The 122,846-nt window shown below is 44.4% G+C and overlaps 4 protein-coding genes across 26 annotated transcripts; all 4 read right to left on the bottom strand.

The window, feature by feature from the left end:
* Positions 1 to 1,211: 1,211 nt before the first annotated feature.
* Positions 1,212 to 79,621, bottom strand: PRRC2C (proline rich coiled-coil 2C). 15 transcript variants are annotated; one of them, XM_064515677.1, is made up of 34 exons: positions 79,428 to 79,621; positions 60,168 to 60,335; positions 58,600 to 58,777; positions 55,107 to 55,216; positions 51,862 to 51,996; positions 49,555 to 49,805; positions 48,966 to 49,045; positions 47,785 to 47,918; positions 47,617 to 47,704; positions 47,188 to 47,329; positions 46,117 to 46,191; positions 44,659 to 45,301; positions 43,632 to 43,801; positions 42,761 to 43,007; positions 41,468 to 41,681; positions 38,260 to 40,623; positions 36,855 to 37,060; positions 36,073 to 36,227; positions 35,274 to 35,613; positions 34,685 to 34,770; positions 33,645 to 33,833; positions 30,580 to 30,831; positions 25,115 to 25,204; positions 23,288 to 23,389; positions 18,868 to 19,081; positions 17,712 to 17,915; positions 16,893 to 17,014; positions 16,154 to 16,290; positions 13,571 to 13,805; positions 12,982 to 13,104; positions 11,340 to 11,558; positions 9,463 to 9,566; positions 6,571 to 6,697; positions 1,212 to 3,102 (listed from the first exon to the last, which is right to left on the bottom strand). In XM_064515677.1, the coding sequence occupies exons 2-34, from the start codon at positions 60,280 to 60,282 to the stop codon at positions 2,842 to 2,844; spliced, it is 8,112 nt and encodes a 2,703-aa protein (XP_064371747.1). In that variant the 5' UTR covers positions 60,283 to 60,335; positions 79,428 to 79,621; the 3' UTR covers positions 1,212 to 2,841. The 15 variants fall into 15 exon arrangements, with proteins under 15 accessions (XP_064371747.1, XP_064371749.1, XP_064371748.1 ...); XM_064515679.1 differs by having other exon boundaries at positions 16,893 to 17,005; XM_064515678.1 differs by having other exon boundaries at positions 43,632 to 43,798.
* An 897-nt stretch (positions 79,622 to 80,518) lies between these two features.
* Positions 80,519 to 91,188, bottom strand: LOC112997361 (dimethylaniline monooxygenase [N-oxide-forming] 4-like). 8 transcript variants are annotated; one of them, XM_064515693.1, is made up of 9 exons: positions 90,348 to 91,188; positions 88,166 to 88,606; positions 87,590 to 87,778; positions 87,028 to 87,190; positions 86,168 to 86,313; positions 84,775 to 84,974; positions 83,648 to 83,997; positions 83,377 to 83,449; positions 80,519 to 81,487 (listed from the first exon to the last, which is right to left on the bottom strand). In XM_064515693.1, exons 2-9 carry the CDS (start codon positions 88,295 to 88,297, stop codon positions 81,100 to 81,102), a joined length of 1,641 nt encoding a protein of 546 aa, XP_064371763.1. In that variant the 5' UTR covers positions 88,298 to 88,606; positions 90,348 to 91,188; the 3' UTR covers positions 80,519 to 81,099. The 8 variants fall into 8 exon arrangements, with proteins under 8 accessions (XP_064371763.1, XP_025979128.1, XP_025979129.1 ...); XM_026123343.2 differs by having other exon boundaries at positions 88,166 to 88,369; XM_026123344.2 differs by having other exon boundaries at positions 88,166 to 88,303.
* Positions 91,189 to 91,309: 121 nt separating this feature from the next.
* LOC112997363 (flavin containing dimethylaniline monoxygenase 1) lies at positions 91,310 to 98,748 on the bottom strand. Of its 2 annotated transcripts, XM_026123348.2 has the most exons (9): positions 98,518 to 98,748; positions 97,252 to 97,390; positions 96,963 to 97,151; positions 96,733 to 96,895; positions 96,039 to 96,181; positions 95,469 to 95,668; positions 94,534 to 94,889; positions 93,615 to 93,687; positions 91,310 to 92,446 (listed from the first exon to the last, which is right to left on the bottom strand). In XM_026123348.2, exons 1-9 carry the CDS (start codon positions 98,535 to 98,537, stop codon positions 92,104 to 92,106), a joined length of 1,626 nt encoding a protein of 541 aa, XP_025979133.1. In that variant the 5' UTR covers positions 98,538 to 98,748; the 3' UTR covers positions 91,310 to 92,103. The 2 variants fall into 2 exon arrangements, with proteins under 2 accessions (XP_025979133.1, XP_064371768.1); XM_064515698.1 differs by lacking the exon at positions 97,252 to 97,390 and having other exon boundaries at positions 98,518 to 98,614.
* Positions 98,749 to 110,093: 11,345 nt separating this feature from the next.
* On the bottom strand, positions 110,094 to 120,176 carry LOC112997420 (flavin-containing monooxygenase 3-like). The gene is made up of 9 exons (XM_026123432.2): positions 120,000 to 120,176; positions 119,674 to 119,811; positions 117,743 to 117,931; positions 116,672 to 116,834; positions 115,323 to 115,465; positions 114,937 to 115,136; positions 113,894 to 114,252; positions 113,134 to 113,206; positions 110,094 to 111,692 (listed from the first exon to the last, which is right to left on the bottom strand). The coding sequence occupies exons 2-9, from the start codon at positions 119,803 to 119,805 to the stop codon at positions 111,347 to 111,349; spliced, it is 1,605 nt and encodes a 534-aa protein (XP_025979217.2). The 5' UTR covers positions 119,806 to 119,811; positions 120,000 to 120,176; the 3' UTR covers positions 110,094 to 111,346.
* Between the last annotated feature and the right edge of the window lie 2,670 nt (positions 120,177 to 122,846).

Below are 122,846 nucleotides of genomic sequence, written 5' to 3'. Positions count from 1 at the left end.
TTGCCAAATTCATAGTTACAATCCTACTAGAACCCCGCTAAAAGAACCAACATCAGCAAGACAACTCCAGCTCCTCCAGTGTCCCCAAATCACCACTCCCAGTCCAGCCAAAGCACTGGCAAATCTTTGCTTCGCCACTGCCATACAGCTGTCTGCAACGCATCTGAAGAAAGGCAAATCTGCATCACTACCACCAGCAGTAGTAGAATTATCCCAACATAAGTTTCCTTCTTTCATTTATTTGCATTCTTTGGAAATATGCCACCCAGCAACTATTCTCAGGGCAGGATTTACTTCTCAGCATTTAGAGACCAAAAAGAGAAAAAAGTTTCAGGTCCTTGCTATGAATCAAGAGTACCCTCTGGTGGCCAGCTGAAGAGCACAAACCTTTAACCCGTCATGCCTTCCCCCTTCTTCCACTTCATGATCACCCATCTCACATATGTCCCTGCGCAGAGAGCTATGTGGAAACAAGGATGCCCTCACCTGGGCAAGTGAGACTGCTAGGATGTTCAACCCTTCGTTATGCCCAGTGATTAAGGGTGTTCCAGAAAAAAAGCCAGTATTTGTGTGATTTGAATTTTTTTTTTTTTTATTGTTGCAAGTGCTTGTTACTTGGCCAGTTTGTTTAATTTTGACCCTGCACCAGTGAAGCGGGAATGGAGCATCTGAAGGGTCTTGAGCACAAAGGGCTGCACCAGGCAGAAGGATGCTTCCCCGGGAGTGCGTGTCACGGCTCACTCCTGCTTCTCCCGGCAGGGGAGTGGCCACCTCTTGCTTTTAGCAGCCCCTTGCTGGGTGGGTGCCTGAACAGCCAGCATTTGCACTCACACGCAGGCTAAAATCAGGGTAACCAGCTTGGTTCATCCAGGTCTCCTCTGACGAGCTGATCTTCTCCAGGAAACAAAACGCAACTCTAACACCAAGCAGGATGCCAACGTGCCAGAAAAACGACACTGTCTTGCAATGCAACTGGCCGGCTCCTTCCAGAGCTAGATGCAAGCCATGTCCCATGGGACCTTCACTGGAGAATGAGATCAAGAGCAGTAAGTGCAAGGAAAAACAAATAAAAATAAGCTGCTTCACAAACTGTTTTTCTTTACAAGTTTGTTTTCTCAAGTTGTAATACACACTTTTCACTTGGCACATGATATTTGGGTGATCTGCTTGCATCCTGTAGCATTTAGCTAATCATGAGATTACCAGGATACTTTATTTAGAGAATACTTTATTAGTTTCTGTAATCAAACCCATGTAAATAAGACCTTACATATTTAATACAGTGCGTTACCCCTGTACAAATGGAAAAAAATTAAGTTTAACATTTCTAGACCAATATGGCTGTTAATTTCTGTACAATGCCAACTCACACTACAAGTGGGATACTTTTTTCCAAAGTTGACATCACAGCTAAAGTTTCCAAAAATTCAAATTATATATATATTTATATAAAAAGATAACCAATAGCAATTCACTAGGCATCAATAGCAGCAACAGCCTTTCCAGCTTCTGCAGTCATTTGAACAAAATTATACACATTAGACTTTCAACTCACTCTTCCTTCCAAAAATGTAAAAAAAAAAAAAAAAAAGAAAAAAAAAAGAAAAAAAGAAAAAAAAGAAAAAATCCCAGAAAAAACAGCAAATTCTGCTACTGATGTGGTACCTGGTGCTTTTTATTAGCTTTTCAATCATTGTCTGGAAAAAACCCTCTAGAATAACATTATTAAAAACAGCTCCAGTATAGCACAGTCACTACTACATATCATAAGCAGGTACAGGATATCTTACATTCACAGAAGTATCATACAGTACTGTCCTACAGCTATAATACTAGAGGATACAATTAAAAAGGCATTATTTGACTTGATTCTACTTTCCAGCACACTGTGGGCCAGGAGGTGGTGCGACGCAGCTCTGATATAAAGAATGCACCTTTTAGATAAAATTCTCTTTAATCTGATAAGGTTTCTTTTATTCTAGTGGCACAGTTCTAAGTGCTCATTGCTCTATACAGGCATAAGCTGGAAACCGTTTAAAGATCACTCGCTTCATATAAAGATAGCTGGACAGAGGTGAACAGAACAAATTTGACTATTGATGCGTTTAACCTTTCAACTCCAGAGGTGAAAAACTGAGGGGGGAGTGGATGTAAAAAACACAGGTGGCCAAATAGCATTTTCATATTGTGATCTAAGTACAGTATATTATCATCCAAGAAGCAGCAGCCACAAGCACTGCCTTCAGAGGGAAATTCAACAACATCAAGGTTACTCTGTGTTATATAAGGTTAGATGTCATGTGGTAGAGGCAATTTTGCCAACTATATGAATTCCCCTGTTTATTACAAGACAGCAGCTTCTTAAGTCACTAAAAACTTAACACACATCACCTGGCCCAGCACTGTCTTCAGATCTACATATTCTCATACACATGGGTTTATAAAAAGATAAATAGCAGCTGAAGAACAGAGCCTGAATAAAGAGAATTCATCTTGTCAGCCAGGAACATGCCTCCCCACCCACCACCTTCCCCACTGTGCTATTTCTCAATTTTCAATTTGGGTAGCGTACAGGTGTGTAAGCCAATACGTGCACACATGTGCACACACACTACCAAAAGCAGCTCCCATGCTGTTAGAAACAAGCCCAAAGAGCCTAGAAGCTCAGCTGGATATGCAACAGTTTACATCCATAACTGCCGACAGCTTCTACGCCCCTGCACGCTGTTCAGAGCCCTGCAGGGAGAGAAGACTCTTGTCTTGTCCTTTGGGCTACAGGTTCACACTGCTGTCATCTCACCCGCCCTCCCCTCTTCCCCCACCTCCAAAGAAACACCGCCTCTAAGATTTTGTTTCTTCTGTTTTGATTGCCTGAGGTTTGATTGGTCCAGTTCTAACAGGTTTTGTTGCTGCAGCAGGTGCAGGGGCAGGTTTTTCCTCTGTTTTGTCCTGGCAGACTCCCGAGGAGTCAGCAATTGCCTCCGAGGGTTTGCTCCCGTTCTCATCCACTTTTTGCGCTTTGCCTCCTATCGGTTTGCTCTGCTGCTGCTGCTCAGAAAAGAATCTCTGGGTGGACTGAAGTACCTCTGCTCTCTGCTTTGCCTTGAGAAAGGGAGAAAATATATTTACTGAAGAGAGGGTACAGGAATAAAAGTGACTTCACAAGAGTAATTCCTAAATGAAAGGGAAAGGGCTGACCGCAGTGACCAGACTTCCCTAGAAAAGCAGCGTGTTTCCAGTCGCTTCCCAGATGTCACCGCATCCGGGCACTCGGCTCAAAAGTAGTAGTTTAACATCATGCCTAGGCTTCCCTCGCTCTTTATAATCTTTGCTTCAGAAGAGGATCACGGATAGTTTCAAGCTGTATATAACATCTTTTTATGTAGCCTACATCCGCAAACTATTATTTGGGGGTTTAAAAATATGAACCCTGCCCCCAATAGGTTCAAACCGAGTCCACAGTAAGGGTGAGATGCGAGCAGGCTGCGCACCCCCGAGCACTGAGCCCTGACACCACCCCAGCTGCGTGAGGGCCGTGCTACAGCATGGCGGTCGTCAGCATTTCTGCTGCCACATGTTCTGGACTTCTTGAGCACAGGGGGCTGTATGAGAACAGCAAAACCTAGTCTAAGCACTCAAGCTGCTCCCTGTTGCTCTGGACACAGGTTTCAGTCTGCAATGCCAATGCAGCTGAATCTGATTCAAGGTTGTGCTACACAGCTGAAGCCTTATCTGCTCTCCATCCACAGCAGACACTATTCCAGGAAGCACAAACTACTGCCTGGCTTGCTTCAAAGCCCTCTCCTGCATCCCGTTAGTAACCTTGACTTGCGCCTGTGAAATTCAGCCCTTGCGGTAACATGTTTATATTATTATTTTCCTGGACCTTTCCTTTGTCAGCAAAGCACTGTGCAGAGCAGGCACTCCAGACCAAGCACCTGGCTTTCCTGCCCAGATTCAGCCAAAACAGTAAGAGTTGCTTTAAGAGTCCAATCTCCTGCAATCAGCACTCTCAGGCCCAGTGCTGGCAAATGCCTTTTTTAAATTAAAAAGGATGTTATGCGTACAAACTAAGCCTCCATGTACCTCTCCGTAAATATTTTATCCATTTTTACAAAAATGAGAAAAAACAGCAGAAGTTTGGCACAAAAGCTCTTGGCTTCACCACTGTGTAGTAGCTCCAAGTAATTCAACCAGCAACAGTAAAAAACCCACCCCCTCCCCATGAAATCTGATGTGCAGGACTGCAAAAACAGTCCGAATTTACTGTAGTCACATGGACACCTGAAATCCTTTGTGTGGATTTCAGTCAATCCCTGAGGTTAAGGCTAACAAGCTGGATGATTTGATTACAAGTAACAAGGATGACAGAGTAACTTACATTCTTCTGAACAACATTTGCAGGGAGATTCAGAAAACCAGGACTGCATGTTTTTATTTACTATGCCTGGCTAGGTTCAACTGATAATACAGACTCAAGTTGACACTATGCACCACCTGTTAGGGGCTACAGCTAGCATAAATGGACCACTTATCTAGAATTTAAGGGGGTAACCAATTCTGCTGTAACCATTCATGTTTATCACCATGAAAAACATACTCTTACATCACAACACATGCTTTATGGAAGAAGACAGTAGATGAAGGAGCTCCTTAGTACAATCTCATTCATACAAGCAGCTTATTCTGCAGAAAACAGGCAGATGAGCTGTGCAATGTGTCCCCACACAGACGCCCCATATTGCAGCCGCTGCCTTGGTAAGAAGAACTTGCCTCATCCTGAAGGGTCCCAAAGTGCTTTAACGAGTTACATGACTGACATCAACTACCGAAACGCAGCCACCTCTTCTGTGGATTATAGCATGTTACAGCAATCTAACAGAGGAGTACCACAGGCATTTCAAACTACTGCGAAGTGAACGGTCAGAGTAACAGAGGAGGGAGGCTGGCTCGAACATGTGCGTTTGTACTGCTGCTCAGAGTTGGGGGAAGGAGGTGTGAAATGACAGCTAACACTCAGGTTCATATGCTCCATCTCTCATCAAAGATTCAGGCTCTTGAAACCTAGTTGTCAAGACCGCCTTCAACAGCAGTGACTGCTTCACAACCATTGACCATAAGATCACTTAAAGGAGGCTCCCTACCAATTCTTTAGTCCCAAGTTCTTATTAAGAAATAGGGCTTAGAGGAGATCCGTGTTCAGCTGTTAAAGGCCCAGCTACAGGTTTTGGGTGCAGAGGCATTTTAAGACATGATTCGTAGACACATTCTTGCCCTACAAGCTGTTGAGACTGAACTGGTGTTAACAGCACAGCTGTTCAAATACTAACCTTCATGCCTTGTTCAGCCTTCATCGCAGCCTGGGCCTGATTGCCTCTGACTCCAGATACTGATCCACAAGGACCCCTGGCCACATGCAGTAAACGGGGGTGGCTCATAAGGCCTGTGGTCATCTGAGGCGGCATCTGACTATGCAGTACTATTGGCAGCCTCTGAACAGGCGCTGGGAAGGTGTTAGTATATGGGGCTCTTACCAATGAAGGGATCAGGTTAGGCTGAGAGAGGATCTGAGTGGGGGAAAAACAACAAAAAGAGACATTTAGCAATAAGAAAACTGCCAACTTGATTGCATGTTGGCATTATCTTAAAGTGGGGAAAAATGGCCTGCTCTGCTATCAAACTGATGTCAAGAAAATAGTCTTTTATGTTTTGGGAGAGGCCATGCTTGAACTCCAGGAAAAAAAAAACAAAAAACAAAAAACAAAAAACAGCCCTATAGTGCTGCTGTGCCTAAAAGTAGTACTGAAAACTTCAAAGCAACTAGTAAGGGAAGAGACCCATGCAATGTAGTGGAGGAGTCACCAGTGTTAGGTAGGTTAGATTAGGTAGCTTTGGCTAGCTGCAATCCAAAAAAACCCACCTCGTAGTCCTGCAGTCACTCTAAATCTTAAATCCCACATTTTTATATAGAGGCTACATTTCCCTAACAGCCTGACTACAGTCACCCTGGAATGCTAGAAGCAGTCAAATCCTTTGCAGTCAGCCCTGGAGCAGCAGGCTGGGCTGTACAACCTTGAGAGATCCCTTCCAAGCTAAACTACTCCATGAAGACTTAGAGCTGCATCTCAGGCAAACAACTACAAATCTGCTTCATGTCTAAACATTTAAAAAATGCACTGGGACCCTTCTGAGATACTAAACTTCTCCCCCTCCCCAACCAAATGACTTATTTATGCAGGAATGAGGTGTGTTACAGCTGTGTGGGGAAACCAGCAGAACTGTCTGTTCTACATCATTCATAACTAGTGTTAAATTACTCTTTCTGGGGCACAGAACTGTCAAAATTAAACACCACAAAATATGTGCTACTAGTTAGCTGGATAAGAGCTCTTTTTCTTTTCTTTTCTTTTTTTTTCCTTATTCTTGATGTCAGTAGTCTCACACATCATTTTCTTCAAGGACTGCATTTTTTATCTCCCCATAATCAAATGATCAGAACCACAGATAAGTTGCAAAATCACCAGGTTATAAAGGAAAAGATTTGTTTGTAGGAAGCCACCAGTTGCCTACCTGGGGTGCAAACTGGGCAGGAAACGGTTGTGTCATTCTCACTGCAGCAGCTGCTGACTGAAACTGCTTCTGGTAGACAATGCTGTTCATTTTATTGGACTGATTGTTAGGACTTGTAGAACTGGCCCTAAAGAAGAAAACCCATCAGTTAGAATCAACACACTGCTCTCATTTGAAGGATGTTTCTGCCTTTAGCTACAACTTAACTAGAAATTCAACACTGAGCTAAAAATCCTGTTTAGAGAGGAACCAACATCAGAGATTCTTCTGGATCTATTGTTGGCATCAAAGGCAAACAAACCCAGGACTTGGTAATACAAAGAGAAAAAATATCAGAAATATTTATGATATGGAAAGATTAGAGGGTAAAGTCTGCACAGAAAAGATGTTTCTGAAAAGCATTCATAACACGAACACTGATCTTAAGTGTGTTCCCCCTCCCATCCCTGGCATTTGCTGTTAGGTCCTGCTCCTTTACATGGTTTGAAGCATCGTGTCAAGCTCTGAGCTTGTCACAACAGGCGCATGCAGCAGAAGCTGCAATGTGCAGCTTCTTCCACGTACCTGTTCTCTAGTGTTCCAAAATACATTTGAGCAGCTTTCCAGCATCCACAGAAAACTCCCCCCTCCCCATTTTATTTAGCTAAGAATACGTCCCTCCATTATAAGTTTTGAGATGTGTTGAATCATTATGAAATAAACGAAGTCTGAAAGATGATTTGTGGGGAGGGCACGAAACAGCCCTCACAGAAAAAGGAAACTAAACAGTTTTCTCCTTTGAGAAATGGAGTTTGATTTGCCTTAGTTCTTATGCAGTAAGCGCGCGATACACTTACTTAGCATAAAACTACCGAAGTGGCAAGCAACCGAACGAAACTCAGTTTGTTTATGCAAGCTACTACTATTTTAATACACATCCCTAGAAAGCTCAGCAAAGCTGGAGATGCACACACTTTCCTTTCCTTTCCCTCTGGAAGTTTTGCCTGCATCAAGACTTCCAAAGGCTTGCCCTGCCTGTTTCAGACCTGCAGAATGTACCATAGGAAACCAGGCAATTTTACAAAGATACAGGCCATAAATGTATGCTATAAGCAGCTTATTTAATGTAAAGCAATTTCTTACAGAAAAAAACACCAAAAGCCGCAGTTGGCACTTGTAACTCTGCCTCCCTGTCCAAGGCCAGAAAAGCAAATTTTACAAAAAAGCAATGTAACAGATATCCTAATTTAAGATGTAGTGAAATTAAGTAATATAAGCTGCAATATTAAGTTGCAAGGACAGAGGCCATGCAAGGATTCAAGCAGGCAAGGATTCAGGTAATAAAAGACAGCAGCTCCTTTCCACTTGCTAAACTTAAGCTATTAAAGGTATGTAATTTATGCAAGTTTTGGCTCAACATCTCTACAAACCATTGCATGCAAAGTATTCTGGGATGTCCAAGAAAGGTGTTGTGTTTTTTTTGTTTTTTAACTCCAAATAATTTAATATTAAAAACACAGTAGGACTAGCTAGCCCTCTATCAGAGCTAGACCAAATGTTTCAGCCTTAAATATATTCGCTGACCTAGGCTCCAGGACTAGTGGCATTAGGCAACAAAAAGAAAATGCCAGGAACCAAAATAAATGGATTTCCAATACACAAACCATATCCATACGAAGATGTAAACCAGTTCATAAAGGAGACCAAAGTTGCCCCCACCAGTGCGCTGAGGTTAACGACAGCAAAGCAAAACAATGCATGCAGAAAAAGTCTCTATTATAATAAAGTTCTAGAAAATGCATAGCATAGATGCAGGTAGGCCCACCCTGACCGAAAATGGGTCTCAGCTCTAACTGCAACTTTTAGAGGCAGTGAAAACTGCAGAGCTTTCTAGGTCTACTTCCACATTTGCCACTTTAAGGTCTTCAAAGGTTGATGCCTCTGTTTCTGAGAACACTTGCTTCTTCTTTCAGGTGCACTCTGACTAAATTAGGAGGACATTTAGAAAAGCTCCATTATCTCAAAGGCCCCCAAGATTTACAAGAGCCATCGTCCTCCTCAGCAGTAATGGCAGAGCAAAGCCAATCACTGTCATCTTCACCTCCTGGATGCCAAAAGAACCCAAAATCTTAAAGTCTGCTTTTTCATGTAAGTTTTGTATAACATACAGCAAGTCCTTTCCTCTTGCTACTGTTTAAGTCTGTTTTGATGAATCCTCGTTAGTTTAACATTTCTTCCATGGAAGTATTCAATCAGCCAGCAACAAAATCTCAGCGAATCCTTTAACTTTTCAGGCTCTTCTAATACGCACTGACAGTTAGTAACTCCCAGTTTTTATTTCCTTCAGCCCACTATTTGACCCACAAGCACCCCAGTGGGCACATCATGAAACATATTGTGCTTAACAGCAAAATTGTCTTACTGATTAACCAAGTAAACCTGCAAACAGCTTACTCATTTCACTTTTCAGAAGCTTGTAGATCATGCACTGAATATTAGTTCTCCAGAGTTGTTGCCACAACTACTGCGCTCTGATGTGTAAAGCTTTGAGTGCTTTTAGTTTGAGTACTGACAGTTAAGATTACCTCCATGGAAAACAGTCTACAGTTTCACCTCTAAACATGTATTTCCTGCCACTTTTTGTTTTCCTCGTACAATCCCAGGTCATTTTTAGGAGAACTTTCAATTCCATTTAATTCCAAGATCACCATTTTATTTCAGAGCTATAAGCTTTTGGCCAAGTGTAGCAGAACCGATGACCTACTGGAACACTGCTTTTGAGCTAAGCTTAAGGTATTTACATTAGCTGCCCCTCACCTCATACCTTTCAGAATAATTGGCTGATCGTGCCTGATCAGTTACAACATTTTCAAGATCTGATTTCAAGGAATTTTGAGCTTAAAAGACTCTTACCGGAAGGGACTGGAAGTTGGAGTAGTACTTCTACCAGTAACTGGTGGTGTTCCAGGTTTAACATCAATGCCACTTCCAAAGGCCTTCAGGTCCATTTCTGATATCTGAAAAACACAGCAATTGACATGTTATTTCTATTAGAATGAAGAAAAGTTACATTTACTAGGTAACCTGTACTGTTAGCTTACCTCAGATTTTTCTCAAGGAATAAAGGTCACTTAAAGCAAGTGGAGGTGAAAGTTAGATTGCAAAACAGCTGCTTATAATTAGGACAATGCAGCAGCATGCACACCTGCATACAATTTTCCTGTACTCTGGCACTTGCTTCCAGTTATAGTACTGGATTTCTAACTTGAATCCCCTTTTATTATTCAGGAGGATCATGACTCATTCCAAGTTTTTGGCCCTAAACAAAGTGTCTTAGGGTAACATTTCCAATTAGACAGTTCTAATTAAACAAAAGCGCATAGCAAAAATGGAGCTTTCACTCAATCTCCAGGCTCTAAACGGAGCAATGAATCTTTCATGTTCTCTTTCAGGTACAGTCAACAGAGTTGAGTTATAGAGTTGACAAAAAACACATGGAACAGCATAAATTAGGTCACCGGGACAATATCTTTCTATACACAGCCATGAAGAAAAAGAGCAACAATAGATCAGTTAAAAGTGAGTTGCTGTTTTAAATTGACCATCCTTAGCAAAAACATGATAGAATCCTTAAACACAGGGAAGCAAAACCACCCTCAAGGGAAAAAACCCACCATCAGGACTCATCTTCCTCATTTCTTTTTGAGGTGACTGATCAAAAAGGCCATTTGCCAATGACAACGGCAGCAAGAAACACACTGCTGACTGGAAGATGGGCTCATAAAAGTTGTAAGGGTGAAAACCCTTTAGCCAGATCTTTCTAAACTAGCAGACTACACCAGGCAAAAATCACTGTATACTTTGTTTGGCAGGTGACAGGATGAAATTGTTGCTAAGTCTGTCTCCACTAAGCTTACCAATAAGCTTCAATCTAGATTTCTGGCTGCCATTACTGTCCAAGACATCAAATTAGCTCTCTAGAGATTTTTCATCATACCTGTAAGCCGTTGGGAGAGTAGGGTCATATTATGCTCAAGAGCCTCCTAAAATTTTGGCCACAAGCTGTAAGGACTTCAGGTGCAGCTCCAGAGCTAACTACTTCCTGCTCCAGGGAAAGACCTTGCCATGCTTGATAGAAAGCGTAACTGTGCTCATGACCAGTATTACTGGCACTGCTTTTCTGAAGGTATGCCGCAAGTATGCCATACCGAATGCTATCCTAAAACACCAAGTTCCCGTAAATCTGTGATTCCATTTAAGATGAGAGATCTTGCAATTGGAAGCCAGCTTCACACATCCCCTCACTAGCAATTACCACAGCAGCTCTGGATAGTAAAGGAGAGGATTCCTTCACAGCTACTCTGACATAAGACCAGAAACAGTGACAAACATGTACACAACCAGAATCAGAAATCCGCCCTGACAGTCTAATGCTGTTTGTCTGCTGCTCTACCAATGGCTCCTGTACTATTTTCTGCATGGCTTCCTATGTGAAATACCCTACTAATTCTGGTCTACCAAGTCATTATCAAACTAAACATGCCCTACAGTGCAAAGGGACTAGTAGCAAGTTATCCATAAACTAAACTCAGCTAAACCTTCACAAAGTGTACAAACCTAATTACTGAGGGACTAATCTTCACTGGCTCTTCTACCTTCCCCTCCCTTTAAGGTCAAGGCAGGTTTTTAGATGCAGGAGTCAGCATGGCTTGCTGTACTGCCACTATAAAACAACATAGAGCCAATGCTTCACATGAACTTTTGTGCTATAGATTTATGCATATTGTTACCTTCCCAGTTGCTGCAATCATGCTGTGTTGAGTTCCTGCTGGGATTAATCCTCTAAAAGGCTGGGTTACTTGTGCAGGTCTACTTAGATTTTGAGCCTGCGCTTGTGGTGGTGTGTGCTGTAGTGGTGGTTGTAAAGACTGGGGTAGGGCAATAAGTGGCTGGGCTGTAGATCCAAAGTTGGGCAAAGACAGTTGTGATCCTGGTAAAGGTACAGTCACCTGAAAAAAAAAAAAAGTACAGAATCACCAGCAACATATAGACAAGGGTGATTATTTAACTGTCTCTACTAGCTCTATGATAACAGCTATATTTAGGGTAAATGGCTGAATGACTTCATACATTTGCCCACAGAGATGCAAGCAAATGATAACTGAACTCACTGTTCAGTAAGTCTTTATAATCAGTTCTAATAGTATTTGGTCTTTGCTTTTCAGAAAAAAAATTATATACTAGCTAACCACAACATCATCCAACATGACTTCAAGTTGGAAGAAGTAAATTTAATTCAATTCAGGAAATAAAAAGAAAGTAAGGTAGCCTTTTAAAAAGAAAAACTTCAAATAATTGCGGTCATCATAACAGCACTGCTTGGGATGAAAATTAGGTTTTACTTTTCAGGAGTGCCAACAGCCAGCAATTCTAGACTTAAACAGAACTGGTGGGCTCTCCCTCGTTTGCATTAACAGGCAATGCTGTGGGCTGAAAACACCGCAGAATGTCAGTGATAAAGATGTGAAAATACCATAGCAGTGACCTGATCTGCACGAGTTCTTGCATTTCCTAGTCTGACCATCAATCCAAAACCTTCAAAATTATATTCTGAGGGTGACTAGATGATGTGATATTCTCCAGATACGAAAGACTAAACTAAGGCTCTGCTCTTAATCATAAAGGTATAGTGACAGCCAAACTTCAACACATTAAACTAGCCCTTCTACAGGGCCTGAAAACTTTTACGCTCAATTTTCAACATGAAACTCAGTTTTTAGACTCCCTTTCAGATTTGTCTTGACCACTTTTCATGTCTATGAAGTAGTCTATTACAATAAAATAGCCCATTTCAAACATTTAACAAGCTACTTAAACAAAAAAACCCCAAACCAACCAACCAAAAAACCCCATGAAATGTGAACCAGAAGATGGAAGCCACTACAAAGCATGCTGCAACTATGCCAGAATGCTTGCACGTAGCAAACTGGGTTCTTTTTGATCTCACAGACACATTTGGCAGCTCTGAGGTTCCATCTCAACAGGACTTGGTGTTTACAACTAGACTGCATTAAGCATCTGGAGTTTGCCTGGCTCCCTCCCCACTATCACTAACTGATACCTGCTCCCATAAAGGCAGTGTATTGCCTGATCCAATCAGCAACATTACCATGTCAACTAAATCTTCACCTATCACTAGAAAGTGAATTATTTAAGAAAAATTTGCCAGACAGCAATTGGCATGAACTTGTAGACCATTCAATTTTTCAGTAACTCAGTTTTTCAGTGCTGCCGCAGTAGCCTTCTTTGCAATCAATTTTCGATTCTTGCATTTTAAAGAATTCAAGATCGTCTCAACTCCCTAAACCAAACTATAAAAAACATCAACAACAATAACATGCTTTTAAGAAGAATACAATTTAGGAAATTTACCATGCCATAGTTTACCTGCTGGAGAGCACTGGGAGACTGTGCAGTGTTGTAGAAATTGCTCTGGCCAGGCTGTTGAACTTGCCCAGAATATAGATTTGAAGCCTGGGTAAGTGTAGCTCTGGCCTAGGAAGTGAGAAAGACACCATTACATTAGGAATAAGAACAGTTCTGAGACAGCATGGCACACTACTCTGTATTTCAATCAGTACAGTAAAAAAAAAAAAAAAAAAAAAAAAAAAAAAAAAAAAAAGTAGCACAGAAATCTGAACACCTGAAGATTTCAGCTCTTATTTGCAAGTGGTAGAACATTCCTTTATTACCTAAGGTAAGAGAAATCAAACTAGCAATAAATGCACAAGGATTCCTCTAAAATAGATGGGAGAACAATCTTCAATCCAGAGATTATTCCTATGCATCTGTATGCAATTAAAAGAACATTCTGTCTGAAGTATCTTAAGTTCCCTGCCACCTTGACTATCATGTAATATTACAGAGGTGGACTTATCTTAAGCTAAACAATACTTGATTAATTATTGCATTATCTGTATAAAACCATTGCAGAAGTTTTGTATTTCAGAATATCTCCTACCTGGAGAATGTGTGTATCGATAAGCTGAGAGCCTCCCAGTCCTGAAGCCTGACTAAGTTGATGTTCATATAAGATAGGAATAGGTTGCGTATTAGAAGTCTGTTGAAACGCTAGGCTTGACTGTGCCTTAGCCAGCTCCTGGTGTTGCACAGCTGGGAAGTTGTGTAAGGCCGTACCAGACAGAACTACTGGCGATGGCTGAGACAAACCACTTTGCATAAAAGCTTGCTGGGATCTGCAAGAGATTAATGCATATGTATAAAAGTGCACACAGAGTCCAACAACGAGCCACCAAAAATCATGAATGCAGTTATGTTCTTTAAACAGAACAAGAACTCTTGCCTCTATTGGCCAGATTTTCATGTGAAAAGGCTGGATTTTTCCATTTACTCTGCATGCAGCAAAATAACAGGTGCTACTAAAGCCTATGAGAATAATGACTAAGCTTTTTATTTAAATAATAAAGTACACAAAGCTATTTAGATGTGCTTGTTAAGTAATTTTCACACAGCTCTAACTGAATTATAACATATGGAGGCTTCCAGTTAGTTTTTACGCTACAAGGTAAGGTAGTGTGGAAGTTTCGCATGTGTAGTCCCACTTAATCATGGAGTAAACTGCTTTGTTCTCTTAACTTCAAAGATTCCCATATTCTGAATCGTAATACTTGCAGGTTAAATTACCGGATGCTAAAATTTGTAGTTTTAGAATTAACGTCTTGGCTTCAAAATCAGATCACTAATAGACACCAAAGCCTCCGGTTTTAACTAGATATTCAACTGCCATATCAGCAGCATGGGGAAGTTACAGTTTGTTTAAAGAATAAACATCAAAACCAGTACAGCAAAGTACTTGAAAGGAGGTTGTTTTAGTCCACCAGGAAATATTTATCCAAACATTTGCATTAAGAGTCAGTTGAATGGCCACCTTCTGATTGGAGAATCAAAGCAGAGTTTTAAAATATCTGAGCTGAAAAGCTTTGAGAGGGCAAAGCAGAGCATTTCTGATGTAAACACATTTTTTCCTCAAATACTTGGCTGACACGTACAAGTGTAACTCTGGCTCTGTTAATCTGCTCTGCACAGAGGCCACGTGTTCGTCTGAAGGAACACTTCGCCTAACTCCATTCTGTACCTTCTTAAATTACCTTTCTAAAGGTACAGTTTTGTACTTTCTTTAATTAAATTCTTAAAAGTTAAACTGTAATGTAACTTTTCCAGAATGTATGCAGAGGGCTGTCTTTAATGTAGAAAATGAACTCATAAGTAATGTTTTCACGTTTTTTTTTTTTTTTTAATTTAATTTAAACCAGTAACCTCTACATCTCAAAGCTTATCCTCCTCTGCATCTTTTAAAATGCAGGAAAGGTATTCATACTCTTAAAGAGCACAAGCACAACCCAAATAATACTGGGTTTGCTCATTATCAGATCAGCCAGAAGCATTTATTTAATCTGGACCACATGCCTGTGATTATATACCTGTAACTAGCCAACTGTTTGCAACAGAATTTGCCAGCTATGGTATAAGGGGCAACGTATGCTCCAGTATAAAGTCAGCCAAGCACAAAGTTAACCCAAACATATCTAAACGTCAGTCAATCAGCCAAATATTACTGTAGCACCAGACAGAAAACATTATGGCTACATAATGCGCACGGATTGGATGAACTGTAAAGCTGGATATGCAGAACACTCCACTTCATCTGGAGAAGCTTATTCATCCAAGAGGCACTCAGCAGAGCACTCAGGACAGAGGAGAACTGACTTATGGGTTAAGGGATTCAGGGAACTCATACGGCCAATTAAACCTTCGCTGCTAAGGCCACCTTGTGTGGCTTCAGCCTTCTACATTGCAACAGCAAGTTTTCCTACAGCACACACAAGAGCCTGTAATTACATTTGCAAAGAAACTTTCACAGCTCAGTGAAGCAAACAACTGTTTCTCAGCATTGGTACCATTGTGAATGAATTTTGATAGGAACTGTAAGGAAATACTGGAAAAAACTTACAATGGAAACCTCTCTGGCCATCAGTGGAATTTGAGAGAGAATGCTCTTGCTGTTATCTTTTCTAACAAACAAAAAGCATTTATTTAAAATGTGCCACGCTATCCCCTATTCATCTGAAACAGAGTTTTCTCCACATCTTACCTATGCAGTTCAAGCTAAGATTTTAAAATGTTAGGAGACTCCACTGCTGGTTTGAATAGAAAATAATGAACATAAAATACTAAATTATGGGAGACAGACGGCTCCTCCCATTTTCTTAGTATAGTAGATTGATGTTATTTTCAGCTTTTAAAGGCCAGTTTCTTAAAGGTATAAATACTGCATTCACCTACCCTCAATAACTTTTCGGGCTGTAATTTTACAACTACAACTGTGTATACAGACTAGCCAGACAATCAGCATACAGAGAGATCTCAGCCAGCTCCTTTCTAAACACACAAATAGATGAGAGAAACATCTCAGGAAAGACAGGAAGATGAGGTTGCTATTGGATACAGAACACAAGCTGGTAGGGAAGCAGGTTCTGTAAATTCTGCCACTTAAAAAGCAAACAAATCCACATATGTTACTTACCTATATGGTTGTAAGGAGGAGCTGAACAACTCTTGGGCTTGTGAAACAGCTGGTGCTGCTCCTAAACTCAGCTGAGCCTGATGCTGTCCTTGCAGAGGTGCATAAATGGGGATGGGTATCTGCTGAACTGAAGCAGGCTGTATAAAAAAGAAAACATTAATTATCCAAGGACTTAGAACAAAAGCCATAACTATTCAAATTTATTAAAGAAAAAGTTATATGCACCAAATGTGCGCCAGGTTTTGTTGTACATGTAACAAAAACCACAAACAAGGTCAAATCCCAAGGCTACACGGACAGCTGATACTGCTCCTGTTCAGAAAGTTACTTACTAGTTGTGTATTTTTACACTTCCTCTGCAATTAAACAGCAGAAACTAGATTAACCATTTAGATTTGTGTACAAAACAACTGCACAAGATTGCATACAACTTCACGTATTTGTACTACAAAAATTGAATAAGCCTTCAGCAACATGGCCATATATATACACCTTACGTGAATATGTCCTTCCACACAAAGTGTATTTGTGAGGGAAAGCTCTTTCTCTTAACTTTATGACATGCTTTTGTTCACAGGAACAGCAGACAAACACTGCCCAGGTGTATCAATGAAATAGCAAGGATGGGCACAACTTCATTTTTGCAGTCCTTAGCCCCACCCTCCCCTGACCCCATCAGCTCATCAGTAGAGCTTTAAAGACAATATGGTAGAAGGGGAAAAAAGAAATCTCTAAATACCTGAGAAAGCCCTGGTTGAAAGCCTTGCTGTTGTGCCAAAGAAGGTGGTGCCAAGCGTGCATGCTGGGTGTTGAACAGATGACTTGTATCCATATAAAATGCTGGAATTTGAGCTGCAGTACCTCAGAAAGAGCAATTCAGTTAGTACCTGACATCACCCTGCTAGACAGGTTTTCATCAAGAGTTAGAGATAAAGCCACTGCTGGTACTTCTCAGTGTGACTGCTACCAGGTAGACCAGGAAATGAAACCAAGAACTGAAGAGCAAGGTGCCTAAGCAGCCTTGGTGTCTTTTCCAATTCATTTCCAGAATCCCTTAATCTTGCATACCATTTTCAGTCTCATTCAGTTCTTAGATGTTTGAGGGGATGAAGCAACAGATTCATGCCAAAACAGGGGTTTAGGTGAAGGAAAGGGAAGAACATGCTATATCATCGTGTAATTTAAACAAATTTATGGAGGGCTTTCTTTAAATAAAAATGCCATGATTATAAACTATTGCAGCTCTTTGAGAAATAAGCCAAGACAAAAGTCATTCTTTGTCTTAAGTAGGAATTTAAAGTTCCGTATCCAAAAGATAGTATAGCAAGAAAAACTTATTTTGTTTCAATAAACAGCTGACAGTATAGCACTATCTTCACACTTACTGACAGAACCTCACATATGTAGAGTAAGACCCAACTAGTGAATATCTGTCTACAAAACGCTCTCCAATACTCTGCCTTTGCTGCAGATAAAACCAGAACAGAATTCAGTTTTCCAACTTCAGAACTCCAAGGAAAGTACAGAGACATGGCTTCTCAGCCACAAATACTATTACCTGCTGCAGACTGAGATACATAGACCTGGGGACTTTGCTGTTGCTGGGCAATGAGGGATGGCATGCAGCTCAGCTGGGAAAAGTGACCAGCAGAAGCAAGGCTGCTCGTCTGCAACTGCTGTGGTTTCACTTTACATATATTGGGTGGGTCTGAGGTGCTTGTAGTCTTAGTACTCAGTGAAGAGGTTGTGTACGTTCCAGCTCCTAAAAGGAAAACAGCAAGCCATATATCATAATGCAGCTGAAGATACTCTAAAGCTTGATCTTCTGGCGGCCAAAGTTTTGAGACAGCTATGCAAGCACATTCATCGCTGGCAAAGGATACTGAATCCTATTGCAGCTGTTCCCATTACTGTAAGATGGACAGGGAGGAGAACTCTGTTAAGTTCAGTACAGCAAGTGCTGCAACTCTAACATTTCTGAAGTACAGGAGTATAAAAAAATACAGAGTTAGACACTTTGGTTAGTTATCCAACAAATCACCACACTGCATGGTGGTTGTGCCTCTCATGGGTCAACCTGGCCATACCAAAGAAAGGCCTTTGTCAAGCACTTCAGCTGGGATTTGGTCACACATTCTAACACTCCAAGGCGTGAAGAGGTAATGAGATGTAACATCTTTTGTTTGCTGCAAAGAACCATGGTGGAAACCAGCACTGCTTGTGAGGAGCACCTGGACATTTGCTCTGCACGGTATCAGCTGTTGAAGTTCTGACTCCCAAAGCTAGAGTGCAAATGAAAATAAGACCACAGCTAACTGGATGAAGTAACAGAAATTTGAAGCCATATGCTGGAAGTGAGTAGCTGTCAGAGCTACCAGCTTCTCCAAAGGTTACTTGCCTTCAATCAGCCAAATGAGGTGAAACCAATGAGGCAGGCAACAGGAGAAAGCTACCTCCTCTTTCAAGTCTGCACAAGTAGCATAGGCAGAAAGATGTCTTCTCACTATCCCTTTCAGCTGACTGTCAAATAAACAGGGGAAGTATCTCCTTGCTAAGTAAGAGGATTTGGGAAGCCATTGTTCCGATCTGACATTTTACACTTGCACAAAATGTGTGTTAGCTTTGAATTAAACATACTTCCAAAAGGCATCTGACCTCATGAAAAACTTAACCAAGGAACAATAGGAAACTAAGACAATCTTGACATCCAGTACCTGATAGTGAAGTTGTTGGTGTAACTGAGGCCACAGGAATAGGAGGCATTGACGCACTAGAGAAAGAGCTGTAAGTACCACTGCTTGGCCCAGTGCCGCTGCTGCTACTGCTGCTGCTGTTGCCACTAGCAATGGGAGAGGCTGCTGAGGTCACTGGTGAACTCTTCTCCCCCATGTTTGGGGAATTCTCCCACGCTTTGCGGGCAGACTCCATCTATTCAAAAGAAAACACATTTCCTTATCTATTAGGAAGTTTCAACTAGTCAAACAGTCTTCCTATTTTAACAATTCTTTTTAGTTGAAAAGGCAATTCAGGCTTCATGCGAGCCTCTTTAGTCACCAAAATCGTGCAACTCTTCATGCAAAAAAGCATACAGCCTGATGTTGGAGCTTCTTATCTATTCCAACTGCACACGTGCATCGTTCATCATCTTAACATTCAATACTCAAAAGAGAATTTGCTCACACTAACTTGGCTGAGTTTTGTTTTGACATGGAGAGCAAAAGGCATGGGGCAAAAGAAAGGTAAAAAACCCTCTAAATATTTCCATGAAGTCCTTTACTGCAAAGTCATTAAGCCATTTAAATGAAGTAACACCTTACTTTCTTGGTAAATCATTGTTTTTGAGTGACCAGAGAAAGTATCTAAAGCACACTTCAGTAAGCACCAGAGAAGGTCAAGTTCAATTTCCAAAGCAATTGCCATTCAAGAAGCGATCATGAGCTGACATGGCTTGTGCATACTGCTTTATATTAATGCTAAAGACACTCCATGCTCCTCTAGCTCTATAACGAGTTTAAATCTTGCACAGCAAGAAAAACTTCAATCAAAAGATTTTTATATACAGTTCTCTGTTCCACCAACAGAGGGAAAAATTACTGTTTTACTGCAGCCAGTATCAATCTGATTACTGCTATAATAGACTTGTAATGCCAGACCTTTGAATTGAGACACTGTCGAGGGGCTACTGAAAAGGAAATACTAATTTTCAAACTACACTCTTCAATTTAAGTGCTCAAACACAGTATGTGGACTTCCCTACAATCCTCAGCGATCCCCGTTTCCAATGGAAGTATTTTGCTAGTGGAGTTGGATGCTGTAAGGTGAAATCTTTCCTCTGGCAGATGTAAACTTCTCAAGGCCAGGCACTACCTTTAACAGTATTTGCAGATAGGCAAGTACATTTTCACTTACAAATTTGAGCTAGTTGCCAGGATGAAGACTGCCCTAACTGGGACTTGTAGTCTCTGTAAGGCACACTTTAAAACACTGTTTTATGCAAGTTGAGCACAGTCTGGACAGACCAAAGCAGGTTATTTGTTCTTGATGCTTCAGAATTGAAAAAAAGCAAAGCATATACAAAAAAGGGGGCAACAGACAAATCAATAAATGTTTCTGCTTCAGTGGAGAGTAGCTAAAGCTCTGTACTCCTCAAGAGAATAAAGGGGAAGGGGAAAGGTGTAACTTAGTTACAGATTTAATCAGTTTGAGATAAAACATTGAGCTATTTCCCTTTTCGAGACCACCCTTCCTAGCAATCATACACTCACGCTCAGTTTCCCCTCCACAACATTTTGCTCTGAATTGGTTCTAATTCTTGTAGATAGGGCAAACTTCAAGATTTATTATCAATCTGCTGGAAAGGAATGTGCTTAAGGTGGACTACAGCTAAGACCACAAGCTCCTTTCTGAACACCACGGGCTTCTGATGAGACATGTAACAATTTTGCACTGCTCTGGGTTTAAAAGAAAGTGAAGTACCTGTGAATGTTTGAATGGAGACGGTACAGAAGCTGCTAACATATTCACCGGGTTTCGTGATGTCCTGGAGAAGCTAGAGTCTACATACTGAATTTTGTCTTTCAAACCTAAATACTACCAAGATTCTAGGTCATCCCATATCTGTACAATTTGCTATGAAAGGCATGTAACAGAGTCCTGAGCTTTCTAATAGCTTTGCTTTTAGAGAGCTCCTTAAACATCTCTGATTTCTTAAACCTGAAAAAAGGATACAGGAGACTGCTAATCTAGGAGCATCCATGCAGCACCTCCTACATGCCAGAGAACTTGAGAACTTCTTACTCCTTGCTAAGTAAAGCTAGGGAAGATGGTGTGATTTTGCTGCTCTTCTAGTTATGGGAAGAGAAGAGCATAGGCTGGAGATTCTTCAAGGCTTCTCTTCACTGCTGACCCACTGGGGCCTTCAGGCTGCATTAATGGTCCAGTTCTTATTATGCAAAAGTTAACTGGAGACCAATACCCATGTCAGCATCCTCAAGCAAGCCAAAGTTTAATCAAGTGATCAGAAAAAAAGTCAGAAGGTGTCAGAATCCTTTCCAAATTATTCAGGTGTCTACACAGGAATTTTAGATTGAACTTTGGAACACAGAAATGGGCCAGGCAGGTCAGTTTAAGACTGATTTTGACTTCGTTGCCCAACTCCTTAGCTAGCAATAGCCTAGCCAGCTAAGTCCTTAGAGGACATCAGCCTTAGTAAAGGGCTCTTTAGAGAAGTCACTGCACGGAAAACATATGTCTCAACAAGCCTTCCAAGCTGACCACCTTACACACTGGCAAAATGATGATGAGTAGTGAAAGCAGTTGTAGCCTATAACTTGGCTGATAATCCTTCTGAGTCTTTTCACAGACAGCTTTCTGTGACAGGGGATGGAGAGAAGGAAATGGGAGGGTTATTCCCTTCTGGAGGCACAGCCTGGAAATTTTATTCTAAGAGAGGGAAAGTAATGCTTTGCTTGTTGCTGCTCCAGAAGTACCTTTTAAAAGCAAGGATTATATTGAGCAGGATGAGAGAAAGAGCAGCTCTCCTCTGTTTGGGCCAGAAGGCCTGTTGTGATAGCCTCAGTGTGCGCTTCAAAACAAGCACGCTGCCTTATATTTGCCAAAAGGAGGCAGAGTTCCAATGGCTGGAGTAGAGAACACGATCGAGATAAAGCTGTTTCCAAACACCCTTCTCTTCAGATTGTGATCAGAATACTTCGAGGTAGCCTCAAAACATGGATCTTTGACATACTTTGTTAGCACATATCCAAGATCTATCATCCGCTGAGAAACTAATCAAATCTCTGACACCAAAACCGCAGAACAAGAAACTGCAGGATGAAATACACAAACGAACACCGCAGTCTGCTCTGTAACTCAGCAGTGTCACATTCTTTGGAGTATCATGCTGTAGTAATATTCCTACCTGTATTATGTGTTAATCGGATATCCAGCTATTAAACAAAGACTGCTATTTCAGAAAAATGCTTTCAGACGCCAGAAAGTCAGACTATGGATAAACATGTTACACAAGAAGGCAACAGAGAACCAGTTATTTTGTTAAATTACTTGTCCCTCTCCAGCCCTCTCCCCATTCTGCTGGCCCAAACGTCTACTGTTTTAGAGTGGTGTTACATTCTTTCAGGGGAAAAAAAGTGTTAACAAAAGAAAAGCAAAGGTTCAACAAGAGATCATTAATAACTACAGTCCACAGAGAACACGAGCAAGCAACTGTCAAACTGTGCCAGTGAGACAAAAGTCTCACTGGGATTGACAAGTAAGTTTCTCCAAAGTCTGTTAGTTGTGCATTCAAACCCTGATTTCAACCCCCCACCACCCTGCCCCTTTAGTGAAACCGAGTTCAAACATCATTCCTCCCTAAAACTAGAAGCAGCAGCAATGTTTCTACTAATTCAGTCACCTACAGTCACAATCACAAAGCAGATCTAGGACACTGAAATAGACCAAAACCTTCTAAAGATACAGTAGCCAAGAGACCAACTCCGTGTTAGTGAGTTATACAACGCACACAATCCAAACACCCATCAACCTGGGTAAATGCCATTCAAAATAGTCTATGCGCTTGCTCTACGCTGAAGACCAGGAAACAGAACACTTACAACGCAAAGCCCAAAGCCAATAAAACTACCCCTCAAACACCAACACACCACCTATCCTTCACTGTCTAAAACTTTAGCCATCCAACTAAAAATCACATATCACTGCATCAAAACCACACAGCTAAGAAATTCAAGCCTGGTTTACTAAGCAGATCTTACAGCCTTTAATATCAAAATAAGCAACTTTATGCCACACACTCGGAAACAAACAAAAAACCAGTCAAACTCTGATGGTTTGTCATGAACACTATGGTATGATGTTACAATGCTAGGATTCTTTTTCAGGGTAGTGGGAGCCAAGATCGGTTGATGCCAAGTGTTAATGCAAAATGGGGTTAGAGATTTATAATTTAAATGCATCCTCTGATACAATCTTTTATTTCAGCCATCCGTTTATATGCAAAAGCAGTTCAGCAGAGGAAACCAAGGAAGGCTCTAAAAAAGGTTTCACCAGCAAGTTCTCCATTAACTTTTTCCCCTGCATGCAAGAAAACGACCCTTAGAGGGATGTGGTACATACCTTGAGGGTGAGGTCGACGGTAGCGGGAGAAACTGGAGTTAGGCTGGAGCTCTGTTGTAGAGTCTCCCTCCTAGGGAGGGGAAGGGTGTGGGGCAGGGGCACCTGAAAGGCAGGCAACACACATCACATTCTAACTATGTCTACTACAAAAGCCCCAGAAAAGCAAAGCTCAAGCGGTATTAAATGAGCTACAGTTTCTTCAAGGCTTGAGCATTTGGCAGGGAGATTTTGATAAAATAAGATGAAAATTTGGTAGATGGGGAAAGGCCATTCAGCAGCTGCTGAGATGCTTCTAAATCCTCTTTAAAAGAGGGTGAAGACTAATGTTCCAATGTCTTCTGTACAAGCAAATACCATTTTCTACTTTGGGATTTACTTTAAAATACCATTTTAGCTTATTGATGTATAAAAATTCTTCTCAAGCCAAGTTTGGTCCCTTTCGTACCAATACAGTACATGGGGTTTGGTGACTTCTCGAGCTCCGAGATGCAGTTTCTGAAAAGAGGAAGCCATAATCCTTCAAAGTCACAGGACCATGAAACCAAAATGAATTTGCCAACTGACAACTGAAGTAAGTGATTTTCTCCTTCAGTTAAGATGAAAAATGCCAAACTTAGGAGAACAAACTTGACAAAATGCTACGGCTATCTTTGCCCAAGAAAACCCTAGTGATGGATCTCCTGGAAATTCTAGTGAAACGTACCAGAGGACCCTGCAGCGGCCAGCCTGCTACTTCTGACCATTTCTTTCTCCCTTCAAGTGCAAAGTTAATGGAGTTCCACAGGATGAGATAAAGCTAATCCAAAAGATACAGATACCAAAGCCTCGAAGCAGGTGACAGCACAGATCCTTTGTAGTTAGGAGCCCCTATCCTGTGCTTCAAATCCAACTCCAGCATGCCACAAGGGAGCATACGTTAAGATCATTAACACCAAGGAATTCAGTCTTCCAGACTTAACCACAACAGCACAAAACACAACCCCATCAGAAAATCCAGCTGAACAATAGGGTCCACCAACATTGCTCCAAAACTGCATTGAAGAATGCTACAATAAGCTGAAATGTATTTCTTACATTGAATTCACAAGACTTTTATAAAAGTTTGAGACCCTACTGTATGATTCTTTTCTCCCCTGCCAACAAGCCACTGAGCTTTGAAAGCTAATTATATTAGCTCTCACTACTCGAGCAACAAAAATCACAAGATCCAAGTTCCCAACCTGATATCCCAGCAAGCTCAATACAGACTTGCCTCTGCTACCAGTCGCAACCCAGCTGGTCCTCTCAGTCACAACACACACACGCACACAGAGCCAGGATCATTCTCTGTGGGGCCTGCAAACATCCAGTCTTGAACACAGCTGAACTGACATCTTGCTGTCTGCTTTCAAAAAACACTGAGCTGCTCCCTTTACATGCAATTGCTGATTTCAGGGTACAGTTCAGAACTGCTTTCTTTTTAAAAGCCTTTCTTCAAACTCACTTACAGACCTTTGCCATTGGTACCACGTTCAAATCCCAATTGCTGCTGAGACCACATTCTCTTACTCTATTTTTGCTCTACCAGTGCCCCTAGAAACATTTTTTCCACCACTTCTGCTCCTTAGCTCATCATGGCTTTTTAAAGACAAAATATCTGAAGAGTTCAGGAACAAACACTAACTGAACCAACTGTCCTTCAGAGCAAGATTACTGGATAATGCACAGCTAATTAACATAAAGGAAACCCTACTGACTTGTTTGCTGAAGGCAGTATTTTGTGGTCTAAAGAAGCGTGAAAATATTTTCTTGTCTTCAAAGTCAAGATGATCACTGCAATAGACTTACGTTCGTCACCAAAGTCTCCTCCATTTTTGTACTGCTAGTAGCCACTGTGTTAGGATGAGAAGAAGGTGTAGTGTAGTCTGTTACAGACTCCTGTGAAGAAAAATAATTCCATTAAAATATCTCCCTTATCTAAATTAGATTTCAGATGTCTTGGGTGGAAGTCAGCCTTTTTACAGGAGTTCACCAAGCAACAGAAGGTCAGAATTTCATTCCAAAGCTTTTTTCCTCAGAGGCCATGTCCAGCAATCCTTGCTGCTGAATAGCTACTGAGACGAGAAGACCTTGATACTAGTTTGCTTCACGGCTTCACGACATACACCTGGAAGGTGTTTTATTTAAAATACATTATATTCAAAATACAGTCTTTAAAGCAAGAACACAGAGTGATGTAATGCCTGGGCACTAGACACTGAATTGTGGTGGCGTAAGCAATTACCATTTGTCACCCAAGATGCTCTAGCCACCTGTAGGCAGTTTTAGCCTACTTTGTTTAAAAAGCAAAACACATTAGCTGAAAGCTTTTTATAGTTTCAAATAAACTCAGAAATTTCTTGGGTAAGCCTCTGACAAGTAAGGCCTTTCAGATTAAAAAAAGAACAGAGAGATGGAAACCATCTGACCAAATGATTTTCTTTTGTTTATCCTCCTCCTCTGAAAGTCACAAGACTCTTTCTCTGGATGGTAGAGTCGGCCTCCAGATTTCTGCACTGGGCAGTGATTTCACAGAAGGAAAAGGATGAAATTTCCAGTCTGCTCAGAGGCTTTCCTTGAAGCTTATTTCTGTCACAGTTAAGTGGACCTTAATGTTTTCAATGAACAAGGTCTAGTTTCATTGACTTAGCTGTAGCCAGTGAAAACTGCACCTGTAGGTATAAACTGTGTGAAGAAAGTTCACCTAACTGATGGCACTGTCAGCTCTCTGGGGAATGACCTACAACAAACAGAAAAAAAAAGGCACTGGTACTGCTCTGAAGCTGTTCTGCTCTTTTCAAGTTCTTGTCACTGGATTCATACTTCTGAGCATACTCCAGAGGTGTAGTTAGGCATTATCGGAACCTGACAAAACCTGTTAGATAAATGGTGCGACTCCAAGGTGCATTCATTAGCATGCACTGCATAAGTTTTACATGTTTTAAGTTCTTTGAAGCATGAAACAGGGCCAAACACCAAGAAGGAACTGAAGGATAAGCCTAGTAGCAGAACTGTTGATAAGTGCCTGTATTTGACAACACACAACCTGCTTTGTGCCTTCAGAAGCATTCTGTTATGCTTGGTTAGCTGCAGCTAACCAATATGATAAGCTATGGAAAAGTACACTCAACTTATTCCTCAAGCCTATGATGTCTCCTAAAACAGTAATTAAAACCTCAAGATACTAACTGGCACATAAAGAACATTTCTAAAAGGATGACCTTATGTTGGTAAAAGACCAGAATAATGAACTGAACTATAATGAGGGGAAAGCAGCAGTGGGTAGGGAAGGACACCATGCATACTGATTTTTATATCCATGAGGGAAATGGTGGAAAAATTGTTTCTCCAATTAGTCTTTTCCTTCCCTCCTTGTTAAACCAGTGAGATAAGAGATAAACGTCTCCCACCATCCAAACTACCAAACTGCAAGTTGCACATTTGTATTTGAATAGTTAAGTTTGATTTGGGCAGAACCAGGCAAGCACACAAGGTTGCTCTAATCATAGGGTCCTTCTAATGAGGTAATTAACTGGCTTCTTGGTTTTCTAAGAAGCCCAACTACATAAAACAGAGGAAACTTTTAATATAACATTATCAAAACCCCTTCAAGGTTTGGATTCAAGTCTTACGAGGTCTCAGCGCTGAAGCTCCTTACAAAAATTACATTAAGACTATGGATATTTTCATTGCTTTCTACATGTCCCTACGTTTCCATCTTCCTCACTTTGGAAACAGCACAAAACTGCTTCTTTTGCAAGAGAATGAAAAAACAACCACATGAATTCTGGTGCCCTTAGAAGTACCTGCAATGCTGAACAGCTTTACAAGGAAGACTTACGTTCTGAACATGCTGATAGGATAGTCCTTTCACCATAGGAACACGCCATAAACTGTAGGTTGCTTAACCATCACCCTTCAATTACTGATACATAAAGTCTAGAATTCTCCTTTAGATAGAGCTTATTGTCATAAGCTTTCATAGTTCAATTAAAATGTTTCTCCGGTAAAACTATTTTACTGAAGAAACCAACTAAGGCCTTTATTATGAACTAGTAACAATAACAACAGCAAGAGAAAAAGTTGTGCATGCTTTTCCAAAGTTGTTTGAAAGTGATTTATACTTGCAGAAAAAAATAGGCAAACTTCTCACAGCTACCTAATTTGCCCAGAAAGAAGAGATAGCATAACGTGAAGCAACTTTACGAACAAAAGGATAAGGCAGACCTTACAGGTGACACTGCTATAAGGGAACAGGGGACTATAAATGATTCTTTCAATGAATGCTTGATTTGTTCCTGGTTTACAAAAACCATCCAAACCAGAGAGCTTGTCAGATGCTGAACCATCTCAGAAAATCAATTCTCAGTTACAACTTGTGTTCTCTGGGACAGCGTCTCTGAAAGACGCAGCTTCTATCAACTACATACGCATATATTTCATTGCAACGTCCACTGCCAGGTATTGATCATACCTGTGATTTGCAAGCTTCAAGATTTTATTTGGAAATGGTGAGGTAGGTTGAATAAAAAGGCTAAAAAAAAAGAATCTTACCTGATTCAGAGACTTGCACAACAAATTGCTTCTACTCCAAAAATACCACAAAACCTAAGAGAAATAACTGCAACTGCTTCAGAGGACCCTCTTTATATTCATGATTTAAACAACCCATCAGTATAAAGTCATTTTAGTTAATACAGTTTAAGGTAAAACTGTCTTGCATAATTAAATGCATGTGCTCTTATTAAAGGGGTTTTGTTTTGGGATGGATGGGGGACTCTTACACAGCTTCTGAAGGATGCCAGTAGGCTTAGCTGTTAAAAACGTTTAAGTCACCAAATATACTAAATCATGACGACTCCAAAATTTTTATTCAGAAGTAGGAAGAGTCTGTTCCTAGAAGCTGAGCAGTAGTTTCCAAGAGGGATGTTAAAGAGAGTGTCCGAAGAGAAATCGTTTAGGTTTCCTAAAACTTTAACACTACCTGACATTCAAACAACAGATTAAGGATGTATGATATTGTCACTTCTTCCCTCATTAATGAGCAAAGAAAACACTACACTACAAGTACAAGAAAAAGTGTCTGCAAAACAAATCAGTATAGGAACTCCAGGACTAGAACAGTATTTGAAGTTATTTTAAAGGCCACTTTACAGTGGCAAGACTGCCCTTTTTTCTGCAACATCTAGATGAAATGTCTCTTTCCTGAAAAACCTGCAGGTTGCTGTTCAACTTCCACAAAATTAAAAATAAACCACCCCTTTTCTAGAAAATTTACTGATGCCTGGGGAACTACTCATAACAAAGGAATTCAAAAACAAAATGGGAACTGTTGAGGTAAGAATTTTAGAACTCTTATTAAATGCTTCTATTAGCACCCACTTAACGTAATAAGGAGATTGTTGGGAATTTTCATTTCCAGCACAAACTAGAAAGCTTCCTTTCACTCTGGTCTCCTTTCCAGAATGAAGTAGCTTGATGCTTCCATACTGCAATACTTCAAAGAATCTTCACAGCCCATTTTTAATTAAGAAACCAGAAAGGTGTAAAAAGACCACAAAACCCAGACTGCTCTTTTGAAGATACCCCATATTTTTGTACTATGATAGAGAGGAAATGATCCTGATTTACTTAGTAGAGCTACTCACGAGGGCCTTAGCCCAGAGTAATCAACCAAGATACATTTCCTATTCTGTAGGTGTCTTAGAAAAAGTTGGAGTCCCCTTCGCCATACCTCAAGCAGGCCACTGTTAATGGCTGTGGTCATAGGAGCTTGGAAAATGGCAAGAAAGCACATAGCATATATACAAATGGCCCTCCTCACCAAGTTAATTGAGTAAGTTACTGTTTATGGGTCTGTACCTCGCATTGTGCATACAATAAGTGCACTTAATCCTGTTCTGATATCAATATAGACCATTCACACCTACTTAGATTGAAACTGTCAAGAAGGACGCAAAATCCGAGTTTCCACATGTATTTGCCTCTCAAATCTAAATAATGAATTTTGCAGCTAGCTGGTAGGACACAAACATCCCTCTTAACAGTTCTTGCCCTGGAATGAAATTTCAGGACATAACATCTTCTGTTTGCAGAACATCTTTGCAAACACTGCTAAGACTTTTTTTTTTTTTTTTGGAACTGTGAGAGAAAACTAAACTGTGAGTCATCTGCATTTCACATTATTCAACTATTAATACGGCTGCTTTGCAGAGCAATAGTTTTCCTAAATGGAGTCAGAAGACTTCTGCTCAAGACTACAAAATGGTAGACTGAGATAGCACACAACATACTTGAGTCTAAACTCGTAAAACTGCTCTGCAAGTGCACAAGAAGCCTTTTGCCATCACCAACGCAGGTAACTAGTAGCTACTCAAACTATGGTTTCTTTACAGTTGAGTGATAACAAAACCTGTGTCCGAGTTCTTGCTCAAGCAGCACAGCTACCAGCAGTAAGGGCTGTTTTATATTCCACGTGCCAATCCTCACACAGGTCATTAGACAGAGGAGTAGATGTTTTTCAGCCTTTCTGTGCTATCAGTGCAACACAGCTAAGAATGGATTTGGAGAACGATGAAAATTGATGAACCTAACAGCAAGTCACAACCTACCTATTAAGCACAGTTATACCTACAGAGAAGCCAGGGGAGTTCCACACAGGCAACGACGACGAGTCCTGAACATCCTGATGGAGTTCTGCAAAGGAATATCCTGACAAGCCCTCAGAAGCTGACATATTAACCCCTTAGAGAGACCAAAAGAGCCTTATCCAATGCTTTAGCACATTACCAGTTTAGAGATTTCTTTTATTCCCCCACAGAGCAGCACTTAACTCACAGCTTCGGGTCATCCACCCACTCAAATCATCCTCTGGCACATTACAAGACTGCAGTTCCCTGCTGAAAGTCAAGCGTTTCTCTTGCACATTGCAAACACGTTCAAGACCCGAGTTTACAGAATCTGCCTATATCAGGCTCCAGTACCACTCTTCACAGGCAAGTTAAAGCTCTGGACAGTTCTCACATTCGAAAGACAACAGAATAGTTTAAAACCTTCCAAGTTGAGTTCTGCGCAGAGGTATGATGCACTGCATGTCTCCATGTCACTTCCGGAAAACTGCTGAGTTCAAGCAGTGTCCATACATTTCAACTCAGTGGGTTCTGCTGTCCAGATGACTACCACCAACAGGCAACCAAATGTCAATTCAGTGACCATTAGATCATTGTAATCATATTTAAATACAGTGGTCAGTACTTTTTCCATGTTTTTCTTACCTTTGTGTTTGTTCCGAACTCTGGAGCAGACACAGATATCATCGTTCCTATTTCCGTACTAAGTTCACTTGCTGCTTTGGTCTCCTTTGCAGTGACAGGTTCTGGACTTCTGACAGAGGTGGGAGATGGCTTCTCCTGTCCCTCCGGCTCTCCCTGTTGGGCATCCTTCACCTTCCTGTTCTTTAAAGAACGCTCTTTCCCAATAGGACCAGGTTTATACTCTTTGTTTTCTACTGGACTCAAGTCTGGAAGCTAAGTTAGTGTTAACTTGTCAGTTAGGTCTTCCCCCCCATGTCCTATCCCATAAGAATTATTCTAACATGCTTAGAATAACTTTGTTTAAATTTAGCAAAGCTTTCCTAATAGGTAAGCATTTTCTTTTTCAACATACAGTTCATTTGAGACTAAGTTAGCAACAAGAACGTGAAATGCATCCACTCTGAACATTAGTAATCTAAAGTACTGCGTTTTCAAGCAGTATGTGTTATATGTGAAGTGGCAGAGTTCAACTAAAATCACATCTAGTTAAAATCTACAGAAGAAAACCATTTTGACTCTCCTCACAAGAAAGCATGAAAAAAGTCAACAAGCCACAAGACTTCCTGTACATAGAGGTTACTTTAATTTTCAGAGAATCCGATTTTACAGGGCCCTAGAAAACAGAAGACTGCCTTCATTTGAACATATCTGGACATATGGATGTTGGCAGCATTTTTACCTAGGGATTGAGCACTAACGATATATCCAGAAAAAAAACCAAAGTATGCAAGTGTTGCCTTATTTTTCAGAAACAATGGCTGGAATAGCTGCTGTAATTTAGTAGCTTCTGTTTGTGCAGCTGAACTAAAGCAGAGTGAAAGGCCTCAAGTAACCTGAATGCCGTACTGTTTAAGCTATCATATACTTTCCACCTGAGACCATTCAGCCCGTTTAACCACAGAGCAGCACAAAAATTCATTAAAGGCAGTCCTCACAGTCCTATTGCTTAAGCTTCATTCGTGGAAAGACGGAAGCCGTGCAGAAAGCTGCTGGTGGTGTCTCCACACACACAGACCAGCTATCTCAGGAGCAGATGAAGACCCTTTACCACACATGTCACTGGGCTTGGGGAAGGTGGAGTTTCCTAACAGTTTTTGCTTTACCCTCAGGAGGCTAATGCAAACTGCAGAATGCTTTCAGAGGGGAGGAAGAAAGCAATTGTAAAAGTGGATACCTAAGCTCTGCAATGCCATGATCAGGATCATCACAAACCACCCCCCAACCCACTTTGCCCCAAGTATTTCCCCCCCCCCCACCAGTTTACAGAAAGGGAAATCCCTCCAGACACCTTAGAGACACACTTGAAAAGGTAAACTGCTGTTTCATATACGGTTCTCTTACATTGCCCAAATCAGTTCAACAGTACCAACCTCCAGTCCTGAACATAAATTCATATTTAAGCTTCATAGCAAACTATCACCATGAAAGAGGTGGGGAGAAGGAACTGTGTTGTCATCAAGACAGCTAAAGGATTACAGCCCTCTCATTTGTAAGAGCCCCCCAACATGTAAAGTTCCAATGAACTCCAGCTCCCAAATTCTCCCCCCCCATCTCGTTAGAATTTACCATAGTCATACATTTGTCTTTCAGCAAAATCTATACGAGCCTGGATAGCTGTAATATCGGAAACAAGCAGGAAAAAAGCAGCTTTCTAGACACTGTAAAGTAGACAACCTTATTTTGGAGTTCAGTACCTTTCAGTGATTTGATGTACACCCCTTCAGGCATGTTACTAGTATGTCTGAGAAAGTTTTTGAATCTGCTGGTTACCACACTTCAGCAGCAGGATTAACCACGAAGTATTTCCCTGCTATAAGGGTTTTATATTTTGCAATAAAACCCACCAACTACAGGATATCCAAATGAGCATCTCATGTAGCAGAAGTTAAATTCACTCTGCATGTGACTACACTTTCAAATTTCCACTTTTTTGGAGAAGGAAAAAAAAACCACTTGGTCTTCTAAAAAGCCAAAAGAGCTTTATTTACATCACAACCACTGCCAAGTCTCAGACACCCACAGAGACTTAAACAGCTGGCTCAGTAAGTCACCAGCCAAGTTTATCTGCCATAATTTTCTCTTTCTGGGAGTAAGAAGCTGGTGTTGAGGGCTAGTGATGCAGAGAGGAATATGCATTGGAAGTGAAGATAACAGGAATGTAAGTTTTACTAATATGAAAGACCACTGCAGGCGTAATTTAAACGACACAAGGAGAAAATACTCCTCCTTTTGAGTGGTCACAATGGAAAGACAAAGAGGAGATGATTAAGTGGAGCACCTAAATCTCTAGACAGCAAGTGATGCACATTTTTAAATTGAGGTTAAGTTTGGTTACTTATTTGGTCTTCCCAGATCAGTTAGAAAAGAAAAATTATCTACACAGCTGTGCATTTGAGACTTCAAATCAGTGACTCTAACATTCCTCCCTTTCCCCTAAAGGCTTCTTTTCCTGCAGCTTGATATACCACTCAGCTTGGTAACTCAGCTACAAAACTAAGCAGGGCACCACATGGGGTTTTCTTCGTGTGTGTGTGTTTGTATTTTTCTGTTTTGTTCTTTTTTTGTTTTTTTTTTGAGATGCTAGGAGTCAAAGCTGGAGATACAGCCAGGACAGAAGTGGGAGTGCCTGCTTCAAGACAGCTCTGAAAGCCTGAGTGGAGTAAGCACAAAAACCCCACACTCTAATCACTTCCATACTAACCCAAAACAGCTTTGGCAATCCACAATCCCTTCCCTGCCTGAGTCACATCCCTTGGTCCAAACACTGAATTGGTGGACAAACTCTGCTGGGCTAGGATGCGATTTACTTATATCTACTTCCTCAAATGAATTCCCCCATCTTCCCTCCAGGAACCACTTGTTGATCATTTCAGGAAGCATACAAGCAGAACGTGATTTTTATAGGTGCAGTCCTAACTGAATGAATATCCTATTTCATTATTAAATCAATAATCTGTAATCTCTTTTTTGCCTGAACTTATTTGCTATTTAGTTTTTAAGTTTGTACCGAACATATGATCTTTTACCTTTTGTGCTTTGATGGGTCCAGCCCGAGGCTGTTTCTGTCTCTGTTCTTTCGGTTCCGGTAGTTTGTCAGCAGACTTCTCAGAAAGCACAGGGCCAACTTCATTGTCACTGCCACTGGAAGCTGGGGCTCCAAACTGAATAGTTTCTATACCAAGCTCAACTCCGCCTTCCTGCCCAGGCTTTGTTCCCTAGTTAAAAGATTAACATTTACATTTCAAAAAGACTTCTAAATCAATATATCAAATAAAATAGTGCATCAAATATGTTCAGCTTAAAAACACGTGTACTTCTAGCTCCTGTCAGCAAAAGCAACATTTGTGACCACAACAGATTTGCAAGAGGAGCAAACAATATCCGAATGTACAACCCCAAGCCCCTCAACTTCCTGCTGTTTATACAAGCTCAGGGGAAGGAAAAAAAAAGTAGTAGTGAAAAAAAAAAATACATAGACAAGATCAAGAACTGGCAGAGAAAAGGACAAGTACAATATCCAGGTGCCCAGATTCAGATTGACAGTATTCTCCTGAAGCTTCAAAATTAATGTTCAATTCAAGAGAAACAACAGGGGATAAAATAGGTTAGAGAGCATCTGTTTGCTCTTTCCATCTCCAATTTAAGCAAAAAAGTTAGTTCCTCAGAGACATCCTGTTTTCTGTGTACATTAGTGACTGGTGTGTTCTCATGCAAACTAAACAATATTTTAATTTAAAATATATTGAATAGCAGCTATCAGTAGAATCTGTGAAAGATCTTATTAACAAAGAGGACAGCTTTCCCCATTTTAGAGTCATAAAAGCATTAACTTAATGATCCAATCACTGCACTGAATTCAGAAACAATCTTAATTACTAGTACTGTTCCAGTAGGTGTCTCTGTCCAGTGCTCCTTCTGCACCGTCTCCCAGCTCCATGGAATTCTACACACTCTCTAGATTAAGCATGTGCACAGCATGAATATCTAGAGAATCTGCACCCAATCCCAGTCAGATATACTTTGAGTAAGCTTCATATACAGCTACTTGTTTTCTCCTTGCTCTTACCTCTGGAGACGTAGATGAGCCAAAAGATGTCAAAGGTTTGTTCCAAGCACTGACTGAAGGTGGCTGAGGTGGACTAATGGGTCCCACTGGCAATTAAGAAAACAGAGTTAAGAAGAATTGGATAGTTAATATGTTCAACTAAAGTTAAGGACTGACTAAAAAAATTAAATCTGAGAGATGCCTTATTTAGTAAGCCTGGGGCAACTGCGAAATCCTTAACCTATCCAGCACTTAACTATATGCTCCTTTTTTAGCTGTTTTCAAGTGAGGTGATCCATCATGTTTGGAAGCATAAACAAATCTGACAAAACAGCACAGATTTTGAAGGGAGCGATAGCTGCTTATTCATTTTGAACAAAGACTATAACAACATAAAACACTGATTAATATCTTGTATTACAAATATCTCCTTTCAGGAGTCTCCACAGGTTATGGTCCTGCATTTGGGGAGCCCTCTACTCCCTGTGTAGAAACATGACTACATTTGCAGGGGCAAATGAGACATCAGTAAAGAGAGCTGGCAATCAGCATTCTCTAAACACATTGCTAGTCCCTCCCTCCCCCACAAAATCCAAAAGATGCCACTTACATTTTTTGGAGATGTCATTTAGAACTGCTGTAGAAGGCACCTTGTTTTCCCATAATTCAGTTCCTAGACCATTGTGAGCCTGGGTGTTCTGCAGAACTTTGCCCGATACTGTGTACTCAGCACTGGCTGTCCCTCCCACAGCCTGGGTTTGAGGCTGAACAGAAGCCTGTGGCTGGCCTGGAGGAGTCTGGGTTGTACACTGAGGCTGTGCCTGTGCCTGAGCTTGTGCTTGCTGCGCAGCCGCAGCTGCTGCCTGTTGCTGTTGCTTTTTGGCAAATCTGGGTGGGAGTTTGGAATTCTGACCCCGTCCTTTTTCACTTGATCCTTTTTTGGTCCAAACCTGTGAGCAGAAGTCAATTTTACTCTTAAAGCTGATAGCTTGCACGGATGACCAACTGCACTGTATAACAGCAGAAAGCAAACTGGTTAAGCCTTCTTTAAAGAGTATTTTTCATGGTGTACTTAACCAGAAGAACAGTGATTTATTTCTCATCTGTTTTCCTCTTAGAATCAACTGATACACAACAAGCAATAGCATAAGTCTTTTTAACAGTATAAAAAACTGTATTTCAAGTTTGCCGGTCCCACCTGCCTGATAATGACCAAACAGGGGGCACAGAATCCTAAACTGTCTACAGGAAAATTAATTTAACTTACTAATTCTGAACAACTTAAAATGCCACAACTAACTAGATGTATTTAAAAGGTGAAAACACAACTGCTTGGAAGACTCTGCACCTTCACAACATCCCCAGTACTGCAAGAAGCTTTTTCCCCCATTTTAAATGCTATCTTGTACCTGCACCGTTTGTTCTTCCTTCTTTCTGCGCTCTTCATCTTGCAAACGTTTTTGTTGTTTCTTAGACACCACTTCAGTAAAACCATCATCATTCAAGTTAGATTGGGAGTCTTCAACTACTGTCACTTCAGGGTGATCATCAATAATCACAACACCTATAGAAAAAGGAAAGGTATAGATGGTTCTTCCCTACTGCTTTAACAGCTTCATATGCAGCATGAAATAAAGTACACCAAGCCAAAAACTGCTTTAGAGTAGTAGCAATTTCCCAACAACCAACTACGGATGGTGGCCCTGATTACGGCTAAGAATCTTCATGCTACGATCATTGCTGACTGGCAATTCGAAGGCTTCTGTACCAGACTCTCCAAGAAATAAGAGCTAAAATTGCTCAAAACAATACATCTTTAATGAAAGCTCTTCCTGAATATCAGCTGGAAGTTTATCAGCGATATCCACCATCTTTGCTGATGAAGGTTAAGCAAACTACCAGAGACCAAGTGGCAGAAAATGGTCTGAATGTCAGAGTTCAGAACAGATGGCAGAAGAAAATTGTCCCCATACATACATAAAAATACAGTGACATATGTCATCTTTTAGAGGGACACATGTTGTTAATCACATATGACCAAGGTAGCAATAACTGAGTAAGTGATTTCTTTGTGTTTATTTTTTGAAAATCATCTTTCTTCTTCAAAAGTTTTCAAACATCCAGCTCTACATGCAGCAAAGCTAGTAGGATTTACAAATTCTTGTTAGAATTAGACATTATCAATACATACTTGCATAGTTGTTAAGATCAAACTGGGACAAGGCATCCACTTTTTCCTTAGGCTTCTTTGGACCAGCCTTGGGCTCCTCTCTCTTTTTGCCACTGGCATCCTTGGTGCTTTTTTGTCCTGCAGCAGTAACACCTTCTTCCTGATGCAAGGAATTGGTGTTGGTAGGATCAATACCAGGCGTACTTGCTGTCTGATCTTCAAATGGCCTGTATTAGAAAAAAATTAAATGGAAAACTGATAACCAGCGACAGAGTATACCTACTCAGGAAGACTAACAGCCTAATGCATGTCACAGTATAGGGCTACAAGTGTTTACTGTGTAGCTTATAAGATATCCAGAATTTTACTTTCAGGTCCTCAATGAGCCAAAGTTTAACAGCAAAGCTATTTTGGGGACACCGATGTCCTGCTGCCAAAAAAGAAACAGAAGTGTATAATTTTAACGTCAACTCCAACTCAGTCTATGCAAAGACCAAAACCCAACAAGTATGCAGTTCAGAACTCCACTAAGCCCTTCAGCGTAAAAGAACACACAGAAGTTTACAGTACACAATGTGAGCAAATACACACATGGTACAATGCAGTTGCTCATAAGCTCACTTGCAAAAAGCTATCTGAAGCCATTGACAAAGTCTAGAGATTTGCAGAATTCTGACTTTGCTGTGGAACCTGGAAAATCCAGCTTTTGCTTAACAGTGCTTCCAAGTCACATTCAAGTGAACAGGCAAAGAAAGTATTCATATTTTTAGTTCGGAGTTTAGAGCACTGATCACAAGTTTACGTCCGGGCAAAACCCTACCTTGGAATACAGCAACCTACAGCACAAGACTGTGAAGTACAGGGTACCTCCCAACTATAAAACTGTACACTGTGGCTACAAAACAGTGGGCAAACAGTAATGTTAGATGATTACCAAGTTTCAATCAAATTCAGCATACAGAGAAACAAAAGCTTTATTCTCAGTGATGAGCATTTCTCAACATGCTTCAGTATGTTAGATGACTGATCTAAGGATACAACAAGCCAAATGCAATGCAGCAATCTGTGTATTAGACTGCAAAACTGCTTATGGTCTGCTCACATTTACATTTCAGCTTGCATACAAATCTTGAGAAATATAGCTCAACTCTGAGAAATAGCACCGTAATTTTTTTTATTAGGCTCTTTTAACAGAGTGCATACATATAAGAAAGCTATGCTTGTACCTTTATTTTCCAAGCATTTCCATATACAAACAGAAAAAATATGACATACACAGCCATAGGTGCATGTATTTCTGACTATGTCTTACTCTTTTCTACCAATTATTGCAAATCTAAAACAACTAGTAATGATTTTGAACCACAGGAGGACCACAGTATAAGTCCACAGCCATATGTGCTTCCTAAGAGAAGCTGGCACTCACCCTCTTTTTCCACTTCTGGGTGGAGGACCACTCCGCCTTTCGCTCCTAGGCCCCGAGAAGTTCCTCCCTGGTTTAGCTGGCCCATTGTTGCCACGTCGGTTTTGACGGTCTATTCCAGGCCGCTGACTAGAGAAACTTCTCTTGGCTATTTCCCTTTTTAGAGCTCCAGTGCTTTCTCCGGCTTTTACAGCCACTTGTGCTGCTGCATCTGCTGTTTTCTTCTCATCTCTCTCACGCCTCTCATTGAAGTCGCTGCTTTCTGAGGCTGTTTCCCATTCTTCATTTGCCTGGTCTGAAGAATTCTGGTTGGACAAGTCTGGTGTCTTACTCCCTGAAACATCCAGTGCAGCGTTGGACTGCTCATTAACTGCATTACTAACTGTAGCACTTGTGGATGAGCTAGTTACTGCCTCATTTATCTTTGATGCAGCCTCTCTTTCTTTTAGGCGCCTGAAGCGTGGTGGCTTATCCTGCCTTGGAGGCCGAGCAGGCCTTTGTCTTCGTGGCCTTTCTCTAGTTGGATCAAACTTCCTCTCAAATTTTTGAGGTCTTTTATCAACCGGTATAGGACCGTAATGTTCATTTCTTCTTGGAGGTTCCCCATCTTCCGGTTTAATGATCTCTGTTTGCCTAGGAGGGTTCCACTGATTGTCTCTGTAGGCTGGTCTCCTTATTGTAGATGGACGTGGAGGACGCCCACCAGGATCCCTACCACCACGTCTAAACATTCCCCCTCTGCCTCGTCTAGAAGGCTCTCCTTTAGGGAGAAATCCTGGTTTGGGCTTATTCTCATCTTCTCTTATATATGTTTTTTCTATGGATCTATTGTCTATTCTGATATTGTTTTCAGGTTTGAATGACAGGGGCTTTGGAGGCTTCTTGCCATCAGCTCTCTCTTCTCTCTTTGGGTGCTTGCCTTTGCTTAGGCTGTCTTTGTCTGACAGCAGAGTGTCACTTGCACTTTCATGGACTTCACTGTCAGAATCTGTTTCTGAACCATGCTGTCGTCGCCGTTTTGGGATTACTTCAAAATCAGAACTCTCACTACGAGTTTCGCTCTCCTCCCTTTGCCTAACAGGCCCTGAAGGCACATGGTCTGATCTAGGCTTAGTATCTCTGTAGTGTGGGTACTCTCTATTATGGCCTCTACTACCCCGGCCACGTCCTCCATAAGAACCTCTGTAGCTACGACCTCTAGAGTAATATTCCCCACGACCTCTACCCCTATATCCCTGATCTGGAAACCAGTCTCTATCCCTAGCCTCTTTCCAGTATGTTCTAGGTGGTAAGCCAGGCTCTCTTTTTACTGGTCTGGTTTCTAAACGTGGTTTCTCCATAACCTCCTTGCTAGCTACCTTCTCTATCTGCTTCTCTTCCTTCACTGTGGTAGCCGGCTGCTGAACATGGGGCTGCTGCTGGGCTGCAGGCTGAGCAGGTGGCTGCTGCGGCACTGCAGGGGGAAGCTGTGGAGCAGCGGGCTGCGGAGCTGGGAGCTGCTGCTGCACTGGAGGTGTGGGTGGCTGGACTGGAGCTTTAGCTGCCGCTTCAGTTTGACTGCTCTCTGGGCTTGCTGGTACTGAGGCAGCATCTTGGGTTATCTTCTTAGCCGGAGGAGCACTGCTGGAGGCAGATGCTTCTGGCTCAGCCTGAGGCAGTGGCACTTGAGGTGCTTCCTTTCTGTCACTTTTTTCAGACTTGCCAGGTTTTTCACTAGCTGCTTTTTCTCCTTCTTTCTCCTTCCTCTGCTCACGTTCTTCTCGTTGTTCACGCTCTTCTTTCATATCTCTAAGCACAGGTTTTTTAATAGGACCAGATCTTCTTACTGGTCTATCACTGCCTTCTTCTCTTCTGCTGTAACCAGGCCTAGGACCCCATCTTGTTTCAGACTTCGGTTTGAATGTTTTTTCAGATTTTGGTCCTTCTGATGTTCTATTACTGATCAAAGTTTCTTTTTTTGGCTTAATCTCAAGTCTCTCCACTGTGTCCTTTGTCTCAACAGACCTGTTATTTAATTTAGGAATATTTGTTGCTGTCTCATTCCTCTGGTCTTCTGATTTTAGAGAGTGACTTGAACCATGGGAAATGCTTCTCTTTAGAGAAGAGTGACTTTCCCCCACAGGCACCAATTCTTCCTGAGAGCTGCGTGCAATGATCTCACCAACTCCTTGAAAATTAACTGCCGGGCTGGGTGTGTCAGTTTGGAGAGGCTGTACATCTTCCGAAGGCCTGCTTGGGAACTTCTGTACCTCCACCTCTCCTGATTCTCTGAAAAAGTCTGTCTTTGGATGAGAGTCCAACTGGCTGTGTTCTACAGGATAAGTGGCAGGGACAGCAACTCGTTCTTGCTCCAAGTGTGCCTCAGTCCTAAGAGGAAGCAATAAAGAATGTTGGAGGAGGGAGGAGGAAAGCTTTTATTCACAAATATTCTTACTTAAAATTAATCTTTTATTCCCTTTGATATGAAGGATTTCTGTCTGTTCTATGAAATAACAGGTATCAAATTCACAGTGGCTGCTATTCACAGAGATCCATTTTATTTTACCCTGCTTATGAACTCAATGTCAAATGCACAACTAGCTTCAGGAACTTATTATTTTAAAAGCCACTTCAAATGGAGCCCCCAAGTTTGCAAGCTAATATCACAAGTATCACCTAGAGTTTAGTACAGTGAAAAGAATTTTGAGGTACTTTTAAGATGTACAAGTAGCCTTCCTGACCTTTTATTGTGCAACAAATGCCCAAAGTGAACACCTTGATTTATACCACTTGTATTTAACTCACCCCTTTTGATACTAATATACATTGGAGAGAAGTTCTCTGCTATGGGAAGAAGGGAGAGAAGATGGGAGACAGGACAACATTGTAGGAGGGTTCTATAACACTAAAAAGGACTCAAACTATTAAGGTGATCACCATCCATCAAATTATATTAAGCATCCTAAAAAAGGGGCAAATTGACCTTCTAGTCCCTCCTTTGGAGCAGACATGTCTTTTGTTTTATATACAATCAATATTAACTTGCAAAGTTTCAATTATGCTTGTAAACAACGGTGCCAAGTACATCATATCTCTCCAGCCACAAATCCTTTTAAAGCTCATTAACAAAATTTACAGTTTAAACTGTGTTTTATAACATGAATTACACAGTTAAGTGTGTAAGTATGTATAGCTCAGAAGTGACATGCAGGAGTACATAACTCAGGCTTACCTCAAATCTTCAGACTCGTCTAACACTTTGGGAGGAGAACTAGCTTGTTGAGGTTCTGCGTGGGGGTACGGGTCGGACCCCCACATCATGCGGGGCTCTGACAAGGGAACAGTGTGTTCTCTTGCCGAGCGAGCTATATGTTCGAACGAATCCGAACTAGTTGCTGATCCCTCTATCTGTTCTCTTCTCATCAGTGGTTTGGGAGGCATAATTCCTGTGACAGATTGAAGTTCAACAATTGAAACCATTTTAATATTACCAAAGAGGCCTGTATCAGGAAAGCCTAAGCCTATCAGAGGTACCAAAATACACTACTCGCTCTCCTCCCTCTTTCTTTTCTCTGCAACTCACACTGTTTGAACCAAGTATCTATTCACTGCCAGCTGACCTCAGGAAGATCAGATCATCTTCACCACTAGTACCCTATCTACCAACAAAAGGAAATGCTGTCTGCTTCCACTGTAATGGAAAAACAAGTTCTGTAGGCCTATAAAATTGTTGAGGAAGCTTCTGCTGTAAGAAGGAAGGAAAGGTGGCTTTTAGTACTCAATTAAGGACTCCAACCTTTTGCTGTTGTCATTTTTAAAGATGTCACTGTTTTCACTACCTTTGCTTGGCTTGCCATTTCTTCCTTTCATTCCTTGCAGACTCATTTACAATACCCATTCCTTTGCACTTCCCACCCCTACCTTGGCTCACTAGCTGGTTAAATATCTCCTTTACATTACATGCCAGACTGCTATTATTTTTGCACAATAGCTTTCCTAATTGCAAGTCAGACAGCTAATCCACAAATTAAAAAGCACTTCTTAGTGCTAAGAAAGGAATCCTAAAGTCACAAAATTAAGAAGACTCTTAAGGTGCTAATAGATAATAGAAAAAACATAATTTCAGGTATATTTTCATTTTTCTAAGGAATGTAATATAAATAAAGGTGGTAACATATAACAAAAGGTGAGTGGTAAATATACTACCTTACTCAGTTTAAGCTAACTCAAGTCAACTTTAAAATCTGTAATAAAGCAAGCTTTTTACTGACATTTTGCATACAGCTTTACCTGTCATTAACACATCTGCAATACAGGACAAAGCTATGATTTTACTTTTATACTCAGAGATAGACACTCATACATAACTATCATTTTCCCAGTGTTATTAAAATCTACTTGATTGCAAATAATGAAGTTACATAGGCTTGCCCCCAAAATTTGCAGTTACTATACATAGTGTGGTTAAAGACTTATATTCCAAAACCAAGAAAATTCAACAATCAAAAATATTGCTAGGTTTTACCTGGATGAATAGGAGGCATATCCATTGCAGGCCTTCCTGACATCATTCGTGGGTCCATATAAGACTGCATCATAAGCCACCGTGGATCAAAGCCCATGGAAGCTAAATGCTGAGGATGTGGTTGCATGGGTTGGTAGAGAGGTCTATGCTGGGGAGGAGGGACAGGGCCACTAGAAGGCTGTGATGGAGCAGACTGTGGAAGTACACCCTGTTGCTGTTGCTGCCACTGCTGCTGTTTCATTTGCTCCTGTATAACAGAAAGAGTATTTTGAGATTTTTTCCTACGATGCAGACTAGGGCAGAATTAAAACAACCCTTGAAAACTAGGGGTGAAGTTATCCCCATAACACTAAGTAGTCTGAAAATTAAGGACAAGCATGTATCAAGGTGAAATGGCACAGTGGGAAAATCAAATTGGATAGTTTAGAATAGTTACAGTTTTGCTGGTGTTCAGAAGAGATACAGAACAACCTATACTTTGTGCTAGTCATTAATATAGTGAAGTGTTCTTCAGAGCTTAGGAAGCGAGTGCAAATTACATCTGTATGTGCCAGGAGCCCTTTAAGGAAATCCGGTAGGAGAAACCATCAACTTCCCGATTCCACAAGTACCCACAAGTCAATGCTCTACTTCCAGTAACTGATGCAAGAACAAGCAAGTTCTCTCTTTTGCCTTCTGCTCAATTACATACTTTCCAAATGGTGAGAAACGTTTCAAGCAGAACAATTCCTGCCAATACCACAGATGTTATAGATGTTGGAAACCAACAACTTACCCTTTTTTAAACTCATAGGGTCACATTCTTCCAGAATGCAGGAGAAAACATTACATTAAGCATATTATTTCTTCTTTTAATGAACTAGTTAGTTACCTGCTGCCTCTGAAATCTTGGCGGCAATGATTTCTGGAACTGTTTAGAATAGCCTGAGGAAACAGCAGGACGAGGCTGAGACCCTGAATCTGGCTCACTTTCATGAGTCACCTGTGAACTCTCTTTCTCATTCCGACCACTATCTTGTCGGGTAAAGATTGGCTGATCTTCTGAAAAAAAGAAGTTAGATGTTGGAAGCAAGCTCTCTCAGAGTGAATCTAAAAATTACAATTTTACCTTAACCTGTAGGTCAAACTAAATGAGTATTTTTCTAAAATGAAAACAGTCTGCCTTCTCTAACCTCAGTTTTAACTTCTAAAACCAATAAAGTCAAAAAAGCCTAAGTGCAAATTAGCTCCTGATAACAGAACAACTGGTGTTCATACATCCTTCAGTATTCCTTCTAAACTCAAATAAACTGGGCAATTAACCACAGATATTGACAGAGTAATGATTATGTGAACTAGGAAGTGCTGTGAATATGAATACTACCATATTAATTCTGAACTGGCTTTTTTTTTTCTTTTTTTTTTTTTTAGTAACCCAGAATTTAGATTTACAATTGTTTTCATCCATAACATCACCTTATTAAGCATAGTCTAACAGAGCTGTCCTTTGGCACTCAAGCTCCACTACAAAAATGCATCAAGTTTAAATGTTTGCTCTTTGTGCCTGATTCTCTAGGCTGAGTTAAAGAGTAGAATAGCAGAAATAACCTATGTTGCTTTTTTGCAACACAATTGCTAGCCATCCTTTATTAAGAAAGGAGAGCCTGCTATTTTTTCTGTATTCTTCAAAATCCAACCTAAAGCATAGAATCCACATTTTTTTCCTTTAAGGCTTTGATGAATTGGCCAAATAGGTCTAGGCTTCAAAACAAAGGACAGAGTTTGTGGTGTTAATGTGCTAGGAAAACAAATGGTCTAGATGCAGCAGGCTAGCTGGGTGTGCATATTAGACTTCTAAATTACAACTGTGCTCTGTGGCTCAGCTTTAAGACAGACAACTCCTAGTTGTGCAAGCATACCTTTTTCCTCCTTGTTATTCCTGCTTTCACTTTCCTGTTTTTCTACTATGGGTGCTGCCACAGGTTCTTCAGGCTCAGGAACCTCAGGTGCTGGCTTCTCTTCTTCTTTCTCTTTCTCCTCCTCCTCCTCCTCTTCTTCCATCTCCTTTTCTTTCTCTCTCTCCCTTTCTTGTTCTTTTGCTTTCTCCATTTTTTCTTTTTCTTCTCTCTCTTTTTCTTTCTCCCTCTCCCTTTCCCTTTCTTTTTCCTTCTCCCTCTCCCTCTCTCTTTCCCTCTCCCTTTCTCGTTCTCGTTCCCTTTCCCTCTCCCTCTCTCTTTCCCTCTCCCTTTCTCGTTCTCGTTCCCTTTCCCTCTCCCTCTCTCTTTCCCTCTCCCTCTCTTTTAGAGGGTCATCCCGGGAGGGTTTTGTCATGCAGCCAAATTTCTCATTTAACCGTTTTAGCTTTTCTGCACAAGCTGCTTTTCTTTGTTCTTCCATTCTTCTTTCTTCTTCTTCTCGTCGCTTACGGGCTCGCTCAACTGCGGCTGATATCTCCGACTGCTGTCTTCTCCTCTGTTTCCAAATTTCATCTTCATCTGGTACTGGTTTAGGGGGAAAGGGACCCTGTCTTCCAGGTCCTGCCTGGCGATCGGGAGGAGGGTGCTGCAATATTAAAACCAACAAGTCTAGTAGAGTACCTATTATACCAGTCAGCTGAAATACTACATTTTTAACTATTTGCCAAAACTTACACTTGGATCTTTACACATCAAGGTTTGGAAGACATAAAACAAGCCCCCACCTTCCTGCTCCAGTTCTGACTCATGAAACCTGAGCTCAGGGAGGAGGTAAAGATTCAGGTGGGCTCATGCCACACCTCCTCCCCCATCACTGCTAAGGCAAAGTGACTGTGCAAAGACGACACCGAACATCTTTTAGGTTTGGTTACAGTCCACTTCATCACAGAGACTCAGGGGAGAGCTTAGACAGGAGTCCCCACGAAGGAGCCAGAGAAATTCAAGGTAGCTTAGGATACCGCAGAGATGCTAATAAGGACTGCTGAAAATTGATAACAGGCTACCACCTCCAGATTTCACTAAAGACATGATCTCCGCCAATCCACTTTGCCTCTTCTCACATCTTCAATTCAGCTGCGTTCAGTCAGTATCCCCCTTCCACGCCTACCCTGCATCCCTGTCTGTTCTTTCTAGTCCCCAAACAGAGCTGGATAACCTAAAGCCCCTGAGGTTCCCATGCATTTCATATGTAACTTACAAGACAGGGCTGCTTTGTGCAGTAAGCAGCGTGGCTGTGTTTGGGGTCCAACTCTTACTGACCCCAGGTACTTATCATTTTACTCACTGCAGAAAGGGCTTACCTTTATGTGAAGTGCATTTACTTCTCCTAGTCTAATTCCCTCTGTGACAGCATTAAAGCTCTTAACACAAGGAAATAAAGACAGCTCTAATTTTTCTTACCGGTGGTAGAATAGATTTTGGATGAAGAGCAGGACCACCTCTTTCATGTATAGAAGGCTGTGCCGGACCCCGATCCTATTGGATTGAATACAGTACTAGAGTAAACAAGCTTGTAGTGACAGCCAGGCTGGCAAATTTCAGATTTACTGTTTTCTGCTGCATTAAGATACCACATCTAGCAAACTACCCTCCATCTGATATAAATGCATATACAAAAGAAGGCAAGAACATCTCTATATCCTGCACTGAGAGCTAAACAATTACTTTAGAAGTGTCACACATCCAAATATCAGTTTATGCTACTGCACTGTTTTTCTCAAATTCAGTGTAGCATCAAATCCTGGAAAGGCTATATGGTCTTCATAGAGAGAGAAAGGGAAGTAGAACACATTCAGGATCCCCCACCTTCACTATTACTAGTATCAAGGGAAAACTGTTTCCATGAAATTTTCAGGCAAAGCCAACAACAGCTTTTCCTGGGAGGAAGAGGAGAACCAAGAGGGCTCAGGCAGGCATAAGCTTAGCCAGTTGCCAATCTTCCTCTACTGCGGGATAATCCAAAAACAAAATGGCTGAACTGATGAATTCTGCATGGTCTCTGTAAACGAGTTCTGCTGAGAAGTTAGAAGCAAGTTGGCTAAGTTGTGCTGAAGAATGTGAGTCACGATATAAAGTGAGGAAAGATGTGTAGGCCAACAGGGCATGTTTACCCAGTGCCACTATAAAACATGGCAGACACCAGCACAGCTTCATTCACTGTTACACGGTACAGGCGCACAAAAGTATCAAGTTAAAGTTTGTCAGTTGAGCCACAGCAACTGACATAAGAGTTCTCATCCCCTCACAACTGTGGATTGGAAAGCACTAGATAAAGACATGCTATTTTTATTTTGTGACTAGAAGGAGCTAAGCAGCACCCGATCAGTTACCACAGCTCAGATAAGCAGTAGCTACTAATACATTCGCTCATGTTCATAACCTTAATAAATCTGACAGTTTGGAAAGATACCCGAGTCAGGCCTCTTCTGACAAGGTTTTTGCCAGAGGAGTTGAAGAGAAGAAAACACAAACCTGATCAAGCTGAGAGCTTTTGCCATAGGATGCTTTGGTTGCTGCTGTGGAAACCTGGGTGGCAGACTTGGTACTTGTCTGCTCTTCTGCTTCCTTCTGGCCATCAGGGCTTTGAGAGTCTTTTGATGGTGTCTGTTCATCACTGTGCGCAAATAAATAAGAAAAATGGAAGGTATACTCCACAGAGGTATTTGGTGATTTACCTTCTATCCTCAACCTTTCTTAACAAGAGCAGAAGTTTCTCACCATCAAGACCATTTCTGCACGCCTAACTGACTCGAGCATACAGATAGTTATGCAATTTATTACAGTATTAAATTATTGGAATAAATGTTGTTGGAATGAGTAAGCTTGGCTCATTCCATTCAACTTCCCCAAAAGCTAAGCTAGTTACATGTCATTCACATAAAATTGGCAACACCAACTCACCCACTTTCCTTTTCTTTTTGACTACTTCCTTGCTCATCATCATCACTGAAGTTCAGCTGTTCAGTGTAATCCACTTCACTCTGAGCACCTGTTGCATAAGCAGATATTCCATTAACCTTTCTGAAAGATTTAATGTACAAATAAGAAGTGTTAATCTGATGTTCTTACCTGCCCAGCCTTCATCAGCCTCAGCATCTAGATTATCAAATTTATCTAGTTCTTTAAGTTCGCTAGCACTAAGAATGGACGGGCGCTCAATAGGTTCTGAACACCATGAAGGTGGTCCTCTTCCCCTTGGCCCTCTAAAAGAGAAACAGAAGCAAAGGCCACTGTCACTATTATTTGTCCAACAACATGAATAGATAAAAGGTCAACTTATATGACAAGCAATTATTTCAAGTAGACAGTGCAGTTCTCTCAAATACAGGATATGAATTTGAGACAGGTGAGACTACTGTATTTCAAATAATTACTGCTACGCCACCATATTGGTTTCTTACTTGTTTGGAATGCTTCTGGAAATAGTTTCGTAATGGAAGAGCAAGATTAGATGCTATAGCCTTGTCTGCACACTTCACAACAAGCCCAATGTTCTGTGTTGTTACTTGACAGTAGAGAACCACACACCTTGTAGCTTGTGTAGTACACACACAAACCTGACATCCTTCATACCACCAACTTAGCCACCTCAAAGGTATTTCTTTATACTTTCCATGCTTTCCCCAATATCTAAGGTTCTGTACCCTCTTCCCTACTCAAGTTCTCCCAGTCACCTCTCTCGGCTTCTCCTGCCCCTTCCCTGTCCCACAACCCCAGACCATCTGTCAAAGTTTGTACCCCACTGCTCATAGGATTCCCCCATTCTCTCATGCATGTGCACAGCCATTTTCAGCTACAGAAAGACATACAGGAAGAAGGAAAGCTCGTTTTAATACACAGCAGAGTTCTACTTTAATTGGCAAGCAGTTGAGAACTAGGCAGTATGTACTTTCACTACGACAATGGAACGATAGTCCTTTTACAGACAACATGCTTCTTGATATTACAAAGACAAGGTGTCCCCAACTGTCTCCTGCTCTTCCAAATCAAAAGTCCTATGAAGGGGAGAATTCCCTCAAGTTTTGCAGCTGACTAGATGTGGTTTTCAAAATGTTCTGCAACACAAGTGATCCCGTGGCACTGCTCTACATAAACCAAGCTTGTGAAAAATCTAACCAGTGACAGTTAAGCTGTTTATAATTATAAACCAGCTATTCAGTATATATTCAGTGGTTTTTTTTTCCCCTCTTCTCTTTTGAGTTATACACAATTCAGACCCATACAACAGTAACACTTGTAAGGTTTCTTACCTGCTAGGCTCAGAATTAGGAAACCTTGCTGGACCTTGCATGGAAGGAGGATATGCCATTCTTGGATACTGATTAAACATCTAGGAAAGGTTTATAATAGGAGCCATTTATTAAAAAAAATACTATTATATTAAACATACTGATAACAAAGGAATCATAATGGAAGTAAAAAAAAAAAAAATTCTTCGCTTGGCACAGTTTGCTCTAATGCCAAGTGCATGAAATCAAGCCACCAAGGTGGAGTGACCACAAGCCTTCACCACTTCCTGACAAGCTGAAACTCAGGGGCAGGCCTTTCAGGAGAAAGGATTAGCAGTATATAATCAGCATTTTCTCTTCAGTAGAAGGCTAGTTTAATATAGTAATAGCACACTCCAAAAGATATATGTAGACTTTCACCTGGGATTATGACTTAAAATAGAGGAATAGAAACTGTACAAATTCAAAAGTCCACAGTCTAACATCCAAATGTTTCTTTGTTTACCCAGTGACAAAAGCAATGCTGATAAGCATTCTGGGGATAAGGAAATCAAACGAGCCAATAATCAGTTCCTCCTGCTTAAAACCTTTTCATATAACCATCACTTACATAAGGTGGCATCATTGCTCTGTACTGAGACGAGATAGCTGGTTGCTGCTGACCATTCAGCTTGGGCTGAGGAACCTGTGGTAGTCGCACATCCCTCTTTTCTGCTGCCTTCTGGGCATCATTTTGCTCTCCTGGTGCTGCAGCATTATCATCTTGGCCAGGAGTTTTAGCTTCTTGATCAGTCGGAGAACCAGGCGAGTTGTTCTTATTACCACCTTCTCTCCAACTGGTAGCATCTGCATGGACAGAATCAGTACGGGGGAAAAAAAAGAAAGAGCAGACTTTATATTACACATTCACAGACAAGTATGAGGAAAACCACATTCTTCCTACTGACTTTTCTGTGATACAGTAATCTCTGTGCAGATGGATGTTCATATTTACTGCTCAAACAAGCAATGGCTACTTAAGAAAAAAAGGGATGTTTTCCAATCCTCCTCAGGCCTACATCCAGCTGAGCTCCTGAAGGGTGAGAGTTAAATTTACAGGTTGCTCTAGCAGTCTTTCTCACCTTCCAGAATACAATGCAATTTAGGAAGGGTATTAATAATAGCACAACATGGACAACAGCTTTAGCTGTGCTAAGTTGGCCACTATGGACTTGATCTCTTAATGGTATATGAAGAGCTGCTGTCAAGGGAAGGAACAAGCTTCTTAAGTAGCAGAGGCCTATCATGAATGACTAAAGCAGCTCAAAATGACATACTCATGTATTACATTTCTAAGACAGGTACAGAGTCTGGCTCAGCTCTAACTCACAAGGATGGAATGGAAGTGACGAGGGCTGTACTTCTGAGTGTGTCTAGTAAAAAGCCTAGGAAAAGTAAGAGGTTTAATGATCTAGCACTTGTACTGGGCAGCCCATTCTCCTAGAGTTTTCTGCTGATTACGGAGCAGGGATGAGGAGAAAAAAGTAAAACTCGGCATCCCTGTTCATATCCTTAAGGGCCAGCAGCAACTCACAGCCATTCACTGCACACAATGCTCTCCAAAGGACAACCCCCCACCTTACCCAGTGCTAAAGCTATGCTCTCAAGTTTCCATTAGAGTTCCTCCATTACCCCTGCTGGGGAGCATGGCCGCTAAAGGGACAGTACTCACTAAGCTTGTTCAGCCGTCTGCTGTCAGACCTGAAAGAAGGACTTAATAGCATGCATAGTGCTGACCAAAACTACAACTGAATGATGCTGGAGGCTGGAACAGACGTAAACATAGCTATTTGCCTAGTGTTGTTTTTTTGACATCTCTGGAATTTCTTATTGACTTATTCTTTACACTAAAACCAGGTGAGGACCTGAAGTACATTGCCTCAGTCTGCACAGCCATATGTTTCTACACTGAAACAAGTCAAGAAAAACCTAGGCGAGTAGCACAGCAAGGAATTCAGGATTCCCTGAGAGGCCAAGCCACTGCAACAGCCATGCATATCTTCCCTGCCACAGGCACAAAGTAGTGCCAACTACAGTGCAGAAAGCGTTCTCTAGGTGCAAACCCCGACAAAAAGTTCTGAGGAAAAAAGGAATCCTGTTCCTCGTAGGAGACAAGCGTAATCCCAAATGCCTTCCCATGAGAAGGGAGAAGCAATACACTCATCTCTGAACTGAAGCATGTAACACCAACCTTGTTTATGTTTAGGATTGTTCTTGCGATAGCTAATCATCCAAAGCTGAAATAGATCTACCTAATCAGAGCACCTGGGAGAAGAGCTAAGCATGCCCCAGACTTTCACATCATATTCCATTCTGACATTACAGGCCAAACTTCCAAATCGGGATTTTTCAGGCTAGGCATATGAGTATTAATCATTTTGAGGCAATTCTAAAGACTGTTCTCATGGTTAGTTAATATTAGGAGAGTACTTTAAATACATTTTTAGCTGTTGTGGCATTCAACAGGTAGAAGTAAACAAGAGTCAGTATTGTGCAACCAGCAAAAGCCCCTTGGAGAACTACTGACCTGTCTGGGAAAATGGGGAGTGAATTGCAGATTAGGATTAAGAGAAATATCCTGTTTCCACACATTGGGAACATGGTAGAGCAGGAACAAAAAAAACAACAAAAAAAAGCCCCTCCCCTCCCAAATCCCCATGACAAGCTCTTAAACAAAATAACCATATAGTGAAACAGAGTTACAAGAGTTTCTTATGGAAGGACAGTTTGGCTCATTTTCAGCTGTTTACATATTGTAGAAGCATGTTGATTAAAAAAATTCATTTGATGTATTTTGCATGGGTAATAAGTAATCTTGTAAGAAATAAGTTCCACACAAATGCATGCCATTTCACAAGAATTTGTAGTATATACTTACTTTGTGGCCGCAAGCTGGGTCCAGATCCATGCTCTTCAGGTGCATCTTTCTCTTTGCCTGACTTTTCCTGATCCCCAGCTGCTGGCAGACTGGGAAACTCTTGCTGGAAATAACTATTTACTTGGATAGCTGGACCTACACAATAACATAATCAAAGTCACAAATTTCTGTAATCTAAAGAGTTCAGAAGGTTACCCTGTAAGCCTGATCATCCTTAGAAGGTGAACTTGAAAGCTACATTAATATACTGGTAACACACAATTCACATGAGCCTAGAGCAATCCTTATAAAGGATTCACATTTGCTACCAAATACCAAAGTTGTCAAATCTACCGGGCCAATTATCACACCTGTCAGGACTGAGGAAAAAATCCTGAAACAACCACCAAAGAGACAAATGGACAGCTTGAACTGCTCAAAGGAACAAGACGCAACACAGGAAGTACTTAAGTTCCTCAGCTCTGCCAACATCCTTTCTTCAAGCACAAAGATTTTCCTTGTTTTATTCACAGCAACTATAGTCAATCCAAGAACAGGCAGTTATGTTATTGCCAAAGCCCATAAGATTCATTACAGTTCTAATAACAAATAATTCTGCTGGACTATTGAAGGCCACAGTTTTATCTTGTGAGAAAACTTAAGTATCAGAACTGCAACATTCTTTGATTCAAAGTACAAGTTAAGAAAACCGCTAAACAGGAAGACAATCTGTGTTTGGTCTATCAGCTGTAACAAAAGCCTTAAATTCCGATCCAGAGTTATATCAAAGGTTTTAAGCAAGTCATTTTCCCCTCCTGCCAGACACACAATGAATACTGACCTATTAGCCAAGAGCATTCTGATACCAAACCACTGATAAACTTGTTGAGGGAAAACTTCTGTTCAGTCTGAATAATGCCCTGTTCATATATCTATCTTAGCTACTGGATATTGTAAGAGACAGCACGTTGGGCCACAAAGACTATGGGGCAAACCGACAAAAACCGGATCTGAACACATACAGTCCAAAGCAAACAATCACTTGGTTCAGGGAAAAAAAAGAAAAAAGCTTCCTTATACTAAACTTTTTTTTAGTCAAAAGCTAGAAAAGCTCTTCTTCTCTCTAACCAAAAGAATCCTTCAGAAAAACAAGGCTAAACTGTAGGGATCTTGATTTTTTTCAAGATTAAGAGTCAAGCACAGGACAAAATCCTCACTCTTTTCACTTCTGTTGTAAAGTTATGACAGCAAATACTACAATATTTATACCTGTGCCTACAGATTGCTGTGAGAACTTTCAAGCTTGATTCCAACTTCACCTCCTGCAGGTCATGTTAACTGGGTTTTTGTTACAGACATTGGACTCTTGATATGTCCATTTAGCTACATCCAAAGGCTTGTTTAATGGGACTGAAAACAGCAGCCATGCTAAGCAGCTGGTCTGCCAGGCAAGGGATCCTCTTCAGAGGTCCTGTGGCATGCAGTACTCATGAGTTTTATAAATCTTGAAAATGTTTTCTGCCCAATTCTACAGTGACAGTAACAATGTTTTGATTGCAAAGCAATACCATCCTCAGCGATAAGCTTGATAGCACTCAGGTTATCAACCTGAAATAGCTAGGCTGTCAGCCAACAACAGTTCAGCAATTAAGGTTTTCAAAGATGTTATAGTAGCAATTAACTTCACCTCCTAATCAACATGAGAGCTGAAAAATACATGCTGCAATTAAATTTTAGAAGTCCTTCCTTTCCAGTTGGAGTCCACATGGAGTATCAGAGAAGGATTTAGTCTTGCCTCGCTCAACTGAAGATTTACAAGAGCATGAGGCCGCTGGCTCACTTCCTGCTGGAACGCATACAAGGCATCTGGAAAAAGCACAAGTTCCACCAGCCAACTGCAGATCAGGAAAATGTGAGCATGACAGGTGTACCCCGAGTTTCAAACTGAGGAGGAGAGCAAGCAGTCGGTGCCAATTCACATTCTGTATTCCTTCTTGAAACACCAAACCCACTACCGCATTAATTGAATGAAATGAGGGCGCCATCTGGGATTGGCACAAAGTTGCCATGGCAACCACAAAATAATTAGCTAAATGCATTTTGAAGCCACTGAGCGGAATCTCTGCATTTCCTGTGTCACATCAGCAACGATCCTACCAGCTCACGCAGAAAGGTTGATGCAAAGTGATCTGCATACCAGTGTTTTTTTTTTTTTAAACATCTATTCTACAACACTCATGCAAGACAAATTATAGAGCTAGCTTAAGGGAGCAGACTTTCTGTATTAGAGAATGGAAGAAACAATGAACATAAGACAGGAGAACAAGAAGTGTAGAATCTAAGAACTGCCACTTTGAATACTTGCTCCATAAAAATGGCAGTCATTAGATGTGCAACGTTAACAATAAGCTCTAAGTGAAGGCTTAGAAGTTACCTCCATGTAATACAGATTTATGCTACTATTCTAAGACCCATCCAGAAAACAGCTCACTTCAACATGAAAGCAAAAAAAATTCTGTTTTTCAGCCATAGAAAGCTTGCAAGTCTTGGGTTATTTTCCACAATGGAAACAAAACAAGTCATGGGTTATTTTCTATAATGGAGATGCAGAAATTCTAAGCAACCTCTCACTCCATATGCAATTTTAAAAGTCTGCTGAAGACTTGCATCTGTAACAGAAACACTCAAGCTAAGATCCACAGTAATGGAAACAATTCTCCATTCTTTCATACAATTACAGAAGAAAACTACCTTTAATACTTCGCCCCAGCAAAAAAGCCTACTTGAACGGTACCACTTTAAAAAGAAACGGGAGAAGTAGTGTTGTAACAGACACCTAAACAAAAGCAAGACTATAAACCTTTTGAATAAAACAATTCAGAAAACAAATAAATTGACCACTAAGCATTTATGGTGCTCCTTCCCGTGCCAGGATTATGGGCATTAAAAATACAGATTTTTCCTCCCCTCATTTCAGCCCTCTGCAAGATCTTGTGCTATGACCACCATTGCTCTGCCAATCCAAAAACAGGGCTACGCAAATCCTTTAAGAGGCAACCAGACCTGTTACCTACTAAACTGGGCTGGAGCTCACTTGAGTGACAAGGGACTGGCTCACCTTCGGGCCAAGAAAGTTGCTTCCACAGCATTCTTAGTCCCAGCTGGCTCGGTCAAGACTCAAAAGGTTGTTGAGTCTGGATCTCTCACAGCAGCATTCACAGCCTGCTAGGCCAGTCCAGATTCCCTCCACCTTTAACACCACTTACCGTCGCCTTGCCCACCTGGCTTGGTACTGGCCCATGATTTGGCAACAGGAGCTGCTTCTGGAGGAGCAGGAACGGCAGGTTTTGGCTGTGTCTGCGGCACTTCTGGCTGTCTGGAATTAGAGGAAAAACACTCATGAATATAAGAGAGACTGAGCACAGAATGAGACCGTCAGGACTACTACTGCAAACGAATGAAATGAGGTAACTGCAGCTGAAGAACCAGTAACTACTGTTCTGTAGAAAAGCATTTTCATATATAACAGCAGTTGTTATAGTAACAGTTAAAAATTGGAATAAATTAGCTAGTTCTTTCAAGAGTAGATTTCCCAAAGTGAAGAGGTATGAGTAAAAATGGCTGGGAAGAAAGGTTAGTCAGTCAGTCAGGAACAGAATTACAACTTTTAAAGCAGTTTATTAGATGACCAAAACCTAGTTTACAACCATGGAAGGGAAAAATTTGGAAAAATGTTCTCTTGGCTCAGGGGCTGAGAGAGGAAAGCAATTAAAAAAATCATGAACAGAGAGAAAGATGACATAAATAAGTATGTCAGAAATTATGAAGTACAAGGAACTGATAAGTAGAGCTAAAGACATCATGAAAAAAATTTACAGGTACCAGAGATTAGAATAAGAAAGTTGAATTCTATTGAGAACAAAGGCACAGTCGCAATTTCAGTGTCTAGCAACGAAGAGGAGGCAGACATTTTCAATAAGCATTCATTTTGTCTCAATTTAAGAACTGAACACATATTGGAGCAAGATCTTTCTGGTCTATAAATCCAGTGAGGCTGTCCAACCTCTTTCAAGAATAGCTATTTCTGAATTCTGCCTCTGCAAATAACTTAAGCCTCCAAAGTGTCAGTGTCCACAAGTCGAGACCTCTAGCTCAGTGATACTCATTTTTGACAAAACAAGAATCATGGGGGAGATCTAATAGACTAGAACTGCTTTATTGTACCAGTAAAGCAAGACTTAACTACTATAATGCTGTATTAGTTAACCTACTCTGAATTTTTAGTTTGCAACACAGACTTTAAAAAGATTATTTTGCTTAGGATAACAAACTGACATCTGTTAACATCTTTTTGTTGAAAACAAGCCATAACAAAACAGGCCTTCAGATTTCTCTAGAAGTATCTCTACAGATCTTAGGCAGTTGACCCTCACTGCATAATATTTCAAGAAACAACTGTAAATACTTTAAATAGATCTCAAAGTAATCCCAAATTTTTGAGACTGCCACTGGGAAAAAAAAAAAAAATCAATATTATTTGGGTTCTGCAGAGATCAGCCCAAAACACTACACAGCAGTCTCAGAAATATCACAGAAAAAAGCATTACGCACCGCCCCCCCAAATCACTGCGGGGGAATCACATCGTAGATGACACAGATGTAATGGCAACTGCCAGCAAGAGAAGGGACAAAGTGATCTGGGTTACTCCATTCAAAAAAAGGTTTCCTTAGAGCTAAATGTAGGAATATACAGTGACAGAGACTTTAACATATACAAGACAAATGAAACTATGCAGCATGCAAGCTGTGGACTGTTTAAAATGTTTTCAGCATTTAACACATTGAATCCTTACATATTTTAGTGTTACAGTTGTACTAAAACTATATAAAACTGATTAACCTCCAACAAGTCACAAAATGAAAAAGTTCATAAAGTTTATCACTACTACTAGATAAAACAGAAGCCAATAACGGGGCAAAGCTAATCTGAGTATCAGTGGATGACACCCAATTTAGTGATCTTTACTTAATGGTAATATAAGGATAGAAAATTTTATTGTTTTTTCAATTCTTCATCTTCCTTAATTGGCGTTTCACAAGGACAACTTTTAATTTGTTTCCACAGATTACCAGAAGAAAAAAACCCTCCTCCACCTCTTCTATGTTTTTCCTTACTTATATTTTCCTACACCTAGACATTTTCAAAACAGACTTCAGAGAGACCAGTATCAGAACCCTTTATGCAACTGCAGCATTTATAAGCATGTTGAAAAGTTGGAGCAGTAGTAAATACAAAAACGGCCTGAAGACTCAAGCAAATGCATTAGACAACCTTAACTTAAGAGAATTTACTTGTGGCCTGGGCATATGCATCCGTTTCTGGGAGCAAGTCCCTCCTCCCACTAGTTTTACTTGTGTGTGGTTTTTAAGGGCTTTATCAGAATAATGCATAACAAAAAACAAAAGACAAATATCTTCCAGTTACAAATAAGGCACAGTTATTTATTTTTAATAAACCATCACATACTAGAACATACTTTACAGAAAGACAGACTTCAAGATACAGATAAAGAACATTTTAGTTAAGCTACTGAGCTCAAAACAAATGTAACTAGACAAAGTGTAAATGACCTCTGATGTACAGAAAAATCTCATGGAAGTAGCATACAGAATACTCAGCAGATGACCCTAAATTTGTAGTTTCATAGACCTAAAATAAAAGCTAAATATAATAGTAAACTTCTAAAGGTTTAACAGTCAATTTACAATCTTCTTTTCAGACAGACGATGCGAAAAATTGACATTTAAATGTAGGAATGTATACAGGAAGAAATAAATGGACAGCAAGAAAGGGAAGAAAACATTCAATCATCATTTGCCTTCACTAGTGCTAGTGACACACTAGCAAAACCACCCCACTCTGCAACGAGCAGCAGTGCTTCAGTCCGGTGATCAAGGCACTAGCTGCAGTGCTTCATGAACCACAATCACAGCTCCAAGAGCAGCTAGGATGCTAGCACAAAACTACATCTATATCCAGACTGAGCACAGGGAATTATATTACACAAAACATATGGCAGTGAATCAACATCACCACCACTTTTATTTTGTTAATATCATTTATTGGTAGAGTGTGAAACAACAGGGTAGAGATTAAGATGAGATTTTTCATAAGTAGTCTGGAGAATTTATTAAATTGCAATTATTATTAAGAACCACTAGAAAAATAAAGCAGAGATTCAAACAAATTTATACAAAGTAAGAATTTGTGAGATTTCTCTGCCACAGATCAGTGTAATCACACTAATTAAAACAGGTTTTCACATACTCTCTCAAGAACTCGCGAACAAGTTATTAACTAACTTAGCTGCTGTGTACTTAAGGGTTCTTCCTAGAGTTTCAGATTAATCACCTTAAAACCTTGATCTTAAGAGTGTGCTATACTATTCCCTTTATGCAAGTTTGGGTGACTGCTTAAAGAAAGCCGTGACAGGCAACTAAAGGAAACACCACGTGCACCCCCCTCATATGGAATGTAGAAGCATACTGCCTCCAATGTCAGTGGGATTTTTTTTTCCCCAACCATCCTCTAATAGCAAAATTCTTCCTCACAAAAATAGAGGTACCACTTGCTCTCTACTAGATATCTTGAGGACATTCAGATCTAACCAATTCTTTCCCACTCCCCACTCATCCCTAGTTTTGCAAAGATTTGAGAGGAGCTGCAGCAAAACCACCCCGATCTCACTGGTCACTTACTTTTCTTCCTCATGCTGTTCTTGTTTCGAAGCCCATCCTGTGCCATCTTTAGGCACAATGTTCACATTAGGGTCATTGCCTTTGTTCTCTGCTTTGAGGCTAGGGAGGTTAGCAGGGGGAGGCATCCTCCTTGAAACAGCAACTTTTCCAAGACTCTGCAATCCATGGCGTGTGGCAACTGCATGCCAAAACAGAAAGTGGAAGTTAACGATGCTCTTTAGCAGAGCTGCAGAAATCAAAAAATGTTTTGCTAAAAAAAAATTGAGAAAGTTTAAGAGAATAAGAATCAGAAATTCAAAATACTCCACAATTTTTAATTAAAAAAGTGGGAATTAGAAATACTTGGTCTGGCAGAGCTCAAGTACTTTTCAAACAGTGAGTCAATATGGTTAACCTATTCCAGAGATGAAATGGGATATATGGCCCCACTTTTAGAAGCACTGCTCAGTGACAGTAAGCTAGAAGAGCTATCTTAAATATAACGTTGGTATCTTAAAATCCTTTAAGATGATGATAAACATTATTCATTCTCTCCCTCCTTTTGGGGTTTAACATACCTTGAGGAGTCCAGGAATACACACATGGGTCCAACCCATTTCTTTTTTGCAGCACAAGCACACTGGCTGGTGCTTCAGTTTCAGTTGGCAGATGCTGTTCTTGCAAAAACATTCCTACAAAGTGCATTTACTCCAGACCACAGGTATGAAAAGCAGTACGAAGCTAGCACTACATGGGACATTCAACCTACCAACTAATTAATTCAGATGAAAGTACAAGATACTATCCTAAGTATGTTATAATATACAAGTACCTCAGCTTCAAACTTAAAAAAAACTCTAACACTATTGTAAACTTTAAAATGATTAATTATTTTAAATAATTGTCAAGTTTGAACCCTCACCCCAGTTCTTCATATACTCTCCCCCTAGATTTAAGCAAGTACACCAAATCATATTCCAGGCCTTCAGAGGGTTTTTTCCTCCTATGCTTCTCAACCCAATCAGTCATGAAAAAGCATAAGTACACTGGCTTTATTTGGGACTTCAGTAAAGTTTCACCCAGTGTTTGTCTGCAGAACTCTGATGAAGCACCTGATATGAAAGTACACGTTCCCATCTTGTGGATCAAGCACCTCCAGTTCTGCATAGGTTTTGTTATTTATACCCCACAAGGTGGGCAGGAACAAACACATTCACAAAAGATCTCAAAATATGGACAGTGGTAAAAGCACTGTTATACCACTTCCCATCACTTTACAGTTAAAAAACAGCTAGGGAATAGCATGTCAAGTGCTGATAATAAAGGGAGATTGCAGCTATTAAATAGTTCTTATTCATCTATATCCTGCTTTCTACCAGACTGAAAATACTGTCTCCTTGAACTGAAACACTAGTTTACGAGTAATCAGAAGCTGTAATGAAGATTCCTTCCCACAATTCTTCCATTTAACCGCTGTATCAAGCAGTTCAAAAATCTTGCTGTGGTTAGGTGCTCATGTACTTTGTACTCTTAATTGGCTGTACTACAGTGATGAAGAAACAATGCAAAATTAAAGTCAGTGTACTCACCTGTGGTTTTCTGAGTTTCCAGTGATTTTCCCTTGTAAGTATTAAACAGACTGAGCGTTGCATACTTTGTTTTTCCATCCTTTGCTTTTGTACTCTGGCCCGACTTTTCCGACATTTCGATGGAAACTCATCGAGTCCGGTACCTCCTGCTCACCCCTCAAAATTAGCCTGAAAATAAAAACACCAGAAGAGTAAAACAATTTGAACACTAGCCAATACTTAAGGAAATTCGTAAGACAAATTTGACACCATATTTAACTGTATCATCACTGCTGTATCACCGCTATTCCTTTTAAGTATGATGGAGATGCTTTAGAATACATTAGATGCAGGAATCCTTGAGCTTACTTAAGACTATGCCATTTTAAAGTATTTCCAGCTCCACAATTTGAACTTTATAACATCAACATAAAACCCTGTAAAAACATAAAAATATTAAATACAGTGTGTGAACTCACTAAAAAGCATGTGAAGTTTCCACCAGCAGTTAGCAACCCACGAGGGGAGCTCAATGACTTAACCCAATTCTGCAGCCAAGGGCTCATATACCATTAACTGTGGTTCAGTATTTCTGGAATTGTTTTTTTTCCAGTTAGAATCATTATGGACTCAGTAGCTAGAGAAATTAAATACACTGAGTCAAATTTCTTTATCAAATTGAGGAATACAACATGTTCAGGCAAGGAGGGGGGAAAATTCCTTAAATCAAGAGTTACACTATTCTTCTTGCTACTTGTAGCAGTAAATTATAGGGCTGTTAAAGCAGAGCAGGTCATCCCTCTCCTCCCTCCTCCTCCCAGAATAGCAGACCTTGAGAAAAAGAACCCACTAATTATCAGTTACATTTCACTAAAAATTCTTAGATGGAACTTGCCAGAGTTGCTACTCATCATCAGGCAGGCACACAAGCGTGCATTCAGTTAAGCAGAAAATTATTATATAGTCAATTTAATCTTAACAGCACTCGAAAAACCTATTATACTCTTTAGGATAATTGTTTTTGTTTATTTCCATATAGATTCCAGAATAGTTCAGACAGCTCAGATGTTCTTGCATTTCATTTTAAGAGCAGACAGCAAGAAAGCTGTCCATCTAGCTCTTGAAACTGATGATCAACGAACTACCTGATCAAACACGGAGTCTCAAAACACTTTCAAGAACCACCCAATTCACATGCAGGCATTCATGTATTAAAAAGAGTCTGCATGGACAAGCAACCCAAAGAATAAGGAACTTATTTGGTCATGAGAGACATTAACCAACGTCAAAAGATGAGGGAAATTTACACAGAGATGATGACAACATTCCCACCTTACTTTGCTTTCTACTCCAATGTGCTATTTCTACCCCAGTTTATAAGCCACTATTGAAAAGCTTAAGAAAAAAAATGAAGGGACAAATAGCCTTAGGATGGTCCAACTGCAAGAGGAACTGGGCCAGACCCTATTCCACTACAATCCTTGCAAACTGTTGCAAAGGGGGCAAGTCTCCAGCTTCCTACTGGGCTACATACACAGTTAAGAAATACACTTTCCCACTCTCATGAAGAGAAAGCAACTCCCAGAACCTTTTGCCACACTAATCAGCATTTACCTGTTTCAACAGCACATGTTATCCCAAAAGCCATTCTTCATCTCTTCCAAAAATGTAAAATACAGAATGGAAGCAAGCTGAATTCAGCCTGCCAAGTGAGCCATGTATCCAGAACCCAGACCTTGGATATGGCCAACAGTCCACCCCTGAAATCTCTTCTATGAAAGAGAAGGCACCTTTAACATGCTGTCTTTTAAAAGGGCAGGGAAGTGAACAGAAGAGGATGTTTCCCTATCTTCATCTTCTTGATTTTTTCCTTCTTTTTTTACTTCCTTGTCACCTTACCTTATCATGGCTGCTTCTCCATAGCTCTTCCCTTCTCTATCCAAAAACCTACATGGACACTACAGCTCACTACGCAACCAACATTGTAGGCACAAGGAAAAAAAGAAAATATAGCCTGATGTGTGAATTTAGATAAGCTTATTTTTTTGCAGCTACCAACTCAAGCAACCATTCACTGTTTGCAGCAGCCCCAATACTCATTTACAATTCAACAACATGCCAAGCTTTGCCCATTATTATTATTCATGACCATGCAAGTGCTCTCAGCTAGTCTGGAGACCTAAATCAAGGCAGACCATTTTATCAAGCTAGAGGCTAAATCAGACACTAGGCCCTGAATTAACCCATCTTCTTTATGAGGAAACTCAGTTTATCACAAGGTCTTCACTACAATGGCTGTGAAAGAATCAGGCAGATTCTTTTCCTTCAGTTCTCCTATCACAGTATGCAAGACCAAGAGTCTACCACAAACATCCTGGGGCAGCAAGCAAAAAAGTAAGTACTCATCAATTAAATACTAGAGTGCTGCACAGGTAGCAAATAAGTTTTCAGGTATGCAATTAACCATATCAAGTAATTCATTACAATTATTCAATACTTAGCTATGCTCTGGCACACATTCAAATGAGAAAGACTCATACAGAGTTTTAATTTTCAGCCCAAGACTCATTCCCACCCCCAGAATATCTAAATTAGAAATGGCCTCATAAACCTGAGTGAAATAGCAGAAGGTTGGGGGGGGGGGGGGGGGGGGGAAGAGGGGACACTCCGGTCATTGCTTGCCCAACCAATCCACAAAAGCAGCTAAGCCCTAACAGATACAGGCTGGGCAGAAGGCAGTTTGAGGTTAATTTAAAATAATCCTGAGTTTGTCTTACTTTTCAAAGCTCGTACCTCTGGCAGAAACCACACAGAAAGTCTTACTCTATAAGGAAAAGAGTTATGGTTAAGACAGAGTATTAGTACAGAAGCGCTTGGGCAAATCTTCATCATTGTAATTGTTCTAGGACACTTGATAGCTTTAAGAACAAGAGGAGGCTATCATGTTTCCCCGTAGGGCTTTTTGATGTCAAATTTGCAAAAAAAAAAAACCCTGCTCATTACAGCTGAGCTCTATGCATTCTTTGTATTAAAATTCATAGTTTGACAACTTTTTCCAAAGTTACAAAGAAAAAAACCCAGAATATTTTAAACTGATTAAAATCACACATTCCTCAGTAATCTGATTTGCAGAAAATAGATCAAGCACTGCAAGCAGCACTCAAATTAGGTCAGTCAATACATTCACATTTAACTAAGTTTAGATCTGATACTGGGTGCTAAAGAAGATATACTTGCAAAATTAAATTTTAGACCAGGTACTCAAGGCAGAGATGACAAATCCTCTCTTTGAAGAGCTCATCTGGCCCTCTAAAAATACATCTGCCAGGTCACACATTAAACATGCACCTTCATAGCATCTAGTAACAAAGAGTGGTTCCAAGCCATATGAAATAAAATTTCAGGCTGTATCCAGCTCTAAGCCCCTTGGTTTCTTCATTTAAATTTATCTTGTATATACGGCATTCCTATACAGAAGCATTGAGAATCACTCCCCTCTGTGTACCATCTATGAGATATTTTAACATAAAACATGTTTAATTTCTGTATACAACTATGTTCTAGATTGGCAAGTACTAGATGCATCAACAGATTCAACATTTGCCCTAATATTTATATCTTTAACTATTATCAGTAAGCTAGCTGTCTGTCTGAACTCTGTTAGTCAACCTCTTAAAAGCTAAGTGTTACTGTTTGCTAGGTTTAGACATCCAGCACCACTGTCAAATGAGTAAGAACATGAGACAGCTGTATACCCCTGAACAGTAGCAACATATAAAAGACTTCAGAACTACTTACCAAAATTAAATAATTACCATGATAAAAACCAGAAGGATAGGTAGCAAAACAAGAAGTAACAGCTGGCAGGTTTCACTGCCCTATTAAGAAGTTTAACCTAGTCAGCAGCTCATTTTGAATTGCTGTAGTTACTATGTGTATGATGACAGGAGGCACAATGCCCCTAACTTCAGGGACAAAGATTACATTTCAGCCACTTAGTAATGTTACCAAATAAATTAGCTGACTTTCACTGTGGCCTTGTTTGTGATTCAGAGATTAAAATATTACTGTAATTTCTGTACCAGTCAATATTTTTCAGACTGCAGCTGGTTGCTTATTTAGACCCTGCAATGAACTGAGAAGTATGTGTGCAGAATTTAGCACAGTAAGTAGCTGCCACGGCTCCTAGATAACATTTACTTATACCACTTTAAATACCTGTAGGGGGTGGAAGAGCAAACGGAATGCAGTATATTCTCCTAGACCGTGGCTGTAGAATCATATTTCTTAAAAGAAAAAAAAAAACAAACAAAAAACAAAACCAAGTTCCTAGCTCCTGGATCATTTCAGGAGTCCCTAAAACAAGTAGTTTATACTTTAATTGTACTGGTTCATATATCTGTAAATTTTGCATGAGACCAACTACAGACTAGAACAGATCTCATCTCCACTTTGGAAAGAAATATTTATATAATTAAAAAAAAGTATTACTTTTGAGGTCACTTTTGAGGACTGGAGCACTAAGAAATTTAATATACCAAACATCTTAACTCAGCAATTCTCTTCTGTTTCCTCCCCTCTCCCACCGTGACCATTTCACTATTTTGTAGTTTTATTATAAATGTAAAAAACAGTTTTCCATACTTACAGGTGAGAACAGAAAAGCATTCTGTATGAGTTATCTAGGTGAACAAGTACAAACAGGCATGGAAAGGCAAAGGGAGGCCTGTAAAGGTTCAGGCAGAAAAATAGCTTCTTTATCCACAGCTTTTGGCAAAGGGAAGATCAACTCTTATTAGTGCCATGGGAAACAGCTATATTATCTGTATCTTATGGTCCTCCAACTATATAGGTTTCTGTATATGTTTAAGACACAATATACGCAGTTTCTGACTGCTGAGAGGAAGACTACTATGCCCTATATCCTCCAGACATCCGCCCTTAACTGATGTAAGCACAGATGGTTGCATGGCAAACTCTCTAGAACCATACTTTATATGCTCTATTTTTTAACTCCTAGAGAAAAAGTCTTGGTTTTTTTTAGAGCTTAACATGTCAAGAGACTTCTTCATGAATATTATAATTATCATTTATGTAGTCCCATCAGTTCTTTTTTAAGAGTTTTGTTTTATTTTACCTACAAGCATACAATTTTTTAGGTTTGGTAACTTGTTTGTTCAGAGGATTTTGAAGTTTTATGAATATTAACTAAATACAGGAATCATTCCCACGTTTCCTATTTAATACGGATAGGATATCCATGTGCTACATTCTGGCAGAGCTTGGAGAAGTATAAACTGCAATGATTTAGGGTTCAAACCTGCTGAAAATTTCTTAGGACCATAAACTCTCAGTCCCTCAAATCCCCATCTGCAAAGTGGGAAAAATCACAAAAACACTACAAGAAAGTTTACTCGTAACTGGGACGCAGTAGCACCTCTCTCAAAACAGAAAACAAGAAACTAATCCAGAAAGACTGTTTCACATCATCTTGCCCCTATATTAAGTACGTTAAATGAAGTGTTTAAGAGGCTGAAAATTCTTATACAAATTTGTCATTTGTATCTGACCATAATTCCAGTTTTCTTAAAATAGCTTCATTTCTGGCATACTGAAGAAAGTGGTTCTGATAAGTTTTGGAACTAAAAAATAAAACAGACAACCCCCCCCCCCCCCCCCAAACTTCTTTGCCACATGGCTGACTGGATGTAAGAGGCTGATATTCCTCCAACCTCAGTGCTACTGATTTTGAAAAAGCATTCTCAATACCTTAACAAGCTGTGCACTCAACACCCTAGATGAATAACGTGGTACTAAAAATTTCAGCTAGGAAAGTTCCGTTTCAACTGTAAGTCTGGCATTTTTAGATTCTAGAACACCACTAAAGAAGTTGCTTCGTAATGGCGCAGCTGAAGCATGATCTGCAGTTAAAAACAGCCATATAAATTCTGAAAAACTGTGTGATCTTCAGAGAAGACAGTAATTTAAGCCATTTACAGAAAAATATGACTGATTTAAAAAACAGAATCTTGTAAGATACTGGATTCTAGATACTGAGAACTCAATTAATACTACTTCTTGCCTTATTTATGACCCATTATCAAGAAATCCTGTTATTAAAAAGATCATAAATATTGTGCAATTACTGAATATATGATTTAGCACAAAGAAAAGTAACAACAATAAATGGAGTTACAATTAAACATACTGTCTTGCTGCTCTGACGTGGATATGTTTACAAACAACATGCACTAAGCAATCTCTAACTGATGAGCTTACATTTACAATAACTTTCAAGTGACCAAAGCTTCATTCCAGGACTGCAGCTTTTCAGGCTCAATTTCTACTCAAAGTTTCAGCCACTCATCCCACTATGAGGAATTTTGAATAGCTCTAGCATCAGGCAGCTTAACCCAACATGAAAACATGCCTCAACACCCCCCCCGCCCCCATAACACCTAAATAGCAAAAGGCTCTGTTGAACCAAAGCATCTAATAAAAGAAAAGCCTCTGAGGTCAGAAAAAAATTTTAAGAGTAATTTCTAGGAGCATTCATTGTTGAATAGTTTGTTGCTAAGCAGGCTGAAAATTACAGAAAAGATTTCAGGGCCTTTTGAGCTTCCATTTCACACACCTCAGCAAACTATCTGCAAGAATAATGGCACTCTGAATCTTCAAAGAGTGCTGGCTAGACCTCACTACAATTCATTCTTGAATAAGATCTATATTAACCTTTACTTCCTTAGAAAGCCAGGCTAATGTGCATTTCCATCCCTACTTTTCTTCCCCATTGCCAAATTTTGGGCTCACTGGCTATTTTCAGATGAATTTGAAAGAGTACAACTCAAAAACACTCCTCTTCTATAAATTCTGTGAAAGTAGGTGGCTGAGTGGGAAGAAAACCCCCCTTTAATCACCATCTCTTCCTTGTCTGTCACCTCTGAGGGAAAACTGTATAGTAAGCTGATCCCCTAAGCATGGACAATCTATAGAAGAATGTTCTGTACAGCCACCAAATGGAAAAAATCAAAATGAATTTTCCTCCTTAGAACCAAAACATTCCACCATAAGACAAAGCTGTAGCAAAGCAGGCTTTGCTTGTTCTATCATTCCTCAAATTACTCCTCTTCAGAGCTTAAGAGAGACTTTCTGAAAAACTATCAAAACTAGAGGTGTCAGGTGGAAACAAGATCATGTCAGAAAAAGTGTCATTTTAGGACATTTCCCCACATATACATCTTATAAACATGCAGTCTGTAGATGCTAGAAGTAAGCATCCACAAATATGTCTGTATCAGTTTTAACAGACAGCTAAACTATGGTATAAATAGAGCTACTGACCCAACTAAGTGATGAAACTAACCAAAATTAGTCTCACAAAATAAAGTCTACACAGAAATTAAGTTTACTGCAAAATGCATCATCGATTTTAAACTAGCTATCTATAGAATAAGCATCTCTTGCTTCCTTAGAAGACAGGAAGGCAGTTTGTTAAATTGTCCTCTGTAAGAAATACTAGACACCTTGAACATGGCCTTCCAACAGGATAACTAGCAACAAACCACAAATATCTTGGGGAACATTCATTATGAGTCTCTCAAGTGTAAGATGGCAGTAGTACTAACACTTTCCAAATAAACTTTTAGGACACATCCTGCAGCAGAAAAAAAAGTTAGCAGAAAAACATAATCTGTCCATTTCTATTCAGCTTTTTCAGCACATTCTTAAAAACAATAGGAAACATGAGATAAGAGCAGCCGGCGGAGTCAAAAAAGGCAGATAACAGGACAGCAACCATGCAAACCTCAAATTTGTCTCTATTCACAGATTTGAATACGTATTTAACTATATGTGCATGAATACTTCACTTTACAGGCACTGAAATCATATTCCCGCGGAACAGCCCTGCCAACAGAAGCATTCATTCTCCTGTAGCTATTTTCCTTTTACTTAAGAAAGTTTCTAATAGCCAGACTGCTTCTGAAATCTTCCCCTCCTTAAGTGACTTCAGAGAATGGAGAGATTAGGGTCCTTTCCCCCTCATAAATAGAATGGTGCCAGTATAGCTAATTAAATAAAAAACTCTGGGGAAAGAAAGGACAGCTTTCTTTTTACATTGTTTGAGGATATCTCTTTGGTTTTTATGTTTTTATAGTTATAGAATCATATAAAGCAATTCAATATTCTGACAACTACTATTTAAATATTATCTAAGGCAATACTGTTATGTGGGGATTCAATTCTTTCAGTGATTAGTCTATGGCATTCTTCCACATTTTACCCCACAGGCTCAATTTTGGGTCTCCTAGTTTCCACCCTACAGGAAGCTGTTCATCAGCATAGCTCTTCTACTTATTTTGGCATTTTACAAGGAAGGAAGGAAATACAAAGTACTCAAAATATAAATGTAGTTATTCTGGTGAACAAAATGCTAAAATGAAGAATAAGCATCTCCTGAAAAACTGTATTTAGTTCTCAACTATTATACATGTAGAAGATTTAACACGTCTGACTACTTATAATTACACTTGGAAGTACTCTTCAGGCTGTAGATTCTTCCATATTTGAGATGCAAAGCTAGTTTTATCACAAGAAGAGATTCAAATGTAAAGTGCTGTCAATGAAACTCTTCAAATAAATAGCATGACTGCCTACAGAAGCCATAAAGCAAGGCATATCACAAAGTATCAAAGAACAGAAATCCATATTTTTGAGATCTACAAAGATACAACATAGCAGGTTTTAAAGGTTGTTAGGATACTACGGGAGGACCAATCACCACCTGGCCTCTTTCAACGCTCTTTCTTATCTTTGCAAAGAGACAGCCACATACTGGATGCAAAGCAAATTCTCATGCCACTGAGAGAGTAAGATTCTCTCTGGAGTTCTGCATAAAATTCTTATGGCCATGATAACATCCAGTGTAGGTCTTTTACCCTAAATCCTCATCATATCAGGAAGAACAAAAGTAGTAAGGAAGTGGTTAAAATTGAAAACAAACAAAACCCAAACACACAAACCCCCTCCTTCCTAAGGGAAAAAGAGCCAGAAGAGTAAAGTACTGGCACCACCTCTCTTACTTGAAGAAGCTGACAAACCCAAATGAAATTTAGGAACTAAAACCAAGATCCCTCCAATTTATTTAGACTTTCATCTCTTGCTGCAGTCAATGGGAATTAAGTTCCTATATGCTTACGATCCAACTACCTAGTAACTTTTACAGCTTTCATTGCTGTTATTCAGAAGCTTAGGAACACCCAGCAACACATTTAAGCTCTCAGCCACCCAAGTTCTACTTTATAGCTACTAGGATACAAACGAGCTCAAGAGGTGGCACTGGGGCTTTCCACAAGACAAACATAAAAATTGTAAGGAGGCAGCATGTTGCTGCAGAAAAGGAGTCTTCAGAAAGCAACAGATGCCCCCAAGCAGCATGCAGAGAGTGAGGTCTGGAGAGCAAACACCCACCAACCGGCAGCAGACAAACAGCTGACTTAAACAGAGTTCAGGAACAACTCTCTAGCAATCAATCCCTGCCCTCCCTCCCTGCAGGGAAAAATACCATCAGACTACTGCTTTTATGCCTTCTGTTAAGATTTTCATTCTTTCTGGTCTGATCTTTAAGTCAAAAACCTCCGTAGAGGAAAGGCGACAGCATAGTATTTTACAGATATGGCAACAATTAATATCAGTCTAAACATGTAAAGTTCAATGAAAAACAGAGTTACTGGGTCCCTGGTTTTGCTTGTTGTTCCCAGAAAACTAGGTAACAGAAGAATGCAGTTTTATTCTGCACAAAATACGTACAGCTTGAACAACATAAGTGAATCATCCTCAATATCATAAGTGCTACCACTGATACATATGCAATGCCTCCAATGTTATCTTAACTAGTTCTTTCTTAAGGGGTTTTAATCATCATCACACCATTTTGTTAAGCTCTGATGCACTTTCATGGCTATACCCAGTTTTCCTGTTTCCATAAAAATGACACATTTTGCTAATGGAGACAAGATACAAAGTCAAATTAAGAAACAGTCCTCTCAAGTTATTTTGTATTCTCAAACTAAATACAGATGATAAACTTAAAGCTACCCCTCTTGCTTGTCACAACAAATACCATTTTTAGAATTTCAGAAGAAAAGCATAAGAGAAGCTAATTCTTAGAACTACCACAAGTTAGAAAAATGAAAGAGGGTATAAGTGTCACAGGAAATTTTTAATAAAAAACCTTTGTCATTACTTTTAAGTTCCTAGTCTTGAACAATAATCAGGCTTACTACCACACCTCCACATGCCACCACTCACACAAAACCTAGCATGCTTTACCTCTGAACACCTGAAGTACAATTTAGTCTACACAGTTTGGTAAATTCAACAATAACCATATAGCTTATACTAAACCAGATAAACACAACCTCCCTAAAAAACGTTACGCTCTGAATAATTACATCATATAGCAGATGTCAGACGTCATCTCCAACAACGTGACTGACAAACACCCATTTCTACAGAAATCCTCTCCCATACTCATTCTAACATTCAAGTACTTTCAAGTAGCAAAATATACAACGTCCAGAGTCGGTCCTGAGTCTCTAATCCTCAGTGTAGCCAAGATAACTGAAAACAGGCTCAAAAGACCTAGACAGAAATGGCTTTAAGCTGCCTTTAAGTTTAGAGAATTGACTTTGGTCATATTTTCAAACTTCTCTGAAACATGAGGGATAGACCTTTAGGTTAATTTACAAAAGGAATTTGCATACAACCAAATAATGAAAGAATGGATTTAAAGGTTGAAGGTGTCATAAGCACCAAGAAAGTTTGAGAATTAAAAACCCTAAACACATTACTAGACCAAACACATTTTGGATTACTCCTGCAGCTGTAACTCAGCATTCACCTACTGGAATGGATCAGAACAGTGTCAGGACAATCACGCCAACTGCAACATTGATCTAGGCTATCTCACTTTTGTTCTCCATATAACCATGTGTTTGTCCCAGATAGCTTCTCACTAATGACCAAAATAAACATGGATGCATGCTTAAAGAAACAGTACCCTGTATGTCTGTTGGCAAACTCAAATAGTAATGACTGACAGGCTAGTAGAGTGAGCTTACGATTCTTCTTAGAGCAATCCACAATTTAGGTTGGGGCACAACAAAACAGTAGTAAAAAAAACAATCTTGTATTCTCATGGATAAAAAGCTTCCAGATCCTAAAAAGGCTGCAATTCATATTATATGAGAGGAATACAGTTACTGGGCTAAGATTCTGCCGGTGGGGTATAGCAACCACATAAAACATACTACCGCCTTCATTAGTATTACAAATCTCTAGTTTGTTTACTTATTTCTTTTTCCACATAAATCAGATTAGTGAAAAGACAAACTTAAGACAACCACCACAGAAGTAAAAATGACAAAGATTTATTAGCAATCACTAATAAATGCATTAACAGAAGCACTCCTTAAAGTATCAGCACATTTTCAAGTTATCAAACCATATTTAAATAGCTTCTTTGCTAGAGAGGATTTTTCAAGTGATTCCAGTAACAGAGTGGCAGTGCATGCCACACACATTAGAACTAGCACGTCTTAAACTCATGCACTAACACAACACAACTGTTCCTGCCACATTCTGATAATCTTAAAGAATTAGTTAGAATAATTTCAATTTGATTTGCAAGACTACTGAACGCATTTTACAAAAATAAAAGATCTGAAACTTCTTTGCAGCTCACTTTTAAGGCAAGTTATTTTATTCCTAATTAGCCTGACAGTTTCTTTTGAGTCTTCATTTCTTTGTCACTAAATATTAATTTTTTTGCAGGACAGGTTTTTGCTTTTCCAGTTTCAGGCAGATGGTTAAGAAACTTTTTAATACGGTAAATTTTTAATTGTGGCAGGAGTTTCAAAGTGCTGGAATGAAGCCAGGATCAGGGAGGGGGGAAAAAAACCCAAACAGCTTCTATACAATTAAAAAGAACATCATAATGAGATGCATTCTCATTACTTCAGGGAACAGAACAATATAAGTGCTTTTCACCCAATTAGCTTTTCAACTGGCAGATGCCAAAGAGATTTTTATTTTCAAGATTTGCAAAAGAGTTTATTAAAGAAATTTCCATTATTTAGATAAATGAGAAAAACTTCAAAGCTCTCAGAACTGAAGCATTGCCTATTTTAGAGAAGGGGAAAAAAACACAATTTTTTTCCCCCTGCAAGTTCCTGCAGAAACAAGCCATATACCTGCTATCAAAGAACAGTACTCTACTACCAACTCTAGGCTGGCAGGCAGCACTTCTCCAAATACAGAAGTCTAATGCGACCTGTCATACCTATCTGAACTCCTTCTTAATAGAAAAATAAAGTTAAACAATTTACTAGGCTTTTCACAAATTAGTTTAGGTCAGTTAGTTTATCCTGAGCACCACTACTCTCTGTAAAGGTATCTGTTAATGTCTAAGATGACAAACAGTCCCTTAAGGAAAAAATACGAAAGCACTTTGCATGCTGTCACAAATACTACTTTATGTTTCTTGCTCAACTGCATCATACCATCCAGCAGAAGCATGGAAAGGCAAAGACTAGCATATACCCATCGTCCACAAGTACATAGAAAGCTACCTGGAAAGTCTCCTGCTTAGTGGCACCCTGAGTAGTGGTTACTGTGTCAGTCCTGTTACTGATCTGAGGATGGCGTGCCTGAGAGCAGGGGTACAAAAGGGAAGTCCACAGTGGGGCTGTGGAAGAAGCTAGGCAGCTGATGACATACAGATGACCCCATGTCCATTCAAATGAGCGGGCCAAAAATACTGAAAAGATTGGCATTTATTTTCACTTGCAAAGTTTAGGTTTGAAAGCACAAAAAACTCAAAAGAATAAGCAGAACTTGTGATACTGGCAGGTTTGAGTACTAGTTTGGAAAAGAACAAAAATAAACAAAAAACAATTGCTTTTACCCTACAGTAAAAAGCAAGAAGTCTCCACATATTCACAGAATCACAGCATGGTTAAGGCTGGAAGGGACCTCTTACTGGATTCTTTCACATTTCTAAACATACAGAAGTAACAGTGAGCAGCGGCTCCATTCCAGCTGCAGTTGGAAAGATCTGACTTCAGATGCAGGCTTAACAGCACTCCAGATCTGTGACTCTGCAGCGGGCTGTCTCTGATGAGTTACCAGAAACAACAGCTGGGCTGAACAAGACAGAGGCACACTGTTAGGTATAAAACAGTTGTTTCTAGGAAGCTGATGAAAGATAATCAATAGGTACATGAAAATGGACCAGTTTCCGGAGGAAAACTCCTTTCAATACTCCTACAGCAAAAGCTCTTGCACTTCATCACAAGCTCTGAAACACCACTATTCAAACTGGTGGTACACTTTGCCTCTCTGGTGTCTCACAACCATTTGCTAGGCTGAAAAGACAAAGTCCTTTCCCATGATCTTGAAAAGCCAAACTACGCCTCCTGTGTTATTTCCAACCCCTCCACACCATGTTGAAGTGAAAGAGGAAACGACAGATTAAGAGACAAACCTAAAAGCAATTCCTTGCTGTGAATAACCCAGCCTAAGAATCTTTTTCATGACTTCCATTTCGTGTTCCTGCATCACTCAATTTCCAAATCCCACTGTAATAATTAACATTTCTTGACAGAGGAAGAGACACTTCATTTTCAGCCTCCTCCTCAAGGAACCACAGCTCACATTTAGTAGTGGGTTTCTTTCTGCATCATACGTTTCTCCCTTGGACTTTCCACACCTTTAAAGGATCCCTGATCTCAGCTGCAAATACATAAGTTTGTCATAGTTTTTATGCAAAACCTGTTTTTTCAAACCCCTATTCATAAATCATTTAAGTAACAAATAGTTACACCTAAGGTTCTTGACCTCAGAAGACTGTTAGATGCTGCTTCGAAATACTGTTCAGGCAACCTCTTATATTCATAAGCACCTCTAGAATATTTTGTAACGATGCACGAGAACTACTCTAGGGCTAGATCCTTACACATTTTCATATCTCTTTAGAACAGATTTGCCAAATGAATTGCCCTTTGTAGCTTTTTGTTAACTTCTTTCCCTTCACCTTCTCAAGGTATCTTTGCTACTGAAGACCGTAGCCCTCATACAGTGCACTTATTAATAGTATAAATTCGAAGAATAAATGCTCCTGTAAAAAATTCTATACACCCGCAGGGTTAGCATCAACACTTTGTTCAAAAATAATTGTTCTAATCAGTTATCTAATGACTTAAAGGTACTGGTCACATTTCCTACCTTGCTTAATACCCGAATTCTGTGTTGCCTGCAGCTCCTACAACATTCCTAACCTGATCCATGTATATCACAACTTCTCTTCTGTATTAAGGAATTTGGATCATATTCACCTTTAAGTCTATTTTAGGAATATTCCCACTCTGACAGTTAGAGCCAGGGTTGTCAAGTGCACCATGCTCATATACAACTATTGACAGCATCAATAAAAACATTTATTTATATACATAAAATAGAAATTGCCTCTTGTTGTGGCCCAACTTGGAACTCCCAGGTGTTCATGAACACAGTAACTTCTACGTAGCTGCCGGTTATCCCCTTGATGCCTACTTACATGTACATCCCTATTACTTGCAATTTTTTTGGAGCAGAAACTCTCTCCCTCCTGTATTGGAAAGAGTACTTAGCACAAGAGATGAAACTGCAGAAAACCACACCGATAACAGCACTGGACAACATTGGTTAATTACAATAAGGGCTAAAAGAGTGAATTTCAGCCATCTGCCTTAGACTGGATTCATTTATGCTTTGTTTAAAAAAAAGCATGAAGAACTAAATTAGAAAAGCCTTATCAGCATACCCAGCTTTATATATCTGCCTTTCAGCATCACAGAACCCATTTTACATGGAAGTTAACTTGTAGCATCTGCCAAATGGCTACAGATGAAGTTTAACATTTTCAGTTGCTCTTCAGTTCTTTGTTTATTCTACCTAGAAAAAAAAAATCCTACATAGGCTCAATATGCTATCAAAATTAAGGTTAAGGAATGTTTTTATTGACAGTTAAGTGCCTGCTACAAAATTTAGTCCATGCTGCTAGCTTGATCTGGGGCATGAAAAAAATCCCCTAATCACAGGGACTTCAGTAAATTAACTATATAGCTATATAATAAGCCAGCACAGGCAGGTTTCTCTTACTAGAGCACATCTTTCCTATAAACTGTTTATTCGTATTGACAGGAGAAAATGTATTATTGCTTCACCTCTCTAGAACTTTTGCTGTACACTTATGCATTTAGATACATCTATATAGGAAGCACAGACTGTCCTAAACACTATTATAAAACAAGCCCTGTAAATACAACCATTTATTTTGGCAAAATGAAAACATCGAAGCTTTGATCTAGAGAGAGTGAGGCAGTTCAATCAAGCAAGTGATTTTTTTTGAAATGGAAAAAAAAAATACAAGTCCTGAAGCATATCAAGTCTTAAATTGAGAGAAAAAATATCAATAGCTTCTTGATTAAGAATTTATTCTTCTGGAAAATTGAAGATGTTCCTGTAAGTCCACCTTAGCTGAAGATTTAATATGGTGAACAAAGACTGAAAGATATCTCACAAATGTTTCTTTAACAAATAACACCTTAGTTTAACTGCTGTTCCTGCAAACATAGTTTTAAGAGACAAACCTACAGTTCTTTTCCCCTGGAGTTTATAAATTCTAAAATCTAAAAACATTAAGATCACATGCTGACAAAAATTTTAATTTTAAAAAACAAGCTGTTGCTGTTTACATGATTTAATGAGGACAGCCTGAAAAGATTTTCTTTTCTAAGTAGGGAAGGTTTGATCTGCCAGCATAAGCAAGCAGTGTGCTAAGAACAGCCAACCTAGCCATTGCTGGTTTTACTATGGAAAACTATTAAGTACCTCAGAGCATGTCCAGTTACATCTTACATCTCAACCATCTAAACATTGAGTAAAGCAGCCCTTTCACCCAGGAGTCAGTTGTACACTGAATTAAAAGAGCTATTTAATGGAGACCTTCTCTCCAGTTACCTAGACCTGGGTGATTCTGTCGTTCTTCAGCCAAAACTTGTATTTGACAGGCCCAAATATAAAGTGCAATATTCCTTGTCCCTGGTGTTTTAAGATCCTGAAAGCATAGCACACATGCCTTTTCTTTTTTTTTTTTTAATGTATCAATTAAAATTTGCTGCCATCATTATACTTTGGACAGAAGACATACAATACACTTCTGTTCTTACTTTAATCTTACTGTTAATCAAGACAGTGTCAGATCTATATAAACATGAACAATATGAATGATACACAGCTTCTCCCTTTAATATGTGTTTGCAATCTGTAACAGACTAATTCGTTAGCATTTAGTTAGAATGTTATGTAATGGCTGAGGTATTTGTAATAAAAACAGTCTATTCCTGTTAGCCTGTTCTTCATAGACATAAAAGCTGTCTTCATCTGATTTTTATTAGGACTCCATCATCTGCTCTTTATGCATTTTGTAAGACTTCTGTTAATTCCATTTTCATTTCACAAACACACACACAATATTTTTTCCTCCCACCTCCTCATATAAATTTCATCTCTTCTTTTTGCACCTGCCTTCACCCATGGGAAATTTCTACAAGGTTTTATGAAACCAGGGCCTGGAAGAAAACAAACAGAAAACCAAAAAACCCCATGAGGGCAAGAAGCTGAGTGAAGAAAAAATTTGCTATAGGAGATGAACAACTGGTTCTACCAGTAAAACACCACTGGCAGTCCCGTCATTACAATTCCAACATCCATCCCCAACTAGTGGAAAGGTGGTGCATTTTCAGGGCGGAGTTTTTTCAACAAACCCTCCATTAATGTATACAGCCTCCAAAGATGTGCCTCTCTTCCCTTCAACAGAAGGGCCACAGAGAAATACTTCTTCTTCACCCACATTTCCAACATACTATGCAAGGGTTTACCCTGCCCCGAGCTACCCTTCTCTTTCTATACCTAAACCGCCTATCCAGGCTATCATTATATGGCATTTATGCTACATTTTCCACCCTCTCTGCACTTTCATGTCAGTCCCATAGTTAATACAGTAATATTTTGAAATAAGGGACTTGCACTTTCAGTAACCTAGGACATCTGACCAAAACAAGCCCCATACGCAATACACTTTTGACTTATATGTCTTCATTTTCTTGACCTACAGCACTCATTCATGCAGGACCAAATCAAAAAGGAATCTCTTCTGAACTGCATCATCTTTTCCCTGTTCCTTGTAGTCTGTTTCACTTTCCCTAGCAGACTTCAAGACATGGGGAAATGATACTTAAGGAAGATGCATAACAAACCTTCACCATTGAACAAGGACTCCAACAACACAGAAGTTATAGATGTAAACTGAAATAACTATTTTTTAAAAAAGCTTCTCTACAAAAAGCTAAGGCTTCCAGTTATGAAGTCTAAGTAAATTATACATGACTACAGTGATATCAACAAGGATCACAGAAATAACTGTATATTAATTTATACACATTTTATAAGCTATTACTTACCAAAGTGATACTTTCTTGAGTATACACATAACTACTACAGCAGCGTTCCAAGTGACAGACTCAAAGCCACATAACAAGTCATTACCCTAGCCTCCACACACAAGCAGCAGCCTATGCCAATTCTCACTTCAGCTCAAGTGAGCATCTTTTAAGAACATATCTCACAAAAGCTAAGTCGACATACTTCGCACTCACTGAACGCATCAGAACACAATATTCTTGAGGACAAACCATCTTTTTATCGTACACCAATCTCAAAGAAATCTCAAACCTTTCCAATTTCTTAGTCCCAAGGACACTGCTGTAGGACAGTTTCCTTAAAACACCCCAAAATTAATCTTGAAGAAAATTCTCTGTACTATACGATTCAAAGAAAATTGAGACCCATTCAGCTCCTGGCAACCAGTATTAAAAGGCAATCCTTTTGTTTCTCACTGATGTACAAATGAGATCACATCCCATTTCCTTCTCTCTTCAAAAGTAACTTCTTGTCTTGGCAGTACTCAGAGGACTAGACAACTGGTAAGCTTGATGTCCCGCCACACAAGAGAAAAAGCTACAAAGAAAAAAAATTATGTTCCACCTGCTTGAAATAACGCTTACTTCTACCATTTGACTCCAGTCATCAAAAAGTGATAAGAACAGTTTTTACTCTCTAAGAAGGTGCTAAAAAGCTTTCACAAACGGACAAGCTTACAAAACACATGGCTGAGAGACAAAGGGAAAGAAACACAGAAAACATGAAGTGTTCCAGACAACTCCTAACGCCATTCCCTCATGCATACTACTCAAGCCCCCCCCCCGGGCCATAAAAATGAACTGAGCTGGAAACTAGCTGGGCCATCTTTGGCCCCAAGATTTTCAATCCCTGCACACCTAGGCAATGGTTCCCATAATACTTACTGCAGACCGGCTACCTGAAATTTAGCCATGTCATCTAACCTTGTTCACATCGTGGTATAAACACTATCAGCAGAAATATTCCTGGCTGTGCTTACCCCACTTCTCCAAACCTTGTCCCTACAAGCAGAAACAGCAACACCTTCGTGAAAGGAGCTTTACTCAGTCCTGCATCAAATAATCCAGGAACAGCCTTTACCGTACACCTCAAGAACTGTAGATGAATACTGCAGAGTTAGAAAACCAAGACGCAGCGTGCTGCATGTGCCTCCAGCATCCCCCAAGAAAAGCCGCCCCCCCCCCCCCCAGAAAAAGAGTTTTTGGAGCAAGGATCACAGCCGCAAAGTACGTGCAAACGCACGCAGGGGACGGCACGCTTCTGGAGAAATCTCCCTAGCGAGAAAGAGACTCGGAGCCGGTCGAAGAGAAAGGGGAGGCGGGAGGCAGAGGAGAGCAGCGCCCCGGAAGGCCCGCTCCGAAGCGCCCCCCCCCAGCAGCCCCCTCCCGCCGCCGCGGGGCGCGGCCGGCCCCAGGGCGCGGCGATGCGGCGCGGCCCAGCGGCGCGGGGCAGCCCGGCCCGCCGCCCGCCGTGGGCCCAACGCCGCGCCGCCTCCCTCCGCCGGGCCGCGAAGGCAGCGGGCCGCCGGCTCCCGGCCGGGCCCCGGGGCTGCGGCCGCCGCCAGGCCGGAGCCCGGCGGAAGCCGCCCCCGCCCGGGGCCATGCGGCGCAGGCCGCCCGCCCGCTCGCCGCTCCCTCCCGTTGCCGGTGAGCGGCGCCGGGCCCGCGGGGCGCAGCGGGAGGCGGCGGCGCCGCCGCTCACCTGGCGCGCGGCGCGGCGGGCCGGCGCTCCGGCCTCCCCCGGCTCCCGGACTCGGCGAGGCCGCTGCCGCTCCCGGCGCCGCGACGCCGCGCCTGAGCCGCTTCCACACAGGGGCCAAGATGGCGGGCGGCCAAGCCGGCGCCAACGACGTCTGACCTCACCGCGCCGCGCGCGCGCGCGCGCGCCCGCCCCGCCCCCCGCGCCGCGCCGCTCACGTGACCCCGCGGTGCCGCAGTCGGGCGGCGCACGGCGGCGGCGGCGCGCGGAGCGACCCCTGGCGGTGCCCGGCGGGCCCTGTGCGCGCGCTCCGTGCAACCCGCTGCTGCCGGCTGCCAGCGCCGTGCACCCCCAGCCCTGCCGGCACCGTACACCCCCAGCCCTGCCGGGGTGGGTGCTGCTACTGCCGTGCACCCTGCCATCCCCGTTGGCACAGCTGCGGTTAGCACCCTGCACCCTGCCAGCCCTGCCGGCGTGGGTGCTGTTAGCGTGGGTGCTGCTAGCTCTGTGCACACCGCTCTGCCGCCCTCGCTGGCTCCCGTCCCGGGTGGGGCCAGGCACATCCGTGTGGTCATCACGTAATCACTTCAGTTGCGCTGGAAGAGCAACGCCAGCGCGACGCCGGTGTGGCCGTGAGGTCTGCGTGCGGTTGCATTGCCCGCAGCGGCGCTTTGTGCAAACCCCCAAACACCAGCAGGGCCATTTGGCAGTGCCAACGGGCGGATGTGAAGGTTTCGGATGCGTCGTGCCTCCTCCTGACCCTTGCTCCTGGGACGAAGTGAGTGCAACCTGAGTGCAAGCACTTAGCGCTCGTCGGCTGGGCTTGCAACAGTACCCCGAGATTAAAAAGCCAGTGTGTGCGCGGGGAGGATCTGCCTAGCTCCCTTTGCCTCCAGGTTTGCCAGCAACCCTGGGGCTGCTCAGGGAGCGGTGGGGACACCTGCGTTATCTCTGTTTCCAAACGTGCCTGTTGGATATCCCTTTTCTTAGGATGGTGTTCTCACCTCAAGCATGACTCAGGATACTAGGTCCACTTGAAAAAAACTCCTTCCTTCCGCCACTACTAAGCCCGTTAATAAAAAACGTCAGAGAAGTCTAAATCAGTGAGATTTATTTCTGGTTATGTCCCAGAAATCACCAGGCAAATAAAAAGAACATCAAGTGTTTCCAAAAATCTCATTATTTTGTGGGTCTTGCTGAAGATTTATGAAAGGGGCTCGAGCCAAGCAGAGAGCCAAGAAATACTGCCCTGGGCTTAGACCTGTCGCTGAGGTCCTGCCTTGAGCTGAGGCACGGGGCCCCGCCGAGACGCGGTGGCCGTGCAGACCAGCGCTGCAGGCTCTCCCCCAAAGGCCTGTAGAGACCCAGCCCGATGCTCGCGCAACGCAGCCAGATTTGGGGCGAGAACAGCCCGGGGAGTTGCAGCTGGCTTTCTCCTCCGGGGAAGCCGCCTTGGCAACGTTCACCTCCAGAGGCAGCGAAATGCAAACAGCAGACGCACCTGCTCCGCCTGGAAGCAGGAGACGGCCGTGCCATTGCGGCGGCGCGTGCGGGAGGCAGCCCGCTTCCCGGCACCCCCGGGGACAGCGCGCGCGGCACTCCCAGACGCCGACGCCGCCGCCCTGCAGCAGCACGGCTCTGCGCTGCCCCCAGGTCCGGTTCTGCCAGGTTTCATCTACAGATGGGAACCTGCCCTGGGGATCCGCCACGGCCGGGGATGTTTGGAGAGGAGGAAACCTGCCACGAGCAGCGCAGGCAGGGCGAGGAGGCACAGCCAGCGCGAGCTGGAGGAGCTGTCGGCGGAGTCGTCGAGGACGCGGGTTTGCAAGGGCTTCAAAGCCCGCTGCCACTGAGTCAGGATGGCGCTCCGGGCCCCGCTCCAGCAGCCCCGGCCCACCAGGCGGTACTGGTAGGGCGAGCAGGGGCCGAAAAACACCTCCAGGGCCAGCCGGGGGTCCGTCAGGAGCAGCCTCAGCACGCTGGGCTTTACGCCGGCACACGACGCAATTTCATCGGTGTAACTGATGAAACTCATCGACATGTTCGCCTTCTCGGGAGAATTCCTTCATTGGGACATAAAACAGAAGGAAAATCAAACGACATCCCGGCACGTTCCCGAACACAGCCGGGCAGCTCCGTGCTCCTTCCCACCTCAGGTCCCAGCTCCGCGGGGAGCAAATGTCCAGGGCTCAGACAAGTCATCGCATTGCAGGGGACTAATGAAGCAACGAGCATCAGCCGAGCCCAGGGTCTGGGGTGAGCTCCCTTAGCCTGTGCTCTGTAGTCAGATAAATAAGCCCAAAGGCACCGAAAGAGCCTTTGTGTGGTCGGTTACTAGCAGTGACCCTGGCGCAGGCAATGAGCTGAAACTTGTTTTGTCTCTGTAACCCAGCTGTGGCTGAGCCCTCAAAAATGCAACCCAGGGAGGGGGCTGAACTAAGGGATGGTTCTCGCATAATGCTGCCATCATCGTAATGCCACAAACATCCATGTTTTGTCCTTCCTCAAGATGCACTGGCTTGGATTTGGCCCTTTTTGAGAGGTGAAGGAGTCTACATTCCCAGCTAAGGTTGCCAAATGGACTGGGGAAAGCTAAGAGATGCAGAAGGCTTCCTATGCCAAGAGGCACTGGAAAAGCTCAGCCTCGCACTCCCGTTTCTCTGCTTGGTCATCAGCCCATCTGCTGTTAGTTCATTAGGAAATGTGCTGACAACTTCAGCTCGTTTTGGCAACCAAGCCCGTGGGTAGGTGATGCCCAGGCTCTTCCACTACCCCGTCCCAGCGCTGATCCAGAGACTGGAGCTGAGCCCTGTAAATAGTGAGCACGTGGAACAAATCCAAGCTCTTTCTTCCTGAGGCCATATCTTCCCTGCAGAAGAGGTGCGCTTAATCCACTTCAGCAAATCTGAGACAGCTTTATCTCCATTGCAACTCAGGCTCCTGTATTTCTACATAACAAAACGTGAGGACAGTGTTCGTGTCTGGAGTAGATGGGGCTCCTGATGAACATCCACGTGACTGTTTTGGCCCAGATTTTCACTGGTTTCCTTGGTCTATGATCCAACTCTGCCCCGTCATGAGATCTAACCCAGACCGCACACCACTTGGCCATGAAGTCTCACAACTCGCTCCAGGTAGGACAGCCAAGAAAGCTATTGGTGACTGCAAGGCAGCACATCCAGTGCATCTGTCCCGTAGCCCTAAGAACATATCCTGATTTACGATAAAATCCCAGTGCGAACAAGGCAGTGCCTTAGTACCCATATACACAACAGAGTGTTAGAGCCTTGTCTAATATTCATTTTGACCTGCCAAAAACTGTCACCCAACCAACCCACAGCCTGCATTACCCTGCTCCAGTGGGGTTGTGCACGGTGCTCCGGCCCTAGAGCTCCTGGTGCATGGATTTGGGAGGGAGAAGCCACGAGATGGCACCACTAGTCTGGAGGAAACCAAGTATCCAGCCTGAGATGCTGGAAATAAGGGCATGACTTGGCAGCCTGATGAAGGGGCCCACCAGCCTGATCTGTCAGGGGTCTTGCTGCAAGCTGCTCCAAAGGTCAATAGCATTTGGAGCAAGCCTGGGGGCAGCGCGGTGGAAAGGGTGCCCTGGCAATGGGAAGCTCCAGCCTGAGGTGCTCCTGCTGTCTCCGGAGCTAAGCCTGGGAAGAGCATGTGTCAGCAGGAACGCTTTGGCTCTGAACGCTTCAGCAGAAATGGAGCAGCTCTGTGGTGCTCGACCAGGGGAGACATGTCCTTGGTGTCTTGTGTTGTTATCTATCGAAGGGGGTGACAGCATCTTCCAATCTTGCTATAGGTATGGCAGGAGTATCTGCATTCAGGAAGAGTTAGACGCCCTAGACAGGTCTGTGACACAACCACTGCAGGGACCGCCTTCACCTGTGTTGTCCCAGCCAGTGCAGCATGCCCAAACCGTGGGAGCAGCACTCACCTTTTGACCAGCTGCTTCTCCTTCTTTGAAATATCTGCCATCATCCTGCTGACAGGAGGCAGCTTGTTAGAGCCTGGGAAGAAAAAAGAAACTGTGGTCCATGGGGCCAGAGGCTAATGCACTATTAATGCCCACAGCCCCAAAACACATGGCTCCATCAAAAGATGGAAAGTGCCCTTCCTGACTTGGCCTGGGCCTTGCGGAGAGCCGGCCGGGCTGCGCTTGACCTCCCTCGCGCCAGCTCCCCTTGTCCGGGCATGCCGGCTCCTACCTGCAAAGATTCCTGTCACCCAGCGAGCCTGCATTTCTGCTCCCACCATCACAGAGCCTGTCAGTTGTACAAAGCCGATGATGGCCAGCGTTGGCTTTTCCAGCTGTGGAGGGAAGATGCATTTATAGAGGGACCAGATATGTTTGAAGAGGCTGCGAACCGAGTCTTCCAGGAAGGGGAATGAGAACACATATCCTGTGGTGAAGACCACCACATCGATCTTTTCAGTTGTCCCGTCTTCAAAAACAGCCGAGCTTTCGGTGAACTCCTTCACATTCGGTTTCAACACGACAGTCCCGGAGAGGATGCAAGATGGCAGCTCTTCATTTATGATTACGTTAAAGTTGGAACTTGCACATGGAGGGAGAAGGAGAGGAGAGAAGCATTAGGTTCTGGAGGAGTCCTGAAACATCTGGAAAGGGCTTTTATAGCAACATTCAAGGAAACTAGTGCTGGGAGGGACCTAGAGGGGCTCAGATTTGTGCCTCTGCCCCCAAAAGCAGGATCAGCCATTGCAAAGCAGCCTGATGTAGGTTTAGCTGCCCCTAAAATGCCAAAGTGGTGGCAACTCCACAACCTTCCCAAGCTGTCTTTGCCTCACTGGTAGATTTTCCTTAAAGTTTGATCAAGTCTCCAGCTTTACCTGGAGCAGACTGGAGGAACAGGCTTGCTGCCTCCTCGCAGTAGCCGTTGATGTCCCAGCACAGCTGAGAGCCGCACGTGGCGTGCAGGCTCTGGCCCCAAGGGCCTGAGCTCTGACTGGGGCGCTGGCCCATCTCGCATGGCTGTGGAGGGAGCAGTCACACCACCCTGATGGCTTTACACAAAGGAGAGCATCTCCCTGCAGGCAGAAAACCTATATAGAAAAGTCCCCTATAGCCAAACTGTGGGTCCTGAGTCTGCTGTGAACATAGGCACCAAGAGAAAAGCTCCTGATGGTCTCACTTATATTGTGTGAGCATGAGAGTTTGGTACAAAAACCAATATATCATAAAAAGCTACTGACAGAAGAAAGTTAATTCCCCACTAACAGTTTGCCATTCCTCAGCTATTCCCTGAAATGAACAACTGGATATTTCAAATCATTAAAAACCACCAATGAACCAACAAACCCTCAGAGCAAATACCTTTTAACAGAAGCCAAGCCATAGTTTGTATGGTTAAACCATGAATTGAACTTCCAAAACCTGATCCTTTTCATGATGGCTGATGGGAGAAGCCAGTCGAGAAAATGCGTGAAGCGTGTGGTGATGATCATGTCAAAAGGGAAACCATGATCTGAAATACGACTGACCACCCACGTGCTGCTCCTGGCACTGAGAAACACCTGGGAAAGAAGGCAGGATTGAGAATCTCTTGCCCAAAGGTCTGATTTCCATTTTTGCCCCAAATGGAAAATCCCATCTCCTATATTTGGTAGCAGGGAGCTGAATGAATTATCCCAAGGGAGCAAGGTGTCCAGATGAACAACCAGCTCATAGTGGCTTTTGCAGACTTCCAGCAGCTGCAAATCAGCCACTCTGCCTGCTTCCCAGATGGTCTAACCTGCTCAGGAGCTGCAGAGCATATTTTGATGGCCCACAATTTGAAGGTCCATTTATTTGGAAAGCCAGCGGGCAATGCTTTCCCTGGACATACCCACAATTACTAGTGTGGACACCCTACTCTCGTGTCCTCCAGTGTCCCTCATGAGACACAGCCCCTAGAGAACAAAAGCTCTGGTAGCATGGGTTTCTGTGGGTACTGAGAGGCTAAATATAAAGTCGTCTTTGGAAGGTGGATGGAGGAAAGAAATCCAAGGTCTAGCTATAGAGTGCAGGACAGCTATTAGAGCCCATGCAATGGCCTGGCTCCCACTTCTGTCACAGGAGGTGCTTTGGCATCTTTTCTGTATACCTAGAGGCAGTTTGCGGAGCTATCTGGGGATGGGAGGTGCTGGGTGCACGTAGCTGAGGTGGAAAAGGAGTGATGAACCCTTGTTCAGAGGGCTGGGAGATGGGAGATAAAAAAAACAGCTGAATGCCAGGACCTGGAAAAGGGCTCAGCAGGGGCCATGCAGGGGAAGGGAAAAGGTGTCCCCCAGGGCAGTGCTTGCTAGCTTTATCTGTCCCAAAGCAACAGCACGGCACATCTGTGAGAGACCCCCACCGGGCAGCCATGCCTGTGACTGCTGCGGCTGCAGGATGGACTGTGCTCAGCCCGGAGCCTGTTTCGAGAATAATTCTTCTTTTTCAGCCGGTTTTCTGTTCCTGCCCCACCGTGATGTTGTTTTCACGAGAAGCGCTAGCACTGGCTCCGTGTCTAAGGTGCTGTTAAGCAGTGGCTTTAAGGGAAGCCATAATTTTAGTTTACTCCTGTCTGCACCTTGTCCCAGGAGGAGCTACTGCACAGCCTGGGGGTACCCAGCGCTGTCGGCTAATGCAGCGCCGAGCCGGGGCTTGGCCGTGCTGCCGGACTTGCTGTCGGCAGGAAAGGCCTGCAGTAAGTGCCGGCAGGCTCGGCGCCGCGGCGGAGCCATACCTTCGCAGCCACGCGGCCCAGCTCCACCGAGATGTCGCCGCCGGAGTTCCCGACACCGACCACGAGGACTCGCTTCCCCTGGAAACCCTCCGCATCTCTGTACTCCCTGCTGTGGAGGTACTGGCCTTTAAAGCACGTTTCGATACCTAGGCAGAGAGCATCTCCTACCATCTGGTACATTTGCTTGCCCCTGTGACACGCTTTTGGCAGCATCATTGCTGGTCCCTCTGGCAACCCTCAGACCCTTCCACCCCTTCGTCTTACCTCCCATCTCTCTCCTTCCAGCAGAGCCAAGCACAGTGAGGCCCATAAGGACCTTGGCTCTGTTGGGTGATGCCAAGAGCAGCCATGCTCTGTCTGGCATTCCCTCTCTCCTACCTCCCTGCGTGTGCTTGTTTCGGTCCTGCTTTGTAAAGTCTTGTGCAAGAACGAGGCCATGTCTTTTACTTGGCATTTCACCCATTCCCAGATATGCACACATGCATTTCTGTGGGGCGATGTTCACATCTGCTCTGGTCTGTGGGGTTCATGGAGCTTGCAAAACCAAATGCTAGCTGCAAGCTACCCACCTTCAGACTCAGTTCCTTCCTGCCTGGGGCAAAGCAGCATCATTTCACTGGCTCTGATAACAGCACTGCCTTTCCCCAAAGGATTTTACCCCTAAATCTTTCTCTTAGTGGAAGATGGTGCAGCATGTGGCTCATTCCGGGCTTTGGCTCTGTCCCAGAGGAGTGTCGCAGGGCAGGGGGAGCCCGCAGCATCACGAAGGTGTGAGATGTGGCCGGGGCCATGGCCTTTGTGGGAATGGCCCCCGAACCATGCAGCTCTCAAGCCCACCCGGCTGCAAAGGCAGGGCTTACCTGGAAAAGAAGCCAAGGGCAAAAAGGGATCCTGGTAAAGTCCAGTGCAAACCATGACAGCATCGAATATGTGCGACTCCTGGCCCGCTTCGGTCTCAGTGACGACATCCCATTGGCCCGAGGTGGAGAAATCGGGACGCTTCCTCACGCTGCGAACTGTTGTCTTGCGTCGAAGCCCAACAAAATGCAGTCAGGGACTGTGCCTTATTCTCGAGAGGTCCTGCCTGGGCAGGGCTGGGGTCTCCGAGGGCAGGCTGGGCCCTCAGAGAGCCTCATTCCGCCTCTGAAGCTGTTAAATCCAGCACTGAACCTTTCCTCTGGCAGTTGCCAGGGCTGGAAAGGCATGTATGAGGACTGGCACTGGGCAGCATGTGTTTCAGCAACCTAATATACAGGCTGCATTCAAGAAGCGAAAGGCCCACAGTCCTCGTGGACTTCCTGCACGCTGTTATCCCGTCCCCCTGTGCAATGCCCCGGTAACCGCAGCTGCCAGCAGTCCTGCTCCTCACAGCTCCCTGGGGACCGTCCCTGATCGCTGCAACACACCGAGGCCTCGGCTCACCTTGAAGCGTATGTGCTGCCGGAGGTCGAAGTGCCGGGCATACATCCGGAAGTACTCCAGGAGTCGGTGGTGGGGTAGGAAGTTGGGGAAGTCTTCTGGGCAGGGGAAGTCGCTGAAGCAGGACATTTCCTTGGAGGTGTTGGTGATGACCGACCGATACACGCTGGTCCTCCCACAGTCCGCTGTGTCCTGTGTGAAGCAAATGGCACAGTTTGCAGAGGGACAGATAAGGACTTTCTTCCTCTGAGTCATCAGAACCGACTGGATATGAAGAATAAACCGTGGCTAGCTCCCACCACCTCCACCTGTGGCTCCAGGACAAGGTGAACAGTGAATTTAGAGTCCTGTCAGCCTCGGTGCCTGTCCCAGGTCACCACCGCAGGAGGCACATCCCCCTGGCGAGCGCAGCTTCTGCTCCCCCATCCCCTTCTCCCCTTGGGGCCGGGGGAGCCCTGTGCCTGGGACGGAGACAGTCCCCAAGGTCACAGTTGCTGCCCCTTCTTCACTGGGGGCAGCAGCCTTCAAAGGCAAGTGGGGACGCGGTGCCTGTGCCCCGCACAGACAGAGCCCACTCACGGCAAAGCACCAGAGCCCCCCGATGTCGTCATGCCTCTCGAAGCAGGTGGGCTCCAGCCCTGCGTCCAGGCAGCACTTGATGGAGGCCAGGCCACTGGCCCCGGCCCCAATCACGGCCACTCGCCGCACCATGGTGTCCTGCAGAAGGCAAAGCAGGAGCGCCAGGCAAGGAGTCTTCCTCACCGAAGGGGTATAATAAACTGGCTATAAAATAGTCCATAGATTAGCAGAAACGCTGGTCTTCCCGCCCCACGGGAAAGCTCCCCCCAGCTTCTCTGGCTGTAACTGTTCACGAAGGAGAACTGTCCTTAGACAAAGTCCTCTTCAGTTCCTGATGCAGGGAATGACATCCAGGCAGAGCCCCAATGAGCCAGCGGAGGAGGAGCCGCTCTGCAGTTGTTGGTGGACGCTGCTCATTAACCTCTGTACTGTGCCAATAAGCTGATAGCAAGAATAATGAGCCGCAGGGGAAAGTGTGGCCCGGAGTAACTCCCTGAGGATAAATCACGTCTGTCCCAGTGACCTTGCATCAGTGGGCATTTATCAGGGAGTCAGGTGTCCCTGGTGGTCCAGCGATTCCCCTCATGCAAGCCAGGGAAAAGGAGGCACCTTTCCAAATTCACCACACTTCCTGTATTTATTCCCTTTCCTGGTCCAAACCAGTGCATGAAAAGAGGGGGAAGGTCTTCCCAGCTAACCGCTTCGGGATCACCCCTAGCACTGCCTCACAGGCATCACCCTACTTCTGGAGAGTTTCCTTATTAAACCACGCTGACCGACAGGGGCAAGAGGACTTCTCATTTCTAAAGCCCCACTGCTGACTTTCTGGAGCAGCTGGTGGCCAAATGCTGTCCCAGCTCAGAGACCGCTTTGCATTGCTCTGCATTGCTGCCTTTTGCCCTTATTTCTGTGTTTTATTTTAAGAAGAATGCTGACCCAGACAGGGTGACGGTTTGAAGGTGGCTGCCTCGCAAAGCCAGGAAACCTGGGCTCACACCTCTGATATCAGGTAGCAATAGGGCTTCGCCCGCATCCTACACAGTCCAGGCAAAGAGCCACAGGGTTCGCAGGAGGCAGCATAGCCCCGTCACTTCTGCCTGTACAAATTGACCTTGTTGAAACATTTTCAAGAAACAGTTTCAGCTAAATTGACCCATTTTCTGTGTTTTCTTTTTATTTTCAATTAAAAGGCATTTTCTTGGGGGAAAAAAAGGCTTTTAAAAAACCTATAATGCCTGGCTCTGAGTGGGAATGCAGATCGGTGATTCAGAAGTTATGATCATGAAAGTACTGCTCATATTACAAAATACAGGAAAGGAAAAAGAAAAGGAAAAATTAGAAACCCAGGAATTCAGTGTCTAGATGAACAGAATACAAACTTCAGGGCATGTAAACTGAACGCTTTGCTACCCCTTGCTAAACAATAAAGCAAAGAAACTAGAAAAAATTAACCCAGATAAAGTTTGATTAGATAGCAAACACTCAAACTGCAAAGCCTCCAAAAGGAGTAATTTACAACTGGCTTTCAATCCATTTAATGGCAAACAGTAAGTTAATTTCAGCAAGACTTGGAGGAAACTGCAGAAATATAGACACCCCCCCTCCAAGAAAAATAGAGAAACTAGAACGATCTCATGAACTTTCTCAATTCACTGCTCCGCCAGCCACAGCATGAAGTTAGGTTATAGCCAGTTACTTTTCCACACAGCTAACAGATATTCAAAAATTGTATATATAATGCTAAGTAACTCCCAGCCTGCGGCACTCTTCCATCTGCAGGAGCAAGGGATGAAACGCCGAAACTCACCCACCTCCCGTTCCCCAGGTCCCGTTTCCGAGAACTTCCTGGTGCCGGGGCACCCAGCAGCCTCCTTTGGGAAAGGGTGCGATGTGCCTCGGATGATAAACGTCACCCCTCTTTTTTAGGGCTTCCTACAGACCGTTTTGTTCACAGGATGAGCCCCGGGAGCCAACGCTGCCCGGCTGCTGTGCCAGCGGAGCCGCAGCCTGGCCTTACGCTTCCCACCGTGATTTCGTGACTTCATCTCTCCCCTCAGCTGCATCAGCGCAAAGTCCACGGTTAATGCCAAAACCCCAGCAGAGACTCAAAGGTTATGAAGCGCTGATCGATTTTTTTTTTTAAAGTACGTAAAACATGGGCAGAAAGAAGCAAGGAACAAACCTTTTCAGGGCAACGCTGTGCCTTTTCCGTTCAGGGTTCGTCCGTCCTTTGCTTGGAGTTTCTCTAGTCACAAATTTAAATGACAGGCTAAAGTCCATACAGCCCCGGCTCGCTGCTGGTCCCGGACCGCCGACCTTTACCCCCACACTCACTCGCTCTTTCTCTCTGCTGTTGAATTTAAACATGTTTACATGTTTAACATTTAACATTTAACAAAGTTAGATGTCCGCCTGGGCGCAGCGGCCTGCGGTGCGGGCAGAGCCCGGCTGGCCTGAGCCCACCACCGGGACGCGTGCAAATCAACTCCGGGCTGATCTCAGGAGGGCTGGGAATGGTGACATCTGCGTGCGCCCGGGACTGTCACAGAGGGATTTCTTTAACCACCCAGGAGCTGGGTGTCTAATCTGACCGATCCTATGATCTGGTCTAGGAGCTGTCCTTTCCCATCTCTTTCGGGACCGGAGCAGGAGATGGCGCAAGAACCTAGCTCCTTCCATGCTGGGCAGAAGCTCAGGGCTCGTGTGATGGGCAGCCCAGCGTCCAGCTGCACCCTGGTATCCCCTAGGGAAGTGCTTGCGAGGACTCCCACGGGACCTCCTCCGCTGCCCCCACCAGCCGTGATGCAGCTTGGGGTGGCATCCATGCATGAGGGCTGCCCTCATCCTGCTGTGGCCCTGGTCCCCTGTGCTGTGTCTGCGCTGCCGGACATCGGTGTTGGACACTCGTCCCCAGGAAATCAGTAAAACACGCTCCTTTTGCGTGCACGCTAACAGACAGCACAGAGGGGAATAAACACACATTCTGGTGCTACCTGAAAGTCCTCATGGCACAGGGCTGTAGAGCATGTGCTCACAGCCAGGGCCTGATCCAGCACCACCCAGCCCCGGGAAGGGCCCAAGCACCTGGCCAGCTCTCCCAGCAAGGACACGACCAGGCAGCTGCCTCCCGCACAGGCAGCACTCTCCTGCTTATAAAGCTTTTATTGTGCAAAAGACTCTGCATACAGAAAGCAAGCCCGGCAATTGCACCATCTGGGGGAGCTGCTGGGGGAGCTAAGAGCGCTCAGCTCCACTCACATCCTAGCCCATGCCTCGGTGAGGTGGGCAACCGATGGCCTCCGTCCCCAGCACGGCCCCCACCTCGCACTGCTCCTGCCCGGCCCCTGGGGCAAGAGCGTGAGGGGAGCCTGGCAGCATGGGCATCTGGCTCATGAGCTCTAAGGTCCTAAGAAGCGGCCGTCTGACCTGTGTAACCAGCCCAGGTAGCTTCTTATTGGACTAAAGCCTCTTTAAAAGACACTGATTCCTGGCTGATTTGCAGTAGGGCTGGGCCCCTGTTTTCCTTTCTGGCAGTAGGTTCAATAACCGAAGCAGTTTTTGCAGGTCGCGTCCCAGCTGCCTGTTGACCCACCCAGTCTGGCCAAGGAGCTTAGCTGGAGCTGCGCAGATGTGCTTTGCAGAGCGAGCTAGCGAGCAGTGATCACATCAGCAGCAATACGGGCAGGTCTGAGAGAAGCACAGGGGTGAAAAGTGCTGGGGGAGGCTGGTATCAGCAGCTCCATCAGCTAAGCAGGCCTGCGAAGATGTAGCTGAAGGAGAGAGAGTTTAGTGCTATGGGTTAAAGGTTTAAACTTGTTCTCCTTGTCTGTTGAAATCCCTTTTGTCCTATCCCAGGAGCACCGTGACACCCTATGGAGCTGTCTGATCTGAGATTACGTTCCCCGGGACAAAAAACAGGCTTTTTAATCACATCAGGGCTACTGGAAACCAAAAAACACTGCTGCCATGAGCAGGAGAAACCCAAACAGAGTAAGGAAAGAAGGCCAGATGCCTGAAGAGCTGCTGGTGACTCTTGTTCTCGTTGGCTTCAGGGTCCGGTCCCACTGGGTGAGGATGGCTTGTCGGGCCCCGTCCCAGCACCCAGGACCTTGCAGCCGGAACTGGTAGGGGGTGCAAGGGCCGAAAAAAACAGAGAGGGCCAGTTTGGGATCTCTGAAGAGCAGCGCCAGCACGTTGGGCTTCACGCCAATGAAGGAGGCAATCTCATCTGAATACACCAGACAATCAATTTTGAGGACCTCATCGAAGGACAGGCCGAACCTTAATGAATCAGAGAAAAGGAGGTGGGGGAGAGACTGGTGTCAGCTGGGTTGGCAGAGGGAATGGAAGTCAGGTACTCTTAATTTGCATTATTATTACATTTGAACATGTGGTGTCCTCTTAGTAAAGGACTGGGTGTGAAGAATGGGAATGAGGGGCTGTCTGGTCCCAAATCCTGCCCAAAACAAACTGAGCTTGCATAAAGTGATCCTGGTTCTGGCATACACCTTCCTAGCACGCATCGTTCAGTCACTCGCTTCACAACACAGAAGTAGCATCTGGACACCCACATTCATCTTAATGGATCTTTTTCCATGTGACTTTGACAATTTTTTTTTGGAACTAGTTTTCTCTTTCCTCTCTGCACTGAAGTAGTGTGCTGCATGAAAAAGGTAGCAACCTTTAGTTTGCCTCAAATTCATGTCCACTGAGTTTTGTGAAAAGTAGGGAGAATTGTTTCCCATTTACTATCTCTGCAGAAGTCACAGCTTCATGTCTTACTTTCATCTGGCTGAAAAAAGCCATGCCTGTTTAGTGTTGTATTGTACAGAAATTATTCTGTGCAGTTGGTGGCAATTCTCTATTTCACTCTACTACATCTTTTCTACTATAGTGATCCAGGTGAACGATGGATTAATCGCCTTATTTCATGATTTCATCTCATTAATTTCCTAATAATTAGCCTTTGATTTGACTTTTTGACTGCCTATGAACCACATGATGATGTGTTTAGAGACCTACCACAATGACTCTGAGTTCTTTCCTGAGATGTGAGACTTAGTTTACTATGTACGTACAGGTCAGGTTAATTTTTTCCTGCTGAATTACTTTGCCTTTATTACCATCAATTTCTCTGCCATTTATCCCCCAGTTCCTAGGGGTCACAGGCTACTTTCTCAACTCTCCAAGTAAGCTTTAATCTTGATTGTGCTGAATTGATTACTTCTCATCACCACCACACAAAACGTCAGTGTCAAATTTGAAGATTACATCAGATCTCTTCAGTGCAAGCTAATAAAACCTTGGCTGGATCTGGGAGTGCCCAGCTTGCCTCCACTATAAATACAGGGAACAACCACAGAGTTTGAGCCTGCATATTGCTGCCTCCAAAACTCCAAGGGCTTTTCAGTCCACCATTAGGCCTTGGGGACAGTGAGGACTGGCTTACCATTGGACTTTGTTTTTCTTCTTCTCCATTACTTCATTTTCCATAGCAGACCGAGGAGGCAACTGACACAAGCCTAGAAAACAGAGGAGAGCACCTTGCAAAGTCTAACTTCTGGGGAGACTTGTGAACTCATTTAGTGGTGCAAAATACGGGAAGCCTTCCGCCAAAGGGCAGGAATGCTTGACCTCTCTGATTTAGCTCAGCAGCAGGGAATTCTGCCTGGAGCCAACTCTGCACGTTTGTAGAAACTCGCTAGTAGTTTCTCCTAGTCTTACAGGTTAGTGCTGTCAGGGCATCAGGTGATGATGCGGGGTTGAGATGGGCTGCACAAGCCCAGAGCACGGTCCCCAGGAAAAATCCCAGTGCTTTCCTGCACTCTGTGGAAGAGCATTGCTGCAGCACCCCGCACGCCAGCCCAGTGGAATTGCGTTCGGTTTTGTTTTTATGTGTTTTTTCTTCTTAAAAACACCATTCATCTCTGTGCTCTGAGCTCTAAAGTGTTTTAGAGAGAAAATATTTTCTTGGACAACCTAATTGAGATTGCCAGTTTGTGGGTTCAGATACGTGACTATACATCAGCTAAGTCATAGTAAGTAACCAAGTGCATGCTCTTAGCTTCCAGCAGACAAAGTATAAAGCATTAGCTTAACAGGCAACAACAGCAATTTAACATGGATCCCATGAACTCGCATGGGGTTTGGACCAAGTGTGCAATCACATTGCTGTAGTTCAGCTGAAGTGAAATCCTTGGGAAGAGGTAAGTCTGAGCCCTAGAAATGGTCCCTCATCCACTGTGAAGTGAACTTTTAGCTGTGATGTCCCTATGCACAGAAATCCTTCTTGGTGCATGTCGGGGACAGGATGTGCCCGGTCTAAAGTGCATTTTGGTGCAAAGGAGAGCTCATGTTAACTCTCCTACCTTTGAAGACACGGGTTACCCAGCGTGCTTGCATCTCTGTCACAGGCATGATTGCTCCAAGTGGCTTGATCAGCCCAAGGACAGCCAGGGTGGGCCTCTGCAAGTGAGCTGGGAACACATATTTGTAGAGGGATGCATGATTGTTTTCCACCTTGACATCTGCTTCTTCAAGAAACGGGAAAGAGATGTTGTAGCCCGTGCAGAAGACGACAATATCAATAGGCTCCTCTTCAGGGCAGTTGTAGAAAATGGCAGAGTTTTCCTTAAACTCCTTCACGCCTGGCTTTATGGTGATCTTCCCTGTGATGATGTAGCTTGGCAAGTCGTCGTTCAACACAGGCTCACGTACTAGGCAGCTGCGGAGAGATCAAGGGGCTCTGAATGCTGGGAGACCACGAACAAGCACTGCGCTGTACCATTTACTCTGACCCTGGACTCTCCAGCCCCACAACCTCATTTGCTCCAAGGCAAACAGTGCTGTCTCCCTCCTCTCCAAACACTAGGGCATTTCACACTTTCAATAACGTCACCCTGTCCCACAGCCCGAGTTACTCATGGGGATGTCTCCTTCGTTCTTCCTCCGTTCATCCAATTATTCTTTAAACCTACTCTTTTCAGAGCTGATCCATGCTTTAAACCTCTTTCCTCTTCTTTTTCTGGGAATCACTTGGGAAAAACTCCTCTGGCTGTTCCTGGAGTGTTCTTTCTCTGACCTTCTAAGAGGGCTAGAGCTCACCTTCTCCGGCTGGACCAGGAAACCCCTGCCAGGGGTCATCCCTAGCACTGTAGTCTGGGGTCAGTCTGCATGTTCCCACACTTGTGGCTTTCATGCCTGTGCTAGTCTGGCTCTGCCTAGGAGCAGAGGGAGCTCTCCCCATTCCCCTGCAACACAACCCCTTTGAGACCACGCTGAAGGGAAGCCACCTGAGAAGTACCTCTTCTCCGGCTGAAGGCCATAGTTTTCATGATTAAACCACTGGTTCACCCTGTAGCTAATCAGGCCCCGTGTGAGGGCCCCTGGGAGGCTGTTCCTAATCAGGTTCATAAAGCGAGTGTTGAAAACCATGTCCCATGGGTAGCCATGGTCAAATACGCGGCTGAACACCCAGGCACCTCGGCCAGTGCAAACTGTCACCTGGGGAATAGCAGAGAATCAAAAATTCAGATGATGAATTTGTTTCTTTGCCTTTACAAAGTAATTCCAGACAAAGCACAGCATAGACAGCTACACAATGAAAAAGCTGCGACAGCATCTTTAAGATTTGCTGGCAGCAGGAGAGAAAGGTGAAACAAGAGAAGAGAGCAATCACCTTTCTTTCAGGGAAGATTTCCAACAGAGAAATATGGACCCAGAAATACTGCGTGCAGGGCAAATTCAGAGAGAGGTCCCCAGCCCACTTCTCCTGCGTTGATGGCTTGCAAACAGAGCTGTTGCAACCCTTGGCTGTGCACAGCAAAGCCAACATTACCTTCCCCGCACACCCCAAAGTGGTCGGCACTGGTACCTTTGCGGCTACGCGGCTGGCCTCCACGGCAATGTCCACTCCCGAGTTGCCCATGCCGACCACGAGGACTCTTTTCCCCTGAAACACGTCTGGATGCTTGTACTGCCGGCTGTGGAAGTATTGGCCTTGAAACCTCTCGATGCCTTGGGGAAAAGGAAAATCTCTTAATCACTTTAGCAAGCACGCATCAGTATTTGCAGTTTTCATAGGAACAGTGGTATTGAAACAATCCAGATGGCAAGAACAAGGAATTCCTATCAGTGGTTGCAAGGGACACGGAGAAGTCCAGCTGTCCATCCTACATGCACAGAACCAGCATTTCCACTCCAAAATGAGGTCTGGGCTTTAAAAAACTGACATACCAACCCCCCAAATGAGCTTTCTGTGGTACAGAACAAAGAAATCCCCAACTCCATGTGGTCTTCCGAGGAGGCTAAGGGCACATTGGTGCTGCACAGCAGAGTCAGCTCTGAACAAGGCACGTTACCCTCACTTCGGAGGGCAGGAACGTGCATGTGTCCGAGCATGGGACTTGGAAGCACATTAGGGGAAGGGCTGTGCTGGTGTCATCTTGGGATTCAGCCTCTATTAGGTGGGGATGCAGAGGCTCAAAAGAGCTTGCAAGCCTTTTCTCCTGTCCTGAGAGTGCCTTCAAAAGTGCTTAAAGAAAAACAAACAAACAAACGTGCTGTACCGGGGAAGCAGTGCAGCGGGAGGGAGGGATCCGAGAAGTTGCCGCTGCAGACCATGACGGCATCGAAGACGTGCGACTCCCGCGTCCCGTCTGCCTCGGTGACGACGTCCCACTGGCCGGTGGCGGCGAAGTCGGGGCGCTTCCTGACGCTGACGACAGTGGTCTGCGGGGCGGAGCGGAGGAGTCAGCCGGCGGTGCGGCAGGCGGCCCCGGCCCCCCCCAGGACTCACCCCGAAGTGGATGTGCTGCCGGAGGGCGAAGCGCTCCGCGTAGCGCTGGAGGTACTCCAGGAGGCGGGCGTGCGGCAGGAACACCGGGAAGTCCTCGGGGAAGGGGAAGTCCGAGAAGGCCGACATCTCCTTCGAGGTGTTGCTGACCACCGAGGTGTAGAGGCTGGGCCGGCCGTCCTCGATGTGCTCCTGGCGCCGCCGCTGCCGTCAGCCCAGGTAGCGGGGCCCACCCCCAGCCTTCCCCTCCGCCATCTCCCCCCGCCGCGGCCTTCCCCCGCCGCCTGCCCACCGTGTAGCGCCAGAGCCCGCCGACGTCCCGGCTCTGCTCGAAGCAGGTGGGCGCCAGCCCCTCGGCCAGGCAGCACTTGAGGGCCGTCAAGCCGCTGACGCCGGCGCCGACCACGGCCACCCGCATGGCCGCCGTGCCGCTGCGGGGAGGGAGGGCAGGGTCAGACCGCGCCAGCCGCCCCCCATTTCCACCCGGACAGTCGTCCCCTCCGCCCCCACGCTGCCCAGACCAAGTCTCTTTAAACGCCCGCTGTCTCCAGGGAGAGCCTGCGCTGGAGGGCGGCCTGGTTGGCAGGCGGTAGAGCCCCGCGCTCGCCCCCGGGATACGCTTGGTAAATATGTAGTTTAGCCGTGAATTGCTGCCAGTTTTTGTTTACAGCTGTGTCTAAGCTCTCCTTCCTTATCAGTCGTGCAAATGTTTGTATTTTAATCTTTGGAGACCTGCCAATGCCTTTCTTAAAAAAAAAGAAAAAGGCACGTATTGGGACTTTACACGGCGCACGATCTTCGCATCAATAAGCTGGTCCTGTCCCCCAGTCCGGGCAGGAAACAACTGCGTGCTCCCCAGGAAAAAGAAATTTCAGCAGAAAAGAAGGGGTTGGACACAGCCTTTTCTCTACAGCTTTGAATTCCCCATGCACGATTTCACCTTTCAGCAGAAAGTCAACGCTAAAAGAATACTTTGCTTCCCAGGTTTGAAATGAAAATTTGTTTTTTTCCTTCTTAAGTGCTAGTATAAGCTACTCATTATTTTGCCCCCCCCCCGTTTTTTTTTTTTTTTTTTGCAGGGTAGGAACACACTTGCACCGCAAGCATAGCTATGCAGAGTGTTTAATTTCCCACCCCTGTGCTGACAAGCTAGGAATACCATCACGGAAACACAGCTTCACCTACCCCTGTGCCTGCTGCTACCACGCTTTCTTCTGCAAGGAGTTGTAACAATTCACCTCAAAAGTTTCTGACATAACTCAAACCACGGGATGATCAGGCTGGAGATATCAGTCCACAGCATTTTTCTTCTTACTCGCTCTCAGGCTGGCCCTCAGCCTGACATTGCAGGGTCTGCTTTGGGTTTTGCTCACCAACCCCCGCCCCGGCCCGTTGGACGCCTGTGGAGCACATCTGGGGCACTCGACGTGCTGCGGCAGGTTTCTTAGCGAACGCGAGGGATGCAAACGCCTCTCTGCCTCCCCCCGTGCAGAGCTAACGCGGCATGCCCATTAGCGGTGTCCCCGTGACGGGACACAGGTGCTGGCTCCTGCCTTACCTCCCAGCCTTGCCCGCCATGCGTGCCGTCTCTCTGCGAGCGTTGCCCGGCGGCCGCACGTGGGATTTATAGGCGACGCGGGGAGCACTTGCGGAGGCAGGGGAAGGGGGGCAGATCCCTTGCTGAGCAGCCGCCCCGCAGTGGTTGCACAATCGGAGTTTGCTGTGGGAGGAGCGGTCGGATGCGGACAGCTGTGCTGTGCGCGGGCCAACATCTGCCGCAGTGCAGGAGCAGCAAAACGCGAGCTGGGGCAAAGCCAGCGGCCGCGATGGCTGCAGGTGACTCGGTAAAAAGGATCACGGCATTTTTCTTCTGCAAGAAAAACAGAGCTGCATGTGCAGGGACAACAAACCATGGCTCATGGTGGCCCGAAGGACTCCCAAGCCCACAGGCTGGGAGCTGGCTCCCCCCTCAGCACTTGCTCTGTAGGAAGCTCGGTGAAACTAGAGACTTTTAGGGGCTGTTTTCACTTGCCTGTTGGCTGCCTACCAAAAAGGTAGCTGAAGCTGCTAAGAGACAGGAGGGTTTCAGCAGGACTTTGCCCCCGGAACATCACAGCCAGCCTGCCCTGGCACCCGCAGAGGGCTGTGAGGGCAGCTCTCCCCGCTCCCTCCTCCGCGGGGCCCACCACGCGCACGAAGCCATGGCCGTGCTTGCAGCCATCCATCCTGTTAGTGGGCAAAGTCCTTCTTTGAGCCGGAGGCACCCTGCACAAACAGGGAGAGACTGAAACAGCCACAGACACATAGCAAGGTCATAAATGCAACAAAATTGGAAATAGATGCAGAAATATCAATGCAGAACATAGTTCACATTTGGGGCACATCTTGCTGAAAGGGAGTGTGCAAGGGTGACTTAGGAGGAGTCTTTACCCCCAGCTACTTAATATGTATAGGAGTGATTTGAGAGAAAGTATTAAATCCCTGCAAATGAATACAGATGGACACAGTGTCCATGGAGAGACTGTCGGCAGAGGGCCATGCCTTTAGCAACACAGCATTCAGAGAGACTTTGCAACGCTTTTGCCACAGGGTCATGGCAAATATCTCACTGAGTGCAAGATCCCAATGTGAGTGTGGGGTTGAAACCTCGTGTTTGACTTCGCAGTGTGAGATCAGGGAACAAAAGGAAAGGTGCCAGCCCCACCAAGGTGTTGCATTTCTCCTGGAGAATGTGCTCCTCGGACAATATGCCCAGACTTGATATCCACTCTGAGGAGGCTACAACAGAGTGAACAAAATCAACTCTGTTGAAGAAGCAGGTGGTAAATAAAGTAGCTCCAGCCTCTGTATTTCATCACAGATGTTCAACCTTTACTGTAACATAAGATGACTGACACTAGGAAAAGCTATCTGTTAACAGCATGCTTTTAATTTTGCAGACACCGGCCTGAGATGTGCCTGTAGTTGGAAGTTGAAACTAGCAGTGGAAATATGATGCACACTGATAACAGTGAGGGTAACAATCCTCAGCAAAAGCCTGCTAAACTTTGAGGTAGACTCCATCATTTGATCAAAACATAAAAAACATGGCCTTAAAGCCAAAAGAGGAATAGTTGTGCAAAGGTACACAAGCACAACAGGCTCCCACCTGTGGTCTGTGTGCTGGGAGCAGCCCCGCTCTCTGTAGACGGAGCTCATGGGGCGGTGTGTGGCCATGATTGGGGGTCCTTAAGATCTGCCCGGCCAAAGGGCTGGAGCCCATCTACTTTGCGAGGCCATCGGGGCTGCTGGTGCCACAGAGTGAGTGGGGTCGCCAGCAACATGAAGGCTGCGGCTGTGGTTAGCCTCAAAGCTGTGTCCCAGCTCCACAACAGGGAGAATTCGTTCCTTACCTGGGATACCTACAAATGGGCTGATCCAGCTTGGTTGCGTTAGCAGGGCTGGGCGGTGCCTGCAGGGACCCCTGCTCCCAGTGGCACCAGCATCTTCTGGGAGGTCCAGAGAACGTGGTGGGAAATGCAGCAAACCCCTGGGGAGCTCAGTGCTGCTGGGAGTCTGCTCAGGCTGGCATGACAAGGTCCTGCTGTCTTTCCCATCCTGCTCTGGCATTGGGTTTAGCCATATCCAGCTTGTCTTTGCAGCAGGTCTTATTTGAAAAGCCAGGTTTGGCACCTTCTCAGCTGCTTTACTGTAACAGAGGCAGCCAGTGTCTCCCAGCTGCACTTGGGAGCAAGACAGTGACACAGGTGTCTTCCCTTCCCTGGCAGGGGGTGCGTGAGAAGACAGGGAAATACCCACTTTTTGTGTCTCCCCAAACTTCTTTCTTGATGACAGAGATGAGGTCACCTGCCATATAGTAATACACTTAATTGGTTCAAATCCCTATGGGAGAAAAGCAAAGCTGTAACTTCATCCCAGGGAGAATGAAAACCAAACACTATAAATAAAAAGGGAATAAAGAGAGGCTTGTCACCTGTGGCACGGGAGGGGACAGGACTCACATTCCTGGTGCTGCGGCGGTGTTGGGAGCACGTCAAGGAGGGCAGGTCGCTCTGTAAGCTCTCCCAGTATAAGGGGAAAGGAGCCGTATCCTTCTCTTTAGCAGCCTGTTTAGTTACTTGCCCTGTGACAATGCCAGTGAATCCCAGCCACAGACAAGGATCAGGTTTTTAGGCAGTGTCTTTTTCACTCACGCTGCAGACAGACCCATGGCAGGATTTTCCCGAGTGGTCAGCAAGCCGTGGTCAGCAAGTCAAAGCCTAAACTCTTTTGAAAGTACACCGAAGTACTATCTATGTCGAAAAGCTCCAGCCTGCCCCGGTACCATCTGGTGACCAGAATGGCTCTCTGTCACTTGAAGACCCTGTGATCCCAACCACTGATTTGGCCTCTAATGCGCAGGTGCTCCCTTGTGCTGGAGATCAGCATGGGCCAGGGCTCCTGGGTGCTCTGCCAGATGTTTGACTGTAGCTACCCATGGGACGCTGCATTGAGCATGTGTTTCCCAACCCTGGTCAGAAACTCCCCCCCTGCCCCTGGCATGGGCACTGGTTGCATTCAGGGTGAACCAGTGGTTTAGCCAATTCAGCCCCAAAGTGCAGCCTGTGGGAAGGTATTGCCCCACTGGGGTGTGCTGGCAGACAGGACATGAGCCCAGTGGTGCTGAACAAGGGGGCAGGGGCTGAGCATGCTGCTGGCCCGTGCTGGTCTGGTCTGCAGGGCTGTGACCCACAAACCTACCTGTCCTCCCCAGGCTGCCAGGAGCAGCGCTTGGAGCAGCTCCTAGGAGAAATGGCTCCGTGAGGACATCCGCACAAGGAAGGGAGCAACTTCACTGCTCGGCTTCAGTAAACAATATGCATTTCATAGGTATAAGTCCTCCTTTCAGTTCCCGGATGAATTGGTTGTGAGAACTGAAAACAAGCAGGCATTCCTCTAGCAGTATGCTTTTCCACCTCATCTGCAGAAGCCAAACCTTGCTGTCACCAGCCCCCCGGTGCAATCTTGACTGTTGTGCGTCACGCAGCATGCTTGTGCTTCTACATCCTCAAGGGTAGCAAGGAGGAACAAGGAGAGTGGTGACATGGGGGAAGAGGGAGAGTCCCCAGACCTGTGAGTGGTGGAGTGTCACCCCACAGGGGACAAGGATCTGCCTCCCCATTAGTGCTCGAGGCACTTGGTCAGCAGGCACAGGCTGAGACATCGCAGCTCAGCACATGGTTCCTTTGGGGCTGTCACAAGTGGAAAGAAAGAGGAGTGTTTCACAATTTCAGCAGCATGCACAAGTTTTTTTTTTTTTCCCCCCCAATGACTTCAGACCACGAGAAAAGATTCCAGTTAAATGCAATTGGGGAGTATTGGAGAAGACAAAGGAACCTAGGAGGGGTAGATAAATGGCAATGGTCCAGGAAGAGCACCAGGAACAGGGCGCTGCTCCCACGTGTCCTGCCTGCATGCTGGGGAGCCCCCTTCTCCCCTTGAGGAGGAAAGCTCCCCAGCACCTTGTTATCATGTCACCATCATGTAAACCTCAACTCTGCAACAGTCTTTCTCTCCCCCCCCCCCCCCCACTTAAAACTGGGTGGGCAAGAGGAGGACAAACAGACCAAAAAAACCTATTTGCTCTAAATGAGATAGGAAGGAATCCAGCAGGTTCTTGTCCTCTCCCGGGAAAGGCACTTTCTCTGCAAAACTCTGGCACCAGTTTTATCATCTCTGTCTCAAGTAACACCTTGAGCTGAGGAGGGGCAAATCTACATTTCAACAAGTCTTTGCATAGCCCATTTTCTGCCTTCAGAGCATGTCACTATGAAGGAAGTCTATAAGAAGAAAAACAGGTTTTCTTGATAAGGTAGTTCCTTTCCATGTCCACAAACCCTGTGAAATCTAAGAAATACAGAAAATGGGTCCATATTTTTCATCTGCTTCCATTATTCAGAATCTTGGGGTCTGAGGAAATCCAGTGTCCACAACACGATTGCACTCAGCCTGCACACAAGGGATTTGAGCTGTATCTCTCAGGTTGAGCTAATGCAGTTGGGATATTTTGAGCATCTAACCAAAGAGGTGTGCTCACAGTCAAGCACAATAATTGTTCAGTGAAGGGAGGAGACCTAAATTTTAGGAGTATCTTATCCTCTTTAGCAAAATTTTTCTTTTTTTCCTTGTACAAATTCGTTAGGTTTGGTTTGACCTATGGTGATGTTCTGACTGGTGCTAGGCCCAGCTTTCTGGAGCTCCAAGGACCCCAGACTGGACCTCTACATTTCCTCTGGGCTGTTCATCCCCTCCTACCAGTCCTGGGCACAAGGACAGGGTACAACAGGCCATCCTCACTGGTGATGGTGGGAATAAAATTAAAAACAAACAAACAGAAAAACAGCACAACACACTGTTTCCTTTTACACATGGATGTGAGACTGCCCCAGCAAAGGCAGCTGTGGCCCCCCCCCCCCCCCTTCTTCCCATGAGGCTAAGGGACGTGATGCTACAAGGGATGAAAGGAAGTTACAAGAAGCTGCTGTTGGGGGAAATACATTAATTGTTTTCCTCTATTTCTGAGAGCCTGGATTTTATCCTAGGAAACTTTGCTAATGCTTTGGAGTAAAGGTAATTTCTCCAAGGCAAAAAAGTAATTCCCCACTTAAAATGAGACAAAAACCCCTGCCCCAAACAGCAATTCTTTTTCCCCTCTGACTTCTCCAAAAAGAAATACTTCCTTCACTATTCTGAGTACATAGAAAACACTCAAGCGTTTCAGTGAGATCAGAGACAGACTTTGGCAAGACATTTGTGTTTTTTTGTCAAAATTAGGTATGAATTATTTTGAACATTTCCTGAACCCTCTGATAGACATCACTGTAAAGGAGACCCAAATGATGCACAGACCCTTGAGCAACTGGCATGGGCGGTAGCAGGTGGTACAGGAGAGGGGTGCTATTAGTAGGCAAGGAGGGCGCTGGGCAGAGGTCAGCATGTTTTACTCACACATCCTTAGCAAAGCTTAACCTGATTTAGTATTAATCCACCATGCTTCCCATGCACATAGCCTGTGGACTCCAACAAGGAGAAGCTACCGTGCTTGCTAAACCTGTTGTCTCCTACTGTATTGATGAAGTTAAGAAAACCACAGTTCTTAATTTCTTAGCTTCGAAGGTTTTAAAAATGTAGATTTTTTTTTTAAAATAAAAGTCTTTAAAGGAACAACACTAACACACACACATCCACTTCCTTGCTCACCATGTCATTGTACCAGACTCCGAGCAGGTAAACATGTGTGATCTTCCAAGCGCCATGGGAGATGTACCCACATGACACACAGGACCAGGAAGGGCTTTAGACTCCTCTCTTTTGGGGCTCTTGTGACCCAGACCTGTGGTCTGTCTCCATCATTTCATATGTAATAAAAAAATAACTTCTAAAGAGACTGGCAGAGCCAACAGTATTTACACTTAAGGATAGCACTTTTAAGCAAATACTAATAAAAGAACAGCTCCCTGGAAAGCACATGGTTAAAATACACACACACAGGCCAGAAGGCACCTTCCTACCACCACTATCAGATGAAGCCATCACACAACCTTCGAGAGTTTTTAAAATGTTAATCAGCCAGTTGACACCCTTCTAACAAACACTGACCACACTTTGAGCCCCTTCCATCTAAAGGGCTTTCCATTCCTGCAGTCTCCATAAGAGCCTCTTGAACTGAAGAGCTCCATACTTGACATTCCTGCTCCCCAGAGCATGGCCAGAGCAACACTCTTCATTCTTGCAGACATATATCTACACTACACCAGGACACCCCAGACTCCCACCTAGAAGTGCCTTTTACATATTTATTACCAGAAATACTAGTTTAGAGGAAAAACCAGAACACCAAGCAATGTACTGCTCTCACACCACTCACACTTGCCTTGCTGAGGAGCAGCCAGCATGGGCACTAGGGAAGTTACACCAGTTTATATCAGCTGACAGAGCTTTTCTTGTCTCTAAGAGTTTCACCAGCCCATAGGAAGCAGGATGAGAAGGAACCTCAGGAGCATCTGATCCATCTTTTCCTCCAGAGCAGCTCTAGCTGACCACCCCTCTTTGCCTCACCTATCTTGAAGTCTTCTCTCATCTTCACAATGCAGACAAGTTGATCAGCACATAGCTAATACCATCTGGCTATATTTGAGGAGATTTTGCAGCATTGCCTCTCTAACAGTTTAAATGGGAGTTTCTAGATTAAATTGATATATGACTGTCTCATGCCCTTGATTGGCTAATAGGTCTGAAAAGCTGCCAAGCTCTCACAGGTGGTCCTGGGGATTTGGAGCTGCTCAGCACTTGTGTGGATTAGCCCCACCACCTGGTGTATGTTATTTCTACATTATAAGTCATTTCTAAGATGAAATCACCCTGCACCCTACAGAGTATTGGGTTATTTCTCTGCAAGCTTGACACACACCTGAGGAGATCAGGGCTGGGAGAGGTCAAAGACCACTACAGCCAAGGCAGCCAGACTGCAAATAGGCAAACATGAGCTGGAGTCACCCGCCAGCTGTGCCATGGTGTGTTGGAAGATTCTCCCCTGAGTTAGGCTGGCATTTCAGGCTCCCTCCCGCTTCCCCAGCCTGGCCAGGCACTGCTGGAAGGGGCTGCAGGGCCAGAAGATAATGTCCAGGGCCGGTTTGGGATCTGTCAGGAGCAGCTGTGGATGCCACAGCTCTTCTGCCATGGGCATCCTGAGCCACAGGGGCACAACCTGCTTTCAGCCATCTGTGTAAATTCCAGGCTTTACCTTTGAGCAAGATTTTGTTTCTATGGAGATGACAAAAATCATCTCTTCCTTTCTATTTACTGCAATGTGGAAAAAAAGTAAGGGAGCAAGAGAAAGGCTTCCTAAAATTGTTGTCTGAGCTGCAATCTTTTTACCTTGTTCATATCTATAGATGTTTGTTTAAGCATTTTGCCCTTAACACCAACACTGGTCATCCCACACTGGGTCTGAGGCTGGATCTAGCTTTTAGATTATAACACATATTGGTCACAAAATGAACAAAATTGACAATGGTAAACACATAATAAAAATATTTTTCCCCTTATCAAAAAATAGGTGTGGCCTGAAACAGAACTGGCATTGGCCTGCAGGACTTGTAAACTAATATTTTCATGCTCTGCGTTTTGCCATCTTGTTTTCATAATCACCGTTGTATCTTTTTGCCCTGGAGACATTTTGAAAGATTGCAGCATCAGCATTGCATGACAGAGCTGCGGTCCTGAGAACACATGGAGAAGCATCTGCCAGGGATGACTGTCCTGGTGGAGACCTCTTCTGCTCCGGAGGGGCTCCGCAAAGGTGCAGGACCCAACGCACCCGCTACTTGGCCTCTTGGGAGAGCTCCACTGCTACGTCCAACCCCAAATTCCCAGCCCAGCCACCAAAGTGGTCTTCCCTTCAAATCCATCCGGGGCCCTGTACTGCTGGCAGTGGAAATACCAGCCCTTGAACCCCCTCAATACCTACAAGGAGAAGGGAAAGAAAAGAAGGGAAAGAAAAGAAGGCAAAGAAAAGAAGGCAAAGAAGGGAGGAAGATTCAGGGCATTTGGAGCAACTTAAAATCCCTGGATATTGGGATCCAGACTTTGGTGGTGCTGACAGGGCCAATTACACACTGGGTCAGGAGATGGAGGAAAGGTGGTGAATCCTGGCGGGCGACCAGGCTCAGGGATCCATTTCATTCCTTGCTTCAGGACCACTGCATTACAGACCTGCCTTTGCCTGAGCTTACAAGGTTCATAAGAAACACATCCATTCTTGCAAAAAACCTAACTGCAATATTGCTTCAGCCAAGAAGGGAAAAAATGTAGTAATGAGGTTTCCCCGGAAATCATGGAAGTGACCTGTGAGCACGGTTGAAGCACTGTCTTGCTGCTGCTGAGGCAGCAGAAATGGGAGCCACTGTTCTCTAAATATTGCAAAAGAGACCATTATTTTTTGGCAGACATTTTAAGACAACTGGAGTGTTTGTAACACACAACGCTTCTGCAAAATACAGTCACACAGAGATGAGACCATCTCAGAAGCACATCACTCCTCACCAACCCTCTCCCCCAAACAAAGTGCAATGCACAGACCGAAAGTGCAGAAACCTCGTCTCAGTGCCCCATTTCCCAATGCCACGCACAGGGCACGTACGATGCTGCTGCTTCAGATGGTGGGGATACATGGGGAAAAAATTGTGGTTTGTTTTGCCCAACTGGGCAGGATTTTGCAAAAAAACAACACGAAACTTGGGAGACAAGGAAGTCCTCAAACGAAAAGGAAGAAACAGGACATGAGAGCTGAGCACCCACACGCTCACGAATGACTTCCAATTTCCCTGAGGATGTTCCTAGAGTTGGATTCCAGTCCAGCCTGATTTTGTAACATTGCATTTAAGACATTTTTGATGCATGTCCTACCCTTGAAGACCACACTGGCTTCTTCAGCATAGTTTGTACTATGCAAAGTCATAGCTTTGCTCCAAAGGAGTTTTCTGACAGGGCAATGGGACTGGTGTGAGTGTCAGTCCGTGCCCTGCAGCCAGCGAGGTCAGTTTGCTAATACAAAATGACCTCTCACCGCAGTGCTCGCACGATGATGGACCAGCCTCCCTGTAAGCAAGGCGTTGTTTCAGCGGCAAGGAAAGCCCGGATTACCAAACACACCTCCATGTGCAGGGAAAGTGGCCCCGCTGCTTCTGACGGGGCTAAAACCACCAAATGAAAGGGTCGGGCAGGAGGTCAAGAGCAAACCCAGGGCTGTAGCTTTTTGTGAAACTGTAGCACTCATTGCTGTTTTTTTTAAAGCACTATGTGGCTTTCGCCAAGGCTTAATGTGGTAGCCTAGCCTGCAAGTAATTTGTATCTATGCCTTTGCTGTGAAATAGCCTAAACACTATCCTGACAAAATCTTAGCCTTACTGCTATCTTTACTGAACAATCACTATCAGGATCAGATCCCCAGATCAAACAGCTGTGGCATATTTTAAAAGGTTTAAAGCCTCCTTCTGTGAGGGATAAGGGAGGAATGACCCAGTATTGGTGAATCACTCAACTCTGGCCATGTGGCACTTGTGCAAAGGCCAGATACAGCAGCTGTGTGCCCAGCTTAGCTCTGCCGCGCGGGATGCAGGACTGGCACGTATGAAGGGGCTGGTGCTGGCTGGGTTATCTGGGCTGTTCCTCTTCCCCAGGTGATGTGGGATGGTGCCTTTCCACCCTCATAGTGAATCTGTTTGCTTCCAGCCAAAGACAGGCTGGAGGATTTGGGTTTCGACCTCTCCGAGCAGGGTGTAGCCTCCTCCAGGCCGTGGGCCCAGCGGCCAGCAGCCCCTGCCAGCTGCGTATGAGCCAACCACCCTCCCATCTTCCTGGTGTGCAGCTGTTTGGCTGTTACTCTCCTGGAAAGAGCCTCCCCATCTGGCACATATGCAACTTGTTAACCCTGTTGCTAGACAAGTGCTTGTAGCAGCACTCTATAAACAGCTTTTACCTCAAACAGGCTCCAGTGGGACATATGGATCTATACGATGACCAACATGAGCCATTACAGCATCAAAAATGGCTGATTCCTGCTTCCCGTTAGTCTCAGCGACAATAACCCACTGACCAGTGGTTGAGAAGTCCTGGCTTTTCTTTTTTTTATGGTGGCGACTGTGGTCAAAAAGGAAACCATAGCAAACGCATCAGTACATAGTCCCCTGCATGATGCCAGCGCCAAACAAGCCAATTTCGGAGCTCAAGAAACAGCTGGTGGCTCTGCTTCGCACCCTAACTTGCCTTAAAATAGCCATCCCAGCTGTGAACAACGGGCCAGCCTGGGCCCGGCTGGCTCGTCCCCCTTGAGCGGATGGGCATTTCTGGGAAGCAAGCTTTTGTGATCTGCAACGAGAGCAAGAGCACAGCCCTCGGGCAGCACAGGACAGGGTGAGCAGCTCCCCTCCGCCTTGGGTGCCAATGGTGTGTTGCCTCCTGCCATCAAAGCATCTTTGAGCTGTGAGAGGCAGCCTGGGCTACCAAAGCAGCACATGCTAGGTGGAGTGCTTGCTACAGCACAGCAGAAATAGTCGCCTTGGCATCTGGTCTGCAGGACACCGTGCAGGTTTCCTTTCTTTTCACCCTGCAGCTGGCTTTGCTGTTGGCACCCTAAAACCTTCCAATGGTAGTAATGTCAAAAAAATTCTGGCTGGAAAAGCCCCTTTTTGGAGCAGATTGGTGATGGGTGAAAGTACCACATGCAGTTATTGCTTCTACACACATAAAATAATTCTTTGTATGTGCAAACTGGAGAACGAAGTAGAAGCTGGTGTAACAGGAATCCTGGGGCACATATCTCTGTTCTGCAAAAGACTAACAGGCAAGTGCCGCGTGGCGGGGGATGCCCTTCGGGGCGGGGGGTTTGGCCCCAGGGTAGATTTGCAGAGCTGCTGTGAACCCATCTCTCCTGGCACTGTAACCTGGCTCCAGGTTTGCACATTGCATAGATGGACTCCAGCAAAAAACAAACAAACAAAAAATCCACCTCAAATGCCTTTTTAGCTCTAGAGATTTTTTTTTAGTGTGGCTCACCTTAACCCTAATGTGCTTCAGCAGGCTGAATGCCTTGCCTACCTCTCCAGCCATTCCAGGAATGCGGTGTTTGTGCAAGAGTCTGGAAAGTGCTTTCCCTGCACAGGAAAGCAGGGCAGCTCTTCGAAGAAACTGGTGGTCATTGACTTGTAAATACTGGCCCTGCCCCCCTCTACCTGGAAAAGAGCAGGTCAGTAGGAATGAAAGCATGATTAGAAAGTGGAAATATCCACCCCATGGCTGCTGGTAGTGGGGACAAACCCATGTTGATGAACGGGGTCAGCGAGGAGCAGCGATGGGGATGGCACTGCCACACTGGCAGCTCGCTGCCCCTGCCCCAGGGCTCCCCGCCATCCTTCACCCACGGAGTGTGTCCTCTGAGCACCCCTCGGCTGAGCACGGAGCAAACAGCAGCGTCCTCCACCTCGGCAGCTTGTGTCCTGGCTAGTGACGAGGCTGCAGCCATCAGCTAGCGTAAAAACCACACCGATACGCCATGCACTGTTTGCTAATTGTGGGAAAAAAAATCGGAAAGATAAATTAGAAGATTCCACTATGTTTTTATTTGTATCTGTGTTTTTGAGATAGACAGCGCATTTGAGCTCTTTTGACTTGGACCACAGTCAAAAAAAGAGCTGCTTCCTACCATAAGTACACATAACTTGGGTTGGGAGAAGTAAGAGCAGCCATAAACCTTCATGTCCTGGCATCAGAAAGTTTATTAGCGGAGCGCTCAGCCAGAAGCAGGAGGCACTGAGAAGGGAACATCAGGCTGTCCTTTAATCTCATTTTGAGACCCAGAGCTTAGGATAATAATGCTATTCTGCATTTATACGGCGCCTCATAAAACCGTGGAGCATTTTGCAAAGCTGACTAAAATGATTGCTTCACGGAGGCAAAAAGCCAAGATACCCTGAGTGTGTCCTGCGGCTGCAGGCTGCCCCGTGCATTAGCAGGGGGTGGCAACGACAGCCCGTGCTCCTGGGAAGCATCTTTCTTTCCAGCAAAGAGCTCTCGTGGGCTCAGCAAACCGCTTGTCTAACACCAAGGTGCTTGCAGAGGATTTGACCCCACCACGGTGCCTGCTCGGGTTGAGCCGTGGCCGGCAGCAGGCTGAGCACTGACGTCCTTCCAAGGGCCCCGCGGCCGCCGCTTTTGGTTACGCAACCTGAGTTTGGCCGATTAGTTTGGCTGTTGGACACGGTTCATCTCAGCTTTTGAAAGCTCACATGTTCCAGCAAAGTCCAGATGTTGTTCTCGGAGCTGGCGGGCAACTTATTTTTTAAGCTGGGGGGGTGGGTGAGTTTATTTTCCAAAAGAAACCTACCTTTTACGCCAAAGTATTCTTTCCTCTCAGTATTTTTATTTTCATCTGAAAGTTTTCATTCGGATGTCTTTCCCCACTGGAGGGAAAAAAAACCCATGGATATTGGTTTACTATGAAATTGATTTTTTGGAAGTGCCAATTAAAGTAAGCTAGTTTCACCCAAAGGACAAACTTTACAGCAAAACAAACATGGTGGCTCCAGTTTTCCACTGGGAAAGGAGATAGTAAATGGGGAGATCTAAGAACCATGTATCTGTGAACTACTTTTTGACCACATTTTGAGGGATAAAATAAGCAGCGTTGCTGGCTCAATATTTACACTCTGCCATAGACCCAACTGAAAAGGCTCCCAAGTTTAAAAAGTGCAGAGATTGCATCTTATTTATCAGTGCCATTGGTTGTGACCCTCGTGGATTATTTTGGGGTAACACCACTTCCCACCCCGCCGCTCCTCACCAAGCCTCTGCTAGCAGTAAAGGAAGGCGAGGAAGGCCATGAGGAGCAGTGGGAGGAAGAGCATCCCCAGCACCGCCAGGATGGGGAAGGCCAGAGGGGTGGCGGGGGCCACCCGCGTCCGCGTGACCCCCAGCGTTCGGTCCCACTGGGTGAGGATAGCCGTCCGGGCGCCGCTCCACTTCCCCGGGCCCGTCAGCCGAAACTGGTATGGGGTGCAGGGGCCGAAGAAGACCTCCAGTGCCAGCTGTGGGTCCGTCAGCAGCAGCTTGAGCAGGCTGGGCTTCACGCCGATGGCGGTGGCCAGCTCGTCCATGTAGGTGATATAATCTGTCTGCAGCGTATTGCTGCTTCCGTACCTTCAGGGAGAGAGGAGGGGAGAGAACAAGACTCCTTTGGACACGTTTTTCCCCTTTTTTGCCCAGCACAGCCGCAGTTTCCTCCCGCAGCCTGCAGCGGTGGGGAGAGGAGGAGGTGCAGGAGCTCGGCTCCCCATGCTGTGGGTGGAAATCAGTTCCTGCTGCTGGCCAGCTTGCTCCGCAGCCTCTGTCCCTGTGCTCAGTCCGACGGGGCACCCTTGCATGGGAAGCTACTCTCGTGGTGATCCTTTTATTTTGCACCTTCCAGCTCTGTGGTGGGATTTGGCTCGAACAGGGAGCGTAAACTGCTCTAAGGATGCTAAGGTACGCTGCTACGTCGTGCTAAAGGAGAAAACCTGCTCTTGCCACCCTACGTGTGCCAGCGGCATTTGTCATTGACTGTCTCCTTCCCTTGTATTTTAAAGGCATCAGAAGCCAGAGTAGAGGAATAAAATCTAACTGCTAATTCCACTCAAATTCCTCGCTTGGGCTTTGTAAAGAGAAAAACTCTATGCAGGGTCAAATTAGTGCAGGAACTTGGCAGGAAAGAACAGGAGCTCTCTCTGGTTTGCAGCCTCTCTTTTTCCGTGTCCCCCAGCAGACTGTTGAGGCAAGGGGCAGAGAACCTGCTCCCACCAGCAGCCTCCGAAAGAGGGGGTGGGAAGCATCCCCTGTTGGCACAGTGGAGACAACAGTGTCCGTCCCCTGCTCTCCCCATCCCCGAGCTGGCGGGGAGCATGGCTGCATGGGACAGAGTCATTACTGTCATTAGTGAAGAAGTCTGGATCACAACACAATGCTGCATGTTGACACTTCCTACAGTGCAACGGTTTCTAAAAACAGAGTAAAACATTGCTTGGACCAGTCTCAGTTTTGACTGCTTATATTCTTATTTTTACTTCGTATATTTTAAAAATATTGCTTTGCTATAACGTGAGATACTCTCAGAGTGGTGGAAAGCAAGGCATTTTAGTGTAATTTATGAAACCAAAAAGTCAGTTTGAAGAATACTGATTGAAATGTTCTATTTTTGCTGAAGCTTCACTCTCACTGTGTGTGAACACAAACCACTTTTTCAAACTGGAGTGCTCAGTGGCAGCAAACAAGCATTTTTGAACAGGAAATCTTTCCATCAGAAATTTTCCACCCAGATTTGCCTGATTCAGGCCCTATTAGGGCCTGCAGAAACATATGCACCAACACTAGTGAGAGCTGGGTTGGGCTTTCTCCATTGCAGAGGGGCAACCTGTGGGTTAACATGTCTGAGACCTGAGATGCCCTGTTCAGATGCCACCCTCGGAAGGAGCTGCCTTCCTCTTCCTCACGAGCTGCCCTCTCAGCAGCTCCCCCGGGGCCCCCATCCCTGCACTCGCGGATGGCTAAGCCAAAAGCAGGGCTTTTGGTCCCCCACCCTGCAGAGGTCCCTGCAAGCTGCACCTACCACTTGAGTTTCTTCCCCGACTTCTCATCAATGTCGTCCATCATTTTGCTCATTGGGGGAAGCCTGCACAGCCCTGGAAAGAGCAGGAAGAGTGTCAGCAAAGAGAGAGGATGCCTGGAAGATCCCTTCCACAGCCGATGGGATTTGCATGCTTCAGCTGAGTCCTTGGGTGCTTCTCTTCCCTTTGGCATGAAGTTCTGGGCTCAAGTCAGTCTCAGATGTCAGGGACATGACCAAACCAGGAACCCACAGAAGCAGCCTCTGTAGGACCCTGACTGCAGCTGGCCTCCCTGTGCCCCCCATCCTTTAGTGTGTGTGAGACAGTGCCCAAGCAGCTCTTCTGACCCACCGTGAGGACCTCGTTGGCAGCAGGCTAAAAAATTTCCCCCTGCTCCCATGGGGCAAGGCACCCCATCACACAGACTGGTGAGGTGGCTTTGTAACTATGAAATAAAATTGATGTGGGGAAAAAAACACACAAAAACCCCTATTATCAGTCTTTCCTTGGGACAGAAACTTTCACTCAGCTTCTTCTCTCACTCCACCATTACACTGTAGACATGCAAGACACTGTTTTTGGCACAAGGATACCTCTGGCAGGGAAGTAGAAATAATCACCCAAGGACAGGGAGGGATGAGAAATCTTCTCCAGCAAATTTGTTATTAAAACTGGTAACCACAGACTGGGAAACCACTACTGGGAAATGCTAGTTCCCATTAGGAAATAGATCGCTTGCCCAGGATGTGCCCTTCCACCTACCCTGAAACACCTTAAGTGCCCAGCGACACTGGAGCTCCGATGTTGGGATGATGGCTCCAAGAGACTGGACCAGCCCAATGACAGCCATGGTTGGCTTCTCCAGCTGAGGAGGGATGATGCCTTTGTAGAGAGTGACCTCATTGTCCCTGCTTTTGATGATGGAGTCATCGTCCATGAAAGGGTAGGAATAGCTGTAGCCAGTAGCGAAGATGACCACGTCAACATCCTCCTGCACGGTCCCATCTTGGAACAAGATGGATGTTTCCCTGAATTCCTTCACGTTAGGCTTCACCACGACCACACCGCATGCAATGCGGCTCGGGAGGTCATCATTGAACACTGGCTCTTTACGGAGAGTCCTGCAAGGGAACAGGCAGTGGGACCGTCATACATGGGGAGCTCCTGCAGCCAGCCAGGACAGGCATGCCAGGACAGGCATAGCAGGCGACTGATTGTGGGGGAGTGCTAAACCCAGCAGCAGCCTTGCTGTTTGTGGTGCTGCTACTTTCCTTAACCCTTAGAAGACCCTGTGCGCAGCACAACAGGTACCATACAAATGCTGCATATTTTTATGAAGTGCTTCAGAACAGCTGCTCGGGGCTGCAATTGTAACAGAAAGAGGGAATTAAAAGGCTGCAGCGAACAGTTAAGATTGGAACTGAGTGTTTGACTATTAAAAAAAAAAACAAACAGGCAGGGTTTGCCTCCCCAGAGGCAAGCTGGGTGCAGGGGCCTTACCTGGACTCCATCTGTGGGGGATCAGCACTGGCACCTCTGGGGGGACCTGGCCATCCTGTGAGATGGGTCTGATGCCGGGGCTGACCCACCATCCCTGGCAGCACTGCTTCTCCCTGCTGGTTTAGCCACTTCCCAGACACCTAACGAAGCCTGGGACAACCTCACCCCATGCACTCGGAAGCACGTGAAGCAAAGGAGAAAAGGCAAAGGAGCTTGGTGCTGTGGTCAACCCTCTGCCACAAGGACATGTGCCCCCGATGTCCTCTCCTCCGCAAGCGGTTTGTGGATGGACCATGCATGCTCACCCATTCACTGGCATGAGGCCAAAGTTCTCATGCTTGAATGGCCGGTTCATGCTCCTCACGTATAGCCAGTCACTGAGCGCCCTGGGAAGGATGCTGCTCAGCCAGGTCTGAAAGCGAGTGACGATCATCATGTCCCACGGGTAACCGTGCTCCCAAACGCGACTCATCACCCACGAACCACTTCTGGAGCTCAGGTAGACCTGGGGGAATGGCCGGGCAGGTGTCAGCCATCCTGCAATTGCCGTGAGCATCCTCACACAGTCAGAGCCAGCTCTCGGAGCGTGAGCACATGCTGGTGCAGGTGGGGACAGGCTCTCCCGGCCTCCCAGCCCTGCTGCAACCCCTCTTGGCTCCGACTTTCCTCTCTCCCACTGCGGGCCCCATACCTGCGATGCCACAGCACTGAGCTCCACAGCAATGTCACAGCCCGAGTTGCCCAACCCTATCACCAGGACTTTCTTCCCTCTGAATTTTTCTGGCTCCTTATACTCTCGGCTGTGGAAGTAGCAGCCTTTAAACTTCTGTATTCCTGCATGGAAGGACAGAAAGGGAGTTAATTCACCCCAGGAATGAAAAGGAGAGGCTGTACTGAGCCGTGGGCTCTCCCCTTCCCACAGTGTATTCCAGCAGCCATTGCTGTAGTATCATCTCTTTGAGGCTGTATTATAGTGGACGTCTCCTTAACACAGAGGGATGCTGCATCCTATAGTCCGACAGATTTTTGTCTCTGGGATCATTCAATATTTAAACAGAAGGAGAGGGACCCCAGCGTGCGAGCACAGACTTTCACAGAATAGCTGGGGCTGGCAGGGACTCCTGGAGATTATCTCGTCCAACCCCCTGCTCAAGCAAGGTCACCTAGAGCAGGTTGCCCAGGACCATGTCTGGCCAGGTGTTGAATATCTCCAAGGATGGAGACTCCACAATTTCTGTATGACCTGGGCAAGCAGCTGTGATTTCTAGAGCTCCTGAGAAGAGGGGCCAAAAAGATATTAGACCAGGCCCTTTGCTTCCCCTTGTCCCAGTCTAGTCTTCCACCAAGGAGGGCCCAGCAAATCCTGGGCTGCGGATGTGTGCAAGGACGTTCAGACACGTGGGCAGCAGTGGCAAGGAGCTATCACCTGGCAGAAAAGGAAGGTGCCCTGTGAATATCATGTCTCTGTCGTGTCCTTGCAAATCAAAGCCCAGGGCTCTGAGCATTGGCTTGCAAGGGTTCCCGTGCGGCTGGCAACACAGAGATGAGACCCCGCTGCCACGCCACCAGTGCCTGATGCCCATCCGTCCTCCAAACAACCCCCAAGCACAACATGTTCATCACCAGAGAGCTTTTTCCCTAAAAGCTTTAATGGCTGCTGAGAGGCAAAAGCTTTCTGCTCATACATGTGACATCTGTGCTAAAAGTCATGGGAAAATGCCAAAAAAAAAGTGCTTTACAAAATCCTTTCAGGAGAAATCTTCTGTTAAAGGGAACACACCAAAATCTTTTTTTTTTTTCGGGAAAAGATTAGAAATGTCTCTAGTAAAAATGTCCTTCCTTTGATACGGATTAAATACTGAGGTTTTTTTCCTTTAAAAAACAGGTTTTGATTTCCTTAATGGAAAAAAGCAACGTTGATCATGACGACAACATTCTCTTTAAAGCTGAGAAGGCTTTTTTTTTTTGCCGGGAAAGAGTCTGATGGAAGACATTTGCCTGGCTGTGTCACGTTAGGCGAGTCATACACACGCAGCTTACCTGGGAAGTGGGCAGCAGGGAGATTTGGGTAGACGTGATGCCCAGAACAGATCATAACAGCATCAAAGACCCCCGTCTCTTCCTTCCCTTCCTTTTCCGTAACGACATCCCATTGCCCCGTAACAGAAAAGTTGGGGCGTTTTTTTATCTTGGTGACCAGCGTCTTAAATAAAACAAACAGATCCATGCGTATTTGTGGTGCCAATAAAAAGGTTTGGAAAAGTTAATGCTCCAGTGGGATTCAGGGGTCCCAAGGAGTCCAGAGGACATTTGCCTCTGCAATTTAGTGCCGACAGCTCTGGGGGACACAGACCCATTCGCGAGAGTGGCTCTGAGCTCAACACAAACCAAGCCATGGACAGGAATGGTCGTAAAAGATAAATAACTAAAAAAAGAACTAAAACTTGCTAGAAGTGTGTGGCTTTTTTAAAAGATTGCTTTTGTAAGAGTGTTTTGCTTTTAACTGTATTTCCATTTCGTTACAGTTTTCATAGCTGAAATCCTTAATACAGATTGGAAAACAACAACAACAGAAAAACAGGAGAAAATTCCCCGGGTTCAGCTCTCCTGCAGCCAGATGTGTCTTGCCTCCCCCACTCAAACGAAAGGTCACAGAGCAAATATTTTGGCTGGAGCAATGTGGCAGTTCCCCAGTGCCTCCTAGTGCCTCCTGCACTCTTGGGCAGACGGGTTTGCAACCCGCTCCAAAAGCGACAGTTACTGAATAACTTGGAGCAGACTCCTTCCGCGGGGCTCGTCCCCTGCCCTCTCCGTGCGCTGCGGAGCAAGCAAAGCCCAGCACTGCTTGCGTGGGGTCTGCTGCCCCACGGTCAGATATGGCCCTGCCAAAACTGCTGTTTGCATGGAGGAGACAGTGCGGAAGCGGCACTTTTCCCATGTTGGCTGGTTATTTAATGCTACTCACTGGAGAGCTGAGGAGGCCCCATCTAACAAAGCCAGCCCAGGCAGGATGCTTTTCCCCAGGACTTTTTCTCCCAGGATTTTTCCTGGGAGACCCAAATTGACATCCCGCCCAGGCACCCCAGCCCCTCCATGCTCCAGGCTTTCTACCTTGAAGCGGATGTGCCGGAGCAGATCAAAGTGCTCGGCAAACTTCCAGATGTACTCCTGGAGCTTCGAGTTGTGCATGTAGTTGGGGTGATCGTCAGGGAAGGGGAAGTCAGGGTAGCACATCATCTCCTTGCAGGAGTTGGTGAAGACGGTGCGGTAGATGCTGGCTCGACCCTCCTCGACGTGCTCCTGGAGGGAGGAGGTGCGCGGTAGGATGAAGGGGAGATGGGCGAGACCTGGAAGACCCAAGCTTTGGGGGCTGGTCCTAAAGAATCGCATGCAGTATGTCCCCCTAATAACCTCAGATGCACAATTTATCAGGTTAGTGTAATTTAATCTGTGCTTACTTTAAAGAAACATGAATTACGACATTATCTCTACTTAACCTTGCACACACATGGCATTATTTTAAAGCTGAAACACCTCTTCTCATAAACAGATGCAGAGTTCAAAGCAATTTTTCTTTCTACCTAGCTGGAACACACATGGGTCGTCACAGGTGTATTGCTCCAGTGCATAACAACAAAATCCAAACACTGTCCGTGTCAAAGAAATACTTCATCTATCATCCTACCCTAAACTCACTGTCCAGGCCCCTGATCCTCAAGGCCAATGGCTCACAATGAGAAGATCATAGTGAAATACATTTCAAAGAAAAAAAAGTTGCTTTAAAAAAAAAACTACATTATTTTTTAAGTTGCCTAAATGAAGGTCTAGTGGGATGGTTTGGTTTGTTAGACTTCCTCAAAATGAAGATATTCAGGTGAATGCTTTGCTGAACCTGCTGATTCTACATTTTTTCAACCCAAAAGCTTTTGCAACCCAATTTTTGCAACCCAAAAGTTTTGGGTTAGAAATTACACAGGCTCTTCCAGAAACCATCGCCCCTTTTCCCTACCTCCAGTCTAGAACCGGGGAAAAAGCGCAGAGCCATCAAGGGAGAAAACCAAACAACACCTGATGGGTCCCAGGGGCAGGGGTGAAAGGCAGTGGCTGCCCCGCCGCGCTGAGCACCGACAGCTCGTGACAGGCAGGGTTGGTGCCATGCAGGGGAGGAAACGAGCCTGGTGGGTGCTGCAGGGGGTGAGCTGGGGAGAAGACAACGGTGTCCCCAAAAGCCCAGCAGCTACTGGGATCTGGCCACCATGGAAAGCCTCCAAAACGTCCCAGGTGCCGATCCTTCACGCGCGTTTCATTTCCCTGATGGGGCAAAGACAGCGAGGAGCCCTGCCGAGCGTGTTTGCTTTGGCCCGGCTGCAAGGCCGGCAAAGGTTTGGCTGCGTTTTACACAGCTAAAACCCCCAAACGTGGGCCTCTCTGGGCTGTACCTGCGCCGGGACGGCTGTCCCCAGCCCCTGCAGCAGCCTGCCTCCGCAGGGCCGCACCTGCCGTGTCCGCGCTGCGGCGACAAGCGCCAGGACAACACGGTGCGAGTGCACGTCCCCTCCTCACGGCTCTGACGCCAGAGCCGTAACAGAGCTGGGAAAAACGCCGCAAGGTTTACACGCGGGAAAATTCAGATGGGGGCTGGCCAAAAGGTTACCAGCTTCCTGATTGGGGGGGGGGGGGGGGGGGAAGAGATAAGGAATATTTTTGAGTTTTTCCTTTCACACTGATACTCTGTTCAGAAATACTCCATTTCTAAGCATTACCAAAACGTACTGCCAGCCCCCCTGAAGGAGTGCTCTGGAGCCCAGGGGGGCCGGGATGCAGCGGCCGGCAAAGGGGCAGGGAGCGCGTGGCGGCGGCAGGGCTGCGGTGGGGATGGGAGCCAGGACATTGGTGCAGGCGGGACAGGTAAAAGGCACCAGCTGGTGCAAGCGGTCTCAGCACCCGACCTGCGCCCGTGGGCCCCGTGAGGCGAGAGGGCTACGGGTCCTACCCGCTAACTAGCCAGCTTTGAAACTGTGCAGCAAAAGCTCCCGGCTCACCATGTAGCGCCAGAGCCCCCCGATGTCCTCGCTCCTCTCGAAGCAGGTGGGCTCCAGCCCCTCTTCCCGGCAGCACTTGATGGCCGCCAGCCCGCTGACGCCCGCGCCGACGATCGCCACCCGCCGCACCATCGCGCCCTGCGCCGGGGCGAGAAAGCGGCTGTTGAACGCGCAGGGTGGCACCCGCGCTGGGTGCACGGGGCACTGCACACCCCCGGCAATGCCGTCGCCTGCGGGGACGGGGCCACCTGTCTCGTCCCCCTTCCCAGCCTCCACTTGCTGGGCTCCCTCAATAACCTCGGAGTTTCCCTCTGCTCCGCGCCTACCTGCCTGCTGCAGCCCCCAGACACGTGCAGAGAGTTTCAGGCAGGGAGGAAAACCCACGGCTTCCCCGGTACCTCCAGGCACTTGGAGGAGAGACTGAGGCTCAGGAGGAGTTTCCCTTCCCCAGCAGAGCTCTTTTATGCACCGTGGCACAGGAGGCAGGGCCAGAGCCAGGAGGTTGTTTCAGCAAGTGACTTGTGTTGTTTGGACTTCAGCAACCCTGCAGCTGTAACGTGAGGAGCCGCCGCAAGCTCAGAGCACCGAAATTAGGAAATAAAGCATCAGAGTGAAGTTACTGTGAGATTGTGCCTGGGTCACCGAGCAGCAGCAGCTGCCCCTGGCCAGCCAGACCAGCAGCCTTGCACACCCGTGAACACACATGCTCAGACCCCATCTGAAACCACACCACGATGCCAACGGTGTCAAGAGCAGTGGGCAGGGCCAGCCTACTCGACCTCCCCAGTTCCCCTCCCAGTGCTGTGTTTGCTCCTTGGCAAAGAGGGGAGGCGGCAGTGCCCCCCATGACACAAGCCAGCGGTGCTGGTGGCTTGCAGGCCACCCCGTTCTCCCTCCACTCCCCCCTCACTGCAGGCAGGATCTCCTTGCAAAGCATCCGACCGCTTTCCCATTTCCTCCACACTCAGAGCACTGCACAGGAAGGCAAGATGGACAGATGCAGGCAGAAGGATGGTGCTTTCTTTGCAGGGGCCACCAAGGAGACTATCTAGAGGGGGGTCATCCACCTCGCAATCAGCTAACCAAGGTGAAGGACAGAACAAAAATGCAGGGATAAAGGGTCAATTACCCAAGTACAGGTAGAGTAAAGGTGACTGTAGGAATGGCAGACCGGCAAGGAAAGCTGTATTTTATACACCACTTTTCTGTCTTGCCTCTGTGGTCTTTACAAGCATTGCCAGAGCCATGCTGTCCACAACCATGTCATGCAATGGCCCAGGTTTCCCAAGCACAGGACTACAAGTAGCTCGCTGGCTGGGTTTAATCTCCATGCAACAAGTTACTGACACAGCTTGATCCTTTTGCCCAACAGCGGATTCTTTATGGCTTCAGTTCTGCTCAACATTTTTTTTTTTTTTAAAGATTTTAAGTGCTGAAATGTCACAGCTCACCTGCTTAAAATTAGATGCATGCTGAAGCAAGCTGGCCAGAATCAGGTTTGAGGAGCAAAGACCTATAACTTCAAATTCATATGGACTTTCTCTAAGCCACCTTGTGATGTTGCCTTCAAATTCCCAATTCTCATAAGTGTTAAAAATGTGTTTTAGAGAACATCTGTGGGAAAGGACATAATGCAGGCAAGCTTGGAGAAGTTTGTTTGAAAATCCAGATCCATCTTTGCACTCCTCATCTAAGTCTAATTCCATAAATTCATCAATCAAATCCTTGTCTCCAAAAAGGCTTTGTGGGAAAATAGTTCAGCTAGTGAATACAGACATCTGAAAGTCTACATTAAGCTGTTGCTGAAGTCCCTAAAGCTAAGCTGGACTATTAATTCATGCTAAATTCACTTGAAATAGAGCAGAGAATGTCAGAAAAATGACTGAACAACCGAACTGGTAAAAAATGCTATTTTTTCCGCTATTTGGCAATTGTTTGGGGTTTTCAAGGGAACAATTTTGGAGTCATGATTAGACTGACTTCATAAATTGACAAGCTGCCTTTATGGATTCTCAGATTAGAGGAGGACACATGAACCTTCTCCTGCGACTCCTGCAGAACACAAGCCAGAGGAGGAGGACTCTTTCTGTAAATGCTGACAAATGCTTTAATTTAAAAAAGCATTTGTCACAAACATCCAGCTGTGAGGAACACTACTGTTTTATTTTCAAGCAGGAAGGGCAACAGTTACTTCCATAAATGCTCACCAGTTCACTATCACCCCCAAAATTATCAGGCATTTTAGATTTAAGAGAACAGAAGAGGAATCACATTAGATGGAATCTTATTTCCTGGCTGGAAACATTTGACTCTTAGTGAACTTTCATGGATTTGAGTTGCACCCAACATGTCAGGTCATTGCATTCGGTTGATTACAAGATGCAGGGGTATGATTTTCCTTTGAAGACAGTGTGTAATTTTCCTAGCTTCAGTGTTATTCACCTGTGCAGATGATCAATCATGTATTTTTGTGTAGCATATGGGTCTTCTCCCTCCCACACTTGGCCTTCAGAAACCAAGTCCTAGCAAGCTCCAGCCCAGAGCTACCATGAGCACACTGCTCTGCCAGGTGAAGATGCACTGCTAATCAGGAGTGGCCATTGCACAAGCAAACACAAGGAAAGCAGAGGCTTTGTTCAGGACTGCTGGGACTTGTGACAGCAATAGGCAAGACCATCCTAGTGCAGAGGGAAGGGAACAAAGGTGCAAGAAGAGTAAATCATTTACCCAGTGACACAGAGGAGCATCAGAAATAGGAATAGGCCTTCGACCTCTTGACTCATCATTTTCCAGCTGGTATTTTCCTCATTCAAAAGAAGGGAAAAAAGATTTTGGACATTTTCCTGCCATTTTTCCTCTTTAGGTCTTTCCTTTCTAAAGGAAGAGAAAAGGCTGCAGGCACAGGAAGTTGGAGAAAAGAGAGAAGTTCAGGTATTCAAAAATCCCTAAGCAAAAATCAAAAACTTTGTTTCTAACGACACTAAAGGCAGTTCTGGACAACATCTGCAAAATTATGTTTTACTTATCATACACTACAGGAAGACAACAGGAGGGAGCTCTCAGCCTTCAAAAGAGTGAGAACAATTAACAAAAATGGTCTTGCCTACAAGAAACCGTCTTCTTCCAGCTCAAAACACCATTCTAGGTAGTCAGCAATTTTGACCCATCAGTGA

The sequence above is a fragment of the Dromaius novaehollandiae genome, chromosome 8 (genome assembly GCF_036370855.1).
Source record: "Dromaius novaehollandiae isolate bDroNov1 chromosome 8, bDroNov1.hap1, whole genome shotgun sequence".
Lineage (NCBI taxonomy): Eukaryota > Metazoa > Chordata > Aves > Casuariiformes > Dromaiidae > Dromaius > Dromaius novaehollandiae.
The sequence above is the reverse complement of the archived record's forward strand: the minus strand, read 5'-3'. Positions and strand labels throughout refer to the sequence as shown.

Bases quoted from the DNA above. Each gene is read 5' to 3' on its own strand.
- PRRC2C (XM_064515677.1), bottom strand. From the start codon at position 60,282: ATGTCGGAAAAGTCGGGCCAGAGTACAAAAGCAAAGGATGGAAAAACA. The intron at 47,705-47,784 runs GTAAGAACATCA...CTTATGCAACAG, and splicing joins GGCTGATGAAGGCTGGGCAG to GTGCTCAGAGTGAAGTGGAT. The intron at 9,567-11,339 runs GTAACAATATGC...TGTGTTTTTCAG, and splicing joins TGATTGCAGCAACTGGGAAG to ATATCAGAAATGGACCTGAA.
- LOC112997420 (XM_026123432.2), bottom strand. From the start codon at position 119,805: ATGGTGCGGCGGGTGGCGATCGTCGGCGCGGGCGTCAGCGGGCTGGCG. The intron at 115,466-116,671 runs GTAAGCTGCGTG...CCTTCCATGCAG, and splicing joins CCCTGCTGCCCACTTCCCAG to GAATACAGAAGTTTAAAGGC. The intron at 113,207-113,893 runs GTAGGTGGAAGG...TGCTCTTTCCAG, and splicing joins GGCACTTAAGGTGTTTCAGG to GGCTGTGCAGGCTTCCCCCA.
- LOC112997361 (XM_064515693.1), bottom strand. From the start codon at position 88,297: ATGGTGCGGCGAGTGGCCGTGATTGGGGCCGGGGCCAGTGGCCTGGCC. The intron at 87,191-87,589 runs GTGAGCCGAGGC...CTTCGACGCAAG, and splicing joins GGCAGCACATACGCTTCAAG to ACAACAGTTCGCAGCGTGAG. The intron at 86,314-87,027 runs GTAAGCCCTGCC...CTCTCTGCCTAG, and splicing joins GCCCTTGGCTTCTTTTCCAG to GTATCGAAACGTGCTTTAAA.
- LOC112997363 (XM_026123348.2), bottom strand. From the start codon at position 98,537: ATGGCGGGCAAGGCTGGGAG. The intron at 97,391-98,517 runs GTAAGGCAGGAG...CCCTCCCCGCAG, and splicing joins ATGGCGGGCAAGGCTGGGAG to CGGCACGGCGGCCATGCGGG. The intron at 93,688-94,533 runs GTAGGAGAGTTA...TCTGTTTTCTAG, and splicing joins GGTAACCCGTGTCTTCAAAG to GCTTGTGTCAGTTGCCTCCT.